The sequence below is a fragment of the Peromyscus maniculatus genome, chromosome 20, assembly GCF_049852395.1.
Source record: "Peromyscus maniculatus bairdii isolate BWxNUB_F1_BW_parent chromosome 20, HU_Pman_BW_mat_3.1, whole genome shotgun sequence".
Lineage (NCBI taxonomy): Eukaryota > Metazoa > Chordata > Mammalia > Rodentia > Cricetidae > Peromyscus > Peromyscus maniculatus.
The window spans coordinates 43413662-43555226 of record NC_134871.1 but is presented as its reverse complement, the minus strand read 5'-3'; the positions used below and the strand labels follow the sequence as shown (position 1 = coordinate 43555226).

The 141565-nt window shown below is 52.7% G+C and overlaps 3 protein-coding genes and 2 long non-coding RNA genes across 19 annotated transcripts; 3 read left to right on the top strand and 2 right to left on the bottom strand.

Moving 5' to 3' along the window:
* Positions 1-25089: 25089 nt before the first annotated feature.
* Positions 25090-28886, bottom strand: C20H8orf90 (chromosome 20 C8orf90 homolog). Its single transcript, XM_076556070.1, has 2 exons — positions 28721-28886; positions 25090-25566 (listed from the first exon to the last, which is right to left on the bottom strand). The coding sequence occupies exons 1-2, from the start codon at positions 28866-28868 to the stop codon at positions 25109-25111; spliced, it is 606 nt and encodes a 201-aa protein (XP_076412185.1). The 5' UTR covers positions 28869-28886; the 3' UTR covers positions 25090-25108.
* On the top strand, positions 25530-29211 carry LOC143269761 (uncharacterized). The gene is made up of 2 exons (XR_013046441.1): positions 25530-25680; positions 28958-29211. It is a non-coding gene; the product is annotated as an uncharacterized LOC143269761 (long non-coding RNA).
* Positions 29212-31448: 2237 nt separating this feature from the next.
* Positions 31449-32652, top strand: LOC143269762 (uncharacterized). The gene is made up of 3 exons (XR_013046442.1): positions 31449-31560; positions 32093-32170; positions 32341-32652. It is a non-coding gene; the product is annotated as an uncharacterized LOC143269762 (long non-coding RNA).
* A 703-nt stretch (positions 32653-33355) lies between these two features.
* Positions 33356-104500, top strand: LOC102903238 (maestro heat-like repeat family member 5). Of its 13 annotated transcripts, none has more exons than XM_042264729.2 (30): positions 33356-33889; positions 42164-42345; positions 43201-43346; positions 44127-44255; positions 61573-61732; positions 62911-62963; positions 68668-68775; positions 69062-69178; positions 70316-70435; positions 71302-71448; positions 72085-72207; positions 72882-72961; positions 74057-74192; positions 76064-76159; positions 77597-77701; positions 78786-78921; positions 79192-79361; positions 82113-82262; positions 82824-82978; positions 91894-92053; positions 93045-93226; positions 99104-99241; positions 99650-99764; positions 100563-100706; positions 101948-102124; positions 102601-102756; positions 103358-103477; positions 103665-103767; positions 103941-104015; positions 104268-104500. In XM_042264729.2, the coding sequence occupies exons 1-30, from the start codon at positions 33498-33500 to the stop codon at positions 104366-104368; spliced, it is 4176 nt and encodes a 1391-aa protein (XP_042120663.2). In that variant the 5' UTR covers positions 33356-33497; the 3' UTR covers positions 104369-104500. The 13 variants fall into 13 exon arrangements, with proteins under 13 accessions (XP_042120663.2, XP_076412180.1, XP_076412179.1 ...); XM_076556065.1 differs by having other exon boundaries at positions 79195-79361; positions 101999-102124; positions 104268-104490; XM_076556064.1 differs by having other exon boundaries at positions 101999-102124; positions 104268-104490.
* A 1746-nt stretch (positions 104501-106246) lies between these two features.
* Ptp4a3 (protein tyrosine phosphatase 4A3) lies at positions 106247-140367 on the bottom strand. Of its 3 annotated transcripts, none has more exons than XM_076556071.1 (6): positions 140307-140367; positions 112083-113003; positions 110008-110100; positions 108111-108241; positions 107469-107543; positions 106247-106715 (listed from the first exon to the last, which is right to left on the bottom strand). In XM_076556071.1, exons 2-6 carry the CDS (start codon positions 112185-112187, stop codon positions 106598-106600), a joined length of 522 nt encoding a protein of 173 aa, XP_076412186.1. In that variant the 5' UTR covers positions 112188-113003; positions 140307-140367; the 3' UTR covers positions 106247-106597. The 3 variants fall into 3 exon arrangements, with proteins under 3 accessions (XP_076412186.1, XP_006989265.1, XP_076412187.1); XM_006989203.4 differs by lacking the exon at positions 140307-140367 and adding an exon at positions 115679-115809; XM_076556072.1 differs by lacking the exon at positions 140307-140367 and adding an exon at positions 114102-114308.
* Between the last annotated feature and the right edge of the window lie 1198 nt (positions 140368-141565).

Below are 141565 nucleotides of genomic sequence, written 5' to 3'. Positions count from 1 at the left end.
ATCTGCTGATGGATTCAAGTATGAATGGACCATTTTGGGGGTGATAGAATTGTAAATGGCGGGCCCTGGCTGGAGGATGGGTCACTGGAGCACGTCTTGGAAGGGCATTATTTGGCCCTGGCCCCTTCCTGTTTCTTCTCTGCTCTCTGCCTGCTGTGAGTGAGCAGCATCTACCAGCACTATGCTCTCCTCGCTGTGGTCCAGACTGACGGTGCCAAAAAGGCCTCACACTGAAACCATTAGCCACACTGAACACTTCCTCCCTAATCTGTCTCAGTTCCGGTATTAGGTCATCATGATGGAAACCTGGCTAACACAGAGGCCTGGTGTGGGGAGGGACTGGTGCAATGTAAGTTATTTCCACCGGAGCTGAAGCTACTACTGCTGCAGAAAGCTAACTCTCCAAATACCACCACCCCTGACTGACTGAGCCTGGTAAGGATGCGGAGTCTGCCTAACACACTGGGCCTTGGGGAGGAGGGGTTCTCACTCTGCCCAATGATGTTTATAAGACCACTGTGGTGGTATTGTGTTCCCCAAAATATCGTGTACCTTAATAAACTTATCTGGGGTCAGAGAACAGAAAAGCCACTAGTTAGGCAGTGATAGCACATGCCTTTAATCCTAGCATTCCAGAGACAGAAATCCCTCTGGATCTCTGTGAGTTCAAGGCCACATTGGAAACAGCCAAGCATGGTGACACACGCCTTTAATCCCAGGAAGCAAGCCTTTAATCCTAGGGAGTGATGGTAGAAAGCAGAAAGGTGTATAAGGCTTGAGGACCAGAAACTAGGAGCATTTGGCTGGTTAAGCTTCAAGATTTCCAGCAGCAGTTCAGCTGAGAGCTGAGAGCCATTGGGATGAGGACACAGAAGCCTCTGGTTTGATTTTATTAATAAGAACTTTTAAGATTCCTGCTACAGACCACCTCTGAGGGCCAGCTCTGAGGTCCCCGTGGGGTGGGGTGCCACTCACTACACTGTAGCCAGCAGCAGAAGGGACTAACCATCAGGGAGACACCAGTCTAACATGATCTTCCAATATCTGTGGGTACCTCCCCCGACAAAAGACAACTCTGGCCCCCGCGGAGTTGTGAAAGTACTGGGGAAAGGGAAGTGTGGGCTTTCGGCATGTCTAAGCCGAGTGGGCTCGGCTCCTGTGCAGCTAGCTCAGTGTGGACCACTCCGGCAGACTCCAAAGTGACAGCCTGGATGTAGAGCAGGATATAGAGGACTGCTGGGCAGCCCTCGGCAGAGCCCCATTAGGGTGTCAGATTGGACTGCGGGACACTGTCAGCATAAGGAGTTAGGGGTAGCCTTTGCTTCAGGGTACTAGGAGGGAGGGAGGGTCAGATTCTGTACTCTCTACCTCATCCCTCATTCCCCTGCATCCCCAGTGGGGCCCCTGCTTAGGAAGAGAAGACAGCCTTATCATTGTTAACTCAGCAGCTGTATTTAGCGCTGAAATCCCGCCTGCATGTCCCACACCAAGCTGAGCCAGGTGGCATGTCACTGCAAACACAGCGACTGCCCCTGGGAACACTCAGTGTGACACTCAAATGCTAAGTGAGCTCCTGGCTGCCTCCTTCAAACGTCACTCACTGAAGATGATGGGGGCTCTGCTGAGGAGCCCCAACCCACCCCCATTCTCACATCCCCTAACCTGAGACCCAGACAGGCAGCAGAACATGCTCCGCCCCGTTCTCCCAGAACATTGTGATGGAGACAGTCAGTCAAGGCCACTGAGATCCTAAAGAGCAAATAGCTGACTCTGCCATCCCTCTCGTTTTCTGAGGCACAGCAGTATCCCAGAATTAGGATCTCCATTGTTCATTGTTCCAAAGTCAAGTGATTCTGCAAAGCACAGCTCCTGCTTCCCTGTGTCACCACCTGTAGCATCCGGCATGAGCAAGAAGCAGATGCTGACTGTCCACATTGAGATGAGGACCAGCATCGCAGCATTGAGCTACTCCCCACAGACAGATTGGCTGAGGCTGAGTCAGAACAGGCTCCGGAGCCCCAGATGTTCCATAGGGTCCAACATGAAGGAGCCCGACTGTAAGATCCATCTCTTGGCTCTTTCCTGCTCATCTACCCTCAGCAGCATATGGTTCCATGCTGGACCTCTGACATGGCACAACCCAAGAGAGAGCAGAAGGCCTGTCCCAAAGCTGTAAACCCCTCTAAGGCACTTTTGGCACCTAAAATCCCATATCTTGGATGGAGACGCTGCATACCTTTTCAGAGGTCATGATACCATCCAAGGACCAGAAAGCACCTGTCAATGGTTCTTGAACTTCCAGCCTTCAATACAAGGGAACAAATGTCTGTTGTTGTTTTTGGAGCTCTTGATCTATAGCATTTTGTCAAAAACGCCAAAAAGACCAAGATACCAGCTTGTAACACACTGCTTGAGCAAGAGACTTGTGGTGGGATGTCCCAGGGGCTGGGCTTGTTTGTTTCTGCAGCCTGACCTCATCTTGCTGACTGATACACCTGTAACTCAGGCTGGGTATAAAGCAGCAGCCAAAAACAGCCCAGCTAGGAGCCTAGGGGAGAGACAGGGCCACTCGAGACTTCTTCTGGGGTTACACTTTTCCCACTTTTCAGAGGAGCTTCACCCATGGCACAGAACCACATTTGAAGGACCAGACACTGCAATCCAACCTCATTCATGCCCCAAAGCCAGACAATCCTTACTTCCACAGCCCTATCACTTCCACACAATGGAAAAGGCTTTCCTTGGGTTCAGAGGCAGGCATCTGGCCCACTAGTCAGTGTCAAACAAATGTTGACTGGTCCAGACCCTGACCCAGATGGACACATAGGCATGGGCCAAATGGTAGAATGCCTCAACATAAAACCATGGTGAGTCCTATCCGGAAAGCTGCCTCCTTGGCAGGCCTCCACCCACGGACTTCGTAAACCCAGTGCTTTCCATTTCATGCCTGTCACATAGATGGTTGAGTTTGTAAGGAAAGAGCCCCCTCTCCATGGCTTTCTAGATTTGAGTGACAGGTCAAAGTGGTGGTCTTCCTTGGCAATATGCAGAGGAGAACACAGCTGGGGACCGAGGCAGGACACAGAACACTGGGGGGGGGGGTCAGGCAATCTCCTCACCTCCCCCTGCTTAAGCCAGCGGTCCCAATGCAAGGACAGCCTCGCTGTCATCGGTCTGCTTAGTCTGCAGGTGAACAGTCTATGAGCAAAACCTTTTTTTTTTGCCCACACACACACACACAAAGCAGCCAGGGTAAGGAATGGGAAGGGGGTATGACTCTGGAGCCTGTGTTAGCTGTCTATGTTGTGTAACAAACACGTAAACACAGACCCCATGTCTTCAAACATCTATACTTATGCTAGGCTTGAGTATTCCTTATAATAGCAGCAGGTAGGGGATGGACACAGAAGGTCTTCAAATTCAAGGCCAGCCTGGGCTACATAATAAGATCCTAGATAGATAGATAGATAGATAGATAGATAGATAGATAGATAGATAGATAGATAGATGATAGATAGATGGATAGATAGATGATAGATAGATAGATAGATAGATAGATAGATAGATAGATAGACCATACATACATACATACATACATACATACATACATACACACACACACACACACACACACACACACACACACACACACACACACACATACATACATCTCTGTTTGTGAATCCTAGGTTCCTTGAGAGGCCAGTCGGGCCTGGTTGGCCTCTGGCTCAGTTGCACAGGCCAAAGCCATGCTTGTCCTCTGTCAGCCTCCAGACCCACCCACCCCACCCCAGGCTTTAGAAAGAATTCATGACTGAGGCTAACAGGACCAAGACTAGTTTGCTGCTGTGTGATCCAGCCCTGTGTGATCGGCAGCCCTGCCCCACACAGTAGAATTATGGGCAGTGTTAGTGTTATGAGAACCTTGCTCTGGGCTCCCCTCAGCTCCCCAGTCCTTGTGATTGCCATCACAAGGTACGCAGAGTGTGGTAAGGAAGACAGGCAGACTCTATCCCAAGGTAAAGTGGAGCAGTCTCAAGGGTGAGAGCAAGCAGTGGCCCAAGGACCCCTGCAGAAACACTCTCACAGATGGAGTGGACAGTGCCAGAAGGGCCACTGTGCCAGCTCACGTGTTTACAAAGGCTTTGTGCTGTTTTCTTGAAGTCTCTAGACTTTGAGGCAGCTGCCAGAGGGGCATTTTCCCACCCAGGTGATTGACAGGCCCATTTGGATTAACTCTGAAGGGAGGGGATGACAGTTTTATCAGAAAGCCTCTGCTGGATGGCAATCGTATGATCTTTTGGACAGTTTAAAATATCCTGTCTCCTCACAGGGCCAGAGATCCAACTCAGATCCCAGTAATCAAAGTTCTGCAGCTCCTGGTTTTAGATGCTGTGGATTATGAGGGAGGGGTTCGTCCTCAATGACCTTCAGGCCTGCTGATATCCAAGTAATAGTCTAACATTAGGACAAATGCCCAGCTCTGACTGCCCCACAGGCTAAGCTTGGCCACCATCTGATAATGTCAATGAAAGAGATGGGGGTGTCCAAAGGCAGAGAGGTGATTTAGTCCAATACTGGGAAGAGGAACAAAGAGGTCCAGGGGACACAAGCCTGTCTTCAGGGTGCTGACATGAGGTTTAGGTTTGAAGAAAGGAAGAACAGGGGAGGTGGGTGAGGCAAGAGGTCTGAGTAAGCCATCCGGGTCAAAGTATGGCCCTTGATCAATGAATGGACTCTGATTCTACAAGATGACTGGAAGTTCTTGTTTATTGAGGGACCAGTTCCTACTTGATGATCTTGGGAACCTTTCCATCACGAATAAATGCCCCCATCCTACAACTCTGATGTTCTGGAATCTGGAACACAGACGCCAGGTCACCCAACACAAGGACAACACCTCTGCCATCAGCCTGCCTGGTCCACAGGGAAGACAAGAATTTAGGAACACACGCCTCATAAGGCACAGGCAAACCTGCATGGGCAGGGTTCCCAGGGCACAGAAATCCATGGGCCGTCTTGATCCCCGGGAGGTCCAAGAGATAGGAGACAGAGCTCGGGTCTCTGGTCTCCCCCAGGCTCTCACAGTGCAGTGAGCTGTGTGGAAAGGCAGTTTCAGAGGGCTATGGTTCCTAGTTTTCTTTCTCTACTCCTGGGATAAACACCATAACCAAAAGCAACTTGATGAGGAAAGGCTTTATTTATTTCATCTTACATGTTACAGTCCATCTTGGAGGGAAGCCATGGCAGGAACTCAAGTCAGAAAGAAATCTGGAGGCGGGAATTGAAACAGAGACCGCGGAGGAATTGGGCAGAGGTACTGGCTTGTTCCCATGCCTTGCTCAGCTACCTCTCTTATACAATCCAGGCCCACCCGTCTAGGGATGGTACTGCCCACAGCGGGGGTTGGTCCTATCACATCAATCAGCAATCAAGAAAATGTCCCACGGACATGCCCACAAGCCGGTCTGATAGAGGGAGTTAGTTACTTGATGAAGATTCCCCTCTCTTCCCAGATATGTCGAGATTTGTGTCAAGATGATAAGAAGTGACTGTGGCAGATGGATTCTGTATAACGTACCATTGACCCTCTTCCTCTCATCTCTCAGGCAGGGTTCTGCCCAACACTTCCAGAGGTCGGTAAGGTTTGGTGTGATGTGAGTGGAGCAGGGTACTCCCTGGAGCAGAGGCTTCTATTCAGGGCAGGACCGAAGGACACAGCAGGTGTACAGTCATCCTGGAAACAAGCGCCACGGCAATGCTGCCACCTAGACAGAAAAGGCCTGAGAGGAAGGACGTCCCTGCCCCAAGCCTAACTTCCTCCCACCCACAGAGGAACCAGTCTTCCCACTCCCTACTCCTGGAGCGTTGAAAAGGGAAAGACAGAACCCAGCACTAGGCTCTCAGGGATTTCCACAGAGTGTGCTGTGTGTTCTAAGAGCTGGGGTTTCCACGGGCCCTGGGTCCGAGGGGGCCGAGGGATGTGGCTGCTGCACCTGAGCTGGCCTGCATGCTGAACTCCTCAGACCCAGCCATCCAGGGCTGACACTGGGTACCAAGGACAGTACCCTTGGCTGGGCGGGAAAGCTCCAGCAGAGGCTGGGGCCAGGAGACAGGCACTTCCTGCCCAATCCTCATTTCTCTCCCTTTCATGGGAGATTTCCGCCTCAATTGTGGTAATTACTCCCTACTCAGCCTCATTCTTCCTTTCATTCAAGAAGGGGAAAAGCACACACCAGAGTCTCTTTGGAGGAGGAAACTCTTTGAGATGGTGCATCTGTTCCCTCCATGGGGGATGGCGGGGTGGGGGTAGCAACTCAGAGTTCCACTCTTCTGTCCTTGTCCCTTCTCCATGTGACTTCTAGTCCACTACCCAAGCGTCCTGACAGCTCATCCCCACCCCCAGGGCTGTGTAACCCAAAGGTGGCATGGTGTGGCAATGGCAGGCTGGCAGGCGAGATGGGGAGCATCTCTTCTGGCAGAAGATGAAGGGAATAGGGTCAGAGAGGCCATAAGGCAGCCAGCACCCTCACCCAGCTCTGAGGCACCAGAACTGACCACAGGTGCTGGGAACTGAACTTGAGAGCTGCATTCATCCTTCAGACAGCCTAGAGTGCTCTTGCGCTCACCACACGGCAGGGGAGATCAGAGCATACATACATTCACAAGTTTGGCTAACAGTTACCAGGCACTGGTGTATGCTATGTGGGGAGCAGACTGGGGACACTATGTCCCCAAGGTTCTCAAGGAATGTACAGTCCAGCAGGAGAAGAAAACAGAAACCACAGCCACAGCCCAGGAAGAGGCGGCATCACAGAGCAGGGTACTGTAGGACCCAGGCACAAAGCTAGTGAAACATCTCCAGGGTAGGTGGCATTTAAACAGGCCAGGAACACCTTGGCACAGACCACTCAAGGCAGCCCCTGAAGACATCGCACCTCACCTCCCACAGAGACTCAGGCCTCTCAACACACCGCTGAATGCCAGAGCACTTAGTATGATTTATTAATCTGCCAAGAGCGTTTTGGGATCTTAATGTGGTGTTTAGAATCTATTTAACTGGGCAACAAAACACACACACACACACCAGAAAGGCATAGATCACGTGCATTGGACCTTCTAGGCCCTACCTGCTACTCCCGCTCTGTTCCACACCATGGCCCTCATTTGGAACAAGTGTCCAGTACATCAAAGAAGACATCACTGTGGGCTGGGGAGGGGAGTAGGGTAGCATAAAGGGCCCCTGTACATCTGTGATTGGAATGCAAGAGGGATGGTCAAGGTAATTAATTGTTTTTAACTTTGAAAAAAAAAATTAGTTTCCCATCAGCTCCCACACGCCTGCGTGAATCCTATCTGCTTATGTAAATAATGCTAACAGTGATAACATTAATTAGCAGAATAAGACTTGTGCTCACCCGGCTGCAGATAGCAGGTAGTTGGGGAGAGGATTAATTTCTATTTTAATTAGAAATGTATGTTTTCGGCAGCTTGGCCTCCAGCACCTGAACAGTGTTCATGTCCTGGGACAAACTCTGCTTCCTTCCAAATGGGGTGACTTCTTAAAGGACACCGGGGGACATTTGCGTCCAAATGGCATTCCGTGCCAGCATAGAGCTGGCTAATGACAGGGACAAGATAAAAAAGGTAGTCTAGCCCAAAGGGCCACAGAGCCTGTACGGGGCCAGCTCCTCAACCAGTCCACCCACTCATATGGGCCATAGTTGTCCCAGGTTGCTCAGAGGCAGGTGCAGCCAGCCCTGTGATGCCATAATGGAGGAGCTACAAGAATGTGGAGGGGTACCAACTGTGGGAGGGGCATTCTGATGCACCCAAGGCAGGAAGGAGTCACAAGGTCAAGACTAGACATAATAGATCAAATGACTGCAGACAACCCCTGCTCTAAAGGGTCATTATAAAAGGCCCTATAGGGTCATTCCTGCTCCATGGTGCTCCCTGTGTTGTGCTCACATAAAGAAGGAACCAAGGCTCCTACACACCGTGTGTCTGCAGCATTGTGCTGGCGTGAATGCTGGACTGTGGCTTTGTACTGGCACGACAGGAATGGGCAATGGACCCGGGTATATGGGTGCATGGGAGAGGAGGGACTTGTTTCTGTTTGATCCTGCAGCCATACAGAAGGTTAAAGGATACTACCCAATGGACAGTGATGGTCAGGCAGAGAATGCCTCTCCCCTGCCCACCTCCAAGGGGAAGGTTGTGCAAGCAGGTCCCCATATTTAGAGAAGGGAACAGCAAACTAAACTGCGCATCTCAGATTCCCACACTGAACCCCAAACAGCTGGTTCCCCGTGCATCTTCACGAGTCACTGTCCATGTGGCAGGTGTAACCATTGGGTCCTGACTGCCTAAGTCACACCACTCTCTCCACTCCACCCAGAATTAGATGACTTTGGTCAGGCCTCACAGCCCTCGACCCTCTCCATCTTGTACAGAGAATGAGTCAGGGTGCCTAAGACTGAGTGACTGACCAAGACAACTATTGTGTGTGCCTGGCTGCTGGGAGGAAACCAAGCCATGGGAGATCCACAGCCTCCTTGTCCAAGGCTCTCACACACACAGTCCCTTCAGGCAAAGGGACAGCCTTGATCACTCCTGCCGGGCATCATCCCAGACTAACCACCTCAGCAAGCAGCTAGCTAGCTTTCCCTAATGACCCGTCTCAACTCTAGCAACCTTCACATGAACCTCAACAACTGGCTGGGACCAGAACACACCCAGTGTTCCCAGAGGGCTACATCACACCCTGATCTAACAACTTCCATGGCTCCTTAGCACCCCAGCAAGGAGATAACCGATGTGTGAAATAACTTCCTTCAGAGAGGACACCTGGCATTGAGTAGGGAGTAACAGGCCCCCCACATTTGGCCATGAGAGGCAGTGCTGTGTTTGATTAGCAGCAAATGCAGAGTAAGACATCTCTTACTAACCAGTTCAATAAAACCCCAAATTCTCCCTCAGCTGACAGCTGAGGCCCTCATGCATCTCCATGGGCAGCCACTCAATCAGCGGCCATCCATGGATCAGCTACACTGCACCAGGTGCCAGGATGTGAGGCAAACCAGAAGCCATCCCTAAGAATTTGGCATGGGGTGGGAAAGGGCTGTGAACTTGGGGACTGGGACCGTGATGGAGTCAGAAGCCATGGGCAAAGGAGATTCCACCTGGCTAAGAAACTGAGACCTACAGGGCCCCTCTGTGAGGTTCCTGGGCACACCCCACCCAGAAAACCCAGTATCTGGGCTATAACCTAGATACATCGCCTCGCCACTCCTGGTCTCAGTTTCCCCGTTTGTGAAATGCACTTTGGAGCCTCTTGTGTCATCAATATTCTACTGCCTAGTGTTATGGAGTGTGCTGGACTCCTCTAGGGCCCATAGCTGCTCCAACAAGGGTCAGGCCCCCAGCCTATCCTATCTCCAATGGCTCCTAAACCCCCAGAGTTTCCAGAATCCAACAGCCTGCTCTCATGGCCTCTAGAGCCCCCAGAAAGCTCCCAGGAGCTGTCTAAGAGGGAGCCACCCAAGTTTCTGAAGCCAGCATAGACCTAGAATTATAGACCAGCACCCTGGCTTGAGGACAAGGCATTCTCAGGAGCCTGGGGTTGTCTAGGGGTGCCTGGATCCCTGCCTCACTCTAGAGGAGAAAGCAGAGCTGGATGAGGGAAGCCTTGCTCCAGCAGCAGCTATTTGTTGCTTTCTCCCAGCTCAGCTCGGTCTTGCAGAAGGCCAACTGTCCCTCCAAGTGAGTGACTGAGTGGAAGCCCCGCCTACAGCCCTCTCAACCAATCAGGTTCTAGGAGGATGATGGCTACCACAGCACGTGGTAACCCGGACTAAAGAGAGCAAAAGGACTTCCCAGTCCCTAGAAGGGATCCTAGACGCAGAAGGGGGTGACTAGGTAGAGCCCAAAGTGGGCCTCAAACCCTTCTCAGGTCACCCAGTCGTTGACCATCCCAGCCCTGAACCCCTAGACTAACCAATACGCTGGCCTCACACCGCTAGGCCTGAGGTTCGGAAGATGAAGATTCGCCACCGGCTCCCTGGGTCCAGCCCTGCACGAGAACCAGAAGATCCTGACCATGAAAAAAACTGACCCTGGGAGCTAGCGTGTGCCAGGCCCTCCTGTCCCCGGAGCTTTAGATCCGTGGTCTCCTCTCATATAACCCTTTGGTGATATGGGACCCATTAACCTCCCATTTTACAGATGAGGAAACTGAGTCACTGGGAAACCGGCTTGATGGAGTCAAGAATCTGTCTGAGCCTCCTGGCTCCGTGTCAGGCCACCTGTGCTGGGAGTGGACAGGGATGGAGGGGAGCGAAGAAGGGAGAGGCGGTAGCCTCGTGGGTCTCTGTTCCAAGCAGCTTCAGATGTGACAAACATCCAGGCTGAGGAGCTGGGCAGCCACATCTGTGAGCCAGCTAAGCTAAAAAAGAGCTTTGGGGGGAGGCCCGCTCACTGCAGTCCCTCTATTTCACACAGGAGTAAACTGAGTCCCTGAGATGGACCCGGCATAGCCCTCAGTACCCAATGATCAATGAGCCAGGCCAAGTACAGGTGAGAATTCAGCCTCCAGCAAGGTAACGAATGAATGCATGAATGAATGAATGAATGAATGAATGAATGAATGAATGAATGAATGTTCCCTACCAAAAGCAGTGCACATCCCCCCACACACCTTGACTTCAAGAAGTCCAGTCCTGTTCTGTCTCTCCTTCTGTGGGACCTGGTGGATTCTTGATCTCACTCCCCAGATTTCCTTACCAAGGAAGGGAACACACGCATGCCATATAAGTCCTCTGGAATGCCCTAGGGTCGGAGGTGCAGCAGTTGGCACAGGTTAGTGCCTCCCAGCCTCAGGTCCCGTCCCTCCTCCCAGCGTCTGAGTCAGTGGTGAGCAGTACCCAGGCCCATAGCGCTCAGACTGGCAGCTAGAGAACTCCAGCCAACAGCCCAGCCCTTCCTGCTGCTGGCCGCCTGCCGCCCCCTTGAGGCAGCATCTGTTCCCAGCAGGGGTGGAGCTAGCACCCCGCTGCTATTTTTGTGCATGTTGGGAGTCTGAGAGCTTTGTCTAGACAGCTTCAGGCACACAGGGAGAACCCTGACCTGACCTGCCCTGTCCCGTCCTAGCAGGAGCACAAGGCACCCTCCAAGTCGGATTTCAACTCCAGAGCCTTTTTTTTTTTTTTTTGGATTTATTTATTTATTATGTATACAGTGTTCTGCCTGCATGTGTACTTGCATGACAGGAGAGCATCAGATCTCATTACAGATGGTTGTGAGCCACAATGTGGTTGCTGGGAATTGAACTCAGGACCTCTGGAAGAGCAGCCAGTGCTCTTAACCTCTGAGCCCCTCAGTTTATTTATTTTATGTACATTGGTACATACTTTTAGTACCCTAGAACTGGAGTTACAGACAGTTATGAGCTGCCATGTAGGTGCTGGGAATTGAACCCAGGTCCTCTGGAAGAACAGTCGGTGCTCTTAACCACTGAGCCATCTCTCCAGCCGCCCCCCCCCCCAGCCATTTTTAATTCCCCAGGCAGCAAGAAGGAAGCAAGGTTACAAGCTCATTCTCTGCAAGTCACGGGAAGAGCTGGGACAAGAACCCAGAAAGCACCAGATTCTACCATGCTACCCCCAGCTACAGCCCTTCCTAGCCAGCGAGCCAGTCCCCACTCCAGCATCATGCGGCAGTGAGAAAGCAGGTCACGTGATGACGGCCAGGCTGCCAGCTCCAGATGGGTGTCACTCATCATGTTGCTCTGCAGAGGCCTGAGCTGCAAAAAAGGGGGCCAGTCACTCCTTATATGGCCCTAGAGAGCTCAGGCCCTCCAGAGCCTCGGATTCCCCTGTGACACTGAGGGAGACCTCTTTCTTGGGGTCCTCAGGAAAAGTGTCACTCCCAGTAGGCACTGGTACCCAGCACCTTGCATTCACCCAGGCCCAGAGAAAACTTTCTGGAAATATGGCAGTAGAGCCTCAACACCACAGGTAGAGTGTCTATGGGCATGGTGTCTCTTGAACACAGTGTTACCAGGCTCCAGTCCACCATTTTAAGTCCATCATGCCCACAGCAGAAGCAGAGCCATAGAAGAGGCAGGACAGTGCCCAGTCCTCCCAGGAAAAGACCACCACTGCTTGTGTTTCTCACTCAAACAAGGATACAAGAGCTCTCTGAGGACTTCTGCCCTCCTGGGGTGCAGCAGAGTGTCCTTGTGCTTCAGGAAGCTGGGGACAGGGCTGAACCGTGTCTACCTACGTGGTTTGAGCAGACAGGAGAGGGTCTCTGGGAGTGGACTGCCTGGGACCTGCCTTGAGATAGAAAACTGCCCCACAGATCCAGGCTCAAGGTCAAGATTTTGTAAAAATGTATTTTTTTCCACGCATCTTCAAAAGCAGCTGTAAGTGAAATGAACCGCTTTTGGTTTGTTGGATGTTGGCAAGTGTGTGTGGCTGAGAGTGTGCCGCCTGCCTGAGGCACGACTCCAGGCCACCACTTTGATCTATCTCCTGCCTCGGGAACTTCACCTGCCCTTGCTCCTGCTCAAGCCACAGGGCAGGTGGCCCCCAGCACAGTCACAGGGAAGGGCAGGTGCCGAGGATCCCAGAGCATCCAGCAAGGCTGGCGCTCAAACTATGGTGTGTGCACACACCAGAGAGAAATGACCTCACAAGGGCCCCAGACTGCACAGTATGAGTGTTGCATGCCAGAGCTAACCAGACCTTGGGCTGGGGAGACTTTGGTGGTGCTGTTCCCATGGACACTATGAAGAAGGAGGGGCAGCTGTTCCTAGGGTATAAAGATAGAATGACTCTGGGACTGGGTCTGACCTGGGACCCAAAAGTCATGAAGAACCTCCAGGTTAAGACAGGAGAGGGCGTTCCTGGCAGAGGGGACAGTAAAATGAAACACCTGTAAGTAGAAAAGGGTGAGATGGACTGAGATCTCCCAAGCCCTCCACCGTAAAGTAGGAGGGTGGTGGAAGATGGGATGAGCCCTCTCCAAATGTGATTGCATGTGCCCCAGGATCTTCAGGACTCTTCAGGCTGAGGGAATCTAACATCAGCCTGCTAGAAGAATGGCCAAGGACACCGCCATTCACTCACACACTCATCCAACAAATACCAAACACTCACTCCATCAGAAGAAGACCCCTAGAGGAGACACATGGACATTGAGGAGGCTGGAGGAAGAACTCAGAAGCCTGGATGATGGCAGTGTTGGCTTCCTCCTTTGACCCTTGGGAGCCACTGAAGGTTCACGAGTAAAGAACCACGGCAACATCACCTTTGAGCAACAGCATCCTTGGGCTGTGAAGTCAGATGGCTTGATGACATGCCAGCACCATAGGGGACATGGTCTGCCATGCCCTGCTGGCTCAGTTGCCTCAAGGGAACAAGCTCAGGGAAACCCTGGGGATTCTAGCTGAGTCTCTACTCAGAAAGGTGTCTTTTTTTTGGAAAAATGTGAAAAAGGAGACTTGTTAAAGAGTCAATTGCACCAATTAAAGCAGCTTTTCTTTGGGCAAAAACTCATAAATATGGCACTAAAATTATGTAATTTGCATAATGTTTTCATTAATTTGGTATTTTCATTATTACCACAAAATAAAAAATGATAGATCCCAACAGTGGAGAGCTTCTACCAGCACCCTGTTGGGCGGAGTCCCTGCAGTGACCATCTACCAGCAGCCACAGGCACAGACCCTGAAGTCATCCTCTGCCAGCACCCAGCCAGACACAGTCCCTGCAGTGATGCCTTCCTCCAGTGGCCTGGGTGAAGTTATTCCCATGGTTCTCCCTGGCAGGTAACCCACTAGGTAAGGCAGCAATCCACAGGGCTGCCAATCACAGCAGCCTGTTAGACCAAGAGCAGCTGATTGGTCCAGGCTGTGAGCACACCGCCCAATGTAGACCAGTCAGGGACCCTCCCTGGGAGCCTTTTGACTGAGGCCTGAAAAACCTTCCATTTTTTTCAATGAAGCTGCCATGAGTCTCTTTTCTCTCTTCCCTGCCCTAGCACCCTGCAGGGGACCAGCAACTTTCCAAAAGCAGGGATGGTGGACTCAGGGCGTGGCTCCAATCCTCCGCAAACACTCTCCACAGTGCTTCCCCAACACGTGTACACCCTCCAGGGGTTCCCTGAGCACCTGGGCATCCTTCCTGCTGTCTGTCTTGGGAGATTGGAACAAGACAGCCTGCTGGCCCAGCTATAATTCTGAGCAAGTCACTCTATCTCCCAGAACCAGTATTTCATGACCTCTAAGAGGAGGAGAGCAGACCCTGCCTGCAGGAGGTTGGAGAGGTCAAAGACAGGCATGTCATGTTTGACTTGGTTGTGCAGACCTCTAATTCTGGCTATTTAGGAGGCTGGGACAAGAGGCTCACAAGTTCAAGGCCAGCCTGAGCATTTTAGTGAGAGCCTGTTTCAAAAGGTAAAAGAGGGGATGGGGCTATAACTAAGAAGTAGGGGTACCCAGGACTCCTGGAAGAGCTGGATGTCGATGGTCACTCCCTCTCCTTCCCAGCATTCCTATGGCACTTCCCTCTGGGGCCGGAAGGGACCCTCAGTGAATAAAAGGTGAGAGGCTGTGAATTGGACAGAGGAGGGGCATCAGTACATCTCACACAGTAGCTTGAAGGACACCCACCAGGGATCCCAGCCCACCCCAGCCACCTTCCCAAAGGTCCACATCATCTTTCCAGAGCCCACAGGTCTTTCCTGAATGTCCCACCCACCACGTTCACCTGCATGAGAGACACTAGCAAAAGGTACCGAGGCCTTGGTACATAATCTGATGTGACCAAAACTCTGTTCCACTGAGGTCAGAACACAGACCGTGACCAGCAACTGTACTAAGGTTCAGATGGCTGACGTCACAGCTCAGCCTAAGACCAGGGTCAGCACTCAGTAGGTCACTGGGATCAAGCCTCGGCCTGTAAGCAGGGATTAAGGCTCAGTGCACGGCCAAGATCAAGTGTAACATGCAGCCCAGGATCAGGGCTCAGCCAGTAGCTAGGAAACAAGTCTTAATAAGAGGGAGCCAACTCACCCCGACCCCAGCACTCAACTCCAGGGCCTGTGAGCCATAAAGGCAACGTCTGAGGAGACCCAGACGAATTTACTATCACGTCTGATGACCAACCACACTTCCGTCTGATTGTCTCTCTCCTTTTCCCCATTCCCAGCCCAGCCAGGCAGCAGGAGAAGGTGTAATTAAAAATCAGGTTTGTTAACGCAAGCACAACGTACATAATATTTAAAACATCCGAGCGCCTTTAACTCGCTACCAACGTGCGTTCGCTCATTAAGCAGGCTTTTTTTTTTTTTTAACGGCAGCAACACTGCAAATAGCTCTTATTAAAATGCTCAAAACACCATCTGGTCCTTCACTGAGACGCCGAAGCTGGTGGAGGTGGCCCAGTGTGCCTGGAGACACGGAGATTCCTGACTTTCTCTGCTCCTGACCCTAGCCAGGATTCTGAGTTCTCATCTGCAACCTCACCCTCCCCACTGACCTCATCCTCACAACACCCAGCTTTACAGGTCAAGACACAAGGCTTGGCAGGGAGACGTTTGCCCCAATCAACAGCTGGAAGAGAATGTGCAGATCTGAGCCCGGGTCCTTCTGACTTTCATCCAGGCTCTCTCCAGGAGTATACGAGGTGGCGAAGAGCAAGCAAAGGAATGGGAGCCTCACCAGTCTATACAGCCAGAAATAAAGAGGGCACTGTTTTCTCAGAATGTCCACCACCATCAGCGAGGCTTGGAGGTGTGGGTTGGGAGCCCAGACCTCAGTCAGAAGGCCAAGCAGGCCCATGTGGAAGTATTTTACATATTCTCCAGTGAACGCAGGGTCAAATGAACACAGGGTCAAAGGGACTCAGGAGCTGTCCCTGGAAATGAGGCCATCACCTGGTGGGGTGTCGGGTCTGGCCACAGCTGCTGACCTTCCGGTGCTGGACCCCAGCAGTGGGAGGAGTGGGTAAGGTCACTGTGGAGAGGGATCGAAGAGAAGAGAAAAGAGACATGACAGGACCCAAGGGCTCATGAGGCTAGGGTGAGCCTGTTTGGCAGTCTGCCAACTCTGTGCCTCCATGTGAAATGCAGGTCAGGACTACAATCCAGGGATCCCAGGTCACATCCTTCTGGACCAGGTCTCTATATGGAGACCGGGCCAGTCCTCTACCCACTGCCTCAGTCTCTCCTCAACATGAAGTTCACAGGGCTACAAGTGACAGAGTGTGAGACTGTATGGGGAATCCAGGGTCACAAAGGCCTTCCTGTTACCCACAAGGAAAATAACATGCGTGGGAGCCCAGCGACACAAGCTCACATGCATGTATCAATCACACTGACTCTTGTGCACTCACGTGTATACAAGCGAGAGCATGCATTTACACACAGGTACACACACACACACACACACACACACACAGGTTAATGATATGGCACAGTATATACATATCAGCAAAGATATTTGCATACATGTTCATGGCACAAGACATAGCAGTATACATGCATGCCAGCAAAAATGTGTGCATACACATGCATGCATACACGGGCACACATGTCCACACACATGGCATAAGCAAACACAGACACATATAGAACAGCATTATGTATACACGAGTGTAGAATGCTTGGGTTCCATGTCTGTGTTGCACTCATATCCCGTGTTCCCCGTGTATATGGCTTCAGTCAGCAGTGAGCGGCATCAGTATGACACTCGTTAGAAAATAACAGCCAAAATTTCAGTTAAAAAACTGATTTAAGCCGGGCGGTGGTGGCGCACGCCTTTAATCCCAGCACTCGGGAGGCAGAGCCAGGCGGATCTCTGTGAGTTCGAGGCCAGCCTGGGCTACCAAGTGAGTTCCAGGAAAGGCGCAAAGCTACACAGAGAAACCCTGTCTCGAAAAACCAAAAAAAAAAAAAAAAAAAAAAAAAAAAAAAAAAAAAAAAAAAAACAACTGATTTAAAAGCCGGGCAGTAGTGGCGCATGACTTTAATCCAAGCACTCAGGAGGCAGAGGCAGGTAGATCTCTGTGAGTTCAAGGCCAGCCTGGTCTACAGAGCGAGATCCAGGACAGGCACTAAAACTACACAGAGAAACCCTGTCTTGGAAAAAAAAAAACTGACTTAAAACATGCTCCAATGAAACAAAAATTTGGAAAGGTCTTCAAAAGGACAACGTGCAGAAACCCTCTCCCTCATCTGTTTTCTGGGTCCTTCGAGGGGAGCTGACCTCAAATCCCACAGAATAATACACACATGTAAACTCAGCCCTACACCCCTGTGCACGACGTCACTGTCCCTACTGATCACTTAGAAAGCCTAGGGCCCTGGCCACCAGCTCTAGCCACCCCAAAGATGGATTAGGACTTAGCTAGAGGAGGGGGACCTGGGACCATGGGCTGGCAAGCGTAGGCCCCCTTTTCCCCGCACCAGTCCCCAGCAATAAGTGGAAAGTGTCAACTTATTCCCAGCTGTTGTTGCCAAAAAAAGAAAGAAAAGAAAAAAAGCCCTCGGGGTTTCAAGGAAAACTCACAACAACTTTAGAAAATGTGAGAACAAGATGGATGTTCCGTTTCTCTGCGCATTCAGCCAAAGCCAGGAGCCTGAGTTTGCCACATGCATTTTTGGAAACCCCTGGAAGTGGGCTGGGCCAGGGGACCTCCTTCGGGCCTGGCACTGTTCCTCCTCAGGCCAAGCTGCCTTCCTGAAAGGAGACGTCTTTCATTTCTCTTTATTCCCAGGAATAATGGCTCTTGACAAGAACGGCTCCCACTAGCAATTAGCAGTGATTAATGTAGAAGTCCTCTGCAGCCTGGAGGAAGCTCTCCAGGAGGGGTGGGCAAGGCTGGCATAGCCATGGCCTTGGCACAGGTACTGAGCCCCAGCAGGGGCAGTGTGGAGACACCCAGACTCGCGTCAGTGCTCTGGGACTGGGACTGGGACTGGGCGAAGGCCATGGGGGGATAATGGCAGGCTGGGATCAGAGGCCACCAAGTGTATTCTTAGTCCACCATGTGGCTCCTCCAGTCTCAGACACATGCACGCGCACACACACACACACACACACACACACACACACACACACGCACGCACGCACACACGCACTGAGCATGCAGAGAGATCCAAGCTCTGAATTCCTGGAAAGTCTATCAGTCCTTGGGTTGTGTGAGGCAGGGTCTTTATGTCTACACAATGGTCATTTCACTTCCCAGGAAGAACAGGACTCAGAGACTCATTTGCCCGGGGATTTGGGACCCCAAAGTTGCAGCCAGACACTCTTCTTGTCTTTGCTGTATGCCTCAGTTTCCACAACTGGAACAATGGGAGCCACCATGAGGCTTAGGGCTGGGGAGTCATTTGGCATCGAGTCACTCACTACTATCACTCTGGGTCAATCCATTCATTCCCTCTCTCCTGGGGCCCTCAGCTGCACACACCTGAACTCCAAATGCCTGATAACCCATAAACACACACCCGGCCCCACTAGCTGTGAGGAGGCACCTCATCTACCCCACCCTCCTGAGGTTCTTGCTCCTCTACCAAAGCTCAGAGAGAAGGGACACAGACAGTGCTGTGGATATCACTCTATATAAATAAAACACTGATGGCCAGTGACCAGGCAGGAAGTAGGTGGCCAGGCAGGAAGTAGGTGGGACAAGGAGAGAGGAGAATTCTGGGAAGCGGAAGGCTGAGAAGAGAGACACTGCAGCCATGGCCAGGAAAAGCCGCATGTGAAGACACCGGTAAGCCACCAGCCACGTGACAAGGTATAGATTTATAGAAATGGGTTAATTTAAGATATAAGAACAGTTAGCAAGAAGCCTGCCACGGCCATACAGTTTGTAAACAATATAAGTCTCTGTGTTTACTTGGTTGGGTCTGAGCGGCTGTGGGACTGGCGGGTGACAAAGATTTGTCCTGACCGTGGGCAAAACGGGAAAACTCTAGCAACAGACAGGGTTGTCAGCTCCTTCTCTTAATTGAATTTTAGGGCTCATTAGTGCTCTGTAGTTAGGGGGCAGGGAGCACTCAACACCCCAGCAACAGCCCAACTATTTGGGCTTGAATTGAGCCTCAGCAAACTGCCAGGAACAGCACTGAAGAGAAGACCCACACGGAGACTAGTGTTTGCCAGTCCATTTTCCTGATGAGATGCCCAGGGCCGGCCTGCCAAGAGCAGGGATTTGAGAACAATTATCCTGGGGCCTTTCAGCACTCAGCCACCTGTGCTGTCCTCCCTCACAGGGCTCAGATCCCCAACATACCCTAGAAGGCCTCCAAAGCTAAGACTCAGCTGTCCCTCCAGCCTTAGACTTGCCCCCACCATCCCAAGTGTGGTAATGACCTACACAGAGCCACCTTTGGGCATCAGGACATCGCCCCTGAGCCAACCGCCCTTGCCTTCAGGTAACCCCTGCTAGCCCCAGATCCCTCCTCCACCTGAGGTGGCAATCCAGACCAGGCTCTGCCCCTCCAGCTCACTAGCATGACTCACAAATGCCTTTCACTCTCCCATCTATCCCGCACATCTGGTCTTGCCCTTAACAGCAAGACATCCTTCCGGTTTCCAGATCTGTAGATTCCCAACCTTGCATTCACCTTCATCGCCCTACTTAGGGAGCCCTATAGACGGTTCTTTGCCCCCTACAAATCCCCCTACAAAAACTATCACTGACACACACACAAACTGTACACAGAGTTGGATGTCTTCAGTTCCCAAGTACTCCCTTGGGGGGGTGGGACACACTCAGCCTTAGAGACACACATCCTAACCATCAGTTCATGCCATTGCTATGTTGCATCCCCATTCTCAAACCCCTAGGGAGTACACATCTTGCTTCTGTCCTCCATCTCTAGATTCTGCTGGCCAGACTCCCGGCACTTTGCCATTCCTTCCTGAGTTTCCTCTCCCCTTCACCCTCTGCTCATATCCCCATCCACTAGGGCCTGTGGCTGGTTGCAGTGAGATAGAGCCTCCTCTAGGGGGAGCCTGGCTTCTTCCTGGGGAGCAAGGGCTGGAACTGTGGGCTTAGACGGATATCCTGGGATTCGGTTCCATGTGGCTACATCCTGCCTGCTCACACCCGCCCATGCCCAGGTTTACAGGCTAGGAAACTGAGGCACAGAGAAAGGAAGTCATTAAAAAAAAAAAAAAAACTTCCCAAATGAGCCTAGGTTTGTGGTGGGGCAAAGTCTGGGGCATGTCATAGTCTGGTTGTCACACAGAGACCCGGCCCAGAAGGACCCATGCTGCTTTAACGGGCCCTATAGCCAGAGTGTCCTTGCTCCATACACCATGCTGCCAGGAAACAACCTCACATCTCAGAGGTTTATTTCCGGTTCTTATTACAGGGCCCTAACCCCATTGAGCCCCAGGACTCAGACTATGAGAAATCTGGGCACAGGCAGCATTAGTCACCAAGACAGACAAGAATGGGGTTTCCATGTGCTCACTCAGACCATGATTATTTGGCCCACAAGCGGCAAGGTCACGGTGCCTGCATTTCAGTGGTTGGCAGTGGTTGCCTACTAACCCCACCTGCTCATAGCCCAGAGGGAGCAACCACACCCAGAAATGCCCGTAGATTTCAATTGGCCATTCAGTGACCTGCAGAGGTGACCACATGGCGCCCACCTGACCATTCACAACAGATCTGCACACCATCAGTCCCAACCTTGGCCTTGAGGTCTTTATCCAGGCATTAGTGTTTGCCCCCTACCCTGCTCTCCGTGCCAACCTGCCTCCCTGCCTTTGCTGAACACAGGCTTTATCTACGGGGGAGGGACGTAAAGTAGGTCCTCACAGCGACTCAATTACGCCTCCATTGGAAAGTCTAACACAATCAATTCAGGGAGCCGGCCGACATCATAACACAGTAATTAGGAACAACTTCCAACCCAGGGCTTCCTTTGAAGATTGTAATTGCAATTAATTAAACATCCTCACTGCTCCTCAGGATCTGCTCCTGAGGAAACCTGGGGAGGTGGGTCGGTCCCACCTCCATTCCTAGCAGCCTGGGAATCAAAGCATGGACCCGTCTCCTTTTAATATAGCGAGGCTTGGAGTCACCTGGAGTAGCTGTAAGGTGGAAGGGGCCCAGCCCCTTGATTCTGCATATGTACCCTGGACTCCTCCCTCATCCCCTTCTCTGGCATTCCCAGAAGGGAAAGGGCCCCGGGATGCCCTGCCTTGGCTCTGCAAGGTGATATCCCAGATCATATGACTGCTCTGGGTACTAACTGGGCACCTGTTGTGTGCAGTTCCACCATGTGTGTGCCAAGACAGAGGTCCTACCCCAGCAGGGGGGGTGCTTCATCCAGGAGTAGAGCCCCCATCAGGTGGGTGCATCCCGGGAATGATCCAGATAAACAGCCAGGCTCCCAAGAGGGTGAGGGGCCCTGGGAGACACTGCTACACTTGGAACAGAGGACTGGCTAGACCTTAACATATGGGAACATACAGGAGGCATGTGGGTCTTAGCTCAGCACCCTAGCTCCTTGAAATCTGGGGGTAAAGTGTTACCATTCAAGGCCAAGCTCTATGACCCTAGAAGAGACACTTTTCCCAATTTCTGAAGATAATTGAAAGCTCGTTTGGTTTTTGAAGTGTTTGCTTGTGTGTGTTTGTTTGTTTGTTTGTTTGTTTGTTTGTGACAGGGTATCACTGTGCAGCCCTAGCTGGCCTGGAACTCACTGTGTAAACCAGGCTAATCTTGTACTCACAGAATTCAGCCAGAACCTCTGCCTTGTAAGCACTAGAACTTAAGGCATGTGCCACTATACCTGACCTTATCTGAGGCCTTGTGATGGTCAGCTTGGCCAGCTTGACACAACCTAGAATCACCTGAGACGAAGGAGGGTCTCAGTGACAGGCTGCCTACATTGGATTGGCCCGTGGCTTGTCTGGCGTGTGGGAGGGTTGTCTGAATTAAGTACATGGATGTGGGAAGATCCAGCCCACCGTAGGCAGCTCCATTCCCTAGGCATGGGGGGTGGGGCGGGGACTGACCATGTAAGAGCGGAGGACTGGGCTGAGCAGAAGCAAGAAAGCAGTCTTCCTGCTCTTGACTGTGGATCTGATGTGACTGGTTATTTACAGTTCCCGCCTTGACCCCACACACACAAGGACGGACTGCAACCTAGACTTGTTCACTGAACAAACCCGTTCTCCCCCAAGTTGCTTTTTTGTCAGAATTGTATCGCAGCAGCGGGAAATGGAACTAGGACATGCCTCCTATATTTACGATCCAGACATCATGAGACTTGGAAGGAGGACAGCTGGAGCCAGCATCGGTGCTGGAGAGGAGGGGCCCAGAGTCCCGGAAGCCCAAGCAAAGTCATGCCAGTGGCCGTAGCAAAGACAGCACTGTGAGTGTTCCCTCGCGTGATGAGGAGAACAGGAGAAGCTCAGGCCAGGAAAGACTGCCCAGGACTCCCCGCCTCCACACCCCCATTTGAGAGCCCCTAGAGGCTGAAGCTACCTTCACAGCCCCAACACCTCTCAGCACACACACAGGTGTTTGCCCAGGCTTTACACAAACTTCAGAGGCCCCATTTCCCAGCTTTGGGGGACAGAATGCTCCCTGGGGGTACAGGGGGAGGTGGGAGATTTAGCAGGAGCCGGCCATGGAGTCCCACCCTTGAATTCCTTGCCTATGGCTCAGTTTCCATCACCCTTCCCAACCTTTCCCACTGTGGACTGGTCTCTAGAGAGACAGTGATTAAGTGTTTGGCTTCCTGTCCCTGGGAGCATGGCTCTGCGGCATACCCAATATTTCCCAGCCTTCCTGCCATAGGGCCTGACTCAGGTGGCACAGACTAGTGTCCACTGGTGTGTGGCCCTGCCTGGGACATGGGGACACATTCACCAGCAGCCACATTTGAGCCCCGGCAGCGTCTAAACATGTGGCTGTTCTTTCTGAAGCGGCTCATGGAAGCCAGTGGCCTGTGGGTGACGGTGGAGGTAAGTGATATGTCAGTTAGCCCGGTGGAGAGGCAATCAGGGCACACCCAGCAAGCTGGAAGACGGGGCTTCTGTGACAACCCTAAGCCCAGGGAGCAAACCTTCCCTGAAGATGGTGTCACTGGCCATTCCAATTACCTGGTCACCCCATCCCTTCTGTGGTTGAAGCCAGCCTGAGCTCAGGCTCTAGCCTGGTGAACTCCTGCTGTGGGGGGAGGAGGGCCTTTGACCCTTGCTGCCATTCCCTGGGATTGCCTAGCCTTTGCCTACACTGTCCGCTCTGCCTTCAGCACCCTTCCCTAACCACAGGGCAAGCTCCTCCTCACCCTTTCATTCTTAGCTGAAGTGCCGCTGCCCCCTCCAAGAGGCTTTCTCATCCTGCTTGAAATAGTTCGTACCATTATTTCTCACGTCACACTCCTGCACCTCCTTGTGATGTTTAATTTCCTGTTTGATAACTCATTTGGGGAGTCTTGGTGCCCTATATTCTTGGATTGGACCAAGGCTCCGTCTCTGAGCTCTGAAAACACCTGCCTTTGAAAACTATTTTGAAAATAAATTTCCAGAAAAGTGAGGTCAAAAAAAACATGAAAAGCACAAGCCCCAAATGTTCGTTATTAAACCATAGTCATAAAATGACTCCATCGGTGCTGTGAGAGAGGAGGCGTGTGCTCCGTCCCCCACAGGGCAGGATGACCTGGGGGACTTACTGGCCTAAAGGACTCCTCAGTATGACAGGGAGGCAGTGATTAAGTGTTTGGCTTCCTGTCCCTGGGAGCATGGCTCTGAGGCACGTTTTCTCAAAAGCCAGAGGGTACCACCGCCTCCAGTTGCCCACAGTGTAATCTGCTTTACCTCTGGCCCCCTTCCCTACCCAGTTGGCTTCCTTGATGCCCTCCCTGTGTTCGGAGGATGACCTCCAGATCTAGATGCTGGTTTTAAGGAGCCTGAACAGCTAATCTACCATACGAACAGGTAAACACACTAGCAGAGTCAAGATGGATGCGGCCCCATTAGCCATCAAAAGCCGGGGAGTGTTACAGTGACTCCATTGGACGGCTCTGTAGAGTAGAAGAGATGCCCAAGGTCAGAAGGAGCCCAGAGCAGAGGCTGTAGTCCAGGCCAGTGCCGTAGAGGAGAGGAAGAGAGGCCCTCCTCCACAGGCCCAGGCTGCCTCTGGTATGTGCCTCCTCCCCACCCCTCCTCCTCCGGAGCCCCTGCTTCTCCTCCTCCTCCCCTAAAGTGAACATTCCGTCGTCTAAGTTAACTCTTCTGCCAGCACTTGGGAAATTTTTTTCTCCCCAGGGCTGGGAAATTATAAATAACTCCTGGATTAGAAGAAACAAACAAAAAGCACAGGCAAAATCTGAGTCCAGATGCTCTTGTGTGGGAACGGGCCTCCAGTCCACCAGCCCCCCTTACACCAGGAACGCAAAGCCTCCCAAGCAAGAGCGAGCCTGGTCATCTCATTTAAGGCCAGTCAGTCATACTGCTTGATGCCCCACGACTTAGAGAAGCCACCAGGGCTAGGCAGTCCTTCCCTGCAGCCCACTTATTATTCACACAGACTCCTGCCTGGAGTTTATAATCTAGAAAGGGACAAGTTGACAGCCCTGGTCGTATGTGCCCCATTCCAGGAAATCCTCTCAGATTTTCAAGGGAGATAGAGGGGATAGAGAGGAAAGCAGGTTGGAGGCTGTCAGAACTCCTTCCTGACACTGCCTCTCACATACTCTCCACGTCCTGTGCATCTCTAGCAGCTGTCATGGAAACCAGAGACGCTGTGGCTCTTGGAGTGAGGCGAAGGACAGCCAGCATCCAGCTACTCCTTGGAGGCCAGGCTGTCCTCGCCTTCCTATCTGCCAGGTGAGGTCATAACTACCCATCCTAGTGCTTCGTGGGAGTGCCAGCACAGGGGTGGAGGGCCTGATCTCCCACCTTCTCTGGCTCTTCTCCCTCTTGCAGCCTGCCTGGGTCACCTTTTCCATCTGGCTCACAGACTCACTAGACGGTTGAGTTCGTGCAGGCATCGTGTCCCGTGCGCCCCTTCCCCGGCTTCCCTGGCGCAAGGTGCTGGGCAAGGAGACAGGAGAGGCAGAGGCTTTATTCGCTGTCGCGGCCCAGGGCGCGCCAAGCAGGACGGCCCGCCTCGGGTGGGAAGGCGCCAGCAGGCGCCAGCAGCACCAAGCCAGGGGGGCGGCCCGCACCGGCGTAGCTCAGCGCCAGGCGCTCCAGACGTCGCTTGCGCTCGGCCGCCTGCGCCGTGGCGTGCAGGGGTCGCAGCAGCGCGGGGGGCGGCGCACCGGGGCCGCGCAGCAGAAAGTCGAAGCCCGCGCGGTCCCGCGGGTCGTAGAAGAGCGGCCCGGTGGCCGGATCGGGCCCCGGCGGCCAGGCGAACGGGAAGGGCAGGGTGAAGTCCTCCGTGAGCACGCGGATGGCGAAGTCGTCCTCCTTGCCCAGCGCGCGGTAGGCGCGCCCGATGCCGCGGAAATGCGCCTCCCAGAGCTGCGCGTCGCCGCCGTAGATGTCGGGGAAGCGCGGCGCGGGGGGCGCAGCAGGACCTGCAGCGGGCGCGACAGTCAGCTGGGGGCCCCCACTCTCGTCTCCGCGCGGGGAGGCTAGGGGCGCAAAGCGCCGGGACACGGAAGGAGAGGCCACCCGGACAGAAGAAGCAGGTGAGGGCCACTCGGGAGTGAGAGCTGGGGCCCCCTCAACACCGAGGACAGCGCCTGCGAGGGCTGAGCCGAGGCTCTGAAGCCCAGATGGGACCAAGGTGGTCTGCCTCTATCCCTGACCCTTTTCCTACCTCCTTGGTCACCTCTCCCTCCAAAGGGGAAGTTGTCCACTTTGCTGAGGGACAGCATCAACAGGCTGTGGAGGCCAGCAAGGTCCTGAGAGTATGAAAAAAGTCAGACCCCTGGGCAGAAAGTTCGAGATGGGAAGGGGGGCAGAAAGTTCGAGATGGGAAGGGAGCTAATTTGGCCAGAAAGCTCAAGATGGTAGGATTCACCCAGCAGGTGGTGGGCAAGCAGCAGTTGGAGCAGAAGGTGACTGAATCGCTCAGGAGAAACCACCCTGGCTGCTGTGGATTCAGTAGACTGTGGATGGGCCTGGCCGGGGGTCTTCAGCTGGGTTCCCATGAGGAGGAAGTAAGGGTAAATAAAGATAGTGGAGCACTCAGTCGGAGAGATGGAGTGCAGGAGCCTGGCATGGCAGCAGATGCTGGGGCCCCAAGATGGGGACCAGTCCTAGGAGATGGAGGACTCGGGCTTTCAGGTATGTGGGTTCCCACAATGCAATGGGGGTCAACATTTCATCTTTGCTACAGGCAAAGGTCTAAGAACAGGAAAGTCATTCAGGAGGACTGCAGTAAACCCCCTAAATGCCACACCCAAGTTGCCCAGGAACCTCTTGGTTATAATTCTAACAGAGTACACTTACTGAGCACCTGCTGTATGCAGTCAGGCTCTGGACTAGACACTGTCTGCAGCCATGAGCCAGACAACTAAGCCTGTTCTTCCACCTTCAGATAAGCAAATGCCTTCTTGAGTGGGCACCTTGGGCAGCCCTAGGGTGTTATGCCCGGAGGAGAGATAAAAGTGGAAGTGACCCTCCTAGCCTGCAGACGGCTGCATCCTCGGTCTACAGCTCAGAGGGCTAATGAGGTCCCTGCAGCCTGTCCTGTCTCCCCAGCCGTCTTCTGAAGTCCCTGTCTTACTGCTCAGTACCAGGGTGGGCTGCAGCCACCGAAGGGGCCGTGGGAATTCCTCAGAGGTGTCGGTGGAGAAATGCTTTGGAGAAGAGAGGGGCCGCAGGCGGGCCCTGGGAGAGGAGACAGTGACCCCATCACAGTCCTGGGCTCGGATACGATGGTTTTTATCAGACGGGGGGGGGGGGGTTGTTCCAGGTGACTACAGCCTCTAGAGGTGGGGGGAGGGAGGGCAGTAGCAGGAGAGCAGTGAGGCCGCAGCCTCCGGTCTAGGTGAAGGCATCTGGAGCCAGGGCAGCAGTGAGAAGAGCCCTGCCTCTGACGATGTCTTGAAGCTAGTTTTGTGTGGCGATGTGGGAATGGGAACTCTCTTAGAAACTCCAAGGCCAGCAAAAGAGAAGGCTACTGAGGACAGGGAATGGAGACTTTGACTGGGGGCAGGTTGAAACTTTCAGATGGGCCAGTGGGGAGCGTAGTCTCTGGCTGGAGACAGACTTGGGGATGTATTTAGAACCAAGAGAGTGGATAAAATCACCAGGGGAGGGAGAGAGAAAAGAGGGGAGAGGAGGGGAGGGGAGGGGGGAGGGGAGGAGAGGGGAGGAGAGAGGAGAGGTGATCCAGAACCAAGCCTGGGGCTATCTGTCCTTGACCGGTCAGGGAGAGGAGAAGCCAGTGAGGGGACGCAGAAGGAGACAGTGATGTAGGAACAGTGTGGGAGATTCTGGAAGCCAGAGAGGGGCTGAGTCACGTGCTGCCCGTGGGTCACAGTCAAATGAGGCCTGAGAGCTGGCCTCCGATTTAGCAGCACCGGAGGTCATGGGTGACCTTGACCTGAGCTGCTTCAGGGAAGTCCAGAAATTAAGCTTGATTAGAGTGGGTTCAAGAGCAAACGGGAGAGAAAGATTTGGAGGCAGCAAGGATCCGCAACCTTCCAGCCGAGTTTTGTTATAAATGAGGAAGCAGAGACGTGGGGCCGTCGCTACCAGGGGCGTGAGGTTGAGAGAGAGAACACAGAGACACCCACCTCTGCGGTAACCGGAGGTGGGAGGGAGGCTTGGCCACCCACCTCTGAGGAAAGCCTGAGGTGTGAGGGCAGCGTGGGGTGGGGCTGAGCAAGAGAGAAGAGCAGGCAGCTAGCTGGCCTCAGCTGGGAGTGGACAAGGTGAGCAGAGAGCCAGGAGTCAGCGCCTGAGTCCTTCTGTGATGGCTTCAGTGTCATGGGTTCCTAGCCAGCAGCCGTACCAAGGAGGGGCACAGGGAGAGCTTAGGACAGAGGCCAGGCAACCAAGGAAGGAGCCAGGGGCCTGGCCTGCCGGAGGCACCCTGAGGGCAGCTGGTAAGAAAGAGGGTGAAGACCTGCTTCTGCCAGCTCCATGGACACAGGCAAGGGTGGGATGGCATTGGGGAGGGGGGTTTCCAAGAAGGACAGGAGAAAGAGACGGCTGGGTGGGAGGGAGGGGAGGGAGACCAGGCTGGGGGTGCAGGGAGAAGGTTGAAAAACAGAGAGTGGGGTTCCTCTGAGTAGAGCAGGAGCTTCCTCAAGGGAGCAGCATAAAGAAGAATCCCAAGATGGGTGGATATAGTCTGCATGCTGACCAGGCCTTGACTAGACCAGGGGAAACAGGCTGCTAGGAGCAGATGCAGCCAGAGGCTTGAGCCAGTCGGTGGGATAACAGGATAAGAGTCAGCAAACAGAGAGGGTGGTTGGTGTCCCCACCCGGGGTGGAGGGCTGAGGTCCTGGGCTCCTAGAGGGTTTTAAGGTGGTGTGGCCGGAACAAAGGCGGCCCTGTGTCTTCTCCAGGAGGGCTCTTAGGGCAAAGGCAAGCTGGGGAGCTAGAAGGAAGTCTGAGGAAGAGACTGGGTGAGCCCCACTCCCACTTTCAGGAAGGCAGTTGGACCACTGTTCCCTGTTCCCACATTCCCAGACACACACACACACACACACACACACACACACACACACACACACACACCCCTCACCACTCATCCTTCCCGCATGTCTCACCTGGAGGGGCGATAGGGGCCGGGGGCAGACCAGTGGGGCTGAGGTCCCCAGAGCAAGGGGAAGCCATGTCAGAAGCTAGGGTCCCACTTTTGTTTACTTGGCTCCCCAGGAGACTGGGAGGGGCCTTCTGGAAGACAGAACCTTGCATTTAAAGGGGCCCCATCTGGAAGGGGGCTGGGCCCAAGGGCGGGGTTTCATGGGAGTCAGAACGTGCCTGCACATCCTGTCTTGTTTCAGCTCAACCTGGTGTTCACATCCCAGCCTGTGCCCACAAGGCTGCTGAGAACTTGGTTCTCTTCAGTCAGACTCGGCTGCCATGGGCACCCCAGGAGTGTCCCCAGAGCCCAGAAGCCTAATCATCAGCTCTAGATTTGAGCCAGACTAAGTCTCCAAAAGCCTCTGTGGACTTGTGTCATCCCCCCTCCCCCACCCCACCAGACCCCCAGTGGACACAGCACCAGTGGAAAGATCAAGGATGTGGAGCTGCAAAGGTAAGAAACTAGCAGGAACTGCTGTGAGCAGCAGGGCTCCCTGCCACCAGGAACACTGCGCACTGTGGTCTCGCCTCTCTGTGGGAGGTAGGACCACCCGAACATTCATGGTCCAGGCTAGCCGTAATTCCTGAAAGAGGCCGGGATGTGCCACTTCCCTCCACCTATGCCTGAAGGCTGTAAGGAGGCCCAGAAGCCAAGACGACTTCAGAAAAAGTGAAGGCCCATGCTTGTAGCTGGGTCTGGGGCCTGGGGAAGAGAAGACCCAACCTCCAGCCATCATGTGAGCATGCTCACTGCCGGGGTCTGTTTGGTACCTGGCCACACTGGTACAGCAGCATGGCAGTGGGAGAATGGGGCCACCTTCGTGGAAGAGTCACCTCTCCATCATTCCCCCAACACACACACACACACACACACACACACACACACACACACACACACACACACACACACAAGTGCACCTTCACATCTCCTGCAGGACTTTGCCAACCTCTGCAGGGCGAGCACACTCTTGTCCTTCAGTACCACTCTCTGTCCCCTTCCAAGGAGCCCTCCTGGTCTGCTCTGTACCCCCAAGCACACAGAGCCTTCATGGGAAGTCACCTGTCCCAACTGGTCCCTCTCTTGACTTCTGTGGCTTCCTAAGGAGTCTTGATAAAGGAGTGTGTCTCGCCCCAGGCAGCTCACACTAAGACCATCCCCTTCCCTCTGCTCAGTCATGGTGTGATGGCTGAAGTTCAGGTCCCCAAACGGCCACAGCCCACCTCCCCACACCTTAAGATTTGCCACCACAGAGGCTGGGATCGGAGCAAGACCCTCATTCACTGTGGGCTAGGTCACCCTGTCATTTCCTGAGTCTCTATTTTCCTCTCTGTAAAATGTGCCTAGAAACAGTCTACCTACGGTTAACCAAGAAGATAGGCAGACTTTCGAGACGGGGGTGGAATGCAACTCTCACGACTTCCTGGCCACCAATGATCCTCTACCTCAACAAAGCTTTGGTTCTGTGTCCCATGCATGTGATCCCCACACATAAGCTGACACCCTCAATTCCACACCAGTGAGCCTCCCTGTCCATCTCCCAAAGCCATGGGCCAGCAGCCTCCATCCTTCTCCAGCCCTGGCATCCACATCCTGCTCCCCACTGCTGGGAGTCTACGGACTTCAGATATGTTGTAGGAGTGAGAACAGTCACGTTGTCTGCGGTAGCAGCTCTTCTCACTGAGGGTCTTTGGGGGGTGGGGGCAGGGGGCAGCCACATGTCTGAGGCGCCAGCTTTCCTCCTCGTTAAAAGTTGGATGACATTCCTCTAGGTACCTAGACATGTGCCCCCCATCCATCCAGTCACAGACAGACACAAGTCGCTCCCACACCCCGCCCGGCCTTGCGGGCTGCCTCGGCAAACAAGGAGTGATACCTCCTGAGATCCTAATCTTGATGCTTTTGGATGTGTGCCCAGAAGGGCGATTACTAAATCATATGGCAATGCTATTTTTAATTTTCTGAGGAACCTCCATACTGTTTTCTCTACTGGCGGCGCCATGTCACACTTCACCCACTGGGCGGGAGCATTCCCCTCCCCCGCGCCCCCTCCCCCGCACCCCCCTCCCCCACATTGTCCCTCCCACCACACCCCCTTCCGCCAGTCTTTCTTTCTGACAGTCTGTCCTGATAAGTGAGAATTGACAGCTCACGGTGGCAGCGCTGACGGCCCTGCCTGGGTTTCCGGTGATGGAGGCACCTGTCTGTGTACCTGCTAGCCAGGTCTCTGTCCACTCTGGAGAATGCCACCCCGTCCCGCCCTGCCCTTTTGTTGGGGGTTGATCTGTCTGCTGATGAGTTGAGTATTTTCTTTTTTCGTTTGGCTGTATCTCTCTACCAGAGAGGCAGTTGCCAGCGCCTTCCCCTGGCTGGGGAGAGCGGCCTTTTTGGTTTGTTTGGTTGGTTGGATGGTTTTTTCCGAGACAGGGTTTTTCTGTGTAGCTTTGGTGCCTACCCTGGATCTCGCACTGTAGACCAGGCTGGCCTCGAACTCACAGAGCTCCGCCTGGCTCTGCCTCCCGAGTGCTGGGTTTAAAGGCGTGCGCCACCACCGCCCGGCACCTTTTTGTTTTGCTGTTTCCTGTGCTTTCCTGGGTTTTCTCCTTGGACACCGCCTCCCCATCCATCTCCACTCTTTTCACCTGGGCTTCGGGTGTCACATCCAGGGAGACCAATGTCAAGCCACCTGCACCCCCCCACCCCACCCCCGCACCCAGGTTTTCTTCTACATGTCTTCCCAGCCTGAGGCTGATGTCTCCAGAGGGTGTGAGGAGTTTCACTGTGTTGCTGAAAAGAGAAGTGCAGGTGTGTGCCCGCGCCCTCCATCAACATCAACCACACAGCTACCTCCTCCATCTCCCACTATTCCCAACACACTTCGAGGAGCTGCAGCCCTAAAACTCAGAGATGCCCGGACTGGGGCATCCAGAAAGAGATAAAGTATATACTGTGTTTCCTTAGGAAGGGGGCAAATTCCAGCGCCCCCCCTCCATGTTGCAGGAGGGGGAAAAAACCTACATTGTTGGAACACTGAGGGCTGGGGAAAGGTGTAGAGGAGGGGCCTGGGAGCAGCCAGGGTCTGCCCTATGTGAATCAGGTCCCTCTGCTAGGGGAGCCAGTATGGAAGGGTTTGGGAGTGGGGTCCAAGACAAAACCACCCCAAGTCCGCCCTGAGGCGGTAAGACGCTGGACTCCCGGTCCATAACGCCCCCACTGCTGTTGGGCTGGAGGAGGGTGCTATAGGGAAGCCGCTCACTCCAGCCAGCGGATCCAGGGCTGCCGGCAGATACAGTGGAGTCCCAGCCTTCACATCCCCTCCTCACACTCCCCCTACCAGAGCCCTCGGACCACAGTCCTGTCTGTGACCACAGCGCGCCACCTACTGGCTACGTGTGGAAGCCGGGAAGCCCAGCAGGTGAGACACTGAGGCAGGATGAGGAGGCTAATACCCAGGAAAGAGGGCACCAGATGGCCGTGAGGCCTCATCCCCACGATGGACGTATTTAGTGTCCTGAATTTGCACCCTGCTTCTGCCGCTGACAGCTGTGTGGCCTTAACCAATCTATGGCCCTTTCTGACTTTCAGACCAGACCAGGACAGTGGACACATCTGACCTTTGGGTAACAAGAGGAAGAAACGGCTCCTCCTGGACAGCGAGCCTATGTCTGGCGGAAGCTGGTAGTGCTCACAGGCAGACCAACGCAAGCATGGCACAACCAGGACCCTGGCTGAATTCAGGTTCTCATGCACACCATGGATGCTGGTGACTTAATGCAAAGCCGCCAGTACATAGTTTCCCACCCACACGGGTGTGGTGTGCAGTAATGATCCTAGCAGCACGGAGGACGGTGACATGTCCACAAAACCAGGAAGGGGTCGTGTGGGGACTTGAGATAATCTGTTTTTCTGTGCCTTTATTTAGCAACCAACACAAAATTCCTAAAAGAAAAAAAAATCCCCCACAAAGTCTGTTTGGCTGGATCCCGCACACCCATGGTCAAGGGTCCCACACAAAAACTTTATCAGGGCCCTTGGAGCCACCACATGCTTGTAGAAGCCACAGAGGCGGCTGTGCTGTGACCGCCCTTGTGAATGGGTACGTGTGGGCCTCCTTACCATGTGAAGGGGTTTCGGGACCTCCAGCAAACATTGGGTCCCAACTCTGCTGCTGAGACAGAGCACATGGCCTGGGGGCTCATGACCATCAGAAAGTCTGCACCAAGCACCACCCCCCTTTGCATCTCACACTTGGGGGGGTCAGGGTGAGTCCCAGGAACCCCCAAAGCAGAGCACTGTCACACTCAGCACCATCAGCCATCTCTGGCAGACTGTCATTGGACTGAGGTGGTGGCTACAGTTTGGCACCTAGCCTGCCCAGGCACTGCGCTGGAGTACTCTGTCCTCTCATTGAGCCTCAAAGCATCCCAGGAGCTGGGTAGATGTGCTCCCATTTCACAGGTGGAGAGACTGAATCACGGAGAAGTTGGGCCTCGGGGTCACTGAGCCTCAGGGTCAGTAAAAGGTAGGCTGAGGCAGTTTGCCCCGCCCATTACTTGGAACCTCAGGCTGGCCTCACTCCAAGAGCCGTGAGGGACGGTGGTTGGGGGTGGGGGCAGAGTCTGTGCAGTAGCACCCAGATGGGGGAGTACAGTACCTCTTGTGCTGAGCTGGAGCCCTCAAGAGCGGTCACAGACCCAGCCTAGGCCCTGCTATCGCCACAGCGTCCTGGACTCATATAACAGATGATCCGCCCCTCCACAAGTCACAGAGAATGTCTGAGGCCTGAGGACCAAGAGACGGACATGAGGCCTCACTGGGGACACACATCCTCAACGCGTATGTTGACCCAAGCACACGTCCCCAACCTGCCATCCTCAGACGGTGCTGGCTCCACATCACTGTCTCTGGAAGGATGCTGTAGACACTGGAGCCATTGTGACCTCAGGGTGAGGTCAGGGCACCAGAGAAGGGCCAGTGCCCAGGACAGAGCTAGCCCGTCGGTGAGGATAGGGCTGGCCATTGGGACCTGTGGGTCTCCTGCTCTGAGCCTCAACATGGATGGGCAGCAGTCTAACAGGTCACACAGCCGCAGCTCAACTGATGGGACCTCCTCAGCCCTGTCCCACAACCCCAGGTCAGTTCAGCCCCGGAGGACGTGGGGGAGCCAGGGCCACCCAGCCTTCAGGCACCTGGCTTTTTCACCTTCCAGGGGAGCCACACACCACCCCAGAGGGTGCGTCCTGGGCGGGCGGTGCCAGCACAGTGTCTAGAGGCCTCACCTCCAAGAGCAGCCCCGGAGGGACTTGGGGTGGGTCCGTCCCAGGACGCTGCCGCCCTCAGTGTGATGAGGAGAGTGGTGATCCAGACCACAAGCTCTACGCTTACCGTGGGAGGAGAGGGCAGCAACTGTTCATAAGGACCCGCGATGAATATGGACAAGGGTCCCAGCACAGTGTAAGCCAGTGAATGGACAGCTGGACGGACAGGGACAGGCTGCTGCCTACTTCTGGGTCAGCTTCTTCAGGGCAGAGCAGGAGGAACACAGCAGCTTGTGTTCTTACAGACTTGACTATGAGGAGAGGAAGGAGAGACTACTGTTCACTCATTACACGCAACACATACATGTACACATACATACACACAATACTCTTACACATGTACACACAAATATGTATGCTCATGTATGTATATATATACACACACATACATAGGCATACATATATATATACACATACACACAAACATGTATGCTCATGTATATATATATACACACATATACACAAGCATATATATACATACACACATATATACACATATACACATATACACATACATACAAACACAGGTATACACATATATACATATGCACATGTATATATACACATACGCACACAGCTATACACAGGTACACATAAGTATACACACACATATCTGCACACACATGTATGTACACACAGGTACATATGCACACAGATGAGGCACCTACAGGGTGGCCTTGCCCACAGGCCACAAGCCTTGGCCTAGCCTTCCAGGTCTGCTTTTTGAGCTGACTCCTTCCTCTGCACCAAGGACTGGACATCTCCCACCAGACTAGTCTGCCACAGTTTCGGAGCAGAAATTCACAGTGTGATGGCTTCTGATGAGAGCCTGTTCCTGGCTCACTGAGAGCCACCCTCCAGCTCCGTACTCACAGTGGGGAAAGAGACAGGCCTCCTGTGAAGTCCCTAACCCTATGCTTGGGCCCCATCCTCGGGACCCAGCTTCACCCCGATCATTCGGACGGTCCAACCTCCAAAGATGCATGGTGGTACAGTAAGGCTTCCTTCCACCTGAGCCCTGGAGCAGGGCCAGAAGTCAGTCCCTAGCAGGGCTGCAGCATGCTCCACAGGCAGGGCCTCCCCTCTCCTCTGTCCAACCTTATAATAGTTCCTCCCCCAGCTTGATCTCAGGACCATGGAGGCAGTCTCTCCCAAGAGCACCCTGCTGGGTCCATAGGGAAAAAAACGGAAGGCGCACGAGCCCCGAGTTGTTCACTGGATGCCCTCAGGCATGCGCGTTACCTGAGCGAAGATTCCGAAGGCAGTTACAGGGTTCTCTAGGCAAAGATCCAGAGGGGCTGGGTTGCCCTGGAGATGAGAATTGGTAGAGTCCTGTCGGTTAGGCTAGCTTAAAAGCTGAAACGTGGTGGAAGAAATCAGGGAGACAAGATGCAGAGGGAGGGTCAAGCTGAAGTTTCAGACAAATTCATCAAGATGATAACTAAGTAAGACTTGAAAGAAGTGAGCAGCTGGGAGCTGGAGAGATGGCTGAGCCGATAAAGAGTGTCCACTGCTCTGCCAAGGACCCGAGTCTGGTTCCCAAGCACCCATATCAGCGGACTCACATCCTGTAACTCCAGCTCCAGGCCATCTGATACCTTCTTCTGGCCTCTGCAGGCACATGTACACATACATACATATTAATTAACTTAAATAAATAAAAAAAGAAGAAGTCATGAACTAGGATAGCAATGATGTGGATTGTTATCTGGATAGCAATCCAGATAGAAGGGAGCAGCCAGTGCCAATGTCCTGAGGTTGCAGCTTGCCTGGTGGTTTAGAGAGAGCCTGAGCTCACTGGACTGGGGTGGAGTGAACAGGAGGCAGGAGGAAATGAGACCCGGCAGGGTGGCCTCCTTTCTACTGTCTGGGTTTCATTTGTGTTTGTTTTTTGTTTTGTTTTGTTTTGTTTTGTTTTTTCCTTTTCCTGTACAATCTTACTTACACATGGTGGAATTCACTGGTTTGAGTGTGTCCTAGACCACAAAGGAGACAAGAAGCAGCTCTGTCCCCAAACACATCCCACACAGCCTGGCCGTGTGTCCAGCCACACTCAGCCCAGGAGCCACCGACCAATGTTACCTTTTCCATTACATCAGAAAAAAATAACATCAAGTGTAGCCTTGGGGGCCTGCCTTCCTCTACATCATACTGTGTTTCTGATGTCCGTGGCATTATCGATCGGTTTCCCCTGGATTTCTGGGGAGTGCTACGCTTGTTTAGAAAGTGCATCTGTATGCTTTGAATTTTTAGCTGTGCTAAGTCAGAGCACTATTACACATTGGTGCTGGGATTAGTATGTGACTATAACTCACTCGAGTGAACGCACAGGGCTGGGGGTGGGAGCTGAGTCACATGCCCACTGCGTGTTCGACTTACCCAACTTTTTTTCCCTCAAGTGTGGGGGTGTAACAGCTCTACCCCAGCTCTGCAGAGACTTCCCACTTCCGCTGTCCCACGGCTTTTGCTGTATTAAGTTTTCCTGATTTTATTATTTTAGGCATGCACGCACAATGCTCCCCCTGCTGTGGCTTTGGTTTTTTTCTGTCCTTCAGGAAGGACAGTATGGCCCTGTTCATCCGCGGCTCCGCCATCTGTTTCTCTCCACAGGTGGCTGTCCCATCAACTCTTTTGCCTGTGTTCTGTTCAGTTGTCTGTGTTTGGGTTCGGCTCAGTGTTCTTGGTCTATTTAGGGATTCATCCCTCTGTTACCTGTGTGATCTGCAAGGATTGCTTCCAAGGGCCTGCCGCTCTCCTTTCCTTCTGGACACCCTTCGAAAGTTCTGTTTCTACTAAATCAAGTGTATATATTTGTGGGTAATACTTTTGTTGGCGCATCTGAGAAGTCTTCGTTACTCAAGGTCATGAAGATTTTCTCCTGTTTTCTTCTAGAACTTTCAAGAGTTCAGCCTTCCTTTTGACTCCGTGCTGTTTTGAGTTATTTTTTGCATGTGTTTGAAATATAGATGGGAATTGCTGTGAGCATGTGTTGAACTGTTTCAGTGTGACATGCTGGTGAATCCAGCCTGCCTTTCCTATTGGAATTGCTTTAGCATATCTGTCAAAAATCAGTAGCCCTCCGGGGGCGGGGGGGTGGCCCATGCCTTTAATCCCAGCACTCGGGAGGCAGAGGCAGGTGGATCTCAGTGAGTTCAAGGCCAGCCTGGGCTACAGAGTGAGTTCCAGGAAAGGCTCCAAAGCTACGCAGGGAAACCCTGTCTCAAAAAGCAAACAACAACAACAACAACAAAAATCAGCCGTCTTTGCTGGGTGGTGGATGGTGCATGCCTTTAATTCCAGCACTCAGAGGCAGAGGCTGGCGGATTTCTGAGGCCAGCCTGTGGGAAGTTTCAATATAAGGTAATTGTTATCATATATGCTCTTTCCTTGTCATTTATCTCTTGAGTGTGTGTTAGCATTTTATGGCCTTGGCCTAAGTTATTACCCTAGCTTGAGTAATGTTATTCATGGTATCCCCATATCATCCTACAAACACCTGTAAGCTTTGTAGTTATGCACCACTCTATTTTAAATTAATGATTTGCATTGATTGTCTCCTTTTTTTGTTCCAATAATCCCACAAGGAGTTTTTCAATGAATTTGCTTTTCACAGAACTAGTATCAGGATTGGTTGGTTTTCTCTATTTGTTTAGGGGAGGGAGGGGTTCGCTTTTTATTTTGAATTTTTTTTTTCATACAGCATATTTTGATCCTATTCTTCCCCCTCCCTTGACTCCTCCCAGATCCTCCCCACCTTGGTTTGCTGTTATTTTATTTCTTTCTGCTTTGCTTCTCATGGTCTGTTCTCTCCTTCCACCATGTGGGTCTCGGGGATTGATCTTAGGTCTCATGGAAAATGTCCTTACTGCTCAGCTGTCTCAACAGCCCGCTGGTTCTCACCATTTTCTTTCCTTGGTTTGGCTATGTTCTGTTTAGTTTTACAGGTTTACTAGTCACTGGAGACTTGTTTATTCTGTGTGTGTGTGTGTGTGTGTGTGTGTGTGTGTGTGTGTGTGTGCACTGAAGCATGCCTGGTGCCCCCAGAGTTCAGAAGAGGGTGTCAGATATCCCTGAAATTGGAGTCATAGACAGTAGTAAGCTGCCATGTCAGCGCTGGGAATCGAACCTGGCTCTTCTGTAAGAACGGCAAGTGCTCTCCGCTTTCTTTCCAGCACCTGTTTTATTTATTTTTAGACGGGGTCTCACTGTGTAGCCCAGGCTAAACGTGAACTCATCATTCCCCTGCCTTGGTCTTGGGAGTACGGGTTACATCTGAGCGTTGCCACTCACAGCACAAGTACAGTTCGTACAGGGAACACACACTTGAGTCTCACTGTTCTCCTCCCCTGTGACGGTGTCTGCTGCTGGACCGCGGTGTCTGCGTCACTCGGGTTGGATGTGACTGTTGGTGTGACTTGGCCTCTTCTTCACCTCTGTCCTTTACCGTCCCTTTGTGGCTTTGATCTTATGTCGCTGTCCTTCTTAGTCATTGCTTAGGTATTTATGGGACACAGCACAGCCTGAGTGCTGCCCCCGCCCCTCCACGTTGTGTCACCCCACGTTCAGTGACAGAACTGGTGACACGTCACCTTCAGTTTCCCTGATCTTACGCTGACATGATATCTTAATTCGACATTTGTTAGAGACCCACAATGCGTTATTTCACATTAAATTTTAAGGATGAGCAAAGACCTTTTCTACTTCGCTGCATATTTAAGCCTCTCCAGTGGTCATTATTCTGTTAGTTCATACATTGATCTATCAGTCTCCTGCCTCTGAACTCCTCTAATGCTATCTGAGGTCTGGTCTTCTGGTGGTGAATTCATGGGGGGTGGGGGGACATGTATGAAAAGCACCAAATATCACCTAGAGGTTTCAAAGATATTTTCTCGAGTAGCACCTTCTAGATGGCTGGAATCTCCTCCTCCCTTTCTGGTCCTCTGGCTTGCATTGTTCTAACAAGGACACTGCTGTCTTCCTTTCCTTTAATGTGTCTTTTGTTGTTGTTGTTGTTTCTTGCCTTTGGTTTTAGGTGGCGTTTTCTTGGTGTCATTTGGTGTGTTCTTTGTGTGTCTTTGCTTGAGGCTCATCCAGCGTCCTGGATGTGTGGATCCTCAGTCTTCATCAAACCTGGAAAATGTTGAGATGTCGTAAGTTGTCCCATGGCTTGAAACCCCAGCTCCATCTTTTCCACTCTGCGTCTGTGTTTTGTTTTCCAGATCTTTTCCATGTGCTGGTTTCTCCTTCCAGGGTATCTAGTCTGCTGTTCAAGTCATTCACTGGAGTCTTAATCTGAAACATGCTTTTCATCCTTTTTCCTTTCTTCCTTATCTCTCCTCAGCATCCTTATGTCTCACTCTGCTATGTTGAACATACCTGTTTTAATGTCCTTGTCTGCTGATCCTGTGATTCCAGCACTGGTATGCATCTGTTTGTTTGTGGCAGGATTTCACATTGTAGCCTTGGCTATCACAGAACTTGCTGTGTAGACCAGGATAGCCCCAAACTTTCTGAGATTCCCCCCCCCACCTCAGTACTTCATACTTGGTCCTCTGTATTGATTCTGGTCTGTTAATTTTCTCTCTTTGTGGATTGTTTTCTTGCTATGTTGCATGCCTGATAGGTTTTGAGTAACTGCCAGACACCACAAACTAGACGTTGCTGAGTATGGCGCTGTTCCTGCACACACGAGTATTCTTCAGCTCTGTCTGGAATATGAACTGTTAAAACAGCTGGTCCCTTTGAGCCTTGCTTTTTAGAGCTTTGACAGGAAGAGCAAGAGCATCCTTGTTTGGGTAGATTTTCCCTGTGATTGACGTGACTTCTCAAAGACTTCATTGTGGAGGTGGGAAAGGAAGGCTTCCTGGTACTGCATTATCCCCAACGCTTGTTTCCTCTGCTCCTCCCCGCTAAACTAAATGACATCTACATCTGTACTGTGCTAAGTACAGATGTAGATGTCATTGAAGGGGATGCTGTAGACCTTCAGAATTCTGCCCTTCAAACACTGGCCACTGTGGTCTCCCCAAACTGTCACCTTCATGTCAGCAGCTCACCAAAGGTCACAGGCTTTCCTGGTCCCCACTGGAAACTGGGTTGTGTCCTAGCAACCAGCTTTCACAACCTGAGGCTCACCCTGTAGGTGTCCCATCTCTTGGGGACCATTCTCCTGCACTGATGTTGTCTACTGCCTGATGACAATGACCTTGTATGTCTTGTGGCAGTTTCTGATTTGTATAAGGCAAGAGAGAAGTCTGGTCCTGGTTGCTCCATCATGGATGCACAGATGGCAGAATCAGAGACATGTCGTGACAAGTGTCACATATGAAACAATGACTATATAAACATTAGAGACTGCTGCCTTCTAGGATGACCAGGAGGGCTGTCTTTTTCTTTTCTTTTCTTTTTTTCTTTTTTTTTTTTTTTTTTTTTTTGGTTTTTTGAGACAGGGTTTCTCTGTGTAGCTTTGTGCTTTTCCTGGAACTCACTTGGTAGCCCAGGCTGGCCTCGAACTCATAGAGATCTGCCTGGCTCTGCCTCCCGAGTGCTGGTATTAAAGGTGTGTGCCACCACTGCCCGGCTTCAAATAAATCTTTGTTACATTTTGTTTTGTTTTGTTTTTCAAGACAGGGTTTCTCTGTGTAGCTTTGTGCCTTTCCTGGAACTCACTTGGTAGCCCAGGCTGGCCTCGACCTCACAAAGATCTGCCTGCCTCTGCCTCCCGAGTACTGGGATTAAAGGCATGTGCCACCACCGCCCAGCTGAGGGCTGTCTTTTAATACACTCATGACGACTGCCTTCTAGCACACCCCATGATGGCTGCTTTATCATAGGCCTCATAGTCTTCTTGTTTAGTCTGCAGACATGTTTATCCTCCTCATATATGGACCTAAGCAGCAGTCTGGAATAGGCCTTCCTCATGGGAAGTATGCAGAACTGAGACTTACACATGAACAAGCAGATGGGGTCTTGAAGCAAGGAACAGGAGCCAAGATGGAGTCATGGGAGCGCTAGACTTGGGCTGCATCCAAAGCAAGAGTACTTTTTCTTCTGGCCCTGGATGGCGACTGCCAGTCTGGGGAGACACTTCCCACCCTTTTGCGTCGTCTGTGCTTCTACCCCTACTGATCCTGCAGATCTGCTCACACAGAGACCCCTCAAGGGACATCTGGGTGGTCAGGACATCCCCTAGGCCACTCTGAAAACCCTGGCCCTCCAAGTCAATAAAAGAGATCGAGTTGGGGTGAGGCACTCTGAGGCCTTCTAGACCACTACTGTCTCTGTCTGCCACCCCTGCTGGGCCAGGCTGTCTTCTCCAGACCTTCAACTTCTCCACCCATGAGAATCTTTTGCCTAAGAAACTTTCATGAGACTCCAAGGACACCAGTGTATACAACAAGGATACAAGCCAAACATCCCCATGGATAGGTCCATACAACAGGCATACAAGTCAAACACTGGCTGATCATAAAACCATAAAGTAATGTATCTTAATTCAATTATCTGGTATGTAGGATCTTACCATTTATTAAAGATGAAAGCAAATTAGTTGCTAATTAGATGGATGTGCTTGTTTGTCCAACACAATACAATCCAAAATTATGCTGGTCTGATACTTACATGCTAAGTAAGGCTGGCAGGGAAATATTCAAAGCCTTTGTTTTCCATGACGCTGTATACAGTGCAGAGAGTGTGGGTGGTGTGTTCAGAACATAGGCTGTGGTGAAGTCACACAATGCAGCCCAGGCAAACACTTCCAGAAACACCTCCAAATCATAGTATGTCTGATTTTGAATCTGTTTTGGGTATCATATGTTCGGAAATCTTTTACTGTTACTAATTTTTTTTTTGAGGCTCTAACATGCAGTTGTGTGACCCTATATGGGGTCAGATCCAGTTTAAGAAACTTTGACAATGTCCTGGAGCCTCAAGGCACCGCCACCCCAGGCTCACCAGCCCACTAAACAGAAGGACAGACACGTGGAAGGACATTACAGAGCCTGGCCCAGAGCAAACTGTGCCAGTGCCCCCTGCCCGTGAACTCACATAAGCGCACGTGACGTTTACACACAGAACTTGCTCCATTTCAGAATCCTCTCCCACGTTTCTGTTTCTACGAAGGAGTCTCTGTGCACCAAGGAACCTCAAGACTATGCCTCCTTGGACAGACAGTCCCATCCTGCCACCATCATGCTATGCAGTTCCAAGAGCAGCCAGGCTTCCTTGGTGTCCAAGGAACACCAGCTGTTTATGGAGGAGGCCTACAATTCAGGTGAGGATGGCCTGGAATACAGCCAGACAATAGGTCCCATCAAGTCCCTCCTCCGGAAGCAGCTCTGAGGGTGAGGACTAGAAGGAGGCTCTCTCCAGGACTTCGTGTTTCCCAAAGGCTGTGGACAGCTGTCTGTGAGAGCCCTGGTTTGCTCCTGCCTTCTGGGGCACCAGCAACATAAATCAATGTCCCCTCCTCCTCTTGACCACACTTCCTCTCCGACCACACCATTTCACACCTCAGAACTTTAGCGTAGACCTGGACCCCTCTTTCTGGAATGCTTACCTCTTCACTCCAATGCACAGGAGTGTCAGAGGACTGGATAGACAGTGGGAAAAGTCAGAGAATTGATTTCTGGAAGGATAAAGAGATGGGTTTTGAGTGAATTTATGACTACCTGTGTGAATATATTGCTAAATGGATCAAAACATGTACGAATAGATAGAAGTTAGCTAGGTGAATGAATGGACTGATCAGTGGGTGGATTTGGGAGTGCACAAGTGAATGGGTGATTAAACAAATGTGAAATGGACAGACAGGCGAATGGAGAGCTAGATCACTGGATATACAGAAACAGGGATGAATGGGAGGGTGGGTGTGTCGATAGGTGGATGAATGAATAGATGGAAATATGAGTGAGAGAATAAGAATATGCTGATGAGCGTGCATTTATCTGCTCTGTCCCATCTTAAACCCCGTGAGGGACCCAGCAGAAAGTGAGACTATCAGACTACTTCCCCATACATCCAGCTCTTGTTTTCACTACATGCTTGTCCCTCCTTGCCCACCCAACCCTCTGACACAATATGCCCTCCCCAAGGCCCACCATCCTCACACCCTTCTTGTCAACTTCAGCCATCTGCTTCAAGATGCTCCAGGACATAGCCACCTCAGACCCTCTCCAACTCAAGTACATCACCAAGAAGCTGAAGAAGATGGCTCAGAGGACCCCCAACCTGGTGATGGAAACCATCCATGACTACTTCAAAGACAATGCAGAGGTGATGTTGCTTGGGCCCCTGGAGCAGGCATTGGAGCACAGGGGAAGAAGATTGGACCTCAAGTGAGGTTCAAAGTCTGAATCCTACGTAGGGCAGTTGCACCATTTGGGTAAAATGTCAATCTCCTTGCATGCCAATAGGCTCAGTGGGGAGAAAAGAAAGTGTACTCACGTGGTCTCACCGTGCTCAGAGCACTCTTGTGAGGTAGAGGTTAGGACTTTCAAAGATGAGAGGCGATGGCTTCGGGGAAAAGGGGATTTACCTAAGGTCACAGAACCAGTACATGGTCGAAACTGATGGCTGAATATGTGGGGGCAGGGCGGTGGACAAATGGATGGATGATGGATTGGTGGGCAGATGGATATAGTAATTGATGGAGAGGTGGGTTGATAAAAGGAGGGAATGAGGGATGTGTGGGTGATGAGTAAACATGGGTATGGATGCATTCATTTATGAATGCTTGAATGCATGAATGCATGGATGCATGGATGAGGGAAAACCTGTCTAAATGTTGGTAAAGAGATGATCTCCCTTTGAAAGCAGAGTTTTTAAATCCCACAGCAGTTCCCTGAGGACAGGAACAGGCTTTTCTCCCTCTCAGGTCTGCAGACCAGGCTCAAGGTCAGCACAAGGCAGGTGTCCCCTAAGAATTGCCAAATGAATGTGTCCACTTGTGCTCCCTCTCACCAGCCTCATTGCACAGCCTCCTACCAGGGTTCTCCTTGGCATTCCCCATACTGTCAGACACCATGGTCCCAACATCACCTCTGTCCTCCACAGATCTCCAGCCGGCACAGATTCCGACTCTTCCAGGTCCTGCAGGCTGTCATTGGAGCCCTTGATGTCTTGGAGGAGATATGGCAGAGGAACTTCATGCAGCTGGCCCTGGAGCACATGACCAAGTCCACGGTAGGCCTCCCTCCCCTGGTACACAGACCAGTACCCCAAGGGCTTTGGTGTTGCGTCGGTTGCCTGGGGGTTCAAACTATGTGGGTGCACAGGATTTCTGAGCTCTCCCAGGTATTTTCTGTATATTCGTGTCCTTGACGTGGCCTCTTGGTGCAGAGCCCTGCTAGACTAGGGTCCCAGGGCTCTTAGGCAGAAACCAATCAACCAGCTGCAACTCTACTCTCTCTCGGAATGTCTCTTCCTCACCATCCCTTCCCTGATGCCCATACACCAGCATCTGAAAGGCCTATGCCAGGTCAAGCCACTCCTCAGGTTGTAACCCAGCTTCAGCTCCTTCCTCTTGGGTTCCTGCTTGATGGAGACATGCAAGCTTGGGACTCAGCCGCCTGAGCTCACCAAACCAGGCGTGAACCAGAGATCTCAACGACCCTCCCGCACCAGTCTGTAGGCCATAATGGCCTCCAGGGGCCTGGGACAGGTTGTTTTCTCCAGATCCACTGGTTCTGGGAAGCTTTGTGTTGAACTCCTCTATACACAAGACACAAATGGTGTTCAGGGACCAGTGACTGTCACCAAGATGTACCACAGTCCAATCTCTAGCCTTCTATACATGAGCCCAAGCTTATTCTCTGTCTGTAACACACTGAAGAGCTCAGAAGGCTAATGTCATGGGAGAAAGTTTGTAATGCCATCTCCCCGCCACATCCAAACCACGGTCCAGGCATTCCCACACAAGGGCAGGAAGCCCACAGAGGGAGGTTCTGGCTGAGAGACTATGGGTATGCTAAGTAACTGGGTAGCAATGGCCCCCAGGCTATTGATGAGACACAGGTTGTCCAGGGCCCATGATTGCAGAGTTATAATCTAACTGCAATAGCAACGCTCACACACCCATCAGGATATGAAGAACTCTGGCTCCTTGGGTCTTTCACACAGTCCTGTGCTCAGTCAGCTTACCAGGTAGTTATCATTACAAGAATAGGTGCATCTGCCCTTACCAAGAGGTTCTTATGCCCCAATTTTACAGAAAAAGGGATGGGGGGGTGCTCATAGAGCTAGGGAGACTTGCTAGCCCAGGTGATGGAGAGCAGATTTGATGAGCCGCCTGGTTCCCAGGGAAGTCTGAACAGCCTTGATGTGCAGAGAAAAATGGGGAGCAAAGGCTGTGTCCACCTCATTCTCTTTTTTTCAAGTATTTTGTTTTTATTTTATCATTGTGAAGTATACTGGACACACTGAAAAGCTGCACAGCAAAGGCAAGACTGACCGCAAGTGCCTGCCATACCAGGGTATGGGGCACCATGAGGATCACCATGAATCTGAGGCCAACCTGGACCACACAGTGTGTTCCAGGCCAACCTGAGCTATGGAGCAAGGCCCTGTCTCAAGAAAGTAAAAGAAAACAAACAAACAAACAAACAAACAAAAGTAGTACACACGTGCAGGTACAGGCCTACTGTAGCAATGCTCTTTGGGCAGGGACCATGGCTAGAGGTGAAGGCTAAAGGTCATCTTGGGATATGGTCTAGCTTCCATCTCCTGTGGACTAGGTCCCTCCTGATGCTTTCTGACACGAGGCTGGGGTTTGGCAAGCTAAGTGTGGGCACGGTGATGGGGGCAGGGTTGCTCTGTATTTTCTGCCTCTGAACATGCCCAGATGGGCCTCCACCTCTGCACCACAGGGTTGTTCCAGGAAAGCCACGGTTTCAGGACTTGTCATGGGCTCATATTATCCAAGCAGAGAGAGTCTTTAGTCCTTCCAAAGCCCAGGCTTCTGTGAGGAAGGGACTAGAGAGCCAGGGCAATTGTCCCTTCCAAACGTTCTTGGTGAGGAATCTGCCAGGCAATGTACAACTCCAACTTAAGAGCAGATGGGAAAGAGGAAGGCTTGGACTGCAGGAAAAATTTTGAGTTCTCTGCTTCTAGGAATCTCCCCATTCTCTTGAACCATGGACTGAGAATCACTGTCCCCTAGCCTTCATGCCCTCAGTGTGGTTGTTAAAATCCAGGGCCATCTGAACCCAGGTCCTTCACATATATATATATATGTCTTGCTTTTCCTCCAAAAGTCTAGCATGGCTTTGCCTGGAATGCTCCACACAGAACACTGAGTCTAGTAACAGAACTGTGGTCATGGCCACACCCACTCCAACAAGGCCACGCCTCCTAATAGTGCCACTCCCTATGGGCCTATGGGGGCCATTTTCATTCGAACCACCATAGCATGTGTCCTCAACCTGGCACCAGCATCCTCCTTTGATTCGAGAAAACGGCTCAGCATCCTGTACTGAAGACACCATGTCTCTGCTCTATGTCAGTGCTGAGACAGGACTTCCTCTCCATGCCTCTTGCCTTCTCTCCTCTCTCCTCCCCTCTCTCCCCCTCTCCTCCTCTCCTCCTCTCTCTTCCCTCTCCTCTCCTCCCCTCTTCTCTCCTCTTCTCCTCTCCCCTCTCCTCTCCTCCTCTCCCCTCTCATCTCCTTCTCTCTCCTCTCCTCTCCTCCCCTCTCTCTTCCTCTCCTCTCCTCTCCTCTCTCCCCTCCTATCCCATCTTCACCTCTCTGCACTGGGAGTCTACAGCATTTCAAACCGTTCACCAAGTATTGTGGTGTCATATCTAGAACTTTGGGGATTAAATCTTTCTATTTTATTAGCATATATTCATTGTGCACAGCAACCGGCTTTGCTGTGACACAGAGAAACGTGTGCATCGTGCCTCTTGTTTTCATTCACCCTTGTCATTCTTTTCTTCCAGCTCCCACCAATCATCTTCCTCTCCCCAAGTAGTCTCCTTTCCATTTTCATGTATTTCTTTATGTATTTTCTTAATCCAGATTCCACATATAAGATGAGACAGGCGATAGTCATCTCTCTCCATCTGGCTTATTTCCCTTGATCTCTGTTCCATCCATTTTCCTGCAAACATGAAAAATGGAAAATTTCAGCCTTTGTATGTCTGAATAAAGCTCCATTGTGTGTTTATGCCACACTTTCTGTATCTGTTCATCTTCTGGTGGAGAACGAGGCTGAGGCCATACCTCGGCTGTTGCAAACGGTGCCGTGTAAACATGGATGTGCTCAGGTCTCTGTGGTATGTTGACTTAAGATCCAGGAATGGTAAAGATGGACCATGTGGCACATCTAACTTTCAGTTCTTTGGGGAATCGCCATACTGATTTCCACTGGTGCTGCACAAGCACAGGATTGCTTTCCCACCAACAGTGTACAAGCCCCACCCCCTAACACCACCCACGCCAGGACTTGTTTTCTTGATGATAATACCTTCTACTGGTTAGGCTTTATTGTCAACGTGACATAAGCTAGAATCGACTGGAAACGGGGCCTGAGAGCTTGTTGGCAGAACATTAACTTGATTGTTAATTGATGCAGAAGGGCCCAGTCCACTGTGGGCAGTTCCATCCCTAGACAGAAAGATAGCTGAGCAGAAGCCAGTGAGCAAGGCAGTGAGCAGTGTTCCTCCATGGTGTCTGCTTCAGTTCCTGCTATGACTTCCCTCAGTAATGGATTGTGGCCCGGGAGTGTAGGCCAAGTAAACCCTTTCCTGCTCTAAATTGATTTCAGTCAGTGAGCGCTTCACCACAGCAACAACAACAACAACAAAAAAAAAGCAAAAGAGAACACAGCCATTCTTCATCGGGTAGTAGGGAATCTCAATGTAATTCTGACTTGGATTTCCCAGACGGCTAAGGATGTTGAACACTTTTTTTCATTCGCTTATCGACCATTTGTACTACTGCTTTTGAAAACTGCCTGTTCAATCCATTATTGGATGATTTGTCTTTTGGTGTTTAATTTTCTTAGTTCCGTAAATGCTCTTGATATTAATCCCCTGTCAGATGAATAGCTACCAACGATTTTCCCCCATCCTGTGGGCTGACTTTTCACCCTGGTAATTGTTTCTTGCGCTATGCCAAAGCTTTTTAATTTCATGCAATCCCATTTGTCAATTTTTGCAGTTGTTTCCTGAGCTATTAGAGCCCTTTGCAGAAAGTCCTTGCCTCTGTTATGTGAACGAGAATTCCTGGAAAGAAGCTGTGTCTGCAAAGGTTGATTAACTGACGAGAACGTCAGCCATGTGGAGAGGATAGAATGTTACAGACGCAAAGCCTAATTACAGTTTATCTTGGGCTATCTTTAGCCTACCAAATAGCCATCCCTTGCCCTCCTCTGTGTCAGAACAAATATTCCATCACTAACCGATAAAGACAGACTTAATATCCTAACAGATTAAAAAAAATTCAGAATGTATTCACTTATCAAAACCCTAGTTTTCCACCAATCAAAGGGATGAGTGTTATCAGATAGTGTCTAAGGCCCAAAGCAAAGCTCCATCTTGCTTTAGTCCACTCATATGGTACATCCACCAACCTATTTGGAAAATGCCTTGACTATGTTCATGACTACCTAAATACCTAAAAAGTTCATGAAAATACTACCTCATTGGGACATGAGTTTTGGAGCAACCTAAATCTATGTTCCAGAGCCATGGCCACTCATACTTGGCTCTGGAATAAACTGTCTCTTATGCCCTTTGAGATGAGATCTCTGTTTTTGTGCCAATACCCATATCTTGAGGTGTTTCTTCTATTTATATCTTGAGGTGTTTCTTCTATTTTTCTTTTCTTCTAGCAGTTTCAGATTTTCAGGCCTTGCATGAAGGTCTTTGATCCACCGTGAATTGATTTTGATACAGGGTGAGAGATAGTGATCTAGTTTTGTATTTCCTCCTGTGGATGACTTGTTTTTCCCAACCCCATTTGTGGAAAGCTGCCATTTCTCCAACATAGGTTTTTGGCATATTTGTTGCAAATCAAAAGGCTGTAGATTGCTATGTGGGTTTATTTCTGGGGCCTCCCATTGGTTAGTCTGGTTTGGTGTCAGTGCCACACTGGTTTTGTTACTGAGGCCCTGTAGTATAATTGGAGATTAGGTATGATATTCCAGCATTGCTGTCCTTGCTTAGGGTTGTATTGGTTGGTATGCAGCGTCTTTTGTGATTCCATATGAATTTAAGGGTGTTTTCTTTCTGTGAAGAGCATCATTAGGGTTTTGAGAGGCTGTATTGAATCTGTAGACTGCTTTTAGTAATATAACCATTTTCATAATATTAATCCCACCAATTCATTAATGGTGAAAGGCCTGCCTTCTAGTGCCTTCTTTAAGATCTTTATGCAGTGTTTCAAAGTTTCCATGATGTACATCTCTCATGCCCTTTGTTGGGTTTATGCTTGGTTTTTGTTACTGTTTTTGAGGCCATTGTGAATAAGATTTGTTTTCTTGGTTTCTTTCTTAGCATGTGCATTATCAATATAAGGGTATTATTGATAAATAGAAAACTGCTGGTTTTGATATGTTGATTTCTGTACCCTGTTGTTAGTTTTCCAGTGGAGTCTTTAGAGACTCATGTCATCTGCAAATAGGATGGGGTAATGTGAGTTCTTAATTTCCTCTCTGTGTCTCTTCCGTTTCTTCAACTTGTCTCTGTACACTAACAAGTGACTCAAGCTCTATATTGGATACAAGTGTGAAGAGCGGACATGTTGATCTTGTTCTTGATTTTAGTGGAAATGCTCCCAGTTGTCTTCATTTATTGACTGTTAGCTGTAGGCTTTGCATGTGTGGCCTGTATCACGTTGAGGCATGCTCCCTTCTTCGGAGCTTTTATGATAGAGTGATGGGAACTTTATCAATTGCCTTTTCTGCACCTGTCCATATGATCTTGTAATTTCCATCCCTGATTCTATTTACTTCCTAGAGACACTTTATTGATTTTCATAGAGTAAACTATCCTCCCATCCCTGAAGTGAAAGCAACTTGATTATGGTGTATGAGATTGTCTTGGTTCCTGATCTGTTGCTGGGAAGAGACACCATGACCAGGCAGTCTTATTTTTAAAATGCATTCAATTGAGGGGACTTGTTTACAGTTTCAGAGGGTCAGTCGATTACCATCACAACCAGGAACATGGAGGCAGGAAGGCAGGCGTGGTGCTGGAGAATTAGCTGAGCACTTCTCAACCTGATCCATAGGCAGCAGACAGAGGGAGACTGGTCCTGGAATGGGCTTTTGAAACCTCAAAACCCACCCCTAGCAACACATCTCCTCCAATAAGACCACACCTCCTCCAACAAGGCCACACCTCCTAATCCTTCCCAACAGTCGTCAACTGGGAACCAAGCCTGCAAATACGTGAACCTATGGTGGCCAATCTCATTCTAACCACAACATTCCCCTCCCTGGCCCCCATAGTCTTGTAGCCGTATTGTAATACAAAAGGCTTTCAGTCCAGCTTCAAAAGTTCACAGTGTCTTTCAGTCTCAAGACTGCTTATAAGTCCAAAGTCTCTTCTGAGACTCAAGGCAACTTCTCATCTGTAATCCCCTGTTTAAAAAAAAAAAAAAAAAAAGACGAATACTTCCAACATCCAGTGGCACAGAAGGAAGGAAAGGAAGCACCATGAGGAAATACTGGACCAAAGCAAGAAGGTCAAAACCAATGCCAAAGCACTCTTCGGAACTCCAACCCCTTCCAGCTCTGTTGACTGCGACACGCTTCTCTCTCTCGGGCTGGTTCCACACCCAGTCTGCTGCTCTCCCTGGCAGGTGTCCCGCAGCTCTGGCATCTCTGGCATCTTGAGGACTGCAGTGCAATCCAGGCTTCACCTTCACAGCTTCACACAATGGCCTCTCCAGGTGTCCATGCAGGGCCTCCCCTGACACTTCAGCGGCTTTCCTTAACTAGAGAGGCAAATCCCACAACCCCTTTTCCATATTCTTTACTCTGAAGCCAGAACCACGTGGCCAAAGTTGCCAAGTTCTTCCGATGGCTGGGGCTGGAACCTGAACCTCTCCTTAGATTCCATTCGCATCAGCTTTCCTTTGTTGGTGGTTTCCTGTGCTGTTTAAGCTTTTCTTTTTTTTTCTTTTTTCTTTTTTTTTTTTTGAATGTGACAAGTGTGTGGTAACACACATCTTTAATTTTTTATTATTTATTTATTTATTTATTTATTTATTTATTTATTTATTTATTATGCATACAGGAATGTTATGCATATTCCTGCAGGCTGGAAGAGGGCACCAGATTTCATTAAAGATGGTTGTGAGCCACCATGTGGAATTGAACTCAGGACCCCTGGAAGAACAGCCGGTGCTCTTAACCTCTGAGCCATCTGTCCAGCCCTAAGCTTTTCTTTAATTCCTCTCACAAACAGGAAGCTTATCCAGGTGGGGTCTTGCCCTGAGGTCACCACACTTTTTATTCCATTTAGCATCAGGCTTTTCCTTAAACTTTTTATCTCCTTGAGCACTGGGCTTCACTCCAGCGTTATATTTCATGGTGCTCCTTTTCTCCTCAAACTGTGTATTTTCTGATTCATTTTGCCCTGTTTGTTCTCTTTCATTATAGATCAGCATAAGAGTGGTCACTAATAGCCACGTGACACAGCCTATTCTAGTGTCTTGAAATCTCCTCTGCCAATGACATTAACTCAAAACTCTTCAATTTCGCCTCCAGCAGATTTTTAGGACAAGGGCCAAAAGCAGCCACATTCTTTGCCAAAATATTCCAAGAGTGGTCTCTAATATTATTCTCTGAATCTGCCTGAGATGGGCCCCAATACTCCACATCACCTGTCTTCTGTATTCATACTAGAATGGCCCAGTAAGTGCTACTTAATATGTTCAATCACTTTCCAGTCCAAAATCCCATATCTTCCATTCTCCTTCAAATAACAACATGATCAGGGCTATCACAACAATACACCACTCTCTGGTACCAACTCTGTCTAATTCACTATTCTGTTGCTGTGAAGAGACACTGTGACCAAGGCAATGCTTATAAAAGAAAGTATTTAATTGGAAGCCTGCTTACAGTTTCAGATGTTTGTTGTCATGGGGTGGGGGAATTATGGCACAAAGGCAGGCACAGTGCTGGAGAAGTAGCTGAGAGTTCTACATCCCAATCCACAGGTAGCACGCAGAGAGACAGACGCTGGGCCTAGTGTGGGCTTTTGAACCATCAAAGCCCATCCCCAGGGCCACACTTCCTCCAGCAAGGCCACACCTACTCCAACAAGGCCACACCTACTCCAACAAGGCCACACCTACTCCAACAAGGCCACACCTACTCCAACAAGGCCACACCTCCTATTCCTTCCCAACAGTCCACCATCCCATTCAAATATATAAACCTATGGGGGCCTGTCGTGGTATTGTGTTCCCCAAAATATTGTGCACTCTAATAAACTTATCTGGGGTCAGAGACAGAACAGCCACAATATTAAACATAGAGGTTAGGCAGTGGTAGCACATGCCTTTAATCCTAGCATTCCAGAGGCAGAAATCCCTCTGGATCTCTGTGAGTTCAAGGCCACATTGGAAATAGCCAGGCATGGTGACTCACGCCTTTAATCCTAGGAAGCAAGCCTTTAATCCCAGGGAGTGATGGCAGAAAGCAGAAAGATATATAAGGCGTGAGGACCAGAAACTAGAAGCTTTTAGCTGGTTAAGCTTTCAGGCTTTGGAGCAGCAGTTCAGCTGAGATTTATTTTGGATGAGGACTCAGGTTTTCAGTCTGAGGAAACAGGATCAGCTGAGGAACTGGTGAGGTGAGGTAGCTGTGGCTTGTTCTGCTTCTCTGATCTTCCAGCATTCACCACAATAACTGGCCTTAGGTTTTATTTTCATTAATAAGAACCTTTAAGATTCATGCTACAGGGGCCAAGCTCATTAAAGCCACACAATGATCTTAATGTGTTCTTGAATCTGGTCTGATAGTATTTTATTGAGAGTTTTTCTATATTCATTTGGGAAATTGGTCTGTATTTCTGTGTGTGTGTGTGTGTATATGTGTGTGTGTGTGTGTGTGTTAGTTATATGGGGGGTATGTGTGGTGTGTGGTGTGGGGGGGGTGTATGGTATGTGTGTGGGTGTATGTTATGTGTGTGTGTGTATGTGTACGTGTGTGTGTGTTGTGTGTGGTATATGTGCTGTGTGTGTGTGTGTGTGTGTGCCTTTATCTGATTTAGGTGTTGTTATGGTTTGAGTGTGGAAGGTTCCTCAGGGTCATATGTTAAACACTCCCTAGATGGTGGTTCTGTTTTAGGAGGCTATGGGTCCTTTGTCAGGTGGGGCCTTGTTATAGAAAAGAGGCCATTGGAGAGCAGGCTTTGGAAGTAGTAGGATTGTCCTACACTAGCTCAAGTTCTCTCCATTTCTAATAGACCAAGATGTGAGGAATCCCGCCCACACGTTCCGCCATGCTTCCCCCACCATAAGGGACTATACCCTCTCAAACTGAACCAAAGTCAATCCATCTGCCCTGGAGTCGGTTATTTTTGTCTGACATTATGTCACAGGAATGTGAAAAGTAACTAATTCAGGCACTGGGATAACATTGACTTCGTAGAATGAGGTTGGGATATTCTCTCTCTTTCTATGGCATGGCATCATTTGAGGAGCTCTGATGTTAATTCACTAAAGGTCCATCCACCTCTGAGATTCCCTTGTTAGGAAAAGCCTTACTGTCTCACCCTCATTCTCCTTGTACTTATGTTTAGGTGGTTTCTGGCCACTTGGTTTAATGCTAGGTCACGTGTTTCTAGGAATTTATCCGTGTCTTCTAAAGTATTCTCTAATGATCCTCTGGATTTTGTTGGTATCTGTTATAATGTCTGTGTCCATCTCCCTACCCTCTACCCCCGCTAGTCATCTATAATTTTTTAATTGTGTGTTTGCTAAGAGTCCCAGGGGTCTCTGCAGCTCCTAGAATAAGGAGCTATGGGAGGCAAGATGGCAGTTCAGCTCAAAAGGACTCAGTATCCAGTGTTGGTTCAAACTTCGGAAGTCTGACCCCCAAGTGGTTTATTTTAGGCTTATTTAAGCACAGCGCAATCTGGTGAAAACTATTCTTGTGATGATTAACTAAGTCCCAAGTGAACATCAAAGCATACTCAAATCTCTTTGAGGAACAAAGGATGTTAAATACAGATCCGATGTGACTACTTCGAAACTCTGTGTAAAGTCCATGTGACATCTCCCATAAAGGCGGGTTCTATAGATTGACTGAGAAAAACAAGTTTATGAGAAGGGTCTGGAGGAGGCTCTGGGGCCAAGACAGTCCCCTGCCACACAGATGACGCAAAGATCACAAGGCTAGAAAGCACGCCTGCTCCAGACTTTGGGGCAGAAAACAAATTTTGCATTCTTTCCTTTGAAAGTTCTCCTAGTGAGTATCTGTGAGCACAGGGACCTCTGTGCCCCTTCCAAAGAGTTTGTAATACTGTGTATCGTTTCAAAGAGCCAACTCTTCAATACACTGGTTATTTTCGTTGTTTTTGTAGTCCCCATTAGGTTTATTTCTTCCCCAGTCTTCAGTCCATCTCTTCGCTGGGTGGCTGGCTTGTCCCTCTTCTGCAGGAGCTTGAGATCCCATCACTGAGTTTTTTATTTATTTCTCTTTCTGTTTGTTGTTGTTGTTGTTTTCATATAAACACTCACCCGTGAACCTCCCTTTTAGAACCACCTTTGCTGTGTTCCGGGAAGCTGTGTTTTCGTTTCCATTTGATTTTTAGGCATTTTTTAAAAATTTCCCCCACAGTTTCTTCAGCAATGCCTTCAAGAGCGTACCATTTAACCACCGTACGTTTGTGTCGTTTCTATAGTTTTTCTTGCTACTTATTTCTAGTTTTGTTCTATTATGGTCTGATAAGGTGCAGTGCATTCATTTCAGGTTTTTCTGCACGTCCTGACTTGCTTTATAAACTGAAAATGGAACCTGTTTTGAAGAAAGCTCCGTGGCAGCTGAGTGGATGTAGTTACAGATGCTGAGGCTTGCTTTGGGTTTCTGCTGCTGGGCATATTAACCTCTGCCCTTTCACTTTCAGTCTGTGTGGATCCTGGCCAGCACATGTGTTTCGTTTTCTTTTTCCTTTTTTCCAACAGGACTACTCTATTAGATTGCTTGCTTAGGCTTGATGTATCTCAGACTTACATTTTAAATTTAACTTTTGAATATCATGTAAACTTGTCAGAAATGATTCAACCATACAATGTTGCCATTGTTTGTAGAATTGTTTGTTGTGTTCATATTTTACATACACGTATCTACTAGAGAAAACATAACAGCTCTAGTATAAGTCAGCCAACACCATGGGGCTGTATTGTATACCTGCCTTCGCTTTTTACTCACTGATTATGAAATTAAGTCTTTTGAACTCTTTAACAGTGAATCACTTTAAAACTGAATGGAGCCAGGCAGTGGTGGTGCACACCTTTAATCCCAGCACTCAGGAGACAGAGGCAGGTGGATCTCTGAGTTCGAGGCCAGCTTGATCTCTCAGGTAGATCCCTGTGAACAAGTTCAAGCACAATCAGGGTTACACAGAGAAACTCTGTCTCAGGGGAAAAAAAAATAACTGAATGGAATTGCTCTTCTCGTGTGGTTATGTTGAATAAATCTCCCCTTTATGACTTTCACTAAATAATAATAATAATAATAATAATAATAATAATAATAATAAAAGAATTGATGAATTTAGTATTTCCTAAAGTAGTATCATTCACATATACATAAAAATAATTGCCAGCAAAAGGAAGTCAATAGCTCTGGTTTTTGCAAGCTCTCCTGCCAGGATTGACTTACCTGTAATGTGAACTCTAAACACTTGTCAGTGTTCTCAACTTGGCTTGCATTGTCTTTAGGAAGAGTATGTTTCTTATAGGCAATAACTCAGTCATGTTGTAAATCCAATCAGCAAGTCTGTGTCTTTTAGTTAGAGAATTGAGACCATTTATACTTAGTTTGTTGAGACATATTTGCTGATTCCTACAGTTGGGTTTTTGTCATTGTGTTCGGTTTAGACAGTGTTATTTTCTTCTCCCTTATTCATTTCAGAGCTTCACTTGTTTACTGAGCTGGGCAGGTTTGATCATTTCCTACTTCTCATTCGTTCATCTGTTTCTTTGATGAAACTCACTCTGTTCTGAGCTCCTGGATCTGTGACTATCTTTCTTCCCCTTCTTTAAGTATCTTCTGCAACACTGCCTGGTAGTCATTGAATTCCTTTGGTTTGTGGTTATGTTGGAAAGTCTTTATTTCTCCATTGATTTTTAAAGGTAAAATTGGTGGGCACGGTAACCTTGGTTGGCAGTTACTTACTCTCAGAGCTTAAAAGAGGGCTTGAAGCTTCTGCCCTGAGAAGTCTGGTGTCAGTTGGCATTTTTCTCTTGAGTGTCCAGCATTGTATCTTTGTTCTGTAGTCCTGGCTTTTTAACTATAATGGCGCTGAGTTAGTCTTTCCTAGGCATGTTATTTGGAGTTCTACATTACTCTTGTTCGTGGATGCCCTCTCTTTCCCTGGATTTGGGAGTTTTCTGCTATATTTCTCACTGAATAGGTTTTTTGTGCCTTCCATATCCTGGCCTTTTTCCCACCCACCGGTTCTCATATTTGGTTTTGTGGCTGTGCCTCAGAATTCCCACAAGCTGTGGCCATACTTAATTGTTCCTTTTATTTTCTCTGAATATAATACCTCCTCCACCTCGTGTTAAATTCCTAATATTTTTTCTACTACTTGCCCTAGTCTATTGGTGGTTCTTCCTTTTCACTGTGCTCTATGGGATACACTCAGTTTTTTGTTTCCAGCATTTCTGTTCGGCTGGTGTTTTGTTGGTTGCTTTCAGACGTTCAGCTTTCTTGTTGAACTCCTCTTCAGTGTTGCTGACTTTCCTGCCCAGGTTCTCAGGTGCCTTCTTACTTCTTGATCTGCCTGTGTGAATCCACTTTGATGACACTTAATATTTTTTGATTAATAGTTTGGCATATTAACTATTTCCATATCTTTGATTTAGGAGTTGAAGAGGCATGGTCTTTTGGAGGAGTTACAATGCTTTGCTTTCTCACGTTTCCTATGTTTCTGAGCTGTGATTTGCTCATCTGTTGGGGTATTTGTCTCTTCCAATTTTGGAGTCTTCCCAGCTTTTCTCTTTGAGGGTTTAATCCCAGGTACCACTCAGAGAAGAGAAAACGAACTACTACAACAGCAGCGACACCAAACCAGATAAGGAAACACAGTGAAAAATCAATTAAAGCAAACGGCCACGCCACCAATAACCCTAGAAAAGAAAATGGCAAAAATGGTGTAGCTAGAGTAAGCAGTGAACGTCAAATGATTAAAGCAGACAATAAAGTATGTACATAATAACAATAAAGAATGAAACAAAGGAAGGGGACAGGAAAGGGAGAAAGGAAGGTTAAATAAAAGAAAATAAGGCAAAGAAGATGAGGAAGAAGGAGGGAGCAAGGGATAAAAATCTGAACAAGAAAGAGCAATTTTTAAATAACATTAGATAAAGGTCAAGGGGGTTGAAAAATGCAAACACTTTTAAAACGTAAAAAAACCTAGAGATCTGAGTTTTATTTCTGGAGCCTACATAGAGGTGGACTAGAGAGCCAGCTCCACAAAACTGTCCTCTGACCTCTACACGCATATCTTGGCACATGTGCCCATGCGCACACACTAATAATTTTTAAAGACTTATTTTAATTTGTTAAGTGTGTGTGTGTGTGTGTGTGTGTGTGTGTAGGTGCCCAAGGAGGCCAGAAGAGGGCGCTGGATCCCTAAAGCTAGAGTGACAGGTGGCTGTGAGCTGCCCAGCATGAATTCCGGGAGCTGACCCGTGGACCCTCTGCAAGAGCAGTATGCGCTCTTAAGTGCTGAGCCATCTCCCCAGCCTCCAACTCTTGTGACCTCTTGGCAAATTTTGTAACAAACATACATGAGGTTTTGCAGCCCCCTCTGGGGGAGGAGGGCCAGAGCGCGGACTAAGGCTCATTCCCGTTTCCCTGTACAGCTTCTTTCTCCATCCTTTCTCTCAGGAATCCTGCTGCTCCTCTCTCTTCCTCTTTGGAATGAAATCCACCTTCTGTCACTGTGACACCTTTCATTCACAGTCACACACGGGTGGCTTCTAACATGTCACCTTAGTCAGAAGTCTAATTTTCAAGAGATCTTGATTTTTTTTTTTTTTTCACAAAATTTCTCCCTGAGTGTTGGGAAAAACCCGACATCCTGTCTGCACTTTCTCACTTCAGTCACCGAGGGAGCCTGTGACCTTGGAGAGGCGTGGGTGGCTCCAACATCAAGCAGCTCTGTGGCTGTAGCCACCAGCAGGGCATCCCCTGAACCAAGGAGGCCCTGACACTCTCTATCTAGAGGTGGCCTCCATTTCCACAGGCTGGGGCTCAGCCCCCAGGCTGCCTGCCCCCCCTCCCCGTTAGATATTGTCACAACTCCAGCTGTCATGCCCGGCCCCCTGGCCAACAGTCACAGATCAGGACTCCCACAGCCACCTCCTCACCCTCACGTCCTCTCCTCAAGCAGCTAAGGGAACTCAGGGGAAGACTCTCCCTGGGAAAGATTCATTTGTTACAAAAGCTACTGCAAAGCATCCAGGTGAGAATGAGTAAAGAGAGGTGTGGGGAAGGAAGGAAGCGTCCCTGCCCTTTCCAGGTACTCCCAATCTCCAGAAACTTCTCTGTGTTGAGCTATCGAGGAAGCTCTGTGAACTCTGACATTTCTGGTTCCTGTGCAGACGCAGACTCTTGTTGTTCACATCTTAGATGGTCTTTTAATAAAATAAAATAAAACACTCAGAGCCAGAGATCAGGGTGAAAGCTGAAAGATCAGAGAAGCAGAACAGCCAGCCACTTGCTCTTACCTCTACGAAATCCTCAGCCTCCAGAGAGTGAGTTCCTGTTTCCTCACGCCTTATATACCTTTCTCTGCCCTACCATATTACTTCATGGGATTAAAGGCTGTGTGTGTTTCCCAAGTAAAGGCATGAGATCTCAGGTGCTGTGATTAAAGGTGTGAGCCACCGCTGCCGGACCTCTATGTCTAATCTAGTGGCTGGCTCTGTCCTCCGATCCTCAGGCAAATTTATTAGGGTGCACAATACATCACCACAGACTCTATTTCATGCAATGGTCTGACTTGGGAAGCATCAAGGGCTGTCTGCTCAGGTGCTTCCCGGCCTCTACGCTCAATCGTGTGTGTGTGTGTGTGTGTGTGTGTGTGTGTGTGTGTGTGTGTGTGTGTGTGTGCAGCATTCCTCCCTCCAGGGCATTGGGCAAGAACTCTCTGTAATAAGGTGGATCTTATGACCCACCGTGGGACAAGGCAGGTCCGAGGGTCTCTGTGCTCCAAGACAAAAGGGCAGGGGAAAACGAGGATTTCTGCAGCCTGCCTTGGGGAATGTGATGATTCATCCTTGCTGTTAACTTGGCACACCTGGGAACAGGGACCCTCAACTGAAGAACTGCTTCCATCAGACTGGCCTATGTGCATGTCTGTGGGGGCATTTTCTGGATTGCCAACAGATGTGGGAGAGCCTAGCCTACTTTGGGCAGCACCATACCTAGGCAGGTGGGCCTGGGCTATGGAAGTAAGGTAGCTGACTGTGAACCTCGGAGAGGGCCAATAAGCAGTATTTTTCCACGGTTTCTGTTTCAAGCTCCTGCCTTGAATTCCTGCTTTGGCTTTCCTCCATGGCAGACTGTAACCTACAAGGTGAAATTAACCCTTTCCTCCCCCAAGTGCTTTGGTCATGGTGTTTATCACAGCAGCAGAAAGCTGCCCAGGCCCTGAAAGATAATTCTAGATTTTGTGCCCTACCTTGGGGGAAGGGGCCTGTGAGCAAGGACCCGGGGATAAAAACAAAAGGTGTCTGTTGTCACACCACGCACTGATTGTAGCATTCAGGGATACCACGACCTCTTCTTGTTCTGATTACATCAGTCTTTACTCTTGGTTTAGCATGAGTCCATGTTCACCTGTTTGCAGGTGCCCATGTGTGTGACTTAGAGGCCACAGGTCAACCTCGGGTGGCATTCTTCAGGAGGACACAGTGTTCCTTGAAACACTTATCTCTCACTGGGACTTGGAGGTCACTGATTAGGAAAGGCAGGTTGACCAGCCAATTGTAGGAATCCACCCCTCCCTGCCTCCCTAGAATTGGGATTACAAGCATGCCTCACCACACCCTGTTTTTTATGTGGGGGACTGTGACTTGAACTCGGGGCCTTGCACTTTCCACAGTGAGTACTTTGCCACCTGCGCTGGCGCCCTGGCCCTCAGAGAGTTTAACCTGACGTTTTTGTGTTCAGCCTCTGGCTTCCCCACGCAGCTGTCTCTCCGTTGGACTGGGTGGCAGGTTGAGTGGTTTTTGTCCCTGTCACATCCAGAGCTCTGCCCAGTGTGACTCGTCTTCCAGATTCTTCACTGCCAGCCCAGTTCCAAAGGTTAGGGAGCCAGGACCACCCCTTCCCTCCAAATGGAGGAGATGGCGCCCAGTGTGTGCCCTCTGCTGCTAGCATAGCCCTGTGTTTTCCGTTCCCTTGTCCTTCAGCTCCCGGCTTCCAGAACATGATTGCTGTTGCTCCCTCTTTTTAATCTCCTAAATATAGTTTTAGAGGAGGGACTTCTGTGTGGGTTTTTTTTTTTTAATCGCAAAATCAGATTCAATCCAGTGAGTTAACAAAGAGGCTCTCATAGCCGCGTCTGTAATAAGCTGTAAGTGGTATATTGATTTCATAGGACAATTTCCTGCATCACAGGAAAGTGGGAGGGGGGACCTCAGACATCTACCCCTACAGATGCTGCCCAGCCATCAAATGCATACAGGCAGCTGTGCCCAGCTGCACTGGCCTCTCTCCAGCCCCACCCAACAGCACCCTGAGTGGGTAGGAACAGGTTCTGCAAATCACAGCACACACTTGTGTGGCAATGACCCTCGTGAAGCAGACAGGGAGCTGGTTGTCTGGTCTCTGTTGTGGAGCCCTACACACGTTGACTGTCCAGGCCGAGGTCTTGGGGTAGAAACGTGACCTCTGGTCAAAACTCATGGTGACAGAGAATTAGAGAGGATGGTGTCCTAAGCTGCCTAAGCTCCATGGGAAAAGTGACTTTAGCCAGAGGCCCTATGAATGACATCCTGAACACGGGCCTGGGAGTGGGCTTTAAAAATGGACTAAGATTTGGATAGAGCAAGTGGGATTGGAGCTCCAGGCAAAGAGAAAGGGGTAGCAAGGGGTGGGGAGCAAAAACAGTGCTTGTGTTCAAGGCTCTAGTCCAGCATCAGAAGACAGCCCATCTCAGGCTCCCTTAGCCTGTGTTCTATCCAAAAGATGGCTTGGTAAAGGCAATACATACGGAACTGCCCAGCTCGATTGGTACATGCCACTCTCACCCTGTCCCATCTGTCCCCTCTCACCCTGACCACGCTTCCTCCCCGGCCCAGGAACTAGATGACATATACCAAGATGCAGCCAGCAATGTCTTACTGGCCCTCTGTCGGCATTCGTGGCCAGCAGTGGCCAAGCACTTGGAAACGGAGCTCCTGACGGGGGTCTTCCCACACCGCAGTCTGTTGTTTGTGATGGGCGTCCTGTCCTCTCAAGGTATGTGCTGCCATAGGACGGGTTCGGGGCCTGGCAATGGAAGGAGACTGTGAAGGGCCTCTGGGACCACCCCTCCCCATGGCCATAGCTACACATGGGCCGTGCAGGCTGCAACCCTAAGGCCCTGCAGTCTGGCTAGTCCTCTTAGCAGCCCTGAGCTCCATGCCCCATGAGCCTTCAGCAGCCCTGGCCGCGCTAGGGACCTTCCCACGGAGGAGGAAAGGGCCTCTACACCACTGTCTGATAGATTCACATTGCTGTTGGTCCAGGAGTTGGCCCAGACCGTGAGAAGATGCCACTCTGCCTTGACCCTCCCATATAGTGGCTGTTTCATTGGCCCCCTCCCTTGGCCACACAAGGAAGATGAGAATCCCAGCTCAAAGAAGTAGTGTTGATGGCCAGGGTCACTCAGGCTGCCTTAACTTGGACCACTAGCTTCTCCCTGCTCTCATTCATTCATTCATTCTTTTCACAAGCATATACTACCCTTATAACTGCCCAGGTTGGAAGATGCTAGCCTGTGACAGGGGACCAGCTACCCAGAAGGCCACTGTAGGGCTACCCAGAGGGCTTCCTGTAAGAGGCAGCCAGTATGAGCCACATCTAGCCAGGCCTTCGGAGCATCAGGTCAACAGCTGACAAGTTCAGGCAGAGGGGAGGGGTCGGTGCTCCAAAGATGTTCTGGAGATTTTGTGCTCAAGCCTGGGACCAAGCAGAATCTTGTTTAGCTTACCCTATCCTTCTTCAAACTAGTAGACTGGGTGGGGTCCCTTCCAATGCAGAGGGACCCCAAAGCAAGACCTTCTTCCTACATGGTAGAATTTCCAAATTTCCCAAAAGGCTTTTTGAGCCCCACAAAGTGTTCCTTCCCAGCCTTATTTTCCCATACTTGGAAGGACCACAGCACACCCCAAAGGGCCATGCTTCAAAGGGCCCCTCCATTTGCTAGTGGAAAACAAGGTTCAGAGAAGGCAGGCAGCCTGCCTGGGCACAGCATGCAGGGAGTGCCAAGGTTCCAGCCCAGCTCTCTGGACCCTGATCCCCACGCCAGCTCACGTTCTTCCTCCTGGAGACTGTCCTACCCTACCCTGTTCCCGGTGGATCCCACCGGGCAGGAGTAGGCTGGTGTCTGAGGGACGTGTGAGACCTGGCCTGTAACCCACCCGCTTCTCCCACAGAGGAGCTTCTCAAGAAAGAAGACAGAGAGAGCTGGAAAGAGCTACTGTCCCAGGTACAGAGGGAGCCTGTTACCCCCAGACCTTCTGAGGGACATCAGTGAGGGAGAGACAGCGAGTTCACCTGGGAGACCCCGCTGTGGTCTTGGAGGAAGAGAGGAAAGGAAAGGTGGGAAGATAAAGGTGTGAGAAGGAGGAAAGGGAGATAGGGATGGCAGGGGCTGTAGACAAAGAATTTCCACTTAGAGATAAGCACATAGCATAGGGACAGGGGTGGCTTGACCAAGGTCACTGGAGGAGCCAGGATTTAAATCGTGGTCACTAGACACTCAACACAGACAAACTCTTGCCACTCACACTTAGGGGACCAGAAAGGGCACAGGGGCCAGAGTGAAGACCTAGAAAGGACAGAGAGAGGCTGGGGTCGACTGTGACGATACCAGAAGCAGTTTCAGGGCAGGCCTATCTGTGACCCTGTCCCAAGTGAGCAGCTTGTACTGGGTTCAAGTCCAAGGTCAACTACTCACAGTGTGGCGTGGGCTGACTTCCTTTGCTTCTCTGCGGCTTGGTTTGCTCCTCTGTGAAATGGGGTTAGAAGCGGTTGTGAAGGGCCTGCCCCCCACTCCCGACGTTGGTTGTCAGCACTGTGGCAGGCAGAGAAGCTGGAGTGAGTTGGGAGGTTGTAACAGAACAGCGAGGACTGAAAGACCAGAGACATCACCAGCCACGTTCATCTGATTGGCATCCCTTGCTGCTATGAATAGGACTTGCCTCCCTCCACCACACGCTGGCTGCCTGTCAACATCCCATAAATTTCAAGGGACTGAAACCAAACAAGACTTTCTATGACCAAAACATAAACTAGAGGTCAGTGTTAAAATATATCTGAAAACATTCCAAATGCTTGGAGGTCAAACAACTCACTTCTCAGTAAAACGTAGGGGAAAGACATCTGAAGGAAAATTAAATTAGAAAATATTTTATATTTTTGAGTGTTAATGAAAACACATTTGAACATCCTGAGGTAGAAAATGCTCTTTTTTTTTTTTTTTTTTTTTTTTTTTTTGGTTTTTCAAGACAGGGTTTCTCTGTGATGCTTTGCATCTTTCCTGGAACTCGCTTTGGAGACCAGTTTGGCCTCAAACTCACAGAGATCCACCTGCCTCTGCCTCCCAAGTGCTAAGATTAAAGGCATGCGCCACCACCGCCCGGCAACAAAACGCTTTTTATATTCAAAAGGGTATAAAACTCCATGGTTGGAAACTACCAAGGGATAACAAACTAAACCCAAAATCAACAGAAGGAAGAAAAAAATGCACTCAGAATGCAGAGGCAGGAGGAATGCCCTATGCATGAGGCTAGCCTGGTCTACCTAGCAAGTGCAAAGAAAGGAAAGCAAGTTCCTGGGAAAGGTCACTGGACTGGTTACGAGAGGGAAATGTCACTTTCAGGAAAGAATAAGTAACAACAGCACAAACACATTGCGTATGAAAGGATCCCCTGCAAAACACAAACTATCAGAACTGGAACAAGAAGAAACAGAAGGTCTCAGTGGTCCTGCGTCTACTGAAGAAATGAGAATCTATGTGGAACCTTCCTGCTCCAAGCCAAGCCCGTTTTGCCAGCTCTGCAGCGAGCAGGCCAGCCACTGAAAGGACATACTTGTAGAAGAGTAAAGAACTTATTCATTGGCTGCCTAGCAAGTGGACACAGGAAAGCAGGTCTGAACTCCACCAACCAGGCCTGGGGAGAGGTGACTGGGCCACACTTCATCCCAAGGCCCTGTTAGGTATCACCACAGTCAGCAGACAGTGACTCAGCAGGTGTGGGGGCGGGGAGTCTATTTGGGACATTGGGTGCCTTGTTCAGGTTTCCCCCCGAGTTTTGCTTCCAGCAAAGAAAACCCCCAGTTCTGCCGGGAGGAATCCTGTGCAGTTCTGCAGAGCCCACACATGCCTACAAAAAGTACACAGCAGTCATCTTGCTCCAGCCTCAAAAATGGAGACACCTAGGGCTGGCAGAGCCATGTCTCCAGCTGGAGATCTGAACCCATGACTCAGTGTCCACCTTAGGAAGCCAGACAAGGAGAACCCTCCTGAACTCAAAACAATCAAAAACAACCAAATTCTACTTTAAAAAAAAATGAAGTTCTGGTCCAGGCAACAGCATGGATGGATCTCAGAAATACTCACACTTAGTGAAAAAAAATCAGATACCCAGAAGCACACGGCGAAGGACCATAAATACATACAATACCAGAAATTCCACTGGTATTCATCATCATCATCATCAATTAAATGTATTTTTAATTTATTTTTATTTTGTGTGTATGGGTGGTCTGCCTTCATGTAGGTTTGTGTATACTATGTGCGTGGTATTTTCAGAGACCAGAAAATGGCAATTAATTCCCTGGAACTGGAGTGACAGATGGTCGTGAGCCACCATGTGGGTGCTGGGAACTGAACCCAGTTCTTCTGGAAGAGCAGTCAGTGCTCTTAACCACTAAGCAACCTCTCTGATCCATATATATTCGTGTGTGTTTATGTGTGATATGTGTGTGCAACATGTGTAATATATATATACATATATATATATTACACATCTATATGTGTACATATGCAATATATGTTGCACATATTCTATATTACATAATATATTACATATATATTATATGGTCCATATATATTAATTGGGAATAAATAGGCTTCAACATTTCAAATATTTAGTTTTTTCTAAGTGCAGTGGTGCCTGCCCTGTCTAATCCCTGGCTTCTCTGAACAAAGTGTATAGCACACTCACAAACAGAAACACCCACAATGCCTCTGCTGCCGAGACAGTCCTGCATGCACAAATCCCATAATCCATGCCACATCCACTTGGGTCAGGCTGGGCCATACATTGAGGAGACTGCAGAGCTGTAGGGAGGAAAACATTTAATTTTCTGAATTTTGAAATTTGCATTGCAGACAAGAAGCTCTGGTACTAACACAGTGAGCAGACAAAAGGGAGTGGGAGACAAGGCAGGAACCACACACACACACACACACACACACACACACACACACACACACCAGCTTCTGGGTAACCTGGAGGCTTCCCAGCAGCCATAGTGCTCTGGGATTGAGCTGGCATCTGTTCTGTATCCTAGAAGGCAGGGAGAGGACCAAGAGCAGGGCCCAGGCCAGACAAGCAGGCTTTAATCAGATTCTGCCATCTGTGGAGAGCAATTGCCATCCCAGTGATGGGCGAACCAAGTAAGGCTAGGGATGACACAGACATCCCTACCTACAGGGGGCGCTCTAAGTTAGTCTTCTGCCCTGCAAGACAGTCCTCCTTGGGTTCACAGTGTCTCTAGTTTAGGACTTCTTTGGGATACATTCCTAAAAGTTTAGTTGCTTAGACAAATGTATTTTAGGGTTTAATTGATGTCAATATTGTTTTTTTTAACTGCTGTTGCCAAAACTTTCACACATACACACACAAAAAGCTGTCAATTCAGTCACCCTGCCACCAGAGAATGCTTCCGTTCAGTTACAGCTCTGCTAGGCATTCTCAGTGCTGTGCACACAGGGCCTTGGTGAACGGAAGAGACGGTACTCCCAAGCTGTGTGGGGCTGCTGCCTGCTGACACTTGTACAGCGGCTTCTTTTATAAGCAAGAAGTATACTCCAATAATGATCAAAGGAGTGGATGCGTAAGCCAGCAACAGAGTCATTTATCATGATCAAGGACTACACACCTCACCATAATTGTGTGTGTCGGGTTTGACAGGTCTGGTGGCACATAAGCCTGTTCCCACCAGCGTCTCACTACATTACCACTAACACACACACACACACACACACACACACAAAAAAAAAAAAAAAAAAAAAACCTGAGCAAAGGCACTACAACATATGCAATAGAAATCTCCCAGATCCATTTAACTTAACAGGACCAGATTGTCTATGGTCCACAGTTGATGGAAATGACATTATACATCCGGTCTTTATGCAATCTTGGCCCAAGTTATGCATTACTTTAATTTCCATTTCTTTAATATTCGTTATCTATTTATTTGGGGGAGATGTGTGGAACATTACACCAGTGTGTTCGTGTGCACGTCCATCTGGACATCAGGTCTCTTTCTCTATTGCTTTCTGCCTCACTGTCTTGAGGATCTTTAAAGCCGAAACTCACCGTTTCAGCAAGGCTGGCTGACTAGCAAGCTCCCAGAATCCACCTGGTGTCACTCCCCCCGACCCCCGACCACCAGTGCTAGGAATACGGACACATGCAGCAGTGCCTGCTTTGTTTGTTTGTTTGTGTTGTTTTGGTTTGTTTTGTGTTTTGATGTGGGTGCTGAGGATTCAAACTCAGGTCCTCAAGCTTGCCCAGCAAGCTCCCTTAGCCACTGAGCCACAGCCTCAGCCTCCACTTTCCACTTCTTAACTATCCGACAGGTTGAGTTTATGCCACCTTCATCCCATGTCGCTCCCTTTGTCATTTTCAAATGGGTTGTCGTAGTTACTTTCCAGTTGCTGTGAAGAGACACTATGACCAAGGCAACATATAAAGGGAAGCATGGATTTGTGGGTCAGAATGCAGTTTCAGAAGGTCTGTGACCATCGTGGCGGGGTGCATGGCAGCAGGCAGGCACACATGGCCCTGGAGCATTAGCTGAAAGCTTACATCTGGTCCAAAAGCAGGAGACAGAAGAGAGAGAAAACTGGAAATGGTGTGGGCTTTTGGAACCTCAAAGCCCATCCCCAGAGACACACCTCCTCCAAAAGAGCTATACCTCCTAATCCTTCCTAAATAGTTCCACCAACTAGGGACCAAGCATTCACATATATGAGCCTATGGGGACAATTGTCATTCAAACCACCACATTCCACTTCTGGTCCCCACAGGCTTGTAGCCATATCATAATGCAAAATGAATGTAATCCAACTCCAAAAGACTCCATAGCTTTTCACAGTCTCAATACTGTCAAAAAGTCTAAAGTTCAAAGTCTCTTCTGAGACTCAAGGCAATCTCTTACTTGTAACCTTTGTGAAATCAAAAAGCAAATTACAGAGTTCCAACATACAATGGCACAGAATATACATTACCATTCCAAAAGAGAGGAAAGGAACATCTTATTCTCAATGGTATCTTTCAACTTCATTTATGTTTATTGAACAAACTTCCTTGAACATTTATCAATATTTTCTAAGACTGGGGAGGGGGCGGTTTTAAGAGGATGTCCCTAACACCAGAAGAACGTTGGAAACAAAAACCTCAGACTTGTTGACTTATGGAATCTGGGAACATTGGAAATGAAGATCCCATCAATTATAGCCAACCTACTGAGTTAGAGTAGGGACTTCAAGAATCCTGTATCTAGAAAGACGTTGCATTTATTCTTGAACAATCATGTCACTAAGAAATAGTGGAGCACCTACCACAAGCTGCCACCCTGCCAGGCACTGAGAACACACTTCAAATGGAACAGTCCTGCCTATGATGCCCACCATGTCTCAGGGCCACTTTCACTGACATATCTGGTCTGAGCCCTCAGCTCATGCTGGGAATACATCCTCCCAGGCTTGTGGGTATCCTGTACACATCTGGGGGTACCTTGAAGAATGTGTTCCCCGTCTCTGAGATCCATCCAATAAGCAAAAGAGCTGAGTCCTGGAAACCCGGGGGATAGGGGGTTGAGGGGGTGGAGTCAGGGCTCTCCAGCTAGGGGTTGAGGGGAGTGCCTCCATCCCTGCCCGCCCCACCTGCTCACAGATGGCCAGAAAGTCGGTGCCGTTCCTGAACACAGATGTGTGGTCCAAGGAATTGCTGTGGAGCCTTACCAAGTCTAGCCGGACGCAGCAAGAGCACACCCCAGAGAAGGTAGGCCCACTGCCCCCAGGGACCCCAGCCTGTTCACCACACAGGCCCATGGGTTCTGTCATAGGATACAGGGGGGTGGGGGGCTTGAAAGAAATTGGTGGCGCTAAAAGGAGCAGGAGCTAAGCCTGGGCAACTGGCCTAGAAGTATCTCCCTCCCTCACAGGCTGGGTTTTAAGGCCACCCTGGGGCAAGATGGGAAGGGTAGCCGTAGGGTCAAGAAATGCAGGGAAGTTGGCTATAGGAGCTCAAGCCAGGTGGGTCAGGACAGGATGTTGAAACCCACCAGGCCTTCCTGTTCACCTACTATGGGCTAATCCTTCAAGCTGAGGAGGACAGCAGCAACATCAGGACACACCTCAAAACCCTCTTGGAAACATCTCACCAGTGGCCTAAGCAAAGGGAGGTAAGGGCCCAAGATGGGGGGAGGTGGGAGGTGGAGGTAACGACCCAAGCAAGGGGAGGTGAGGACCCAAGCTGGGGGGGTAGGGAGTGGGGGAGTGAGGGCCCAGTCTCTTTTGATCATCTAACTGCCTAGCCCAAACCACAGATTTAGACATGGTCACACACTGAGCCCTAATCCTGGTCATAAAGTGACTTGTACTGGTCACCTACTGTCCCTGATCTCCATCACACACTGAGCCCAGACCCTGGTCATACTCAGCCTTGTCCCTAGTCACAAAGTGAGCCCTCGACTTGGTTTGACTTTGAACTGTGATCATCACACACTGATCGTTGGTCCTGCTCACACACTAAGCTCCTATCTTCATCGCACACTGAACCTTGATCCTATCGTAGACAGACCCCTGATCCCCATCCCACACTGAACTTTAATCCTGTCACATATGAAGTCCTGACCCTGGTCATACACTGAGTTCTCCTGAGTCTGGTCACATACTGAGTCCCCATCCTGGCTATACACTGATCCTTTATAATTCTCATACAATGGGTTTTCGTTCCAGTCATACTCTGAGTCCCAATGCTAGTCAAAACCTCGGCCCTCATCCTGACTATATGCTGAGCCCCTGATCCTCTTCATGGGCTCCAATCTTAATCATACTGTCAGAGGCTTGACCATGAACACACACTGAGGCCTGATCCTTGTCGTATACTAAGCCCAGATGGTGGTCACGGACTCTAATCCTAGTCACATGCTGAGCCTTCATCTTGGTCACATCTTGATCTCTGGCCCTCATCACACAACTGGGCCCTGATCCTGGTCACACCCTGAGCCCTGATCACAGCATGAACTGACTCCATCACAAACTGTAATCTCATCCCTGTCTTCTCATACATATCTTTATTCCTACTCCTGAGCATGTCTGCTCAGAGCTGGCATGAGAGACACCCAACCCCAAAGGCTTCCTTCCTCTCTACCTCTTTCCTCCACAACGCTACCCACCTGACTCCACAAGAGACACCTCATGGGGAGTGTCTCAGCTCTGAGTTGTGCATCCTAAAATGTGTGTGAGTCCCTGCCCCCTGCTGGTGGGCTGGGGAGGCACTGAGTCCAGGTCCCAGACTCAGGGGACTCTGCCCACAGGGCATTGCTCTCACAGTGGGACTGGTTGCAGTACGCCACTTGGATGACGCCTGGGCCATCCTAGAACAGTTTGGAAGGAGCACTCCCATCAAGTGGAGCCTGCAGAACTTATCTCTGAAGGTATCAACTCAGGGCTCCTGGGGGTTCGGGGCCAGGGGCCGGAGGGTCATCAAATCCCACACGGCCGGAAGGGAAGCATAGTAACTACTGTAGGGTTATGGTTGTCACTGAGGCAAGGATTTATTTGAAAAGTGAGGCACTTGGCCTGAGAGCTGCTTGTGGACACTGGAGGGGATGCCATGCTTCTGCCGTTTTACTGCACCCTACATGATCCCCCTTGGGAGACACAGTGCCTGGGAACCATGCCACTGGGGTTCCTTGGTGGGGGAGGCTTCTGGACGCTCTTTGCAGGTCTGCTCATGGTTAACCCTGCAACCCAGAGAGAAGGCCAGGGGCCTCCGACGGGTCTTCGCATTTGGCGAGTGGCAGAACCGAGGTGCATGCCTCAGACTCTCAGAGGGTACCTGGCACCTGATAAATAATATCACCATGCTAGCACTCTGGTGACATCTGAGGGGAGAGGTGACTCCGGGCCACACCCAAGCAGGAAATTCCACTTGGCCCGTGACTGTCTCTCTGAAAAGGAGCATAATATTCCCAGGCCCCCAGAAGCCCACAAGGGTTATGGTGTGCCAGACTCTGTCTCATACAGTAAGAAAGGGGGTGCCAGGCTGTGGGGAAAGGGCTATCACAGGAGACACCCCAACTCTTCCAGTTCCAATAGAACCAAGTGTCTCAGTAAAACCAGTCCAACCCCCTAAAAAGCCATTTCCACTTCTCATTTGGTTCTCATTTGGTGAACAAAGACCCTCTAGACACCCCCCTCTCCCACCTTGCTGGGATCAGGGTATGCCCCTCTCACCACTCCCCAAGTCGACTGGGCAAGGCCTGACACCGAATCCACCCCTACCCGGCCCCACGGCCAGAGCCTCGAGGATCTTCGGTGGAAATGGGCTGGCAGCACCATCCTCCTCTCCTACGGCCAGATGGCAGCCAAGGCCAAGAGCCACATCCTGCCGTGGGTGGACAACATCTTGTCCAGGATGATCTTCTACTTCCGCTTCAGCTCCTGGGTACAGGTTGCCCCACTCACCACCACCCCCAGTCCTGCACCTCCCCGGCGGCGGCAGAGCCCGGATTCCAGCTCCGCCCTGCCCCGGTTCCAGAGTCAGAGAGGCCCAAAGCCACCTTTGGCCTATGCCCACCTCCCCAATGCTCCCAACTCCTGGAATCACACACACACACACACACACACACACACACACGCACGCACGCACGCACGCACGCACGCACGCACGCACGCACTCTTACAAAGCAAATGCTGGATTGTCACTTGGGGAGGGGTTGGATACGGAGGGGCCAGGGTTATGCCCACCTCTTAAAGAGCACCATAGCCCAGGTTGCCGCAAGGGCCAGCAACAAGCCTTACCCATCAAGGCTGTAGCCACCGCTCCAGAAACCCTCACAGGCCCCTCTCTCGTGTTTTGACCAGGCTCACAGAATTCACGTGTTTAAAACAAGAGCCTGTGCCCCTTCCTAAAGTAAACGCCACTCATGAGCTCCCAGACCAGTCAGTCGTCTTTGCCACATCCCTCTCACCCTGACCCAACTGCACCTGGAGATGGTGGCCTTGGCCCTCCCTTCTTGCTCTCTCCCATAAGCTCCTGGGCTCTCAGCCTTATCTGTGCCCTGGGGCCTGACCTACACAGGATGAGACCCTGAAACAAAGCTTCCTTACGGCCATCATGATGCTGGTGGGGGCCATCAGCCGGAGTGAAGGTGCCCACAGCTACGAGTTCTCCCAGACTAGCGAGCTCCTGGAATGCCTGACGGTACGTGCCAGCGCTTTGGGCATGGGCAGCCCTCCTAGGCAGAGCCCCTCCCTCAGACCAGCAGCTTCTCCAGGCATAGGAAGCCCCCTCCCTCAGCCCATCCGAAATACTCCATGTCCCCCAGGTTACTTGAATCTTGCTGGGACCCTCAGCAGACCAGGTATGCCCACGTTGCAGCCAATGCCACTGAGGCCCAGAAAGGCTAGCACACTCCATTCTGCATGCTTTCTTGGCTCGGGTCCCAGACCAATCACTTAGGATCTTGGCTTCCTAGATAGATCCTTTGGGACAGTGGGACATGCACGAAAGACCGGGCAGTAGTGTCAGGGTCAAAGGGCATTGATTACGACAGGGTGGCTCCTGTCCCCTGCCTGGGACCCAACAGCAAAGTGGAATAATTTCGAAGGAAGCAAGAGTCGGAGCAACCTGGAGCTAGTCCAGGGAGGGAGAGGCAGCTAGGACTCAAACCTGGCCTGTCCAATTTCAGAGGCCATGCTGGCTCTCTAAGGGGGGGACCAGGTCTCACTACCATGTGGATAAAGACAGACAGCATCGTTGCCCGAGCTGCCTAGGGTGCTGAAATTCTGAGGTAGGGCTAAGATTTGGTAAGATTTGGTATCAGAGGTGGAGTCAGCGAGGCCTGGACCTCTGCACCTTCTCCTGTGGCTTTACAGACACTAATGGAGAAAGAGCCGCAAGACACACTGCTCACCAGCATCCGCCAGCAGGCCATCCACATTGTCGCCAGCCTTAGGTAGGTTACAGCCTATGGGGACTGCCTTGGCCCCCCCAAAAAAAGCAGCTCCCGGCCCGAGAGGCTAGCTGGACAAGGTGGAAGCGAGTCATACATCAAGGCCCTGCTGGTCAGAGCTTGGAGCTGAGCCACCTCGCAGGTCACAGGGGGCGGCGGGAAGGGGGCTGGAACATTTACCCTGAGCACAGCTACTCCACACAGGAAGCTGACTTCCTCCCCGAGGAAAGAAGCATCTAGATGGAGGCCAAAAGGGAGCTGTGTCTAGCCCTAGCCAAGCTCCAGGGAAAGGGAATAAAGCTGGGTCCAGAGAGCTCAAGAGCCCCAGAGTTGGGGATGCAGGCCCCTGTTTATCTCTCCACCCACAGATAAGGGAGGAGGTTAGACCAGGGAGATCAGAGTTGCCTGCTCTCAGACCATAGCAGGCAATCCACATGACGCTTGGCAGGGTGGCAAACGGAGCTGGCCCTCACTGCATACACACCCAATGCACAGTCATTGTTGATCCCTGGGTGCTTGGGGACTGTCAGGTCTCTTAGGACCCAGCTGGAAGCCAATAACAAACACCCCCGTTCTCCAAGCACGACCCTGGAAATGGGATGCATACCACACATAGGGCTGGGACAGGTGCTGGAAGAGACTGAAGCAGGAAGTGAGATTGGGAGGAATGTGACATCCTCGCCAGGCAGAGAAGTGTAGGAGCCCCGGCACTGCGTAAAAGAGGCTGATTGACAGCTGGTCGAGTACTGAGGCATGGAGTGGTCCTATAAGCCTGGTGCTTTGCTAGAGTCCAGGGCATGATCTGAGGCTGACTCAAGTTGGCTGAAAGGGGACTGTTAAACAAAGTCGTGCGTGGATGAGTCAGTGAGCCCTGCAGGTATCTGGCTGCAGGAACGGCACTTTCAACGGCCCTCAGCCGGCACGTGCTTGGGTTGACGGACCAGTAGTAGACTGGAGAGGTGGGTGTGTACAGGAACCCCTGTGAGAAGCAAAAGGCTGTACGGTCTGCACTGTCAGGAAGAGATACAAGGGGGTGTCTGAGCCCTGACCGCTGCCTTCCCGGTCCCAGGCCCTCAGGATCCCTCACCCTCCCAACAGTGCCCTGAGGCCACCCATGGATGTGGACAAGAAGTCCCGGCTCCTCTCCGTCTGCTTCCGCAGCATCTTTGCCCTGCCACTGCTGGATGCCCTGGAGAAGCACAGCTGTCTCTTCCTGGAACCACCCAACATCCAGGTACAGCCTGCACACCCCAGGGCAGGACGTGAGGCTCAGTCTTCTGTGTGTGGCAGGGTGGGGAACATGGTCTGGCCACTCCACAAGCATGGCGGAGGCCCTGCATAGTTGCCTAAAGACTCATTTGCCCACCTGGGGCATGGCCCATTATCATCATTTGGTCCGTGCTAAGGTAGGTGGCTTACCTGGTGTGTGCCTGTTCAGCAGCTCTGTACATAATGGTATATGCATGTTCTCCTTGCTGACCTAAAATCCATGTAGAATAGGAAACACAGAGGCACTCACCACTGTGTTTCCCTCCCTCCAAGCCCCATGGCCACCCAAGGAATTCACAGAAGAGAAGAAGATGGCTCTTTGGAAGGGATGAGTTCCCTGATATTGCAGGGATTGGTCCTGTCACACTAAGATGACTTATGAAGTGACCATCCTTGCAGGGTAGGCTCCATTTCACCACACCTCTCTGCCTGGGTCACTATCAGGTCTCACCTGTAAATACTAAGCTGGCCCTGCCGGAAAGATGCTGGCCATGCCTCGTAGCTACCACCAGAGGGCGCATGAAATTGTCAGACATAGTCCCAGCCCCATGTGACAGCCGCAAAAGGCAGGACAGCTTCGTGAAGTGAGTGCCAGGGGCACCAGGCCATCTGTGGACCCTCCCCACCTTCCCACAGTGACTGGGGGGCAACGGGTACACATCTCAGGAGAATAAAGTTGACAGTGGGAATGCCAATATCTGAACCCGACCCCAGGGCCCCTCCTCGTATTATACATCTGCGAAGCTGGGTCCAGGCTGCATCTGGACAGACAAGCACTGTGGGACAGGTGGTAACAGGGGAGGAGGAGGAGGAGCATCTGCCTCAACATCTTACAAAGCACCCGGTGACTAGAAGACTCCTTGACTCTGCAGGCAATGCAACCAAGGACTGAGTGTCAGCACTGGGAGCCAGGAGCATTGATCCAGCTCCTGTCTGTTCCCACTCCATCTGGCTCCTGCCCTGCCACATGGGACTGGCTGCCTGTCACCCCTGTGGAGGAACACTGGCCTAAGAAATGAAGTCATCCAGGTCACCGAATAGCAAATGGCCTGAGCTCCTGATGACCTCATGAGAGACTGGTTGAGTGTTTCTGTGACACACACACACACACACACACACACACACACACACACACACACACACACACCTAAACATGTCAGCAGCAAACACTGTTGAGGGTGCTTATATGAGCCTCAGAAATCACATCAGCTATATAGTATGCAGGGCCAGGAAGAGGTATAGACCCAGACCCTTAAAAAAAAAAAAAAAAAAAAAGAAAAAAAGAAAAAAAACTTTTAATAAGAGGACCGATGAGATGCTAGTGTGCAAAAGCACTTGCCGCTCAAGCCCAATGACCTGAGTTGGATCCCAGAACCCACAGTAAGAGAGAACAAACTCCTGAAAGGTGTCCTCTGATCTCCACACACGTGCTGCAGCATGCACGCATGTATGCACACACACACATACATACATGCTAAGTAAATAATGAAATTAAAATTTACTGAGATTTTTCAGGATGAAAATACAGCCCATTACCTCCAGCATCACTTCCTGGAGTCCTGGAGCAAGTCAGGCCTGGTCACATGTCTACATGTCTATGGAGCCAACCCTGCTGGGACTGAGTGTTCCCTTTGGTAAACTCAATTGGGTGGGTTCCCAGGGCCTTTCTGGCCAGTCTCCATGCCTGTGTGGCAAGCTCCCTTGCAAATACGGCAATGAGCTCTGTCAGTTTCGTGAATCTGGCCTGGGGACATGCAGAAAGTGGGTGCCATTGGATACTGCAGCAGTCTTGGGCCTCGTCCCTACAGGACCTGGCTGACCTCCTCCCTTCCACAGGGATTATACAGCCAGACCATGGAAGCGGTGGACCACATGTTACAGTGTTTCATGATGCAGAACCCCACCGTCAATGAGCTGTACTTCCTGTTGTCGGTGAGGGCTGCAGGCGGCTGGGGACGGGACAGGGGTACACAGCTCTGGCCTGAGAGTCCCCAAGAGGGTACTCCACAGAAAGGGAGACCTGGCCAGTAGGCCTCCCATGCCTAGAAGTTTGGAACATCTGGAGCAGATGGGAAAACATCAATCAGCCTGATCAGAAAGGGATCTGTTGAAAGTGGCTTCCCCTATCACCTGTGCCCATGGCACAGTGTCCCCCCAGGGTGTAGCTGAAGTTTTCCTGGTCCTGCCTGGCCCACGGTCAGGACAAATATCTCTCACCCGCCAGCCCCACAGCTGCTCAGACCCAAGCAAATACACAGAGACTTGTATTACTTATAAACGGTATGGCCGTGGCAGGCTTCTTGCTATCTAGTTCTTATATCTTAAATTAACCCATTTCTATAAATCTATACCTTGCCACGTGCCTCATGACTTACTGGTATCTGACATGTTGGTGGCTGGCGACTCCTGACCCAGCTTTCTTCTACCCAGCATTCTCCTCTCTCCTTGTCCCACCTACACTATCCTTCCTGCCTGGCTACTGGCCAATCACCGTTTTATTTATCCATCAATCATAGCAACCTATATTCACAGCATACAGGACATCCCACAGCACAAGGGCATGGGTCCCCCAAACCCCCTCATCTGCCCACTAGGTGTCCATGGGAGGGAGACCACTCTGCAGATAGTGAGGGGCTAGTAGCATGGCCTAGGCCCAGTGGAGAGGCCAGCTCCATCCAGGCCATCGGTCAGGGCCAATGGGAGTTCCTAAGGAGCCCTGAAAGGAAACCATAGCCACTCCTGAGAAGAGAAGGATGCATAAGAAGGGGCTGGAGCCAAGAAGAGGCAGGAGCCAGCTCAGTCGGTCAGAGTAGAGGTAACTCTGCCCACTGGAGCCTGGTGAGGGGTGAGGGGCTATGGTGAGGCTCAGTCAAGCAAGGGCAGGGCCACATCAAGAAGCCACGAGCAGAAGCAGGAGCGTCAGGAAGGAGCACACAGGCAAGGGAGCCCCTAAGCAATAAGATAGCATGCCAGTCTAGGACTGTGCCCAAGTGGCAATGGCTTCTACCAGCGGGAGTCACAATGGTTTCCCCACCCATTCCTGAGTCACTCCATCTCCAAATATCCTGTGTCTAGATCAGCTGACCACACACCCCTCTCAGCTGTGCCGTGATCTAAAATCAGTGCCCACCCTCTGTTTGCACGCATGGCAGAAAGCTCTAGGAAGGGGCATCCGGCACACGGCAGGTTGGGAGTTTATGGGGGAGGGACCGTTTCTGCTGCGCGGGAAGTGGCCAGTTGTGAAGGGTGGCTCTAGAGACTGGGGCTGACAGGGGACAGTGGTGAAGAACAAGGAGCCTTGCCGAGGGGTGGGCACGGACGGCCGTTTCTGGGGGTCTGACCCAGCGCTTGACTCCACCCACCCTGCAGCACCTGTATGTCTGGCTGGCATCGGAGAAGGCTCATGAGAGACAGCGGGCTGTGCACAGATGCATGATACTCTTCAAATTCCTGCACTGTAAACGCTGCCTCGAAGTAAGCTCCATCGCCCCAGCGCCTCACCACCCCAGCTCCCTAATCAAAGGGTGGAGCCTCTTGCTTAAAAGAACACCTTCGGCCCCTGCCTCTAGTTCAGGGTGACCCTGAACATCCTGCTGTCTGATGAACTCCATGACAAGGGAGTCTAAATAATATCCCCTCTTTGTTCTTTTATTTTTAATGGAGTAAATAAATTTTTTAAAATTTAATTTTCTGGGATTGAGCCGGGAAAAAAAAAAAAAAGACTCCACAATGAAGACAAATCACGTTTTAATGTGATCCGATATGACTATGGGGTCTGGAGAAGTGGCCCAGCGGTCAAAAGCACTGGCTGCTCTTACAGAATTCCCAGCATCCCCATGGTGGCTTACAATCCTCTGTAACTCCAGTTCCATGAGATCAGGCACCCTCTTCTGGCCTCTGCCAGCACCAGGCACACACATGGCACACAGATATACACATGCAGGCAAAACACTCATACACATGAAAGATAAAAGAAAGATAAATCTTTTTTAAAAATGTAACTATGGTCCACAGAGTGCCTACTTATTTTGTAAATGGTTTTATTGGTTCCAGAATTGAGCTCAGGGTAAGAGAAGCCAGATGGCCAGGCGTAGTGCCGCAGGCCTTTAACCCCAGCACTCGGGATTAAAGGTGGATCTCTGCGAGTTTGAGGCCAGCTTGCCCTACAGAGCCAGTTCCAGGACAGCCAGGGCTACACAGAGAAACCCCGTCTCGAAAAACCAAGAGAGGGGCTGGAGCAGAAGCCAGATAGTGTACTACGAGGTCACAGTTGGATCCTGTCCTAAGACCTTGACACTCTGTTCATGCAGTTTTATGCGGTTTTTGTTGTTGTTGTTGTTTTTGTTTTTTGTTTTGTTTTGTTTATTTTTCTTATTACATTACCCCCATTCTTTTCTCTTGATTACCAAGTTTTGGAGTCAAGTCCCTATATTTTGCCTAACCTGAACCCTGCCATGCAATTCAAGGGATCCTCTGGTGGAGGCCTCTGGTGGGGTTCCCGAGCAGCCAGTGGGATGCTGTAGGTGGGCCCACCATCAACGCCATGCTCTCTACATAGACCAAGGAGAACTTCAGGAGGATGGGGCAGCTGGTGGCCATGCTGGGGATCCTGTGCCAGGACTCGGACAGGACCATCCAGTGCTTGAGTCTAGAAGCTATGGGCCATCTCTATCAGCTTCTGATGCAGCAGAAAGGTGAGTGCTCTCAGCTCAACAGCACACCTGGCCCCTCCGTACCTCAGCCTGGGTTGACCTCATCCCAGCACTCCTGAACTCCACCTTTCCCCCAAGTCCACCCTCAGCCCGATCTTGGCTTCAGCCATAACCTCCTAATAACACAACCCCTAGGCCCAAATAAACGCAGGCCTGATGCCAGTTACTAATGGGCTCAGCCTGACTCCTGCCCTGTCCCACATTAACCCCAGCCCACTCCGCCCTGCCCTCACCCCTGCCTGCCCTGACCAGCAGAAGTTCCAGAGATGGAGAGGGAGACCCGTCAGGAACTCGCTCTGCCTGATGCACCTGGAGCTGCCTTCTGGAGCAGTGGAGACCAGAGGGGCGCTCTTCTGATCCCCCAGGATATGGCATCCAAAAATGACAGCATCTTCTTCATGAGCAGCAACCAGGCTACCAAGGTCAAAGCCTTTAGAGTCTTTCTGGCTGGGGGGGGGGGGTGCATAGCCAGAGCAGACTACCACATCTGTGGGTGGCAACAAAGGCATTCTTTTCTGAGCCGTTGGAGGGGAAGCACGCAGGTTGGAGGGACACCAGCACACACTAGACTATGTATGTGTACCTTGGACAGGGGTCTTCACCGTTTTCTCAACTAATCCCTTTCTCACGTTTTCCCAGCCTTCTCTAGACTGTTTTCCCATTTGCAGCCCTTCTGTCCCCTTCACACCAGGGTTTGGGTTGTGTTATCCTCAAAAGCCACGACCTGAGGCTGTGAGCTAGGTACCAGCGTTAGCTGGATGGCCCACCCTAAAGCAGCCTCAGAGCTGTGAGTTGAGGAAGTCTGGGAGGTGTGAGCTCTTGCTTGCTCAGGATGGGTTGGACTTTGGCGGAGACTGACCCCTGTGATCGGCACACTTGCCAGGCCTTGTGAGACCTAGCCTTCCACTTCTCAAACCGGGTCCATGTGGGGCCTGGTAGTGGAACTGGCCTTCAGGAAGCACCCATGACGTCCTACCCAAACAGATAGCAGAAAAGTGGGGCACACGGCTAATGAGTGCCCCAGCAGGACTTTGGTTCTGATCCCATGGACTCCAGAACACCGCAGCTACAGTGAGCCGTCCAAGTTTTGAGGCTCCTTAGAAGTTCAATACAGAAACTCTCAGTCCCTGGGGCCAGCCCCTCAATGGGCCTGCCTAAAAGGAAGACAATCTCATTTAGCTGTAGTTTGCACCAGAGAACCCGGGCTGAGGTAGAGACAAGGCAAGGAGGGACGAGTTCCACTGGCTGCCAGCCCAGAAAGTTCCAGAGGGAAGGTGAGCCACTGGGAAGCATAGAGTCCAGGGCCTGGAGAGCCCTGCTCTCTGTCCACAGGGGAAGACACAGATAAACTGGATACGAACAGAGAAGGAGCAAGAATGGGAGGATCTGCTGATTTCGAGATGCAGGCCTTGGAAAATTCCAAAGGAGAGCAGATGTTCTGGGCTTCAATCCCCTCCCCCCCGGAAATTTGTACAGACTCCTCATGTGGTCTTAGGATGCAACACACTTTCTTCATCCTCATCCTCTTCATCACCTTTACCACCACTGTCATCGATAATACCTCCAACATCACCATTGCTATCGTTACCATCCACTATCATCACCACCCTTACCATCCCCACTGTCACTACCACCACCACCATTAATTATCACCACCATCACTGATACCTCCAACATCACCATAACCACCAGCATTCACTATCATCACTACCCTTATTATCACTAATACCCCCTCATCACCATCATTTCCACCATTATTCTCACCACGGTCATCACCACCTGTCACCACGCCCACCATCATCCCTTTCATCGCCATCACCACTGGCATCATCATCACCACCATCAACATCATTACCACCACCATTCACCACCATCACCACTACCATCGTTACCACTAACATCATCGCCATCACTTCCACCACCGGTATCATCACTAAAACCATCACCATCATCTCTATCCCTACTGTCGTCAACATCGTCACTAGCACCACCGCCATCATATTCACATCACCTCCATCATCACCACATCATTGCTGCCCCCACAACAGTCATAATCACCATTACCCTTATCCCTACCTTTACCATCACCACGATCACCACCACACCATCTCGCATTTACTCATGGCCTCGATTAAAGCTCCACATCACAGGAATCTTTCCATTCCTGTATCTGTGCCACTCTGAGCTCGGAGCATCTCTCCACCATTCTAACTTGAACTTTCTGTAAGGTCGAGCGTGGTCTCCATCTGTGCAGATCAAAGAAGCCACTGGCCCCATGTAGCTGCTGAGCTCCTGGAATGAATCTAAGGCTGCCAAAGAGCTGAGGCTTTAGTTTTACTGAATTAAATATTGGTAGATTGAAGTCTATCATAGATCTAAACTATGATGAGTGGCAGGGCTGGTATATTGAACAGCCATAGTCCAATTCTTTCCAGAAGGTTCTGTCTGTGTGGTGATCTAGCCCAGATGTACCCTCCAGCGCACTAGGGAGGAAGACTTAGAGACTTAGACATACTGCCTTTGCGTTTATTGCCCCGAGTGTCCTTTCCATGCCCCTGAGTGGCTCGTGAGCTACATTCAAACATGACACTCACCATTAGACTGACCCTGGAGAATGGGATTGCCGAACAGAGCTGGAGGCTCAAAGCGCCCTACGTGAGACAGTAGTCTTGGGTTCCACACCAGCCTGGCCCCACATATTCCTACCCTGTTCCATGGCACCTCTCTAGGCCTAGAGGTCAGACCTGGTGGCCTGGAAGATCCATCACAGCTCTAAAGTTCAATTCTCTGTCATTAAAGCCCTCCTAAGAAGGACTTGGGCCTGGCCATGAGCAGCATTTCTCTGGACTCGGCGTCACATGTGGATGACCTGGGACCAAGATGGGAAGAGGATGGGAGGAAACAGAGTTTCCAGGGCCACCAGAACCCAAGAACAAGCCAACGCTGGTTGGAGTAAAGAGCCCTGTGCCTGCCCAGTGCTGGACACCATCCCCTCCCTTCCTGTCCCTAGGCATTGGCTGGGGCAGAGGGATATGGAAAAGATTGTGTACTTGGCCCACATAAATAGCCTAGAGGAGTGGGTGCCCAGAGATTTGGGGAGCCTGACCAAAGGGTAAAAGGGGACAGGCAGGGGGGGTTGAAGTGATAAAGTGACAGGCTCTCCACTCTCACAGGAGATCATGAGTCATCTTGCAATGACAGAGCTGACGGACCTCATCTGGACAGCCATCGATGGCTTGGGCTCTACCAGCTCTTCCTGGGTGCAGGCGGCTGCTGATTTGCTTTCCCTTGCCATCCAGGAGCATGGAGACAACCTGGCAACTGTGAGGGGTTGGGGTCCTACCCAGGGCCAGGGAGGAGAGGGGCAAAGTGGAGGACTAGGCAACAGGCAGCATCTAGGAGCCTTCTTTGGACCAGGATGGAGAAGACCGGGATCCCACTGCAGGCAGAAGACAACTCAATTAGTGGATGGATGGGTGGGTGGATGGATGGATGGATGGATGGATGGATGGATGGATGGATGGATGGATGGGACTTAAGGGAGCCCTATGACACTTATCGATTATGTGCAGCTATGGACCACAGAGGAATGAGGTGACACAGGGAAAAACAGACCAGAACTTTTAGAGCTTGTGGTCTGATGGGGTGACAACATCCAGACAGAGGTGGACAGAATGACCCAGTAGGTTCAAGGAAGGGGGGAAGAGAGAGATGAGAGAAATGAACCCTATAGGGTGAGAAGTGTGCCCCAGCAAGAGACAGCTGATGCCAACTTCTCCAAACACCTCAGAATGCTGTACTGGGCCCCCCGCTTCAGACCAGATGTGCAGAGTAGGTGGGCTCTCCCCATCAGGCCCCTCCCACTACTCCCTGTCTCTAAACAGGTTGGTAAAATGGGCCAGGCCATCCACCACCACCTCTGTGCCATCCAAATGCCCCAAGCCAAGGAGAGTGCCCTGCATGTCATCACCTTACTGGCCCGGAACCACATCCCTGAGCTGGTGGCTGCCTTCCTAGACTTTTCCACTCCCCTGGACAGGTACCTAGCCCTCTCCTCCTCACTGACCCCATTACCTACCCTCCATCCTCCCCCAAGCCAGGGTCACAGCTTCTGTCCTCCTGTCTGTCCATTACAGATCACAGACCACAGGAACCCCCAGTGCTTGGTGTAGGGAGGGAGTCAGCGCCTCTGTTCATTTAGACTTGCCTCCTGTAGACAGTCCACAGAAACATCTGCCCCAGCCTCCACCACCCATGCTAAGGGGTGGCTAGTTCCCGAGTGCTCCTGCTGGGACCCCTGCTAACCACAAAGCCTTGCCATCCATTAGTGTGGACCCCTCTGACTTGGATCAGGATCTTCGTTCTCTTCTTCCTGCTCTTTCCAATAGCCCCCTGCAGCCACCTCAGCCCTCTCAGATGGGCCTGGCTTTTCTCCCATACCACAGGACCCCTGAGTCTGGGGCTAGACCAGGGTTCTTGTAACTGTCCGCGCCCCTCCTCCCTAAAATCCCACCTCTGGTTCCCATATCCTTAGTCTACAGGACCCACCATTCATCTGCCACACCTGGACGAGTCACCCCTCCCTTCTCGACAGGGTAGCTTCTGCTCAAAGAGAGACTACGCTTTGCTTTCTCAGACTCTTTCCAGACTAGAATTCCCCTCTGCCCCTCACCCAAACTTCTGCTTGGATCTCTTACTCCCTCCAAGATCCAGCAAGCCTCTACCTGGTGGGACCAGCATGATGCTGTCCTGCCTCTCTACTCACCCTCCCCTGTCCTTATCCAGTTCCTCCTTCCCAGATCAGGTTCTACCTGGCATACCCTAGGTGATGTCTTGGCTCCACGCTGCTCTGGGAACTCTGGAAACCTGTGAGAGAGCTCCTCCAAAGCCTAGAGTCTTCTCCAGGGAGAATTCTCACCTCAGCAGGGAGGTGTCTTATTTCCATTAGCAACTCGTACTTCCATTGTGTGCAAATGCAAATGCTGTTCTCTCATCTCTGGACTGTCTGGTTCCTTTAAGACACTGTTGTGAAATGTCACCTGGATCCTCAAGAGAAAAGTACATTTCTATCATCTCGGTGTGGAGTCTAATATATTCACCAGATTCACCTCATTTTTTAAAAAAAAAAAAAAGTTGCATTTTACTTTGTGGAGAAAAGTTGTCCAACAGAGGACAACTTGTTGGAGTCAGTTCTCTCCTTCGCTATATGAGTCCTGGAGCTAGAACACAGTAGACTGTGGGCAAGCACCTTTACCTACAGAGCATATCGATGGCCCAGATTTTCACAACTGCTTCATAAGGTACTTGGTCATGTTGCCTGGATGATATTTTTTCTCTCTCTCTTTGAAACCTAGGTCTTTTACCAAGTGAGGTTTACCAGCCTAATTTTCCCAAGCAGCTGGTGCACATTTGATTACGTCAGAAAGCCTTTTCGTTCTTACTTCTGGGACGTTTACTTGACTGTGTTTAAAGTTGGTCTCTGCCCAGGTCATAATCTCTGGTCCAATGCTACTTTTCTCCCACCTTCATGGTCACACCTGCTGATGTTCCTGGCTTTCCCCTAAACTCACTGTCTTCTTCATGTCACTCTTCCGCCTTGCCTGAATGTCCCTTATTAAATGTCCATCTGAGTCAGACCTCTCTTGGCCACCCTTTAATTTTTCCCCATTTCCAAGATTTCCTTGTGTGTGTAATACACACCTATGCATATGATGTGGATGTGGATGTGGAGACCAGAAGCTGACACTGAATCTTCCTCAATCTCTCTCCACCTTCTACTGAGGCAGAGTCTTACAGTTAAAACCAGAGTTCGCCAATATGGCTAGTCTCTGCCTTCCAAGAGCTGGAATTACAGGTGGGCTGCCACACCCACTGGGCATTTATGTGGGTTCTGGGTATCTGAACTCTTGCAAAGCAAGCTCTTTAAATCACTGAGCCATTACCCAGGCTTGAAAGTCCAGTTTGCTTGTTTGTTTGTTTGTTTGTTTGTTTGTTTGTTTGTTTTTGAGACAAGTCTTGCCAGGCTGGCCTTGAACTCTTCCTCCTCCTCTGTCTCACTCCTTGAGTTCTAGGATAACCTAGCTGAAGTCATTGTTTGATTCTTTCTATTTCTTTCCTGAGTTCAGTCAGTTCTTTTCAGGTCATACTGAAGATTTGTCCTTCCTGGAGCGCATTCCAGGTGGCTGAGGCTCTAAAGTTCTTCTCGCTGTGGAGTGAGTGAGTGAATGAGTGAGTGAGTGAGTGAGTGAGTGAGTGAGTGAGTGAGTGAGTGAGTGAATGAGTCCAGGATCCCTCTCTAGTACTAGCACTCTAAGGCCATCTTCACTTTGTCGACTCATATCTTCTACTTTTTGCAATAAACTGTAGAGCTGTTTGTCTTAGTCAATGTTTTATTGCTGTGAAGAGACATCATGACCAAGGCAATTTATCAAGAAAAGCATTTCACTGGGGGCTCACTTACAGTTTCAGGGGGTTAGTTATCATCATGGTGGGGAGCATGGTGGCAGGCAAGTGTGGTACTGGAGAAGTAGCTGAAAGCTACATCCTGATCCATAGGTCAAGAGAGAGAGACTGACACTGGGCCTGGCTTGAGCTTATGAAACCTCAAAGCCCATCCCCAGTGACACACTTCCTCCAACAAGGACACACCTCCTAATCCTTCTCAAGTAGTGTCCCTCCCTGATGACCAAGCATTCAAATATGTGAGCCTATGGGGGGGGGGGGCATCCTAATTCAAACCACCATACTTTTCATTTTGGAGTTGTTGGAGTGTTTCATGGGAATTCAAGTTCAATGGCGCCATCATCTGTCAGTACAGCAAAAGCTGGGCCATCTAGAAGACGTTGGGCATGGTGGTAGGCACCAGCACCTATGCCCTCTAGTTCTTTGGGCTCCTTTTCTCTTCTCTGACAGGAATGTTTCCCTCTCTCCCTTTCCCCACCGGGTCTCCTCCCCTCTCTCTCCTCCTCCTCTTCAGCCCTTCCCCCTCTTCTTTCTTTTTCTTCCATCTGACTTCCTCTTCCTCCTCCTCTCTTGTCCTCCCCTCTCCCTGCTTTCTCCCAAAGCTGTACATTTGAAGACAGCAAACCATTTAATTCCTTCCCTGTGTCCTCTGAGGTTAGGCACTGATTGAGAGCCAGGAATGGGGAGTAAGACACACACACGGTGATCACGCCTGCAGACAGACAGTTGTAAGCAGTGCTGAGGAACGGAGATGCTCCGACCTCCGGAGTTCTCTCTCCTCTGGTGTATTTTAAGACTTCAAGGGGATTCATCTTCCTGAAGGTGATTTGGACCCAGTCTGAGCTTTCATTTGCCCTGCGTCCACTTCCCCAAAGCTTCTCTTATCTGCTGCTGTCTGTCACAGAGCCCTGAGGTGGGCCGTGGAGCTTGTCCACTAGGGCTGGTGTTTTTTCCCTTTACTCCCAGTGAAGAGGCCACAGTGGCACTGTTCCCGCCGAGCTCTGTGCTGTCTTTCAGAGAATCTGGGAAAGTGCCGATCTCAGCAAGCAGCACCTTCTCCGAGGCCTGGCACGTCACGGTTCCGTCTCACTGCTGGAATGTGTATGTTCCTTCCTCAGTCCCAAGCACTGGCCCCATGACAACATTTACAGAGCCTGAGTGCGCTGCACACCAGTGGAGCCTCTCCTGCATAGATTTATCTGGGTTCTCATCAGCTTCTACCAGTCACCTGGGCACGGTCATTTGTGATGGTTTTAAGCATAAAAGTCCCTGCTAGACAGTTTGGGGGCTGCAATGGTGGTGGGAATTTGGACATCGAAATAGGCTTTATGGCTCAGATTCCCAGGACAAAACCCTCCTCCCACCTACAGTGCTGAAGATGGGGAGGGAGGAGCCTCTCTTTTTCTGCAGGGCAGAGATCTGTTTGCTTATTGCTTCCTATTTCCTATTTCTCTTCCCTAAACTATGCACATAACTCTATGGAGCAATCGCCTATTAGGTGCCCATCATGGGCAATCTTTCTTTTAAAAAAAGATGCATGTCATAGCTAAATATGGTGGTGAACACCTAGAATCCCAGCACTCAAGAGGCTGAGACAGGAGGATTACAACTTTAAAGAGAGTCTATGTACCGACCCTGTCTCTAAAGGAAAAAAACAAATTGCCACCTGGCCTGAGGGAGGAATAAAAATGTCAGGAGTGGTAAGACAGGAGTTTCCTCCTCCTCCAAGATCAAAGATGGCCAGATCTGCATAGCAAAGTCCAGACCAGTCAGGGAGACAAGAAAGACCCTGTCTCAAAAATGTACCCATCCCAAACGGTGCAGTGTGCGCTGAAAGCGTAAAGCGTATAATACGGATTCTTCCAATGTCTTCCTTCTTGCCTGGCTTTGTTTCCCTCTGGCTCTGTGTTTAAATTTTATGGTGTCTCACTGTAGCTCTTTCCTCTTCAATGTTCTGTGGTGCTAATGTTGTGATTGCCAAGGGTCCTCTTCACTGTAGGTGAACATTTAATTATTTCCCACTAGAGACCTTGATGAACAGTGCATCTTGTGAACTTTGCTTGTGTGTGTCCTAACATACTGGAGAACTGGGTTTCCCACGTGTGATGTGTGTGGGGTAGGAGGAGGGTGTTATTAGGGACAATACCCCTAGAAGAGAAAGCTGTGCTGTGTCCCACCTCCATGGACATGCAAGGAGGTGTAAAGCATTTCCCAGTGTGCTCATGCTAAGTCCCACTCCAGGGACAGACTGCTATTCTCTGAGCATCCCTCTTGCTCCACAGTTTCTGGTGTTCAACACCTGCATTTTAGCCAATCATCCCTGTTTTGGCCAATTTGGTGGGTGCTGGTCAGCTTATACTATTCGTTGTTACTTCCATGGATTGAGCTTGACGTGACATCTTCCCGTTCCATTTTTCTTTTGTGTATGTGTGTACAAACGTCTGCGTGCATGTTTGCATGGACACGTGTGTGTGGACGGGTGTAAATGTGGAAGACTGAGGTTCATGTCAGGAATCATCTTCAATTGCTCTTCAACCTGATTCATTGGATCGGCATCTCTCAATCAAGCCAAGAGCTCACTGACATGGCTCATCTCATTAGCCAGCTTACTCTGGGGACCCTCTGTCTTAGCTCTTGGCAGCTGGAATTATTGATGGATCACCACACCCACCTGGCATCTCTGTGGTTTCTTTTCTGGGGATCAAAATTCTGGTCCTCACACTTGCCTGGCAAGCCCTTAACCACTGAGCCGCCTCCCATCTTCCATTGCTTCTTGCTATTTGGCAGTGAGACTGTGCAAAGGGCCCGCTCGATTTTCTGCTGGGTGTCCCTCTTTATAAATACAATATGAGAATCTTTCCTGAAAGCTGGACACGGTCCCGTCTTGCCTGCCATGTTAGGAATATCTCCCATACAGCAGCTGCTTTCCCATCCCTACCGCATCCTTTTGTGAGCAAGTACCAACTCACACTGTCCTTACACACTGTCGTCTTGTTTGTTTGTTTGTTTGTTTGTTTGTTTGTTTGTTTTTGTTTGAGACAGGGTTTCTCTGTGTCGCCCTGTCTGTCCTGGAACTCACTTTGTAGATCAGGCTGGCCTCAAACCCAAAAATCCACCTGCCTCTGCCTCCTGAGTGCTGGAATTAAAGGTGTGCGCCACCACCGCCTGGCTATGCACTGTCTTCTAAGGTCTCTTGTTGGCCTTCAAGTTGACCTCTCCAGCCCATCCGGAATGATTGCACATGATGCAGATATGGTCCCGGCATCGCCCGCTCACTCCTCTCCCTGCTCAGCATTCCTCACAAATCAAGTACTTCCTGCCCTCAAAGGGCTCTACTTTTCCATCCCCAGGCCAACACTCCGAGTTCTAACTGTGACAGCTTGGTAGCAATTGTCCTCTATAGAGCACCTTTTCCTCTGACTTTCCAAGAACGTCTTCTCTACTCTTGACCCTTTGCATTTCCACAAAACACTTAGAGTCAGGCGCCAAAAATGCCTTTCTTCTCCTCTGCCTTTGATGGCTGCTTTTACTTGAGTGTTCAGAAGCACTGTGTGAGGGGTCGGAGAGACGTCTCAGTGCTTACAAGCATTTGCTGCTCTTTTGGAGGACCAGTTTGGCTCCCAGCACCAGTGAGTTCACTGCCCAATACTTAGACTACTCTAACCCTAGCCTAGCCACACCAGTTCCTTTTGTTGGTATTGCAGCTTTGACTTCTAATATGTCCACATTCTTGCTTCAGACTTGTCTTTTTTCTTTATTTTTAACGCGTGTGTGTGTGTGTGTGTGTGTGTGTGTGTGTGTGTGTGTGTGTGTAAATGCAGGTGCCTGTAGAGTCCAAAAGAGGGCATCCCATCATCTTGCATATACCTTACACCCATCCCCATTATATAGACTACCTAATATGAGGTAGTGCTTGTGAGGCCCCATGTGAGTGCTGGGACCCCAACTTAGGTCATCTGTAAGAGCAAGGGCTCTTAACCACAGAGCCATCTCTCCAGTGCCCAGACATGTCTATTGTAGATAGAATTTTATCAAGTTTGTCATAATCAGTCTTTGTCTTTGGTTGGAGTACATGTCCTATTTGCATGTACTGTAACTGTCAATGTGTTCAGGATTGACTTTTCTATTCTTACTCTTCCCATCAATGTGTTCAGGATTGACTTTGCTATCCTTACTCTTCCCATCAATGTGTTCAGGATTGACTTTGCTATCCTTACTCTTCCCATCAATGTGTTTGGGATTGACTTTTCTATTCTTACTCTTTCCATCAATGTGTTCAGGATTGACTTTGCTATCCTTACTCTTCCCATCAATGTGTTCAGGATTGACTTTGCTATCCTTACTCTTTCCAGACAAGTAAAGGACCTTCGAAGTCCTCTTGTGAACTGCTATGGCCCTGTGTGAATGCCTAGACTCTCCCCCGGGTATTGCACCTTCCAAGTTCCTCTATACTAAAACCCGTGTCGTAACTTCATTCTTACGGCTGGGCAGTGTTGCCCTGTGCGTACTCTGTAGTGGGTGTGTGTATATCATTGTGTGTCCATGCCACATTTGGCTCATCAGTTCATCTGCTGATGGACACCCAGGTGATCTACACCTTTTTTTCTGCATGAGCAATTTGCTGTCGACACTGGCAATCAAGAATTCCACCTTCTGCATCTGCAGCTCCCACATCCACAGAGTCAGAATATTTCTCCAGAAACACTATGCCTATGCTGACCCTGCACAGGCTCGTCATTACTCCCCAAGTGATGCAGCTTAGTTACTGCTTGCATGGAATCTGCCTCATATTAGGTAGTCCATATAATGGGGATGGAGGTTAAAGGATGCCTGAAAAGGGGCGGGGTGTAAGGTATATGCAAGGAGTTCACCATGTTATACAAGGGACTTGTGCAGGGGTTATGCTGGCTTGGATTGGATTTTTGAGGTGGGGGTCTCACTGTAGGCTAGACTGGTCTAGAACTCACTGTGTGTCCCAGACTATACTCACACCCTTACAGTCCTCCTGTTTCAGCCTCCCAAGTTCTGGAATGACAGACATAGGTCACCATGCCCAGCTAGAGCATCTACAGATTTTCATACCCAAAGGAGATCCTTGCTGATACTATGGGACAACTGCGTATGTTTGATCTGTTCTCTGATTTTGGGGGTGCCTGCGTTTAGTGAAAGTACAAGGCAGCATGGCAATGTCACATCTAATCCCGCCCCTCCCACCCCCACCCCACCCCATCCCTGAGGAATTGCTACAACTTTCCAGAGCACTTCTGTCTCTTTACACTCCCCCAGCGGCCCATGGATTCCGGTTTCCCCACATCCTTGTCAAGGCTTGTGCCGTTCGCTCCTTGGTCCATGCCGTCACAGTGGGAGTGAAGTAATATGAACTGGTTCTCACTGGTGTCCGCGTCCTCCGAGTGCTTCTTCCTTGGCCAGGCATCTCTCTTGTTTTGAGAAGTGTCTTTTCAAGCCTGTGGGTTGGTGGATTCTGGCTGTGTTTCCCGTCTCTCTTACTCTCTGCCCCCATCCCTCCCGAGCCTGCTTAGATCTGCTGCTCCCACTGCAGCTGAGATGAAACCGCTCTTATCAACAGCTTCACGCGGCTGGGGCCATCCCCGCCTTGGTTAGCTGTCTGCCATCCGGCTTTCATCCTGCAAATGCTTTCCCATTGGCTCCTAGGATTTCCTCATTCCTTTTCCCACCATGCTCCCCACTGGGCTGTCACCCCTAAGACTTCAAGGATTTTTCTCAATGCTGCATGTCTCGCTCCCCTGAATGTTGCCTTCAAGGTGCTCGAAGGTGCCGGTGAGGGGACAGCAGCCCCAGGGAGCAGATTGAAAGTCTCACCCTCTAGGCTCTCAGATACCGGAGGGCTCTCTCTCTCTCTCTCTCTCTCTCTCTCTCTCTCTCTCTCGCTCTCGCTCTCGCTCTCGCTCTCGCTCTCTCTCTCTCTCTCTCTCTCTCTCTCTCTCTCTCTCTCTCTCTCTCTCTCTCTCTCTCCCCTCCTGATGCAGCCATCCCATGGCCACACTGGAGAAGACTCCTAGGATTTTCTGTGCCCACCTAGCAAGCCCATCTGGGACTGGGGTGATTTCCACAGGGCCTTAAGGGTGGCCCCCTTAGGTCTGCCTGGCCACTTATGAGGCCACTCAACTATGTCCTTCCTGGTTTTGACCCAAAGAGCCCTTTCCACCCAACACTGAAGCCCAAAGGACACTAGGGTAAGACTCAGGGGACATCATAGTTCCCTCTCAGGACAGCTCTTGCCTGCCCTCCTTGCCTGGGGCCTCAGATGGCTGCAGGGTCAGTGCCCAGATACCAAACAGGACCATGATCTGAGTAAGCCTCTCTCTCTGCAGGCCTCAGCATCCACCTCCCTGCAAAGTAAACACAAGGTCACCCTGCCCTTCACTGGGGCCCTAGACATAGAGCCTACTAGCCAAGTCAAGTAGACTTGAGCCGCAGCATGGCACTCACAGCACACACCCCCATCTACAGCCATTCCTTTCGCCTGTGGAGGGCCCTGGGAGCTGAAGAGCCTGCCAGCCATTTGGTTCTGACTGTGCTGATGGCGTGGATGCAGAAGAGGCCTCTGCCTTCCAGTGCCAGCGACAGCAGTGCCTGTCCCGTGGAGAAGCCTCATTTGCGCTCATTGGCCGTGAGTCTCTGACCTCACCTCTGGCAGGCAGCTGTGTGAGCACATGGGTCCGTATGCTGGGCTTCAAGGCAGAGGGCTGAGACCCAGGCCACTCCTACCTGGAGAAGAAGAGCATAGGGCAGCCCAGCCCATAGACTGATCCCACAGTCCTTGGTTCCCTCAGTTCCCAGGGACCTGGCTCAGGACTCTGAGCCCTCAGCAAGTCAGTCCGGAGGATCTGGCTGACTTACTGCTAAAGGGACTGTAGAAGGCAGCCTTGGAGAGGAGGCGCCTCCGGCAGCGTACAAACAGAAACCTAGCATTCGGGGCTCAAAGCCATGCCCCGTACTGGGATCATAGATTCTGGACAAGCCATAGAGTTAGCAGCAGCACTGTCCCCATAGGATCCTCTCTCCAATTGTCTCCACTAGCCCACACAGTATTTGCACACCCTGGAACAGGACGCCTGCTTGCTAAGGTGGGCCATGTCTATACCTGTCTCCTTTGGCTGGACTCTTGCAAGGCAGTCGCTGTGCCAAACTCCATGTGGCCCTTTCTTAGACAGAGTCTTGGCCCCAAAGTCCCCTGAGTAATAGCCCAGAGCACATAGCTGCCTCCCCACACCCAAATCCTCCCTAGACCGACACCCACTTACAGACACAGTACTGAGAATACAGGAAGTGCTTAGGTTAGGGTGCACTGGTTAGGGAGCATGGACTGGGGAGCACAGGTTGGAATGCACCTGGCTATAGAACATCAGCTAAAGAGCACAGGACAGGGAGCACCACTGGGGAGCACCAGGGAGACTAGAGCAGCAGGTCCAGAGGCTCTAGTGGAGGCTGTACAGGTGACATAAGCCAGCACAGGTCAACTGACATTGCCTGGACACTTAGACTTGGTCTTGAGCCATCAGAACAGGGTGGGGAGAGGTGTGTTTGAGTGTGCATTTTGGCTAAACATCCCTAGCCTGGAATCCCAGCACTTCAGCTCCAAACTCATCCAACTCCAACAGGCCATGAACACAATTCACGAGCTACAGTTCGCGAGAGAATTCAAGAAAGCCGTGCGGGACACCTTTCCCCAGCTGTTCCTGGCCCTCCTGGCCCAGATGCACTATATCATGGAGCTGAACCAACCCACAGAACCTGAGCAGGAGCAGAAAGCCCAGGAGTCAGCCATGCCAAGCCCCCAGAGGTGAGCCCAAGGCCTCATAGGCAGCTATAAGAACACTCAGCACGCATGCACGCACGCACGCACACACAGCCGGGGTGGAGGGGCTGAGATAGCAGGATGTCATCATTCAATTCAGAGATCAGAAGTCTAAATTCAGAGGGTCTGCAGCCTTACCCTTTATTACTTCCCTGGCTTGGGCTGTCCCCAGGATATGTCTGTAGCTTGAGGCTGCATGACTATGATCTCAGTCCCCAACATCCCATGATACTGTCCTCTGCCTGTGTCTAAATGCCCACTTCTTATAAGGACACCAGCCACTGAGTTTGGGCCACCCTAATAACTTCATCTGGACCCGAAGGCATTTGCACGGTTGGTGGGGGGTGGGGGGTGGGGTGGGGGAAATATCTCCAACGTATCTTTCTAAAAGGGACGATTATAATTAATAGTCATGATCCCAAATGCCATTCGTGGCCAGGATAGCAGCCAGCACAAATGGTCCCAAAGACAGGCTGTGCCTGCTTTCTTTGTCTCCCTAGGGGTCCTGGCCCTACAGACACTTATCAAATAGGGGCGCATCTTTTTTTTTTTAAGGGGAGGAGAGATATCAATATAGGATGTCTCTATGTAGCCCTGGCTGTCCTGGGACTCACTCTGTAGACTAGGCTGGCCTCGAACTCAGAGATCCGCCTGCCTGTGCTAGGATTAAAGGCATGTGCCGCCAACACTCAGCAGAGCACTTCCTCTTGATCCATATGCTCCTTGCAATGGTCCAGGACATAGCCATCCCTCCCTACATCATACACATGGAACAGCAGAGGTTCGTGGTGGCTCTGATGCTGCTCTAGCCAAGAGGCACTGAGCTGGACCACAGATGACCATCCAGCCCTCGCTCATCATAGCCAATGCTGTGGCTACCGGAGTGGACCATGGATGGCTTGTCTCTGTGTAATGTCATGAACAGTAATGCCTTACCATCAACCCACCTGGCCAAGATGTGAGGGACATTCCGCCCTGTCACAGTCGGGGCTGACTGCTTTGGTACTGCCTTTGTACCGGGTCCTATTTCCCAAAATCCAGTAAGCCAGTCTTTAAAAACCACTGGGGCTCACTCTTTTCATTTGTTTGTGTGATGATATGCTTCATGCAATTTGTCAGTTTTAACAGCTCTCCCTAAGGCACGTCACAGGGAGAAAAAAAATGTCACTTCTCAGATTGCCTCTGAATTCCAATATGCGCAAAATCTCTTTTTTATTCACATCAACCGTGCAAAATGCATGAATCTTCCCTAATAAGCTAATAAAACATTCTCCTCCCAGAGCACAGCAAGGTGGGTAGAATGCAGAGATGGCTGCCCCCTCCCTTCTGTTTCTCTGCCCTCCCTACTCTTGACCAAAGCCTGCTGCCCTCAGGGCTCTACTCACCTGGAAGTCCCCTGTCAAGACCTCCATGGACAACCCTATAAACAGCAACACCTCCCTCAGGCCCGTACCCTACCCTGGGCCCTCAACATCTAACATCTTTCCTGGTTTGTTGCCTCCACCCCATGGGTGGAAGGTTCTAGAAGACAGGGATATCTGTTTCCATGCCCCAAGGGGGGGGGTCCCCACATTTCTGGGCTCATGGGTAGTTTTCCCTGTGGACGGAAATCCCAAGATGCATCCCTCTCCGCCTTAGCTCTCCTTTCTCCACTGGCCACCCTATAAACAGGTCCTAGGGGTGATCCTAGGAGCCAAAGGCCCTGAAACATACCCTGGGTGCAGTACATGGGATCTGATGGGCCCAGATCCAGTCATATGCCCATCCCTGAACCAATGGAAACATCCAAGGCTCTGGCTGACTAGGTGTGGCTCCCATATCCACCTGGAGCATGAACAAGACTTGGGCCTCCCTCGCCACAGAGGAAAACAGCCTGGCTGGGACCAACCAAAGGGGCCCAAGCATGGGCAGGCCACCCAGCAGGCACATGAACAGGGGTGACGACAGTGGGGAATCAGGGAAGCTGGCTGGCACTCTTTGGGCCTCAGAGGGTAGGTGGCATGAATGAGATCTGTCACAGTCTAGGGCCTGACACCTTGTGCCTGGTTGACTGGCACTGTGGAGAGAAAAAGGAAGTGCTGAAGAGGGGTTATAGGAACCCACTGCCGGGTGTGTCACTGGCTGTCGGTGCCCCACAGGGTGGATGGCCCAGAGCACTTGATGGTGGGGCAGATGGGCCTTGACGCTGGAGGCTCCTGACACCTTATTCAGCCAGGCTGGGCCCCATACCCAGGAGTGGGGCTTTGGGGAGAGCCTGCCCTTGACAGGTGTGGGACCTCCTTGAGTCACAAATATGCTCGCTATAGAGATTTCACCAACCCAGGTCATTTCTCGGTTGTGTCCTCTGCCAGCCCTTGGAGGACTGCCCACTGACTTAGTCAAACCATCAGGGCTGCAGGCCCCACTCGTGAGACATGTCATGTCTCTATTTCCAACTCACTCTCCGTCCTCACTGTCGTCCTGGCCTCACTGTTGACCTTTGCCCTTCTAGGTCAAGGGACAAAGACTAGTGATAGAAGAAGCGAAGTGAGTATGTGGGCACGCTAGTCTCATCACTCGGCTCCACACCTGAACCAGGAAGATCCTGAGTTCAAGGCCAGCCTCAGAAAGAGTTTGAGGCCAGCCTGAGATACATAGCAAGATCTTGTCTTTAAAAATAAAAAACAAAACAATAACAACAACAAAAACCTAAATGGAGGAGAAAGCATCTCACATTCACAAGGGTGGGTACATTCACAAACAGAACAGCAGTGCTTGGTAAAGGTGTGGAGAGACAGCCAGGCTGTGGTGGTGCACACCTTTAATCCCAGCACTCAAGAGGCAGAGGCAGGCAGATCTCTGAGTTCGAGGCCAGCCTGGTCTGCAGAGAGAGTTCCAGGACATCCAGGACTACACAGAAAAACCCTGTCTCAAATTTAAAAAAAAGGGGGGGGGGAAGATGTGGAGAAACAAAGCCCTACATAGTGACGGTGAGATGTGAGGTGGAGCAGCTGTGTGGTCCTCAAAAAGGACAACTATGGTGTGAGGTGCAGTGGCGTGTGTTTGTCATGCCAGTGTTTAGAAGCTGAGGTAGAAGGATTGTGAGTATGGGGCCAGCCTGGGATATACAGAGCATGTATCTCCAGGGAGGCAAGTGCCTACAGAATGTTCCATGTGGCCCAGAAATCCCACTTCTTCTCTGAATTTGTACCTGAAAAAAATGGAAAGCAGGGACTCAGAAGCATCTGGAAAACTTGCTGACAGACACTATTCACAGTGGCCAAAATTGCAAATGTGCCAAGAGTCACGGATGGATGGATGGATGGGTGGATGGATGGATGGATGGATGGATGGATGGATGGATGGATGGATGGATGGATGGAATGTGATTGTCTTAGTTGGGGTTTTATTGCTGTGAAAAGACACCATGACCTCGGCAACTCTTACAAAGAAAATATTGAGGTGGTGGCTTACAGCTAGAGGTTCGGTCTATTATCATCATGATGGAGAGGATGGCAGTGTGCAGGCAGACATGGTGCTGGCTACATCTTGACCAGAAGGTTCAGTCCATGGCCACTCAGCCCCATGCACTCGGGCAGAATTTCATGGCAGCAGGAATGTGTAGCTGGGGCTGTTTTTCACTGCTTGGTGGACAGGAAGCAGAGAGAGGTGTAAACCAGAAGGAACCACAGCAGCTAGAGACATGTACTAATCTTCTAAGACACTTATAAATCCAATCAAAAGCCGGGCGGTGGTGGCGCACGCCTTTAATCCCAGCACTCGGGAGGCAGAGCCAGGAGGATCGCTGTGAGTTCAAGGCCAGCCTGGGCTACCAAGTGAGCTCCAGGAAAGGCGCAAAGCTACGCAGAGAAACCCTGTCTCGAGAAACCAAAAAATAAATAAATAAATAAATAAATAATAAATCCAATCAATAAGACCCATCCCAGACAGTACTCAGAACTAAAGGAAAATTCTGACACATGGAGCATGGTGCATGAACCTGGAGGACATCATGCTGAGTGACATGAGCCGGTCATCACACAGAAAACAGCCGAGCAAGATGGCACACAGCTGTGATCCCAGCACTTGATGACAGAGGCAGGAGGATCAGGAGTCATCCTCAGCTACAGAGCAAGCTCAAAGCTAGCCTGGGAAGCATGGGACCCTGTCTCAAATAAACAAAACAAAACAAAAGAAAAAAGACAAGTGTTGTAGGATTCGACTCACACAAGGTCCCTACAGGAGTCAAAGACAGACAGGAAATAGAATGATGGGGTTGGACTGGGGCAGGGTAAGGGATGAGAGCCAGGGGCGGGAGTCAATGTTTAACGGGAGTTTCCATCTGGGAAAATGGGAGGTTAAGTAAAGGTTAGTATTATGGCTATGTTTACTGCCACCAATTCATCTGCTTAAAATTAACTATAATAACAAACTGTGATGTGAACTGCACTTTACCTCAATTAAAAATAGAAATAGAGAACTAGAAAAAAAAATGGCTCCTTGGGTAAACCACTTGCCAAACGAGCCATCGGGACCTCAGTTCAAATCCCCACTGCTGGACACAATAGCACCAATCTGTAATAGCTCAGCACTCACTCCCACAGCGAGACGAGAGACTGAAACAGAAGAATTCCTGGTAGCTCATGGACCAGCTAGCCTGGCATACACAACAGTGAACCTGTCTCAAGGCGGAAGAAGAGGACAGGCACCCTAGGGTTGTCTCAGACCACATGCACGCTGTAGCATGCTCACATCCCCGTTCACACCGAAATGCACATGTGCCTGCACATACACGTAAGCACACACACAAAAAAAAATCATATGCACAATCTATTTATTAAACAAATAAGGAAAAACAAAAAAGGCAATGTGGGGATGTGGAAGTGTGTACTGATGTCTGGCTGGCTCTTGGGGAGTACACAGGCATTGACTCCTCATTCTAAGGAGCCTCTGTCCCTTGAGGGCCCCAGAAGGTAAAAAGAATGGCACTATTGACCAGGCAATGGTGGCGCACACCTTTAATCCCAGCACTTGGAAGGCAGAGGCAGGCGGATCTCTGTGAGTTAGAGGCCAGCCTGGTCTACAGAGCAAGATCCAGGAAAGGCACAAAGCTACACAGAGAAACCCTGTCTTGAAAAACCAAAAACAAAAAAACAAAAAAAAAAACAAAAAAAAAACAAAAACAAAAACAAAAAAAAAACCCAAAAGAATGGCACTATGAGCGGGCATCACTGGGATGCTGGAGTGTGGAGAATCTGAAGATGGGACAGTGTGACCTTCTGGATGGTCAAGGGGACTGTCTGATGGCAGGTGTCATCACTAAGAACTCTTCTTCACTAGTTTCAAGGATGCATAGATGCATAGGAACTTCAAAGATGCATAGGAACTTCAGATGGCACACAGGTGTTGGGGAGTTCTGGACTGGGGGGCAAGGGCTATGGGGATTCTCCAAAGACTGTGGTTTTCTCCTAGAATCAGGCAAAGATTCCCAACAGCACTCACATCAGACAAAAGCTCTCAGCTACTGCTCCAGCACCATGCCTGACTGCCTGCTGCCATGCTCCCCGCCATGATGGCCATGGAATCTACTAACTCACTGATACCATGAGCTCCCTAATTAGATGCTTTCTTTTACAAGTTACCTTGGCCATGGTGTTTTGTCATGCCAATATAAAGGTAACTAAGACACCCACTCCAACAGGACCTAGCAATGGATGTGCTCTGCTGTGTCCTTGTACCCAGCACATTCCTCCTCATCCTGGGCCTTAGCAGGAGGCAGGCTCCAGAGCCGAGACAGTCTGGGACCCCCATCCCAAGAACAGGAGAAGGCTCAGGTGGTGTCTACCTGTCTGGATAGACCCTGGTCTTTCTGCTTGACTGCAGCACATCACTGGAGGCACTGAAGAGTCTGCTGTCCACCACGGGACACTGGCATGACTTTGCTCACCTGGAACTGCAGAGTGCCTGGGAACACTTCACCTCTATCCACACCTACCCACAGGCTGTGGGCCTCCTTGCCAGGTACTAGTGGGGCAAGGGAAGGGGAGGCCGGGCGCATGAACCACAGTGGATCACTTGAGGCCACCCAGAGCAGCATAAAGGCAGCAATCTCCTGGGTCTACATATGTGTTTACAGCACCCTGGAGCACAAGAGGCATGTGCCACACTCCCAGATGCATGCACTCAGAGTGTGCAGGTGCAAAATCCTCCCCCAGTCCCACTCTGTCCTGGGAACCTTAGGAACAAGGACATCCGTTCCTCCTCTTCCTTCCCCACGCATAGCCCAGGCCTAGTACATGGGCGAACACACAGAGACACATGCCTACTCCATCACATTGGGATGTACCTGGCTGCCCAGCCTGGCCAGCCTGGGAGGTGGTAGAAGGTCTATTCTTGGGCAGTGACCACAAAACCAGGCCCTGCCCCCAGGGCCATGGTGCAGAATCACTGCAAAGAGATCAAGGCCATTGTCAGCTACCTGTTGCCCAGCCTGCAGAGCCAGCAGGAGCGAGAAAGGAAGACAGCCATCTTGGTCCTCATTGAGGTAGGACGCGGAGGAAGGAGGGGGCAGTGGGCCCCAGGTAGCCTATGTCCCACCCTCCAGCCTCCTTAACACAAGACAGTATGCCCACCTGACACACCCTGTGGGGACAGCTGCCCAGACTGACCTCTTCCAGGTCTTCAGGGACCTCCACCTCTCAGGACCTTCAGCCTATAGCCTTGCGGGGGGGCCTGTCTCTTCACCTTGCCCTGCCCACATGACCCAAGCAGAGTTGAGGAGCCCTGGGTATGGACTCCACGGAGCAGACCCCGATGTGGCATTGCTCTGCTCACATGTAACTCTGGGTCCCCATCCACTCCTACCCGAGAACCTTGAGCTACAGGGTCATGGTTCAACAAGGGCTGGGATGTGGCCACTTGACCACTGTGGGTCCTGGCAGAGGCAGAGCCTTGAAGGAGGGGTCACTTCCATAACTGGTACCAGCTACCAGGTCTCCAAGCTGAAATGGGGGACCATATGCCTCTTCCCACTCCACTGAAAGGATTGGTGAGCTGCCGTTCCTGGGGGCCTATTTCCATATGTCCCATGCACCTTCCATGGGCGTAAATTGGCTCCGGGTTGGCTAAATAACTGCTCTAGACCTCAGTTTCACCAGCCATACATAGAAGGGTTTGACCACTGAGAAGTTTCAAATGCTTGTCCACCCTGGTACCCTGAGGATGCTGGTCAGCCACCCTCCCCTAATGCCTGGACAGACCCCTATCCCCGAAGCCCCCAACAGAGACACACGCTGCCCAGGAGAGGGCGCCAAGCCTCGCCACTGTCCTCTTGTGCCCCCAGTTCCTCTACAGCCCTGCCCTGTTGGAGGTGCTTTCTAAACAGGCCGCCCTGACTGTACTGGCTCAAAGCCTCCAGGACACCTGCTCTGAGATCCGTGTGGCCAGCCTGCAGGGCCTTGGAAACATCCTCTTCCACACGGAGAAGGTGAGGGCCAGAGGGTCAGGTAGCCCCAAGCATCAGAGGCGGGCAAGGTCCTGTGGGTTGGAACCCTAGCTCTGTCACCTGGGACACTGACTTCTCCCCCTCTGGGCCTCGGCTTCCTCGTCTGAAAAAAAAAAAAATGGACGTATTTTAGGCAAGGACACTCGTGTTCCTCAGGAACATGTCTCCTTACCCTGAGAAGGGACGGACCTTCCTGCACAACCCCAGAGGCCCACTGAAGAGCCAGGCAGACAGCACCCTTCACCTGGCACAGAGAGAGAGCACCCCTTGAGAATCATGTGTCCCTTGCCCCCCAGTTCTCCACTCCCAACTAAGTCCCCTATGCAAACCGCCATCACAAATCACATCCCATATGGACAGCTTTTGGTGAGAAAGACTGTGTTGCTGCTTTGGGGGGCCCTGCCCATCCCTTGTTCCATCCCCTGCCTGCAGTTCAGGCCCTAGGGTTCCTGACCTCGTCCTCACTGCGGGTACCCTGTAGTGAGCAAGGGCTGCGGCCCTGATACACCCCTTCCCAGACTCTAGTGAGAAGGTCTTCAGTACTCAGCAGGCATACCATGCTGTACCTGCCTGGTTTCCCCCTTATTAGTTCCTCTATCAGAACCCCATCCTACCAGACTAGACCCCAGGTCCCCAGCACACTGACTCCACCCAGGGTGCTCAGGTCTGCACTGCCATCCAATAACTCTGTGAAGGTGAATTTAATATTTCAAACCAAACAGGGCTTAGGAGACCAAGTTGGCTTAAAATCTGTTTGGAAGGCAGGAGGAAAGTCACTCTGATTTAAAAAAAAAAAAAAGGCCCCAAGGTGGGAATAGCCTGTTGTTTTCTGATCATCATCCATTTAGAGTTCAGGACACACAGCCAACAAATAGGGCAGGCAGAATGGGCTGGAAAAACAAACCGCAAAAGCAGAAAAAACGGCCCACAATGGTCCCTTGCCACATGGAAGTTCCGAAGACCCGCCTCAGTAAACCTCAGCAACCTGAGCATCCTTTCCTTATCCATCTGATCCCATCTGACCTGAAGGGAGCCAGACATGGGAGCGAAGCCCAGCTGGGGCTCAGAGGAAGGAAAACAGTGGGTCCCAGGCCCGGGAGTGATAAGGATCTGGGACCCAGGGACAAGGCAGCAGCAGGGTTCAAGTTGGGTACCCCCAAGTGAAGCCAAGTGAAGGGGGCAGTCCTGTGCCTTCCACCCACCGCCCACTGCCTTCCCCATAGGGAACCCTGCTCAGAGGTCAACTGCCAGCCTTCCTCAATGGCTTCTTCCAGAACAATGAGGCAGTGGTTGTAGGCATTATGGGCTTGGTATCGGATATACTGCACCGCCTGGGGACAGAGGGCGCAGGCGCCCAGAGTCTCAGCATCGCCATCAACGCCCGCTACTTCTTTGATGACGTGAGCATAGAAACAGGTGGGGGGAACCGAACCTGCGGGCCCAGCTGTGAGCCCACGGGTGCACCAGATCTGGCCAGGTGTCCACCAGGTGGCGCTCCCCTCCTCCTCATGGCTGAAGTGCCAAGTCTCACCTGTCCAACCCCTCTTGTGTCCTGGCCTACTACAGACCACTCGGGCAGGTCCCCAGTGTCCAAAATGACTCCTCCAGCCCCCTTCACTAGGAAATGGGGAATAAGCCACCCAGCTGCCCTCATGGTCCTGGCTGCCAGGGTGTCAGTGGGCACTAGAGGACAGGGTGGTGATTCTGTGTGAGGATGGCCCGAGACCTTGTCTGAGAGAAAGCCTGACCCTCCTCTGAATCGAAGGGAGGAGGGCCAACCTTACCCTGGGGTCCCTGAGCCTGACTGAGGAAGTCCAAGGAAGTAGGGGTTCCAAGCTGGGGAGCCCTGGCACCTCACTACGTCTCCGCCTCACAGGAGCGGGACAATATTCGAGCAGCAGCCATGGCACTGTTTGGGGACCTGGTGGCGACGATGACCGACAGAGAGCTGACTGGCCTGCGGTCCCAGGTGTGCCAGAGCATGGTACCTCTGCTCCTCTACCTGAAGGACCAGTGCCCAGCCGTTGTCACGGTCAGTACCCACCCGCAAGCCTTTCACCTTGGTCAAGGGCCAGGGCCGGCGGGGCCCGCAGGGCCGGCAGGGAGGTTGCCTAAGGGTGGAAGAGAGGGCAGTGGCAGAAGATCTGGCTATCTGCAGGGCCCTCCAGATCCCGGTCCCTGCCCATGCACTCCCCACATTCACTCTGGCCAGCTGGACCTGTGGGTCCACGGGGCTACAGCAGAGCATGGTGGGACAAGGGCACATCGGGCACACCGTGTACCCGCTGATAGGCAGACCAAGCCCTCCTCCCATGCTCCACTCTCTGGACTCCCTATCATCTGAGAAGGAGGAGGAGGAGGAGGAGGAGGTGGAGGAGGAAGAGGAGACAATAGCAGCCAGCTCCCCCCAGCAAGCTCAGACAGAGCTAAGTACCAACCTACCCTACCCACCCACCTTCCACTGGGACCCTGGGACCCCAGGTCGGAGCAGCTTCGCAGACGCCACCAGCACAGCAGGCCTGCTGGGGTGCCCGGTGCAGCTGTGGTCTCGGGGGACCGGAAAGCCCAGGCTCAGACACACACGGGCAGTGAGTGACACCCCACCCCCACCCCCGTGGCTGTCTCCACAGCAGGCCAAGTTCGCTTTCTACCGCTGTGCCGTCCTGCTCCGCTGGCAGCCGCGGCACACCCTGTTCTGCACACTGGCCTGGGAGACCGGCCTCAGTGCCCGCCACTTCCTCTGGACCTGCCTGGTGAGGGGCCAGGGGCCAACAGTGGGGACCTGAGATAGCTGCACACACACACACACACACACACACACACACACACACACACACACACACCACGGACTCTCCTTCCCAGGGAGGTGAGGCTGGCAGGGGTAGAAGCCCGTAGTCCCTGGGGTCCCTGGCAGTGACAGGCGGGCTCTCCTCTGGCCAGATGACCCACAGCGAGAAGGAGTTCAGCATCCACTTGTCCCAGGCCATCAACTACCTGCACAGCCATCACCGCCACATCAAGACCTGGGCAGCTCTCTTTATAGGTGAGCAGCATGGGCCAGGCTTGGAGTCCTCACTAACCCTGCCCACCCACCACCGCAGAGAAAAGGGGAGGTGTGGGGAGTGGGGTGGGGAAGAGTTGGGGGCTTGTGGGAGCTCCTGGAGGCTGGGCCAGAGCAGCCTCCATCCAGCAGCCATGGCTCTCCATCTTGCACAGGGTACACCACCTGCTACCAACCCCAGGCCGTGACACAGATGGTGAATGACATGGATACCAAGCTGCTGTTCTCCAGTGAGCAGCCCACACCCTGGGCCTGTGTCCACGCCCCCCAGCTCCCTGCAGCATGCCTCCCTCAGGCGGCGGGCAAAGACAAGGACCCAGGCCTCCCGAGCAGACCCCCACCTCACCGGGGCACTCCATGCTAGCCAATGGACGGAAAGAGCCCTCGTAGCCTCCTACCCAGATGGAACTGGAGCTGTCGGGGTGGAGGGTGGCTCCCTTCCAGGATGGGCTCACCTTTGACGTGTCCTTTCTCTCTTGAAGCTTTTAAAGATCTCAAAAAAGACCCAGAACCTGCCATCCGGGAATTTGCCACCAGACAGCTCGAGTTCCTTCGGGAGGTGTCAGCCAGATCCAAGAAGTGACTTCGAGCCATCCCCCCCCCATCTCTACCCCCAGAACAGCCCTGCCCCAACCCTCTCCACAGAGCTTGGTTGTGTAGCATTTTTCCATTTGAAAGAAAAACCTAGATTCAAAAAAAAAAAAAGTGTAATGGCTGCCGGCTTCCTGTCCGCCACCTGAGGACCTTCTGCTGTGGCCAAGCCAAGCCCTCCAAGATAATGACAAGACTCAGGGACACAGACAGGGACAGACAAGGAGGGACGGGGCAGAGGCACACTGGAAGGTCTGTGATAGACTCTGCTAATAACTGCTCAGGAACGGGATCAACTCCACACGACCCGAGCCCAGGCCATAGTGCCCACGGCTGAGCAGACCATTCTCTGGGAGTGGGGCCCAAGAGGAAAGTCTCCAGTGTCCCCAGCTGAGAGCTCTTACAGGGGATGTGGAGCAGGTGGAAGTGAAGGGCATTTCAGCATGCTTCTCCATCGCAGGCCAGGGTCTTCCTCCAGCAGGGCCAGCCTGCTCCAGACAGGTATCTAGCCCTAGCTTTGCAAGAGTCCAAAAGTGGGTGCCTGACTCCCTGAGAGGGTCCCCCAATCCCTTCTCAGGCAGAGCCCTCCCCCGCCCCCCAGCCTCTATTTAAGAAATGGCAGACAGGCCCTGCGGGTACAGAGCTTTGGTCGTCACAGATAATAACAGAGCCACGGCCTGTTATTCTCAGGACCCATTCGATCGGCCAGCTCCCCCAAGGGACCCTCTAGCTAGCCCTCCAACCCTGGGCTCTGTGCCTACCACCCAAAAGCCTCCATACTACGTCCCCCAGGCCTTACGGACTGTGTTAGGTTGACCCCGCACGCCCTCACCTGAGTGGATCCCCTTTACCCATCTCTCCCAGCCCCTGGACTATGTGCCTCCTAGGGCAAAGGACATTGTGCTGAAAACTTGGAGGGCAGACTGAAGAAGAAAAAAACAAAAAAACCAAAACCAGCGACTTGGCGCGAATATGCCACAGGGGTAGTGAGTTTCCAGCACACACCAGATCACCACTACTGAGTGTGGGGAAGGAGCACCCCCAAAACGCTGTGCCTTGCCACAAGACCTGCCTTACTGGGATGGCTGGGGTGCAAAGTGGGCCCTTTCAGTTTTTGGGACCTAGTCCCGAGCAAGGAAGGGTGGGAGACCACTGGGCAGACATGGGGAGCGTGAAGAGGTAAGGATCCAAGGTGGGTGACAGTGCAGGAGGGAGGTGCCCTGGGTCTGTTGTAGACGACACAGAGGGACAGGCCTGTAAGGCCTGAGGATCACATCCATCCGTGGAGTCGGTGCCAGAGGACAGACGGCACATCCACACGGACATGGACAGCCAGCCCCTGCCACTTGTCCCCTTTCCTCAGCTAAGGGAAGAGCCAGGCCACTGCTCAGAACTTGTGAGCAGGGAGACCAGGCGCTACACAGGTAACCAGCCTTCCCACACTCTCAGATCTAATGTACCCCACACCACTCTGCTGCCCTACCCTCCTCCTCCTCCTCCGGGCAGTGGGGGTCACTTCCTAGGCCCGTGGCCACTGCAGCCAAATCTCCCAGGTTGCATGGTTATGGGGGAGTGGAGCCCACTGAAAGTTCCAAGTGGACCCTATTCCGCCCTGCAGAGGTGACTCCGCCTCACCTTCTATCCTTCCAACCCTCAAACTGTCACCAGTCCAAGCCACCTAAGGGAACCAAGCTGATGGGTCAAGAACTTGGAGAAACGAGGCAGGGTGCAGCGCGTGGCATGGCCACCAGAGGGGGCCAGAGAGGCACACAGCAGCAACACCACACAGGACAGCAGAGTTGGGAACCATGGCCTCCCAGGATCCAGACCCCATTCCCCCGGGGGCTCCACACCACTCCTCACACACATCCACAGCTCCTGATTTATTGCCTTGAGAGTCCAGAGCACCTGAAGGCCCAGGATCTGGTCACAAAGGTGCCGAAAACAGGTCAGGGTGAGGGCAGGGCCGCTGAGGCATTGGGGCCCAGTGGTTAAAAAAACACCCACCTGCCTGCCGTCCACAGGCCAGGGAGGAGGCCTGGGCAGGGGGGGGAAGGGGGCTGGACGGAACTGGTGGATGGTCCAGGGACAGCCTCAGAAAGACAGCCGTGGGCACGGACAGGGACAGAGCAGGAACGCACACACACACGGCCAATGGACTCCTTCAACACAGATGCCCGGGGCACCAGGAGTAAAGGGCGTACAGGGGCCAGGGCCTGAGCTACATGACGCAACATCTGGTCTTGTGCGTGTGGGGGTCTTTGAACCGCAGTCTCTGCTTAGGCCGGTACTTCTCCAGGTAGGTCAGCTGCTTACTGTTGATGGCCCCACGGCGCTTCCTGCAGACGGGAACAGGCAGGGGGTCATAAAGCCTGGCTTGGACACCTTGCTTCTCCCCCCCCCCCAGGAAACTCCAGACCCTGAGTCATACTCCAGTGGGACTGGAGTGGATAGACCCACAGGAAGTAGGGCTAAGCTGGGGCTCTGGGGGAGAGGCTGGGAGGCTGAAGGTCCGGGGACACACCTCACCCTAGCTAGCCAGCCCCACCTCAGTGCTGTGCCAAGGTACAGAGAACTGTGTGTGTTCGGCATAGGTCTTTAGGTGGCATGTCCGTCTGCATAGCCCAGGCTCCCCTAAGGGCACCTGCAGGCTAGTAGGCCCACACTGCTACAGCCGTACAGGGCCTGCCCCAGAGAGAGAGAGATGGCTGTACCTATTTCAGGCAGCACAAAGGTGTCCACATATCCACAGCGGATATGTCGCACACATTCACACACACACACACACACACACACACACACACACACACACACACGCCACATCCACTGTGCAGTCCTTGCCCAAAAGATCAGAAAGATAAAGATGGGGGTCCTCCAGGAAGGCTACCATACCACAAGGAAGTAATGGCTTGGGAGCAGCCAGGGAGGGCAGAGGAGTGGGGGGGGGGGGTGGTTCTTCACAAGGAACAGCTACAGAAGTGAGAGGTGAGGGGCAAGGAGAGGCCCTAAGTGGCAGCCAAAGCCCCACTCAGCTTGCCAAGATCCACCAGAGATCCCTGAGGGCCACCCACCCACCCACGCTGGCTACTCACTGTCGGATGAACTGGATAGCATCTTCATACTTCATCCCACTCTCGATAAGGGCAAGAGCCACCAGCACTGGAGCCCTGCGGGAACAAGCAGAGCTGAGGTGATCTGAGACCCCACACCCCATCTTGTCCCTGCCTCAGGCCACCTGACCAAAATGGGCGCATGAGGACCTAATGACCCCACCCCATCCCCGGGATTCCTTCAGCTTGCCCACAGAGGATACAGACTCCAGACAGCCCAACCCTCTTCTCTAGTCTGGCTCCTCCTGACCCTCCTGTGCAACCTGGGGAAATGCAGACAACCTCTCTGTGCCAAAGCTCCTAGAAAAAAAGAGCCATAAGCATACCGGCTATTGAGCCTGCCCTCCCGCCCCCCTGCCATAGGGGCATCCGGGGGTGCTCCCCTGCCTGGCTCATTTCCATCTAGTGCGGGCAGCTGTTCCTCTTCAGACCTCAGGCCCGGGTGACCAGCATGTCTTTGTGGGAGCTCTTTTTCCGCATGAGGCGCAGTGACTGGGTCACAGCAGGAAGCCCTTCCTGCCAGGCTGTGAAGGGACTTGCCTGGGAACCCTGGGGCCTTAGAAAGGTCGAGTGGATTTGGCCCACATCCAACGGGGCCACGAGCGCCACCCACCCATCACTCACCTTCCCAGGCCGGCCACACAGTGCACAGCCACGCAGCTGCCCGGGTCATTGTAGAATTTGGCCTTCAGCAGGCTCAGCCAATCCTCCACCACTTTGCCAGGAGGGGGCGCCCCGTCATCAAAGGGCCAGTCCTGTAGAGGAATCCGCTTAAGGACTTGCCCTACGGATGTTAGCTTTCCTTCCCCCGAGTCCCTCAGAGTTCTAGGTTGGGGGGCTGGGGGAGGCCGGCCCCGCATGGAGAAGGCTCCAGCCGAGGGTATGCTAGGTGTGGAGAAGACAGAGGTGAGACCCAGACTTGGCCCCATTGGTACCAGGGTGAACCAGCATGGGTCTGCAGGAGCTAGCTGATGGAGGGCGGCCCTTGGGACCTCTCTACCTCTCTCTGCCTCCAAACAGGGCAGCTCCTGGAGGCCACCAGTTTATGTGGCTGTCCTGAGTCTATCCCGAGTCTCTCCTGAGAAAGGGAGATCGGCTGGGGCAGCCTTATACTGAGATGCTGATGCGCCCCTCAACACCCACACTATGGGAGGCCCTTGAGGCTCAGAATGGCCTGTGGGATCTCACAGCAGGGAAGGGTCAACAGAAGGGGTCCTCCCAGGCCTGGCAGTGGATATGAGACCCTAGCAACACAGGGTCCTCACAGCGGAGTAACCTAGGGTCACTCTGGTGCCGAGCACAGCCGGTCAGGGTCTGCTGCACGCAGCCTGGCTCATCCGGGCTCCGCACTGGGAAGGGAGGCCTCGTGCCAAGGAACTGCCTCTGCTCTGGCCCTCCAAGCACCATGACCAGTTCTGCAAGGCTGCCCCTCCTCCACTTAGCTGCGCCCCCAGGGCCAAGAAGGCAAGGAAACAGCAGCTAGGATCCCTACCCACAGCCTCTGCTCAGGATCTCCCGGGACCCACCGCTGCCAGGAGACAGGCTCCCACGTGGCAGGCGATGAGAGGCTGAAGAGAAAGAGAGGCCCCTGGGAGCCGTCGGGGAGCCAGGCAGGCACCTGCTGAGCCCCGCCTCATCTGTACAAGAGGGTCTCCATCTTCACCAGCCAGGGTGGACAGGACTCAAGCAGGACTCAAGCCCTGATCCATAGTGCCAAAGACACCCAGCAGATGGGGAGGCAGAACAATCAGGGGAACGCCACTCCCCCATGTGAGCCCTCACACTTTTTTTAAGGTGTATTTATTATATACACAGAAGAAGGCACCAGATCACATTACAGATGGTTGTGAGCCACCCTGCGGGTGCTGGGAGTTGAACCCGGGTCCTCTGGAAGAACAGTCGGTGCTCTTAACCTCTGAGCCATCTCTCTCCAGCCCGGAGCCCTCCCACTTCTAGCTGTGGTGGATGTCTGACTCCAAGCCTCCACTGCTCCAAAAAGGAACCACACAGGCTACAGGCTGCCAATGGCTACGGAGCACCTAATGGGACCCACAGGCCCCAATGCAGACAAGCCAAGTGTTGGGAAGCCATGGTCAAGAGCATCGAGTCTGGGGCTGGAGAGATGGCTCAGTGGTTAAGAGCACTGACTGCTCTTCCAGAGGATCAAGGTTCAAGTCCCAGCACCCACACGGCAGCTCACAACTGTCTGTAATCCCAGTTCCAGAGGACCCGACACCCATGGCAAAACACCAACGCACATAAAATAAAAATAAGTAAATAAAAAAAAAAAAAGAGAGAACCAAGTATGTGCAACCTGAGCTCGGGGGCTAGTCTGGGAAGGTAGGTGCAGTGGAGACGACTTTCTCAGAGTCACCTGTCCCACACACCAGCCCAAGGCACAGATAGCCCAGGATGCATCGGGCGGCAGCAGAGGACCCAGCTTCACAGCGAAGAGCCCCAAATCTACGATCTAGACATTGCTTTGGACAGTCACGATGCCCCTCACCCACATGCCCCTCACCACAACAGTGATGCCGTCCTTCTCCAGAGGGGTCTTGTCATAGGTCACTTCACACACACGCACCACGGTGGTAGCCCCATACTTCTTCAGGTCCTGGGGTAGAAAGAGAGACCGAGTGGTTCAGAATCCAAGAGCTGGCCTCAGCCTGGAGCTCTGCACCATGCCGAGTCCCCAAAGGCCTGCCCCTCTGGAGCTCCTAAGCAGAACTGTGCCCCCTCAAGCTCCCTCCCTGGAGACGGAGCACACTTCATAAACCAGCAGGAGGGCTTGGATGTTGAGTGGCTGGCAGGGTAGCCTCTCTGCTGGTGCTTCCGGGCCACCTGCCCCTGTCCTACCTGGAGAAGCTAAGGAGCCCACCTGTGTTCACTAAAACGCACAGCTCACCCACTGTGATTTCAGCCCATGCTGCTGCGGCACCCAGGACAAAGGGTCCCAGCAGCAAGTCCTTGCTCTCCAGATAAAGCCACTCCAGAAGGGTGGCCCAGGCCTTGGACAGCCACCTCCTTACATCTACACTGCCCTCCATTCCTGGCCTGCATGAGTGGGCTCCACAAAGGCTCTTTGGAGTCTCCAGCAAGCAGAGACAGAGGCAGCAGGGTGGCACCCAACACCAACACCACCACCAGGGAAAGCCCCATCCTTCAGAGGAAAGTTCACTCAGCCAGCATGGGGTATTTATACCCACAGCCACCAGCAGGGCCACCCCCCACCTACCTGCTCCCAGGAGATATTTTGGGAGTGGTGAGGAACGACTGACTGGGTCTCGCTGGCCATGTGATGGGGACACCAAACACAGCAGGGCCAGGACCCTACTATTCTGAGAGTGCAGGAAGAATGAGGGAGTGTCCACCTCAGAGATCATGGGGACGCTGCAGAGTCCATCAAGGAGAAAGCCACCCCTCGACTTAGGACTCAGTCCCAACCCTCTCACACCGTGAGCCCCCATCATGCCTACACTCCAGTCCCTGCCCTGAGCATACACTGAGCCTTGATTCTGCTCACATGCCGGTCTCATCCGGGTCACACGCTGAGCCCCTGACCTGGCACTCACAAGTGCTTTTCTTTCTAGTCCCTCCTTGGGTCCTGCTGTGAACTCTCAAATGTCTCAACTGCCAGAGGGGTAGGCTCTGAGAGTAGTACCTCATCCTGGTCACACACTGAGCCCTCCCTCATCTTGCTTACACTCCGATCCCTGACCCTAGTCACACACTGAGCCTTGATTTGGGACAGTAAGCCCTCATCCTGGTCATGCACTGGGCCCTGATCCTCCTCACTCACACCCAGACGTTCATCTTTCATTCTGGTCACTAAGCCTTCATCCTCGTCACACACTGAGCCCTTGTCCTGGTCACTCACGGTGCTTGTTTTTTTCTAGTCCTACATCAGGCCCTGCTGTTATCTCAAGGTTCTCAAGGGTGAGAGGGGCCGTCTTCCCCTGGCATAGCAATCCAGCTATGTGTCCAAGGTCCAGGGTCCCTGACATAGGGTGTCCATTGCCTTCCTCTATGCATCCTTTCCTATTTTGATACCCAGAAGCCCACGGGGCTTAGCTCATACCACAGAGGAGAGGACTGAGAATCTGAAGCCACGAAAGTCTGTTCCACAAACTGCCCAGCACTCAGCTGCACACTCTGCAAGCTAATTCCAGGGTCTGCAGTAAGGAGCCCTGCAGAGGGTCCCCAGGGAGGCCCTGCTGACAGCCTCCACCTCTATTCCTCTATGTGAAAAAACACCTGGTCACATCTGTAGGCTCCCCACATGTCACCTCGAAGCTTTCCTGCCTCCAAGACTTCCTGGGGCTTGAGCTTGTGGACTGGACTAGCCATGTGGTAGCCCATCTTCCATCTGCCTGTCCCCAGGCCATTTCCCCATGAGCCCTTGTCTCATCAGCCTCTTCCTTGCTCCGTTTCTGCAGAGACCAAGGTCACCCAGAGTCTGGACAACCACAGCTTAGGCAATGCCCAGTGCCCACAAGCCTGAACACAGCCCAACCTCCAGAAACCCCAGCTGATCACCAGCACCCATCACACCCGGAGCCGCCCAGGACACCCACCCAGCCCTGACAGCCCACTCACCTCGATGAAAGTGCTCAGGGTGGCGTTGCTGGGGTTGTGCGTGATAAGGAAGCGCATGTTCCGGTAGCTCACCTCCACGGGCGCGGGCCGGTTCATGCGGGCCATGCCTCCTCCGGGGACCCAGAGAGGACCAGCCAGCAAGGGCTGCACGGGGGGTCCCCCAGCCCCCCACACCAAGTCCAGTGAGATCCCCGTGCTTGTCCAAAAAAAAGAAAAGACTTCTTAAAACCTCGTCGTCCCCACACCCCGCACAAATATTGTGCAAATACTTGGGAGAAGAAGAGGAAAGCTGCCTGGTGGTCGATAATTCCAAAAGAAAACCCAATTCTAAAAATGAAAACGAAAAGAAACCAACCCTCCCCCTCGCCCCAGTAAGATGGACAGCTCCAAAGTCCTGTCTCTCAGAGTGGAGTAGTTACAAAGAAGCAAAAATAAAAATAACAACAACCCAAAAAACTGAGCAAAGAGAGAACTTCAAGTTGGTGACTCTGGCTGCGGAGCACTGTCCTCTATGGGGCCGTCGTCGCTGGGGACACCGTCTCTGCATGGGTGGATGGAGGAGAGTCCCCTTCGCTCAGAGCTGGGCCCCAGCACTCAGGACCCAAAGGGAAAATGAACTTGAACTCAACCAACTCTGGCGGCCCTGGGACGTGGTGGGCAGGCAGCCTCTGATCCGGGGCGTCCGTCACGTTACCCCATCAGGGAACGGCAAGTCCTGGAGAGGGGCGGCGGGCTCAGGCAGCAGGGCTGGCCTCTGGCCTGGCAGCAGAGGCCATGGGGAGGCAAGGGCAATGGTGAGGGCCAGAGAGGCACGGGCCTCCTCAGCAGCAGCAGCACCCACGGTGTTGGGAACGGCAGTAGTTAGCGCTGCCTTCCTGGAGTTCCTCCATCAATCGCACACTGGTCTTCAGAAGGCACAGTCTACGGGGGGAGGGGAGAAAGAAATGGGAGGTCCTCGTTGGTCCTCAGACTCTCCATGAGAAAACACAGAAGGACAGAGAGTTCCTGCCAGGGCTGCCCTCAGCCCCTGGGGTGACAGGAGAGCCACACACAGCCACCAAGACAGGGTGAAGAGGGATCGGGGTTCACCCCAGGAGCAATGAGAACTCAAACAAGAGTGCACCCACAGCAACAGAAGCCAAGCCACCAAGCCTGGTCCCCCACCTCACAGCCCACGAAGACAGTGTGGTCATTCTCTTGGGACTGCGAGCCGGGGCACAAGGTACAAGCCCAGATCGTTCTGCAAGGGCAGATCTCAGGGACAATGGGTACTGCCAGAGGGACAGGGACAGGAGGTGAGTGGCCTCAATTGCTACCCCTCGGGCTTTCTGCAATCTCCACCCACAGCCACCACTTACTGGGACCTGCCAGGCACTAGAGGTAAACAAGATATTCTGCCCTGCGAGAGACCACAGTCCAAAAGGCCAGCAGCCAGGCTCATGCCAAAGAAATGACAGCGGCGTAGGTGGCCGGGAAGGGGGTCACACCGTGACAGGGACCTGGGGAAGGACACTACTGAAGGACATCAGCCTCAGCCCTTCCATGCCATCTCCCCCTCTCCAAATCTACTAGCTGCAAGAGATCAAAAGAGCAGCTAGCCTCCCTGCCACCCTCAGGAGGACCTGGGAGACCCTGGGCACATCAGTGGCCTCTCTGGACCCGGTTCCCACCTACACAGTGAGGGATTGAACAAGATGGCCCTTACAGTCCCTTAGGCTATGACCCAGTGGTTAGCTGAGCCTGGGCCCCTGGACTCAGCCCCATACCCCACCCAGCATTCTTCTATCCAAATGAAGGCCCCTCCTGGACCCCCACCTGGAAGAATTCTGCCCATACCTCTGACCTCTGCCCCAGCACCCACTTCTCCAACTGCCCACCAGGCAAACCAGGCCCTGGGATGCTCAGCCTGGCTGCAGGAAGGGCCCAGCCTAGGACCCTGGGCCTCCTGCCTCAGGCTGTGGGCACAGCCCCCACTGTCCGAGGCTCAGCTCTACCGGGCAGCCCAGGCTCCTCACTCACCGCCTTCTACGCCCGGGGAACAGCTCAGCACTCCACTCCAGGTCAGTGCCACGGCTCACAACTAGTCCTTGCCATCATTTGGACAGGGCTAGGATGGAGGGGCACCCCGTGGGAGGTGGGGAGGGGCAGAAAAGGAGTCCTGTGCCGGCTTTGGCGGGCCAGGTCCTCAAGCCCTATGCATGCAGAGGCACGACTAGCCCGAGTATAAGCAAAGAGAGCCTCATGCTATGACACAAACACCTGGGCCTCCCGGGAGGGACATCCCATGTGTGCACGCTGCAATGCCCTTGTGTGGACAGAAGAGGAGAGAAGGCCCCCCAGGAAGCCAGAGAACACGGGCAGGCTCCCGTAGGGCTGACTGCACCTATCAGCCGCAGTATGGTGGAGGGGCTGTAAAACCCCAAGAGTCACCGCCACCATCTAGTTCTGCTACCCATAGTTACGGGCTGGCCACCCGGGGCAAAGGAAGCCTGGACCACCGATCACGCTCACCCCAGGCCTGAGGGGATGGAGGCCAGGGGTCCAGGTGTAGGTTATCTCCAGGCTGGACTGCATCTTACAAGGCCCTGCACAGTCCACTGCAATCCGGGCCACACACACCCCCAAGTGAGGGCAAAGAAGCATGCCCACAGCCTGCCTCAGTCACCTCCACCCAGGCTCAACCACATGGTGGCTGCTCCCCCCCCCCCGAAAAGGGGCCCCTCCCTTGACACATCACTTCTACTGGATTGAGAAGCTCAGAGAACAAGGAGGGGGCTTCCACCGGACCCCTGCCCTGCCAAATCCTAGCAGGTCTGACCCAAGGCTCGTGGGCCCACCAGCCACCTGTATCCCCGCCCCCCCTAACCCAGCAGCTCCCCCGAGTGAAAGCAGATGGCAGAGCTCACCTTGCCTCACCATTGTGAGTCCAGGCACTCAGGCAAGCCACCACATCCTTGCTACTCCTCATGCTTATGGACCCTACTAAGGCCTGGGCCTTCCTCTGACCGGCCCTCCTCTATCCCGCCCAGCCTCCTCGTTAACAGTATCCTAAACTAAGCACTCTGCTGCTCCCAGAACCGGCATGTTTTTCAAGATCAATATTTGTCCCTTTTTGCCCGATGAGGACATGAGCCAGAGGGGCGTGGAAGGCCCTTCTCTGGACACTGGCCAGCCCCCACCGTCCAGCAACGCGGGTTTTCTCCACATCGCGTCTAATAATCAGGAACACTTGAACCCCAGGGAAAAAAAAGAAGACACAGAGAGGTTCGCAGAGGCCCCACCCTCGAGTGATGGGGTGAGAGTGCATCTGGCTTCAGAAGGGACCTAAAGGGGACCCTGTGTGACACTCGCGGAGTCAGGGGTCGCAGTTCAGGGCTTTGCGCTGTCAGGACAGGTAAGGTTGCTCGTGGATGGGCTGGGGACCCCCAAGGACCCGTGGTGGGGTGTGGTGAGGGCGCACAGCTCCCGGACCTCAGCGGGGCTTCCCACCCAGCCCGCCAAGGGAGCCGCCATCCCAATGTAGGACCCATCCCGGTAGGGGTAGGGTCCGGGAGTGTCCTCGAGGCCGGGTCCCCGCCGCCCGCAGCCCGGCTCACCCGCGCCCACAGGAGTGCGGCTGCCTCCATGCGCCGGCCGGCCGGGCCGGGACCCGCGCAGCGCGCGCCCTCCGCAGCGGCGCCGGCTCCGGGCGGATGCTGGGCGCCCGGCGGCCCAGCTATTTATAGCGCCCGGCGTCACGTGGGGGGGCGGTGACCGGCGGGCGACCGGACTCGCAGCGGCTCCCGCACCTGCTGCCTAAAGATAGAGCGCCGGCCGGGCAAACAAAGGCGCGGCCAGCAGAGGAAGAGGAAGGAGGAAGGGGGAGGACCACCGCGGACCAGCCTGCCTTCCCCTCTCTGCATCCTGCTAGGCAAGGACTTCCCTCTGCAGAAGAGGCACCGGCCTGGAGGACCCCTCCCAGCTCTCCAGCCTCGCACGCATTTACTGAGCAGCTACTGTGTGCCGGGGACCAGTAGTCCTCACTTGGGGTGAAAGCCACCCCACCCCACACCGTCCGGCCGGCCTACAGCTGAGGAAACTGAGGCACTGAACCTAGGCACGCTCCAGAGTCACACAACAGACAGACTCTACACTGGCTCATCTATCTCCAAGGCAACTGACACCCACCCAGCCAGCTCTCCTGCAGCCTTCCAGGGCACTCCCCTCAACAGAATCTTCTAGGCTCCACTGCCTCCACCGACAGAACAGAGTCCTGGTTTTGTCCTGGGGCATCCCCAGCAGGAACCCTGTGCTCTTCAGCCCAAGAATGGAGACAGATGTCAGTCCACACCTGCCCCAGTGACTGCATGGCCCTGGGAGCCTTCTGGAGCACGGCTTGTTGAGCTCCAGTTCTCGGAATCCCTAGAGGCCTTGCCTTGCTGGGAACCCAGCCCCAAGCTTGGCTCCCAGACAGAGGCCTAGCCTTGCAATCAGTAGCTGGTGCTAGGGAGAGGAATGGGCCTTGGTAGGCTCGACCTGAGCCAAGAGAGGGCATGCCCCACCCTATACTACCAGAGAGCAGCCTGGCACATTAGCCAGCCTGGCACAGCCGAGCCTGCCAAACCTCATGTTTGCCTGGCCCAGGTAAGTAGGGCTGGAAGGTCCCACTGGAGCCCCATCAGAGCTAACCCCAGAAAGCCAGGCAGCCACATAAGATCCCTCAGAAAATACATGCTAATAGACCCAGCCCAGTAACTGCCCTGATTCCGGCTCCCAGTCTCACCATGATCTCAGCCGTCCCACCGGCTCCCACTCTGACCACAGATCCGGTGCCCACCACAAGGCACCAGCATCCAGCAAGCTCAGAGGGATTGAGTAAACTGCCCGAGTCACCCAGCCAGGAAGCTGGACCATGCCCAGGGATTTGCCCACCTGCAGACATCCTACGGGTCCAATCCCCGAGTGGCTGGGAGGAAGGAGTCACAGACAAACCACCTCTGGTGGCCCACCACAGTGTCCACGTCTGGAAAGGGCCTGGTGTCAGGCCCAGCAATTTCTGAGATACTGCCCCAGCTAGGACCGCAAATGGGGCCCCAAGTGCCCCCCCACGCTAGCTGGGGCCTCTAGCTAGGCCTGGGGGCACCTGCTGCAGCTGGCAGGGCCCCAAGCCTTTCGGAGAAGTCTATATATACCACATCCAGAGCCTTCTTGGAGCCCTCCCAGAACACCCATCTCTGGGGCTGGGAGGAGAGACCCTAAAAGACTCCACCCACACCAGTCCCTAGGAAGCCATCCAAAAGCTCTTGCATCCCTGTGCCCCACAGCTCTAAGAGTGCAACCCCTCGCAAAACATTCACCCTAACCCCATGCCACCCCCCTCTCCCCTTGGCCATGTGCCCAGCCCCAGGGAAGGCATCTCTAATGGGAGGAGGGACTTAGCACTCAGCTCCACTCCCCATCCCCTCCCCCCCCCCCCCGCCCCACCTCCCACCCAGGCCTGGCACCAAGAAGCTCCTACTTGTTTATGGAAGGAGCCAATGACCCAGCGTTCTAGGCAGAGGTCCAGATTGGGGAACCGTCCAGAACCGATCACGAGACCTCAGCCCTCGAGGTCTGGGGGAACCTTAAGGAGCGGACACCCATGCCACCTAATGGCAGCTGCATGCGTTCCCAGAGGCAGCCACCATGTCAGCTGCCCCTTTGGGGGGGGCAGGGGGTTCCCCAACTTAGTCCCTCAAAGACTACTTGAAACTATGCACAGGATGGGGACCACAGGAAAGTCTCAAGTGGCAGTCGCTCTGGAGGGGGGGGTGAACAGGGAAAGGTTCCCAGAGGAGGAGAGCCAAGAGGGAGATGGACACACTCTTGGTGCCTCCACTGACCATCCGCCCTGATGCCCTGTGCCACCTGAGGCCAGTGCTAGCCCTCGATGAGCCTAAGGCCAACTCTATAAATGGACACACTGCCAGGGAGGGAAGCCACCTTCTAAGGTGGTGCCAGCACCCTGTCTGTCATGGAGCCCTTGGGCTGTGACCTGGAAACAGCTGTGAGGAAGCAGACCTGGGTTTCCAGCAGGCAGGCATCTGCTGTCCCCTCCAAGGCTCAGCCTCAACGGTGCCCTGTAGGGCATGGTGGGGATCTGCTGGCCCAGACTCCCTCCGCGGGCACCCTCATATTGAAAGGGACCAGCTCTGCCTGCACCACTGCAGACGAAGGCCTGTAACTGTCAACTTCTGAGGGCCGGCAGCACACAGCAATTACCTGATTACCTGAGCCCAGGTAATCATGCATGTGGTCCACCAGGGACCGGAGGTCTCAAAACTTGGGACCTCTGCCCCCCAACGGTCCACCCTTAGTTCTGTGTTCTCTGAGGGCATCCAAGTGGACCTGCCTCCCAGGAGGTACCTCAGACAGTCATGGCTGACCGGGGACCCCTTTCCTCCCCCGTCACTTCCCAAGAGCTCAGCCCATGTGAGCCACATGTCTTTCTGCCTTTTACAGTCTGTGACCTCCCTTACACTAATACAGACCTTGGGACTCTTTCCCAGGAGCCAGGGGAACTGGGTATGGGTATTCATTCATTCATTCATTCATTCATCCATCCATTCATTCACTCAATCAGTGTGACAAGCATGCTGAGCACCCTGGTGCCAGTCACAGGGATGAGCAGGGTGGAGATAGGGAAGATGCGGAGAGAACAGTTGAGATGCCAGGCATCACTACCGACTCAGGGTGCCTCAGTTTCCCAGGCTGCCGCATACAGAGTGGGGTGGTGCTTTCCCAGGACTGTCTGCTCACAGCTGAAGCACCCCGGACCAGCTCGCCCTACCTTCCCCTCTGTAGTTCTTCCCACCAAAGCTCCCCCTCCCCCCCCCCATCCCCTGCCCTGGAGCCATGGCTCCTGGCTCTTTTCTTCCTGCGCCTGTCATCAGGTTACTCTCTGACAGAGTAACCCCTAGCAGGAACTCGGTGACTCAGTTTCCTGAACTATAAAGCAGGATGAAGACAGCAACTCAAACCCCCTTCCAGGGTCACCAGAAACCAGCAAACTCCAGGCTGCACCCACACCCAGAGCACAGCACTGTCTCCTCTCCCACTTGTCCCGACATCCAGGAAGCAGAGGACCACTTGGACCTGGATGTCACCCAAGGCCACACGCCTTCAACTTTGTCATCTGGCCCCTACCTCACAACATCCCAGCACTCCCAGGAGGCTCAGAACTGCCTGGAGACCCAGCTGCACCAAAGGACACCAGCCATGGTTTCTGCCCCTGCCCACCGAGGGGACTTGAGGGACCTCCCAGATGTCCACAGGCCTCCCTACTCCATCAGGGACTCCTCCGCAAGAAAGAAGGTGTTGGTAACAGACAGGGGTGTCCATCTGGACGGGCAGCTGGGTGTCTCACCTACAGCACACATTAGCTCATCTGCCAAACAAGCCACCACAGCTGTCCTCAGAATGTGACTTACACTGCCAGATCAGACGGTGGCTCCCACCTGCCACAGTTCACACACCTTCCACAACGCCAACAGCCCACAAAACTTCCTGGCCTTCAGCGGAAGGATGAAGGGGTATGGGAGTCACACCTCCAGGTTCCCTGTTCCCTCCCCCAGAGTGCCTCAGACACCCCCGGGGCCAGGCCAGGGCCTCAGTCTTCAGGAAGCCACCAGTCACTTTCAGTGTGCTCCAAGCTCCCAGTCACATGTGTACCTACCAAGCGCTTCTGGGCCCCAGGCCCCATGGTTGCACTGGGTTATGGGGAAGCAAATGCCGTAATTGACTCCCAGCAATCGCAGGGACGGGGGTGGCAGAAAGCATGAGATACTAAGCAGGGAGTTACGGCACGGGCTGGACAAAGTCACCATAAAAAGGAGGAACTGGGAAGGCAGCGTTCTGGCAGACTCAGTTCCCAGGGTCGGGGCCAACCACATCCTCCTACAGCAGCCGACACCCGTGTCTACTTGGCTGGCAGTTCACAGTTTGTCCCATATTTTTCCCCCCAATCAACACACCAGCCCCACCTGAGATCCAAGACTGAGGGTTCCAGACAGACAGACGAAAAGAAGCAGGGCTCCCCTGCACCCTGCTTGCCTTGTCCTAGCCCAGGCTTGCTTCCCGTGCCCCCTCCCCACCCCACCCCCCGTGTGTGAACCTGCACAGACTCAGAGGTTGCACACCCACAAGGCCTACTGGGCAACCAACAGAAATGGCAGGAAGCCCACTCCACCCCAGTTAGCCATGGCACCTCCAGACACCCGTCAGAGCCTCTCCAGCCACCCCTCGGAGCCCCGAGACTCCCATTTTGTACCCAGCTACGACCAGCAGGAGAAGAAGTGACTCTTCAGAACCTCCCAGGGCCCTTTTGGCCCCAAATGATAACAGATGACAAGCCAGGCGATCACATGTCAGTAGTGGGAATTAAGGGTGACATCTGCTACTGACAGAGGACCCACAGCCATACAGTCAGACAGAGGCCAGGGCTGACTGGGGTGGGGTGGGGGAAGGCTCTGGACCTCACTGCTCCATCTGTGCTGCAGGTTTGGGAGGGTGCCCAAGGCTGTGTGTGCATCACCAGGGCTATGCTACCACGTCGCCACCTACCATAGTCCTGACCCACTTTCTGATGGTGTGGCTGGCTGGCATGGAAGTAACAGGAGACACAGGAATCAGTCTACACTGAAGCCACAGTGGGTACACCACAGTGGGAAGGGCCAGGTACCCCACAACAGCCAGAGGGCTGGGAGGAAGGCAGAACTTGGGTCCTGCAGGAAGAAGATGCCGCCCTGGCCACAAGGGTGACACCCTTCCCCCATTTGCCCTAGGAAGTGCTATGATACCCTTTCCCTCTGGGGTCTGCTCTTCTACCCTGCTGGCCCCCACCAAGGACCCACCCCACTCAGGGCTAAGTAACACTCACCACCTGGGTCCTCAGAGCTTACCCTGCACTCGCAGCTAGCTTTATCTCATAGCCTCCAGGCATGCCAGGGGTGGAGGCTGGAGCCCTGATATGGCAGCACCAAGATTCAGCTCAGGGGAAGCCCAAACAGGGTAGGGACATAGAGTCCAGGATCACAGCCTGGCACAGTTCTCCCTGCTGAGCAGTCCTCTGGGGCCCTGTGATAGCGGAGGCATGGGAGGGTAGATGGCAGGTCATCATGGCCCAATGAGGTGGGTGGCCTGCCTGGTGCAGATCAGAAATAGAGTCTCAGTTCACCCTCCAAGGGAGCAGCCCCATACCCAAACCACTGGGCAGATATCCCCAGCAGGCAGCAGCCGAGGTCTGGCCGTGGGCCCTGCATCCCATCAGCTTCTCCTGGGGTCCACACTTCCTCTAGTAGGAAGTGGGAGGGAAAAGTGGATGAGGCCTGCACACCCAGCCTACCCAAGACCAGCCCAGGAGCTCATCCATGCTCCCTCCTGCTCAGCGCTAAGCCCCATTCCCCATTCATTCCCCAGGAAGTGGGAACCTCCATAAACAAGGGAGGGGCTGCTCCTGCCTCTCAAGACCAAGCACTTGCCCCTCCCCAACCAGGATGCGGTCCCAACCATGGTAATGTAAGGAAAGCTGTACACACACTTCCACAAATGGGCATGCACACACAGAGACACGTTCCATGCGGGGATGTGCCGCACGCCTGCATACACAGACACATGTACATACAGGTATATACACACATGCCTCCACGCAGGGATGTGCACACTCAAGGACCTGCACATACGGGACATGCACAGGCATGTTTTGGGGGTGGGGGGTAGGGGGGAGTGATGTTCAACCAGATGCCTGTGCCAGGAGAACAAATCCATTATCCTGCAGTAGCTGGACCCACCAGTCTCCAGGAGTGTACAACGCCTACCACGTTCTCCTACCATCAGCCAACAGCCCGTCTTCCTCTCTGCCTGCCCCCACAGGGCCAGGAGCCTCAAGATATAAGGTCACCTTTGCTGCAGTCCCCGTCCACTGATGGAGCCCACGGAAGGCTTGTACCTCTCCCTGGGGCAGCCTGGCTCAGTTCTGCATGCAACACCGGACTCAGAGGGGTCCACTGTGCCATCTATACACACAGATTCCCAGGCCACTCAGGCATGAGGATTACCTGCATTCACACGTGGGACAGGCTGTGAGGGCAGGTGGGAACCCAACCCAGTTCTGCAGCCCTGGAACCCCAACACGGCCCTATCCGGGCAGTCCCGGGTTCTTCTAATGGGACACTGGCTGCCATAAGTCTGTGATTCTGGGGTACCGGGTACTGAGGCAGGAATTCTGCAGGTCCAGGATCCCAGTGGGAGGAGCCAGGCTTGAAGGCCCACCACAGCCTCAGCATAAGAATCACTTCTTAGCCGGGTGGTGGTGGTGGCGGCGGCGGCGGCGGCGGCGGCGGCGGCGGCGGCGGCGGCGGCGGCGGCGGCGGCGGCGGCGGCGCACGCCTTTAATCCCAGCACTCGGGAGGCAGAGTCAGGCAGATCTCTGTGAGTTTGAGGCCAGCCTGGGCTACCAAGTGAGTTCCAGGAAAGGTGCAAAACTACACAGAGAAACCCTGTCTCAAAGAACCAAAAAAAAAAAAAAAGCTGGGCGGCGGTGGCGCACGCCTTTAATCCCAGCACTCGGGAGGCAGAGGCAGGCGGATCTCTGTGAGTTCCAGGCCAGCCTGGGCTACCAAGTGAGTTCCAGGAAAGGCGCAAAGCTACACAGAGAAACCCTGTCTCGAAAAACCAAAAAAAAAAAAAAGAATCACTTCTTCAGTCTTGGCATTTTTCCTCCTTGGAATCATCCAGGCTGGTGCCAACTCCTGGCATAGTGCCACCCAAGCTGCAAGGCCTCCAAAGACTGGTGCCAATAAGTGGGCACAGCATCCCAAAGGGCACAGACTTTCTTGGACTCACTTGGTGCTAACAGCCCCTGAGGGATGGACCCCACTCTCACAAAAAGCCCCCACCAAGAACACAAGGTACCATCCAGTGGATTTTTTAAAAATTTTTTTCAATGTTTATTTTTTATTTTATGTACATTGGTGTTTTGCCTACAAATATGTCTGTGTCAGATCCCCTGGAACTGGAGTTACAAGCAGGTGTGAGCTGCCATGTGGGTGCTGGGAATTGAACCCAGGTCCGCAGGAAGAACAGCCAATGCTCTTAATCGCTGAGCCATCTCTCCAGCCCAAGTGCAGTGGATTTCAACAGGCACAACCCCTAGCTGGGGACAAGAGGTGAGTGGGTCCCTGGCCCAAGGATATCTCTTTTTAGTCTTGTTGGCTACCAGATAAATCCCATCTATGGGAGTCAGAGGTCCCAAGCAGACACGGAGGCCCACACTACGTGTCCAACATAGCCACTGCCTGATGCCCACCAGGCACTGAGACCACCTGCCCAGCCAGGATGACTGTGGAATCGAGCCCACCTCCAAGTGAGACACAAACCTATACTTCGTAGAGTTGTCACAGCGGCCAAAAGGCGCATGATACAGGTAGGTGCAAGGTGCCCCAATGCTACAGAAGTTACCTGCCTGCAAGGTGCCAAGCCACAGGCCACAGCCCCTCTCCACAAGGAACAAGCTACAGCTCCTTCTTGGGACCCTCCTCCGGGGGTCAAAAATCCCAGCACCATCAGCATACAGCCAGCAGCCAGCTGGCCATGTGGCCCTTCCCCCATGTCCAACCCCAACACTGAAAACAGCTTCTCACCCGTTCAGCATCCCCACCAACAGATGAAGAATTTTGCTCTTGGGTAGGGATGCAATCTCCACCTCCACCTCCACGCAGCCACCTGGGAAGCAGGAAGCTAAGCTAGCCTGGCTTTCTAAAGCAGGACCCATCAGTGGGCTACCCAGGAAGCTGTGGTCCTCCAGGATGACAGGATGAAGTCTAAGGTCACTGCTACAGGAAGCACAGCAGAAGTCCCTGGCAGGCAACAAATATGTACACCCAGGCCACAGAGTAAGAGACTGCGGCCCAGTGGGAACTCAAGGGTCTGAGTGGTTCATGGTTCAAAGCCGCATTAACCAGTGATCAGATCAGCTCTATCCACCCCATGCTGGCTCCTCTCTGGGCCCATTATCCAGACCATATGATGAAAGAAACCCAACATCTCTCTGTGTGGTGGTCATATCCACCTCACCAAATCTCAGAAGAGTCCTGGAAGGCACTCATCACCCCATTTTCTGGATGAAGAAACTGAGGCACACACAGAGCCAGCCTAGAGTATCACTTCCTATACGTTTTCTCCTTATGCATGGCAGGCTCAGACAGTCCATCCCTCACCCAGAATCTGCTTCATGGGATTCCTCCTCAGTCTCACCCAGAGCCCAGGGCTCCGGGGCCAGACGGGCAGGAGGGGGCGGGTGGTGCTGGAGATCACGTCGGGAGCCAGGGCGGCATGCCAAGGCCCTGGGATGCACGTCAAAGGGGGCCCAAGGAGCCGCGGGAAAGAGCTCTGACCTGGCCTCAAGAGGCCATGTCCAAAATAGCTGGCCTTCACGGTGAGACGACTCGGCCTGGCGCACGTAGGCCTCCGGGCTCCAGCATTGCCAGGCTGGCCACAGAGGTCACAGCTATTTCTGGGCTAGCCTGGTGGTAAGACATGGCCCTGACACCCCCAAAGGGTGAGTGTGTAAGGGACAGCAGAGGCCCAGGTAAGCAAGAGCCCCAGGACACAGGTGGAAAAGACCTGGTCACCACAGATCCTTGATGAGCCAAGAGAGTGGGGGGGGGGAGGGCCTCACTCCCTCAGGCCTCCCTGTTCACAAGACCTCAGAACATCAGTTTGCTGGTCTCACATTCGTCCCCTGGCTTCAAGGGCCACCGCGCAGGCCAAGCCTATGCCAGGCACATGGGTGTCAAGGCAGCAGGCCTCCTCCCTGAGACAATGAAGCGACCACATCATGGGGCGCTGCTGGTTGTCCCCCAGCTGCTGTGAATCTGAGCTCACAACAGAAGACTGGTGCCACCAGGCACAAGCATCACCCAACATCCGCACACACAAGCCACACTCCCGGAGGCCACACCCTGGCAGCGCCAGTGCTGGCCCCTGAATGTGTAGAGCCTCTGCTGGGTCCTACTTATCCCCCGAATACTTTCCCTCCCTGTAGCCTGGCCAGCCCCTGTGACTTCATATGACACTTGGGGAAACTGAGGCAACTCAGAAGGACTTGACACTCATCCTCTAGCCCCACCTTAAAGCTTTTAGCTCAAGTTCACGGCAAGCAAGCTCCCTGGGGTTGCAGATGAGGGGACTTAATTCTAATGGCTGCCTCACACCCTTGCCTAGCCTTGGACTTCTGGCTGTCTGGTTCTGCAGCACCATCTCATCACAGAGAAATCGCCAGTTTGGACCTCTGCTGGTTCCCTGCTACCTCTGTCTTGTGTGAACTGTGTGACACTGAGTGGCATCCTCTACCTCTCTGAGCTGTCTGCTCATCTGTGAGATGGATGTTCTAGATGCCTGCCCCTGATGGAGATGCCTTTAGTGTCCAGGATCTAAGAGACACCCTTTCCCAGAGTCCTGGGAGCTGAGTCTCTGGAGCTTTGACTCTGGGCCAGGTGCCCACTAGGGCTGAGGACCCACACTCAGGTTGGTACTCCTCCTGGGTTCTTCAGGAAACAGTCTAAGTAACTTCCTCCCTGCAGGACTTCTTGGACCCCATTCTGGAGACCTCAGGGGACAGAGACAGCCAATAGGCGTTCCAGAGTGTGTCTGACATCAATTTAAGTACGGTGGAATGATACAGAGGCCCACCCACTGCAGCAACATCAGACTAGGTCACTCTATACCCCACATTTGACACCCAGCAAGAAGGCACCAGCCATGGCTCACTGGTGCCCCTGCCACTGCCTGGTCACCCGACCCAAGCCAGTAGGGCCAACTTCCCACACACATAGAAAGAGTAGGTCATTCAGCAAGTCCTGGGAGGTGGACGTGAACACTGAGCATACTAGACCCAGAGAGCCTATGTGGCCTACACCTTCCCAGGTCCCAGGATTAAAGGGAAATTCCTACCAGTAGCTGGGGACCAAGTGCAGGCTGGGTTTGCTGGGAGGGACCTTCGGGCACTTGGTGAAGCACCCACATCCTCTGGGCTGCCCTCTCTCCTATGGGTCCCAGCAGGAGAGGGTCGGAGTCACCAACACCAGGTTTGAGGCTGATAGGGAGCCATGCACTGAGGGGGCTCCCAGCCCAGGACCATAGAGCAGGAAGGACCTGGTGCCCCGAGAACGGCTCTCAGGGTAAGCTGGGACTTTTGCTCTATTTGGTATCACTGTGGCTGGACCACTCACTTGTCAGCCAGACTCTGCCGAGGATCCCGGGGATCCAGGGCAAAGCCAGGCAAAGACTTGTAAAGACAACACTGTTGGCCCTTGGGGACCAGGAGCTGGGGACAAGAGCCCTAGCTGCTCATGGCTAGACTCTGGGGACCCACAGGGCAGACATACAGAAGCAAGTACCTGCACTGGCCACAAGGTCAAAGAACAGGTCCCCCTCATGGTTCCAGGATCCCCACTATGTTCACTCCGAGCTCCTCAGGCAGGAAAGCAGCAGCCTTGGCCCAACACCCCAGTTCCTAGCACCAAATCTCTGTTATCTGAGGCCTATCACAACCACTAGGCAAAGCCAAGGGCACCTCGGTCCTTTTACAAACCCCAGAAGGCATGCTCAGAGAGCTCCTAGGCAAGGCTGTTCTCAATGTCTCCTTTCCGATAAAATCCAGTAACGTGAAATTGGCCACTATATTTTATTATTTTTGTTTGTCTGAGGCAAGTCTTGGAGCTCCTTATGTAGCTGAGGCTGATCTTGAATCCCTCCTCCCTCGGGCTCACAAGTGCTGGGATTCCAGGTGTGCACCACCACACCTGACTCATGCTAACCATCTGAGAGTGGTTAGCTTCCCTCCAGGTACGGTGTGCCAGGCACAGTGATGAGCATCTGTAATCTCAGCAGTTGGGAAGCTGAGGCAGGAGGATTTTCATGAGTGTGAGGCAAATCTGGGCTATACAATAAGTTTCAAGTCAACCTATTCCATGATGCTGTCCAAGACAGCAAGATGTTGTTGATGATGGTGATGATGATGATGGTGGTGGTGGTAGTGATGATGATGGTGGTGATGATGATGGTGATGGTGATGATGGCCTGGAAGATGGTTCAATCTGGAAAGTGCTTGCCCCACAAGCAGGAAGACCTGAGTTCAATTTCAGGCATCCAGTGAAAAGTGTGGCGGCCTGTGTTCGGTTTCCTAGCACTTGGAAGACTGGGAGAGGCAGATCCTGGGTCCAGCCAGCCTAGCCTAATTGATGAGTTCCAGCCAGGGAGAGACCCTGCCTCAGAAAACAAAGTGGATGCCTTCGGAAACACTAACTACACCCAAGGCTGATCCCTCTGGCCTACACACACACACACACACACACACACACACACACACACACACACGTACACGTACACATGTACACACACACACACACACATGCACGCACGCACGCGCACGCGCGCGCGAGCGCACACACGCGCACACACACACACACACACACATATGATACAGAAAGCGTGCAGTGCCATGGTTATTAGTAGGTTCACAGTGTTAGGCAGTCATCACCTTTCCCCAATTACAGAATACCTTCATCACTATAGAAGCTCTGCAGCCAAGTATGGTGGACACACTTGTAACGCCGGCACTGAGGAGGTGAGGTGGGGGTGTGGGGGTGTCAGCCCTGGGCTCCCCATGGTGGAAGGAGGAAAACAACTTCTGCAAGTTTTAATCCATTAACCAACCAATGATTGAATAAATAAATTTAACTAAAAATTTAAGGGGAATTTTGCTTTTAATCCTAGCACTCAGGCATCTTTCCCACACAAAAGATGTCTTCAGAGATCTCTCTCTTCTAGCACGCCAGTGCTTCACCCCTTTTATTAGCTGAATAACATTCCACGGCAGGAACACACCATGTTTAATCGAGCCCTCTGCTGAGGGGCATTTAGATCATTTTGAGGCCAAGTCGGGGACAAGTGTTGAACATCACAGGGGTAGGGGAGGTGGAACATGGCCCCCATGTGTTCCGTGAGATGCTGGGATCCAGGAGCACTGTGACAGACACCCTGAGAGGGGCCAGGAAGCCTCGGACTATCTAAGTCCGAGCAGGGAAGTGGGTCATGGTAACAGGGACAGGATGACAGAATCCAGCCCACCCCTAGGGGGGCACCCAATCAGCCCCTTTCCTAGGTCTGGTGGGACTGGGGCTGCGTGCAAGGTTAAGGTGCAGGCTGTTGCCGCGGAAGAGGAACAGGCTAAACTGAGAGGAGGCAAAGCGGGAGGTCCTGGTTGGCTTGGGGCAATGGGGACTTCAGAAGAGCCCAGCTCTCTCCCCTGAGGACAGGAAATGTTTGTCTAAGCATTTGAAAAAGCTGCAACACACTTGGATAAGGGAAGCAAGCCCCAGGGCTGGTAAATGAGCTCATTTGGACAGAACCAGTAGCAGACAGTGCTGGCTCCTGGGGGAGTTTGGCAGCTGAGCGTGCCTGGCTGAAGGACCCCACGCGCTGGGTTGGGGGAGGCGGCGGAGAGGAGACTTGGCCGGTCACCACCACATGTGCCAGTCACTGTCAACTCACAGAGGTCTTCACGGAGTCTACCCAACTCTGTAGCGGGGTAGGTATCTCCGGGATCGGCTCACTGGGGGACTGTTAGATGCACTCCAACAGGACAACGAGAGACACGCCATCCACACTTTTGCGATCAGAAGAGTGAAGGGTAGGAATCCATGGGGGGGGGGAGGACCCAGAAGGAGCAAAGGCAGCCTCGAGGGGCCACTGTGAGATACGAAAGAGAGCATCTACAGTGGACGTCGAGCATGGGTCACCACTCAGCTCTCAGAGTCACTATGGGCACCAACAGTCCTCGGGACTCCATCCAGGACTGTCGCAGAGTCCAGCACAAGATGAGGACACAGCTCCAGACAGTGGGGTGGGGCAGCCCGGGAAGGGGGACAGGTGAGATGCTAAGCCATCTGCCCTCCTGCGGCAGGCAGGGCAACCTGAAGTCTGGCAGCCCCATCTGTGGATCCTAGGCCTTCCATCTTCCTCAACACACCTCAGTCAGTCCGTGACCTCCTCTGCTCAGTCCTCCAGCTGCCCTCCCAACCCAGAAGGGATGCCCCAGAACCCGGGACTGGCCTCTGCCCTCTGCCCTCTGCCCTCTCATCACATAGCTCTCCTCTTTTGCACACGCCTTCCTGGCTGCATCTGCAAACTGCCTCCAGGACTTTGCACTGGCCTCGCGGCCCAGCGACCTCCTCAACACTTGAACCTCAGGTCTGTGGACTCTTGGGCGAACACCCGTCCATCAACATTACCTGACCTATGATCATCGCTCTTGCCTGTCTGTCCGTCCGTCTCCTCCCCGAGCGACAGCCCCACTGAGTGCTGTGTTGGTCTACCTGATTCTGAACGTTGCACCCAGCAGGTGTTCAATAGTTATACAAATGCAGGAAGTGCTCCAGTGCAGTCTAAGCAGGACAGGGACTACCACCCAGTACACACCAGACCTGGCCAGGACCTTGTGGCCAGTAACGTAGAAACGGAGTGCTGGCGGGCTTGTCCCTTCTCACCAAACCTCCCAGCTCCAGAGCCTTGAAACGAAGACAGGGACCATCAAAAGTTACCACTCGGGACCCCAAAGGACGCCCTCACCAAGACTACCCACAGTCCCCCCAGAAGACAGAACATGCCGAGAAAAAAAAAAAAAAAAAACCAGAATCACCTGTGTGTGGGAACACAAAGTAAGGAAGCCGAGTGCACAGGGCCGAGCAAACCAGGGTGTGCATGCAGCTGGCAGAACCCGGGCACCAACGCAAGACGGCAACATCTGACTTGGGGAACAGCAGGGACCGCACAGGTTTCCCAGGCACTCCCCCTTCCCTGACTGCCCGAGGCCTGTTCTTCCCTACTTGGGCTGTGAGCCTACAGCTGCTGCCAGCCCTAACGCTTAGAGAAGGGGGTTCCTGGCCTTTTCTATGACTGCCCGGGGACTCTTCAGCGGTATCTAGTCAGTGGGGGCTGGCACTGGCGGGCAACCAGCATTAACCAGTACTTTTGAGCCTAGTGTTTCCTACATGACAAAGGGGAGGTGAAGGTCAAGGGGCAGGTGGGCTTCTGTGCACGTCTATCCTGTGGCTGCCTCCCTCTGGAGACCCACCAGGGTCCCAAAGGATGCAGCCCCACCCTGGTAAGGAAAGACTTCCTGGACAATGTCTCCGGACCCCTCAGGAAGCACACTGGTCACAGACCTGCTGAGATGCTACTAAGGGACAGGAACCACACACACTCTGCAGACCTCCTTGGCCTGTATGGCCTGCTGTTCTCCATTGCTGTCCCTAGAGCCCTTGAGGACCAGGCTCTATCCTTCTACTGCCATGTTCATAAGGATGACATGGTATACCCTGTGGATTTTCTCAGCGTTGTCTTCTAGTCTTGCACACATGCCTAGGACCCCCCAAACTCTGTTCCCCCGGAACACCCCCTTCTTGGCAATCCAAGGGAGAAGTGGAGGGAAGGTCCCCTATCCTGTGGTATCAGTAAGGTATACCGGGAAAGCATCACAGCATCACAACCAGGCTGGGACAAGGTGAGGTCAGCCTTACCCTGGGCTCCAGACTCTCAGGCCAGAGCTAACACCTAGTCCACTGTGCTTGGTGCCCATGCTTCTTGGCCACACTTGGGGGTTGGCTGTGGTTTAAATACTCCAGCCCATTCCCCTGGGACTCCCACTCCATCTCAGATTCACTCAGTTATCTCGTGGGAAGGCAAGATGAATGGGCTGAGCCAGGGTTGACCCCACTCTCAGTCTGTCTGGCCTCATGGAGACAGCCGATCCTTTTCCAGTCTTGCCATGGTCTCTGAGGTGGGGTACTCTCAGCCCAGGGCTGTGTGAGACTGGATCACAGGACAGCGTGTCCCCAGTGTACACCGCAGATGCTTTGGACCTGCCAGTGGCCCTCCTGGGACAGTCAATGGCCACCATTGTGCCTCTATTCCCACCCAGACTGGCCCAGTCTCCAAGTTCTCACGTTCACTTCCTTCAGCACAGGACAGTCTCGGAGGATACTTGTCTGGGAAATCCCGGCACATCTAGGACTTTGGACAGGGTCTTAAGCCACAGCCTCCCGAACTGAGAAGGGAGGAAGGGGAGGGGAGAAACTGAGGATGAGGAGGCTGTACCGTGACCTCCCCATAGCTGGCTGGGGTAGGGATGTGTGACCCCCAGGGTCCACCCAACTCCCCAAGGCCGGAGGGAAGCCAGGACAGGCACATGGCTGCCAAGAACCCAGGCCACAGGTCCCACAGGGTTCGAGGTCCCTTCTGGGGCAGGGCAGGCCCAGCTGGCAGTGTCCGTGGGAACAGTCCCCAGACCCTGTCAGTCACACTTAGGCCAGCTAGCTACCGGACAGTGGAGCGGCCGCAAATGCCAGGGCATCTGGACATCCATGGCCTCTAAGGCAGAAGCCCAGGCTAATGAGATGATACGGTGATCTGAGGGGACTGAGGAACGGGCTAAAAGGGATCTGCAGGACCCAAAACACCAGGACCGGTACCATTTGTGCCTCCAGATCTGTCTGCTTCTCTTCCCTCTACCCTCAGCCCCATGTCTGAGAAGTCAACTTTTCCCTCCCAGGGGCCCCTACACTCCCAAGGCCACATCCTCTTCCTGTAAGCTCTCATCAGCTCCAGGGCCTCTACATCACTCCTCCACCCTACCCCCCCCAACCCACCCACCCCCCCAACCCACCCACCCCCAACCCACACCCACCCCCGCCATGCAGCCTCCACCTGGTGGTCCATGCAATGTTAAGATTCCCCACCAGTTCTCAAGACCCCACACACACATCACACACAGACCACCCTGGGCTGGAGCCCAAGTGGCTTTGCCTGTGTCCCGTAAGTCCTCCTCTGGGTGGGGGAGGGGTGGGTGGAGAAGGGACAGACAGATTGCCCCTGGATGACTGGCTCAACCCCACCCCAGCTCAAACACCCAGCTCCCAGCCCTGCCTAGCTTTGTCCTCCTGGCTCCCTGCCGCCGCCCGCCCGCACCCTCCCCTTGCTCTACCAGGGGACTCCACAGCACACAGACCCCAAGCCACTGGCTGTCCTCACAGGCCTGCAGGGGCCCCTGGGGACAGCCCTTCCGGTGACTTCCTGCCAGGGAGTCTGGGGGAGGGTAAATAAGCCCTCCAGATGGCTTCCTGCAACTGGGTAGTCGTGGGAACTTGCGGCTAGTGGGCGGAGACAGAGAGGCAGGGAAGGAAGGAGGCCAGCCTCGCATCAGCGGGGGCCTCCCCATGTCCCCAAACAGAGGCTTCACACCTCCTGACAGGGAAGGAAACCGAGGGCCTGGCAGTCAGTTGACAGCAGAGACCAGCAGCAGGGTCTCCAATGAGCTAATCGCACCCCCCCATCACTGAGAGAGCGAACAGGAGCCGCAGCTGTGCCGGGTTCCTCCCACACACACCTGGAGGCTGCCCTCTCGTCATAAACAAAGGGACCAAGAGCTGGGTCAGACCGCTCTGCAAGGGCATCCCAGCAGCCTGCCTTCCGCTATGCGCTGCCGCTCCCCAACTCTGCCACCTGCAGGAGGCCAGCCGCAGAGGGCAGCTTCCTGCCTGAGAAAACGGGGTGGAGTGGAGCGGGCTGGGAAGAGCAGCTACCCCCAGGTTATCCTGAGGATTAAAGAGGTGCCCTGGGCCGGGCGGCGGCGCACCCACGCCTTTGATCCCAGCACTCGGGAGGCAGAGGCAGGAGGATCTCTGTGAGTTCGAGGCCAGCTCAGGGGCGGCGGTGGCGGCGCACCCACGCCTTTGATCCCAGTACTCGGGAGGCAGAGGCAGGCGGATCTCTGTGAGTTCAAGGCCAGCCTGGTCTACAGAGCGAGATCCAGGACAGGCACCAAAACGACACGGAGAAACCCTGTCTCGAAAAACCAACAAAACAAACAAACAAAAAAACCAAAGAGGTGCCCTGGACTAGCGCCCACCACCAACCCAAAGGGCTTAGCCAAGACCTGTCCAAGTGATGTGGGCTGCACCCCACTAGCCCCTCCCTCCATACCATGATACCACCACCTCCCAGACGCCCACCTGGCTACCTGGCAAGGGGGAATACCCTTCCTGCCACACAACCTCTAGGTCATAGAGCCACGTGCTCCAAGAAGGTGATTCCTGTCCCTTGTAATCCTGCTCAGTGTGCGGGGGTCCCTCTAGGACAGGACCAGCCCTCTCTACTTTTCTACCCCCATGAAGCCAATGCAGCCAAACCAGGCCAGCTTCCAGGAGACCTGGGGAGGCAGAACAAGGCGAAGGCAGTAGCCTGTATCCCCATCCTCCATACAGCAGCCAGGACAGTGGCAATGGGGTGCTGTGGGCTCAGGGCCAGCAGATGGGACTGAAAGATTCACACAGTGCCCAAACGCACGTCCCTAGCTGACCAGGACATCCATTATAAATGGGGGGGGGGTGGAGTGGGGGGGTAGGGAAGCAGGCAATAAACAACAATCCTTCTAGACCCAGGGACCAGAGGCCCACGGTCAAGGCCATGGGAAAGTCCAAGTGCAATGCTGGCATCCTGTTCCTGTGGAGCTGAGCATTAAATGAAAGGCCAACATCCAAGGAGGCTCTTCCCTGGGCTGTTCACAACAAACGCGCCCAAATCTACAACCTGACCAGTGAATGGGCTTTATCGGTTGCCCTCTTCTGTGTGTGAGTCCTGGAGCGACTGCTGGTCCACACCAGCCCCACGAGCATCACCTGACAGAAAGGGAAATCGCAGCACCAGCGGACAGCACCTCCACAGCTCACTGAGAGCAGGGGGCGTGCCTGCCTGCAGACCACCCAGTTCAGTTGCAGCAGCCCGGCTCAGGTCAGGTAGCCAGGAAAACAGCCACCCAGGACGGCTCTGTTCTGACGCGCCACCAGTCTACGATGAGAGCCTGTGATCCACTCCAAGCTCCTATCTGCAAATACGAAAACTGAGGCCAGCAAGGGCAGGGGCGGGCCAAGATCCATCCAAGGTCAGTAATATTCAGGGCCATGCCTAGGTTCCCCAAGGCCAGCGGAGGGGGCAGGGACGTCACCGGGGAGAGACAGACAACTGGGAGTCCTGGGCACCTCTAAGCTCTACGCAGCATTTCCCAGCACATGTTGGGCCTCTGGGCAGCCAGCCAAAGGAAAGCTGACCCTGGAGGAGGGGCCTCGGTGCTGCCCTGACTGGGAGATTAGGGGGAACTGCTTGCCTTGGCAGAGTTTCAGGGCCAGTGGGCATTGCCAGAGAGGGCTGCCAGAAAGCAGAAGCATCGTCTCTGGGGCATAGGAAGCGGGGACCTGTAAGTGACACTGTGAGCCACTGCAGAAGCCACAATGGCTGGGGCAGGAGGCCTTGATCCGGGGTGGGTCAGGGGATCCTCCAAACACAGCTGAACTTCTTCTGGGAATTCTGAGCCACAGGAAGGCTCGCTCAGGCAGAGGGCAGTGGGAGCCCTGGTCCCATGGGAAGGGGACAGGACAGGCAGGCCCGCCTGCTCCAGTTGGCCTACCTCCTCTTCGGGGCCAGCCCTGGCTTGGAGTGTGTCTGGTAAACCCGGGGCCTTGGGAACAGGCTTCCACAGGATTCCACAGATCCCAGGAGGGGAAAGAGATAGAGAAGCTGGGAAAGAAGGTCCACAAGACACTACAGAGGAGAAACCGAGGCCCAACAGGAGCCTTCTAGCTCTTCCTGGGACTGTGTAGACCACGCAAACTAGGGAGAGAGGGAGGAGGCCTGCCTGGACACGCTGGGCCGGAGCCCCTGGACAGGGCCAGGTCGAGGCACAGGCAGAGACTACTGGGTCCTAGCAGGTACAAGGGGCTGAATGGGCCAGTGATCAGGGTCTGGAAGGTGGGTGAGGGTCCAGGTTCCCTAGTGGGTGGCCTTCAGGTGGGGACCTTACTGGACTTAATGAAGTGGTCATCTCTCATGCTACTCAGGCCTGAAGACAAGGAGACTGAGGCAGCCTGGTCAGCTAAACCAGGGGTACCCTGACCCCGATTTCCTAGTCAGACCTGTGCCAGCTTATCAGCCCTCCATCCATTTGAACCTTCTTCCAGCTCCCAAGGGCCTAAAGAAATCCGCTGCCCACAGATCAGGCTCCAGTCCACCAGCGCTACTCTAGGGCACTCTGTAGCTCTTGCTGTCCACCACTGATTCCAAGGAGAAACTGAGGAATGGAAACATAGTACTCTGAGGTCCAGGGAAACCAACCTCCCACCTGACACCACCTGTGGGGGGAGGTTAGGCCCCCTAGGGGTATGTACCTCAAACCATACAATCAATCAGGGATGCTTCTGATCCACAGCCAGCCATGGGTCTGGTCCAGCCTTGGATCGTCAGCACAAGAACAGGGACCCATAAGCTGATCCTCACCTGAAGGCCACCCACTAGGGAACCTGGACCCTCACCCACCTCCCAGACCCTGATCACTGGCCCATTCAGCCCCTTGTACCTGCTAGGACCCAGTAGTCTCTGCCTGTGCCTCAACCTGGCCCTGTCCAGGGGCTCCGGCCCAGCGTGTCCAGGCAGGCCTCCTCCCTCTCTCCCTAGTCTTCGTGGACTACACAGGCCCAGGAAGAGCAGGTAACAAAGGTGGGAACTGAGCAGAGTCGGGACAAAGAGCAGGGCAGCAGAAGAGGCCATGTCTAACTCAGGGCTGATTTCTGGAATATATTTTCCTAGACTCCTTCTGGTCCCAGTGGCAGAGGACAGCAATCCCTCACTGCAGTACCCCCAAAGGACACTCCCTTTAGAAGGGCAAACAGCAGTCTAGAAAGACTGGGTGGGTTACCCCACTGTGATGCTCGGGCCTGGAGGTAGGATCCCCCTTTCTAAACGCCCACCCCAAGCCTCACTTCACCCACACCAACACCCCCCCCAGATCTATACCGCCCCCCCCCCAGAGATCTAGGTCATGGGATCCAAAAGCCATCACTACCAGGAGCCTCAGGATATAACAGCCTTGCTGCGCCACGCCTCAGGCTCTGCAGCAGGTGAAGGATGGGTCCTTCTGTGGCGGGCATGACCCAGGACAGTGTCGCGAAGAGCCCAACGCCCTGTAGGCATTCCATACACTCTGGCTAACATAATCGCAGAAGCCGTTTTCCCGCTGCTTTGTAAAACAGGCTATCATTCCTGCCTCCCCCGATGAGAGTGGCCCAAGACATTCATGCTGACCCTGGGGGGAACGTGGCAGGAACGACCCTGTACACAATGGCTCACTAGAGTGGGAAAGTCAGAGCTCACAGGCAGCCCCCGGCTGGGCACCAGTAAACACCTGTCTCCTTAGCTGTGTCCAGCAGATCCTCAGTAGTCTCCAGACAAGTGTCAGGCCCCTGGCTCAACCCATCAGCTGAACAGTCGCTGTAACATGTGACTGAAGAGACACTGAAGTTCAGGCCCAAACTAGTCCAGCCAAGCTAGGGTCACCTGCCCCACCACCTCGGTCCCAACCCTGCTGGCCTTTACACTCCACACAGGGTACCTTTACCCTCCACCAGCACACCAGAGACAGCCACACCACGGACACCCACACTCAGCTAAGTCCATGGACAAGGACAACCAGGCTGCCTTCTGGGAATTCAACTGCCTGTTCCTGAGGTCCCCAACGAGACAACAACAACCCATGCCCTTCCGCTAACCCCTTCCCAGAAAGCAGCATAGTACCACAGTGGCAGGCCTGGTCTCCAGCCCTAGATGGCAATGTCCACATTCCTGCTCGACCGGCAGGATGCCCCAGACACATTCCTACGTTTCCAGGTCCTACAGAGCTGTAGGACAGGATAATAACCCCACAACCTGGGTAAAAGCATGGAGAAAAGATGTCCAAAGGGCCTTATGGTCACCACTACTGTCACCCTCCTTTACTGGCACCATCCCCGGCACCTGGCCATGCAGTGACAGAGACCTGAGCTTCCACACCAGGCGAGTCTGCTTGCTCTGGGCAAGGCAGAAGGGATCTACAGCAGCTGAGGCAGGATGGTGTGTGGTCTGCAGTAAAGACCACACAGCATCGTTCAGACTCTTCTAGCAGACTCCACATCTGGGACAGACATCTGTGAGGCACCAGGGCCTCTTGTGGGAGACAGGCAGGTGGGCATCGGGGAGCCTATGTGCTCTGAACTTCAGGGAAGGGTGGGGCTTCCCAGGGAAGATGACTGCATACACACACTGTCACCCCAGTGTCCCTTTCAAGGGTTCTGGGAAAAAAAGACCTGAGCGCTAATGCTCCCAGGCTGAGAGCTCCATGCCATATGAACACCAGGTGGCCAACAGAGCTACAGAGTCTCAGTTCTGTCATTACAGTGACATCAGAGACCCCTCCAGGCCACCACCTTTACTAGGCTAGCAGCCTGTTCCTTGTCTGATCTGTCCCTGGCCTAACAGCCTTGTCCCAGCTCAAAAGGATTATGGTGAGGTTTTGGCATTTGCTGGCCTGAGGCACCCCTTGATAGGAGACACACAACTTCTACCAGGTGAACGCCTATGGAGTCTTCAGAACCCCACCGCCCCATTCTCTCCCTCAGACCCTCAACTGTGCTTCATCACCCTATTCACGGTGGTAATAACATAGCTGGGGGCCGCATTGGTGGTGGCCCCAGGGACCATTAGCAGTTCCCTCTATGTCCCACCCCCTGCAGGGCCAGCCTGTCCAATTGAGGGATACAGGGCAGGCTCTTTACACGTACCCTGCCAACCTAAGACCAGCCCAGTCCTGTAAAGACCAGGTCTGTAAAGACCCACCAGAGTACCACACCACACCACAGCCCGGTCCCAAATGCAAGACCTCTTGATCCCAGAGGAGGTGCTGAGTGGCACCCAGTGATTGATCCTTGCACCCATCCTCCCAGCAAACATATATTGCTACCCCAGTTTTACAGGAGCCAAAACTTCGGGTCTAGATCAGTCAGAAACTAGGAAGCCAAGGCAAGCAGTGGTGCATGCCTTTAGTCCCAGCACTCAAGAGGCGGAGGCAGGCAGATCTCTGTGAGTTCAAGACTAGCCTGGTTAACAGAGTGAGTTCCAGGACAGCCAGGGCTACACTGAGAAACTTTGTCTAAAAAGAAAGAAAGAAAGAAAGAAAGAAAGAAAGAAAGAAAGAAAGAAAGAAAGAAAGAAAGAAAGAAAGAAAGAAAGAAAGAAAGAAAGAAAGAAAAGAAAGCAATTAAGAAGTCAGCTCTGGGCTGGGCCCAGCCTCACACAGCTACACATGTAGATGCTACAGAAGCCACTGTGGGCAGGGAACATACAGGGACCAGAGGAGCAGAACAGTAAAGGTGGCTAGGGTGGAGTGGGTGGGCTGGGATAGCTTCTTAGAGAGGTGACCTCACAAGCCACAGGTGAGACGGGCAGCCCAGTGCAGCGTAGTGAGAACCACAGCACACCATCCCATCACCGCTATCAGGTTCAGCTCTTCAGAAGCAAGGCCAGGCCAGAGGCATGGGGAAATAATCACTGCTTGCCAGCTCCACTCCCAGCAGCTCCCGGCTCTGTCCCTGGACAGACGCCCACGGGACACGACTTCACCTTCCTAGTGCATCTCACCATCACCCCTGGGCCTCAGGAGGCTTGTGCCACCCCTGAGGCCAGCTCTGGGCACCACGGCAGTGAGGTCAGGCAGGCAACTTGGCAGCACTCACACCCCAGGAACGAGCCAAGAGTCTGAGTCAGGGAGTGCCAGCTTCCCCTGGCCAGAGGTCCTCCTGTCGTGTCCAGCCCCACCGCCACCCAGGCTGCCTGCGGGTCGGAGGAAGAGACCCTCTGCCACACCAACCACACAGGCTGGCCACCCTCAGCCAAGCCCTGTGCTGGCAGGAGACACCGGGGAAAGTCCTCCCCAGTTGGTGGGGAAGAAGGTCCTGGTGGGCTCCTGTTTCAACATCTACTAATGACCATCTGTCCAAACTACTTACTTCAGCCCTATCCATCAGCCACCAGGGTCCTGAGGCTACCACCCGTACCTCCAAGTCAAGCACCAGGCCTGACCAAGTGAGGAGGCCTAACAAACATCTTGGAGTGGCCAGTTCCTTCTTGAGGGGACATTTAGGAACATTCCCATGTCATCAGGAGCAGCCTCCCATTCACTCCAAGAGTGCAGGGGCAGGCAGAAGAGGCCCCCAAGGCCTGCCTCAGTGCAAGCCACAGGATCCACGTGTTGTCCACACTCTCCTCATTGCAGCCCACCAGGTAGAAGGGCAAGGCTCTGAGAAGGCCCACAGTCTTCCGGGTGACACCTGAGTCCACTCCTCCAGTGCCTGCCTCATCTGGGAAGCCCGGTTAATAATCTTGTGGGAGGATTTGAGGCCACAGGAACGGTGTGCAATGCAATGACGTCCACCTAGTCAGCACCATGAAAGGAGTCCACACTACACTGAGTCCTCAGCACCAAGACTCTAGGAAGTTTCCTCCAGAGCATGCAGCCAAAGAGAGGTGCACCACTTAGCCAGGGGACACAGTACACTGTGACAACCGGCCTGGAACCCACTCTGCCCCTCAAGGACGGGGTCAGAAGGATGGTCACACTACCTGCCTTGGGGATAAGCATGCCACCCAGTCCATGCTTGCAGCTCCCTGCCAGGAGACCTCGGGTTCATCAGGAGTCACCTGCTTAACCCGGTTGCACCTGGACAGGCTGCAGCAACACCCCTGCTCCTGCTGCAGCACCCATGGATAATGAAGCGCTGTCCCACCTGGCCTGGCCCAGCATGCCTGAATCAGAATTCGGTTCCCTAGGGACCCAAGACCTGGTGCCCAGCTTCCAAGGGTGACCCACTGACATCCACGCGGGAGGCAGAGAAGGCTATGTAGTCCTATGTCCCAAGCTATGCAGAGAAGGAAACGAAGGGGAGCCCAATCCTGGATAGGGACCTTGGGGAAGATGAAAACCGGGCAGATGTTGGGAGAATCTCTTGCACCCCTAGAAATAGGAGCAGAGTCACCCCCTTCCACCCATGCAAGTCTGGGCGACACACCGAGGAAACAGCTGGCTATGTCCCCACGCCTGGCCTCCCTGCGGCTCCAGCCCTGCACGTGGCAGCCACCAGCCGGGTTCATGCAGGGGCGGCAGCGGGGTGCGGCCCCCGCCTGGAGCAAGCACACAGGCCGGCGCGCGCTCCCGCCGGCGCGGCCCCGAGGCGGCGCCCCCGCCGACGGCCCCCTGCGCGCCCCCGCCCGAGCGGCGCGGTGGAGACTGACCTGGCGGTCCGGGCGCCGGCGCCGGCACGACGCGGAGGGCTCGGCACGCGCGCGCGCACTGGGGCGCGGCCTCGGCGCCGTCAGGACGTGCGCGCGCGCACTGGGGCGCGGCCTCGGCGTCGCCGTCTCGGGGCGCGCACCGGGTCACGTGGGGGCACGGCCCAATGGGAGCGCCCCTGTGCACGCTGTCACAGGCGCGCGCGCCTCCACCAGGCCTGGGGGCACCCACTAGGGATCCACCGGGTTCACTGCGCGTACCCTGATACCGAGGCAACCCGGGCCAGAGAGGTTCCTCGGAACTTCTAGAGCCCTCTGCTTTCCCACAGGCCTCGTAAAGCAAAGTCCCTCGCCCAAGGAAAAGTTGGCTGGTGCACGGGCCAGCAGGCAACAGCCATCAAGCCTGGGGACCTAGGATCAGGTCGAGTTTGAGACCCCTTGTGCTAAGCGGATTCTGGAGGTAGGGCGCCTCCGAGAACTGGCTTGGAGACTAGACCCCTTGCCCTGATTGTCCCCTGCCACTGTGCTAAATGTCATGCCCACCCTATGGAACCTCCAAGATGCCCATTCATCCACTCTTCCTCGGTGGCAGGAGAGACACCAGAAAGTTAAAGTGAGGACCCTCAGTGCAACATCCTGCAAGGACACCATAACACTAGTGAAGGACAGGAACCCCACCTTGTCCCTAGGCCTCCTAACCGGGTCCTTAGCTGCTGTCACCTCACCCTCTCCAAAAGCTCTTCCCCAAATAGATCAGTTGCCTTCACATCTCAAGGTGCTCTCTATGTGGTGTATTTCATCAAAGATCCACGGAGCTGTGAAGGCAAATGGGGCATATCCCAGTCTGAGGTCCTAGGAGAAGCCATGCCCCCAGCTCTTCTGTGAATTCAGTACCTCTTTCAGCAGCTCACGGACCATCTCCTCATGGGACTGTGTCTTTGAGTTGCTAGGTGTGTTGTTTTTATTTTTGTTTTTTTCAAGACGGGGTTTCTCTGTGTAGCCTTGGCCGTCCTGCAACTGACTCTGTAGACCAGGCTGGCCTCAAACTCATAGAAATCCATCTGCCTCTGCTGGGATTAAAGGTGTGAGCCGCCACCGCCCAGCAAGTTACTGATTTTTAAAACTTACCCTCACCTGTACAGCACCCACCTCCTTACTTTTCCCATACTCTCTCCTTCCTCTCCTACCTAAAGCCTCAGGTATTTTATCTCAGGACTTCTGCTGGGGATGATGGGTTTGCCTTCCATTCGGCCTCTGGAAGC

Excerpts from the sequence above, each read along its gene's own strand:
- C20H8orf90 (XM_076556070.1), bottom strand. The coding sequence starts at position 28,868 with ATGCAAGGTTCTGTCTTCCAGAAGGCCCCTCCCAGTCTCCTGGGGAGC. Across the intron at positions 25,567-28,720 it reads GGCCCCTATCGCCCCTCCAG|GTCCTGCTGCGCCCCCCGCG; the intron begins GTGAGACATGCG and ends CGCCCGCTGCAG.
- LOC102903238 (XM_042264727.2), top strand. The coding sequence starts at position 33,498 with ATGATCCGCCCCTCCACAAGTCACAGAGAATGTCTGAGGCCTGAGGAC. Across the intron at positions 61,733-62,910 it reads GGGCGTCCTGTCCTCTCAAG|AGGAGCTTCTCAAGAAAGAA; the intron begins GTATGTGCTGCC and ends CTTCTCCCACAG. Across the intron at positions 103,768-103,940 it reads CTGGGCAGCTCTCTTTATAG|GGTACACCACCTGCTACCAA; the intron begins GTGAGCAGCATG and ends CATCTTGCACAG.
- Ptp4a3 (XM_076556071.1), bottom strand. The coding sequence starts at position 112,187 with ATGGCCCGCATGAACCGGCCCGCGCCCGTGGAGGTGAGCTACCGGAAC. Across the intron at positions 110,101-112,082 it reads CCCTGAGCACTTTCATCGAG|GACCTGAAGAAGTATGGGGC; the intron begins GTGAGTGGGCTG and ends TTTCTACCCCAG. Across the intron at positions 108,242-110,007 it reads AGGACGGCATCACTGTTGTG|GACTGGCCCTTTGATGACGG; the intron begins GTGAGGGGCATG and ends ATTCCTCTACAG.